The sequence below is a fragment of the Antechinus flavipes genome, chromosome 2 (genome assembly GCF_016432865.1).
Source record: "Antechinus flavipes isolate AdamAnt ecotype Samford, QLD, Australia chromosome 2, AdamAnt_v2, whole genome shotgun sequence".
Classification (NCBI taxonomy): domain Eukaryota; kingdom Metazoa; phylum Chordata; class Mammalia; order Dasyuromorphia; family Dasyuridae; genus Antechinus; species Antechinus flavipes.
This window is the reverse complement of record NC_067399.1, coordinates 499,734,876-499,856,799: the sequence shown is the minus strand read 5'-3', so window position 1 is coordinate 499,856,799 and position 121,924 is coordinate 499,734,876. Positions and strand designations below refer to the sequence as shown.

Here is a 121,924-nt window from a genome sequence, read left to right as displayed (position 1 = left end):
CAATTCTTTCATAATCAATTTACAATGTACTTTTCCAGGACCATTTCACATGGCTGCCCATCAAGCACTTTATGTCCTTAACAAATGGGCTTATTTGCATTTCCCCAACTCTGCATTAGATTTCTGGACTCTTCCTCTAAACAGGCTGTCTTCCATGACTAGAAGGTCCTCTGTCTTTGTCTTCCCCTATCTAAAGATGAGGTCATCTATTTGGAGCTTAAGTCATGGGAAAGTCTTTCTTGATTCTTTCTCCTGCTCCCAATTGTTAGTGTTCTATCTCTTAAAAATGATTGAATATACAAGAACTTCTTAATCTTTTTTTTAGGCCATGGACCCAGGGCTGGGCTACAGCCAGCTCTTATCAGGTCAGTAGAGACAACTGTTAAATTTTCAATCTGAGTGCTGTTAAACACTACAAGTCAGGGTTTGATATTTATTGCTTTATTAATTGTGTAGACCTAAAAAAGTGATGGAGAAAATGTGAACAGTGCAGGTTAAACTTTAAAAGTGTATTTTGTCTACATTTCCCTCTAAGAGAGCTAGTGGTTAAACATTAGGTAACACACTATTACATGGACAGTCTGGTCACCTTTGGTAGTCTGGTGAAGTCTTTGAATTCTTTCAAAGATAATATTTAAAAATAAACCAACAAACATTTATTATGTTCTAGTCCTGAGAGTGAAGGGAAGGAATAAGTATTCATACAGCACCTACTATTCTAAGCACTTATTTGATCTTCATGACAACTCTGTAAAGTATTATTATTAATCGCATTTTATATTTGAGAAAACTGAGGCAAACAGGTTAAATGACACAGCTAGCAAGTATCTGAGATCACATTCGAATTCAGATCTTCTTGAGTCCAGTCACTGGAGTCCACTGCACCGCCTAGCCCTCAGATATGTGCTAGCTGTGTGACCCTGGGCAAGTCACTTAATCCTGTTTGCCTCATTTTCCCCATCTGTAAAATGAGCTGGAAAAGGAAATTTCAAACCATTCCAGTATCTTTACTTTAAAAAATTCCAAATGGGGTCACAAAGATTTGGAAACAACCAAACAATAAACAACTTCCTGACTCCAAGCCCAGTGCTCTATCCTAGGCTACCAGCTAACTAGGTGGTATACAGTACAAAGAATGAAAAAATCCCTAGTGCAAGGAACTTACATTCTTTTATTTTTTTAAATAATAGCTTTTTATTTTCAAAATACATGCAAAAATAGTTTTCAACATTCACCCTTGCAAAACCTTATGTTTCACATTTTTCTCCCTCCCTTCTCTCCACTCCCCTCCTCTAGAGAGCAAATAATTCAACATGGGTTAAACATGTACAATTCTTCTAAATATATTTCCACATTTATTATGCTGCACAAGAAAAATCAGATCAAAAAAGGAAAGAAATGAGAAAGGAAAAAAAAGGCAAGGAAACAATAACAAAAAAGGTGAAAATACTATGTTGTGATCAACATTCAGTTCTCATAGTTCTCTTTCTGAATGCAGATGGTTCTCTCCATCACATGAAGGAACTTACATTCTAATAGATATGACATATCTATAATACTTGTCATATTATAGATTGAATTATATTATATTAATATGCAATGTACTGTACATTGTTATATAAATATACAATATACTAAATATTGTATTGTAGCATATAAATATGTAATAAGTGATATATTATATTATATAAATATATAATATACTGTACATTGTTATGTTACATAAATATACAATGTTACATAATATTTTTCTTTATTATTAGATTATAAGAAAATCTTTATTGGATTAGATAAAGAAAAGTTAAGTATCAGAACAGCTGAATTCTTCACCTTTCTTTGTGTTAGGGAGGCTTTTTCAAAATGGGGCAGGCTCCTTAGGGACTGCTATCCTGAAAGGAATGCTGGTTACAAAAGGAGAGTGGAGCATGCTGTTTACAAACATGAGTTCTGTCCTATTCCTTCCTCCCTCCTTTCAAAGGCTTTAAAAACACAGACTCTAGAGGAAGAAATCATTAAAACTTCTGCCAAGTGGAATGATATCATTCTTGATATCTCTTCTGACAGATAGTGAGCTTCTTGAGGTTAAGAGTTGTCAAGGCTCTTCCTTTGTACCTCTCAGTTCTTGCATGTAGTGGGTACAAAATCAATGGTTGTTGTACTGAATTCTTATACCCTCAGCAGTTTCTGGTTGTTCCTTTCCCAGGCCCATGACAAATAACATCTCTGTGTTTTAGGAAGTTTCTGCCCTTCCACCCTGAATAGTCTCTAGGAAACCAAACTCAAGCCAGTCAAAGACCTAGTAGAAGGGGACAGTTATCACTACAGCCTTGCAAAGCCTTGTATGGAGATTAGAGTAGTTCCCAGCTGTTTCCTATCCTTGACTGGCTGGTTTGCATATTAATGACACAGCTTCCCAACTGCTAGCCAGAGCCAATAAATCAGCTGAAACCTATTAAAACGCACTACAGAACCCTTCCCTGAAATGACAGCTTTGTTCTTGCTAAAGCTTGAAAGGACAAAGTGTCTCAGGCTGTGAGAATTAAGACAAGATCTGACTCTTGAGATTGCTGGCCAGCAGTCAAGTCTTGCCCTCTGAGGCTGCTGCTATGGTCCAAAGAGGTTTCTAGGAGAAGGGAATGGGGGACGTAAACTCCCCTGCATCTGAGGCTGGATCTTAAGAACAAGCTGGAAAAGAAGATCTAGTGAAAGGAGCTCAAAACTTTTTTCACCCTAAGAAAGATCCTGGTCTTAGATCCCAGAATCACCATGCATTAAAGATTAGAAAATAGGAGGTAATATATTTACAAAATAACTGGAATAATTGTTAAAACACACACATACAAAATAATGCAAACCAAACTTACATGGACTGTGAAAAAAATTGTGAGCAAATCACAACTCTGAAAATCAGAATATTCATAACCGATAAGTGGCACTAAGATTTTTGGAACACCTTGTATAGCATAAATGTATATATACATATGTGGGATAGCCAGGTGGGGCAATGGATAGGATATGGGACCGGAATATCAGTTAGCTGCTGCCTCAGCCACTTAGCAACTGTCTAACTGTAGGCAAGACAACTTCTGTCTGCCTCAGTTTCCTCATATGTAAAACAGGAATGATAATACAGTCCCTATGTTACAGGGCTGTGGTGGCAATCAAAAGAAATAATATTTGTAAAGTGCTTTGCAAAGCTTAAACACTATAAAATGCTAGTTATTATAAGATCAATATCACTAAGTTTAGTTCTTTTTTTTTGGCTCTCTAATTGACCAGATTAATTTTCAGAGAGGCAATGTGGTCTAGTAGGAAGAACACCGTACTTGCACTTGGGAAAGGCCTGGATTGAATCTTTCCTATGGCACTTCCCATCTATAGGATCATGACCATCTCATAATCTTGGTAGCTTTTTTCCATATCAATAAAATAAGAATAATGATACTCATGGCTCCTGTTTCACAGAATTATCATGTGCAATCAAATCAGATAATTTGAGGAAAGTATTTCATATGGTTAAATTGTAAATCTATCCATGAAATATTATTTTAAAAATTCTACTTCCAGTTTTTCATCTTTGCACAGGCTGCTGTTCCCCATGCCTAGAAATGATGTCCCTTTTAGAATCCCTGGTCTCCTGCAAAACTCAGTTCAGAATACAAATACAGCCTGTCCAATTTCTCAGGAACTGGTACCAACATCCCCCTAATGAGGACCAAATATCTCGTGTTTACTATGCATGTCTCTTTTGTCTCTATTGATATCTTTATTTTCCCCTTTTAGAATATGTTTCTCTAGGGCAAGAATTAATTTTTTTTCTGTAAATCTAGGGCATACCAGATCAATAATGGGCACTTAACAAATGCTTCTCAATTGTTTTTTTTTTGTTTTTATTATTATTTTTATATATTTTATTTTATTTTATAATAACTTTATATTGACAGAACCCATGCCAGGGTAATTTTTTTTACAACATTATCCCTTGCACTCGCTTCTGTTCCGATTTTTCCCTTCCCTCCCTCCTCTCCCCTAGATGGGTAAGCAGTCCTATATATGTTAGATATGTTGCAGTATATCCTAAATACAATATATGTTTGCAAAACTGAACAGTTCTCTTGTTGCACAGGGAGAATTGGATTCAGAAGGTAAAAATAACCTGGGAAGAAAAACAAAAATGCAAATAGTTCACATTCATTTCCCAGTGTTCTTTCTTTGGGTGTAGCTGCTTCTGTCCATCATTTATCAATTGAAACTGTTAGATCTCTTTCTCAAAGAAATGCACTTCCATCAGAATACATCCTCATACAATATCGTTGTTGAAGTGTATAATGATCTCCTGGTTCTGCTCATTTCACTTAATGCTTCTCAATTGTTAAAAAAAATAATAATAAAATAATCATAGGTCTAGAGCTGGAAGAGACTTTGAGTATGGATAGTTTAATCTGATTCCTCCATTTTATAGTTGGGGAAGTAGAAGTGTAAAGACATTTGGAGGGGAGGCAGCTAGATGGTGCAATAGATGGGGCACTGGCTCTGAAGTCAGGACAACTTGAGTTCAAATCCAGCTTTATCAAGACTCTTAACAATAGCTGTGTGAGCCTAGGCAAGTCACTTAACCCCGCAATGCCTCACACACACACACACAAATAAATAAAAAGAAAGAGAGGTGAAGGGATTTGTTCAGGATCACACAGTGGCAAAGCTACTTCACTAGGTCCAAGTCAAGGTAATTTAACTCTCCTCTATTGGGAAGACACAGTTTAAGAGCTGAAAGTGACTTCACAGACATACATAGCTAGTAACTAGCAGTCAGAAATATGAACTCAGGTCCTCTTATTTCAGTCTTCTCTTTCCACTAGATCAAGCTACATTTTAATGGTTACAAAGTATATATATATTTATTTATTACACTAGGTCTTGGGTGAGAAGTGAATCTGCAGAGATGGGCTCAAAAGATGCAGGATGTTTTTAGATATGGCCAATGAGGAAATTTGCTTGACTATGCATGTGGAAATGGGAAGGTGAGAAATAAATGCTTGTTAATAGAAAAAAAAATTAAATTTGAAAAAAGTGTCTACTTACAGCCTTAGCTCCCCATAGCAAAGAGGTTGCACAGATCACTGAAAAGACTCCCACTTATCCCTCGTATCATTGCTCATTCAGCCCCCAGGCAACTGAAAGAGGGCACATATCATTTCCATCTTGTTTTTGCTTCCAAAAACCAAACAAGGCCAAGCTCAGTCCTGATTTCAACACAAAAGACCAGGTCAGCAGAAGTGAGGGAGCTCCAAATGCCAAAGAGCCATTACAGTCTATGGGAGTCTTCAGTTCACTGAAGAGGGTTTGGGGTAGAAATGGGGAAGCGTGCTATTTCCATCAGCAGGATTTTAAAGGACTATGAACTTTGAGAACTGCCCAAATGCATCAGTCCAAGAATAGCTGGAGGTCAGCTACATACTCTCCTACTTAGCAGTAAGCAGAATCAGAGAGGAGGGGGAAGGGAGGTTGCTGATAGCTTAGTCATCCCCAAAGAGTAAGTGAAAACAGTTTCTCTGGGGTCAGAGTATCACAGCTTAGGGGCAGGAAACAACAACAGAAGTTTCCAGTCTGTCCTATAGAAGGTATCCAAAGAACTCCCTCCCCTCTTCCTTAGTCTGGGATCTCAGGCAGAACAAACACTCAGTTCAAGACCACTATTTCCTGTTGATCTAAGCAAGCATCCTTTTCTTCAAGGCTCCTCCAAATAGGCCATCATATATCCTCTACCGGGGACTCACAGAATCAGAATGTTAGAGCTGAGTGGGATCTTCAGGGCCACCTAGTTCAATTTAGTTTTATAGAACAAGAAACTGTGGTCCAGCCAGGATAAGGGACTTTCTTGCCCAGGTGACACAGAAAGTGATAGAGTCAGGATGATAACCCCACACTATTTTTCTTGCAGAGCAAACACTGATGACAGATCTTAGCTACAAGGAGAATATACCGACACTGGCTACGAAAACCCTTGGGTGCATTTAGTGTATAATGAACTCCAGAGACTAGCTTCAGTTACATCTATGTCTCCAAGACTGGGAAAAGCATTCTCTTTGGAATCAACAATAATGGATTCAAAACCTTTATTGGCTAAGCTTTTTCACTTTCCTGAGCCTTGGTTTCCTCATCTGTAAAATGGAAGAGAAGGTTTTGAGCCCATGGTTTCTGAGTTATGACTGACTTAAAGGTTTCAGGATAAGATTTCCTCATAAAGTTGGAACCAGAGAAAGCTTCCATCCAGCATTGTAGATCATCTCAACTCTCAACCCCACTAAAAAAGTTTTTTATCCTTTGCCCTAATCATATTATGAAGCATTAATCATTAAAATGAATCTTTATGAGTAGAACCAAGAGAACAATGTATACAACAACAACAAGACTATGTGATGATCAATTGTGATAGACTTGGCTCTTTTCAACAATGAGGTGATTCAGGCCAATTCCAATAGATTTGGGATGGAGAGAGTCATCCACATTCAGAGAGGATTATGGGGATTGAATGTGAATCACAACATAGTATTTTCACTTTTGTTATTGTTTGATTTTTTCTTTCTCATTTTTCTTTCCTTTTTGAGCTCACTTTTTCTTGTGCAGCATGATAATTGTGGAAATATGTTCAGAAAAGTGGCACATACTTAACCTCTATTGGATTACTTGCTATCTAGGAGAAGGGAGTAGGAAGAAAGGAGGGAGAAAATTTTGGAACACAAGGTTTTGTAAGAGTGAATGTTGAAAACTATCTGCATGTGTTTTGAAATTTTTTTTTAAATTTCATTTTTTTAAAGGAAGCTAAAAAAATAAAGTTTGCAAAGCAAACCTTTGTTAAAAATAATAATAATAATAATAAAATGAATCCTCAGCCTGTCTATACTGACTCATTCTTTACTGCCTAGAGATAAACCCAAATCTCCCCATCTTTGAAAATCTTACTTGATCTTATCGTTTTATGTCTTTCCTCCTTTTCATAGCCAAAAATTCTAGAAACTACTCAGTCTCTTTTTCTTTTCTCATAAAGGATGGAGGCTTCTTGTAATCTGGCTTCTAACTTTGTCACTCTGGTGTCATCTCCAAAATTAAAAATAATCTCTCAATTGTTGAATCTCTCTGCAGTGATGAACACTACTGATCACCCTCTCTCAATTCTTAGGCTATTTTTCTCAGTACTCTGTCTATAAGCAGCCTGACTGACCTGTGGGTTCCTTTGCTGGATCATCCTCTCTATATTGCCTCCCAATTGGGAATATATGTCAACATTATATAACTGGGTCATCTTATCCTTTACACTAATTACCTTACTCCAGATGATTCCCATATCCTTTTATACAATTCTAGTCTCTCCCTTAAGATCCATATTTGCAACATCAATTATCTTTGAGACATCTCAAACTCAACATGTCCAAAACATAATTCGGTATCTTTCCCCTAAAACACTTCCCTTTTCCAAATTTCCTCTTTCCAATTGAAGGCATCATCATTCTTGAAATCACACAGGCTTGCAATCTTGATGTTATCTTTGAACCCTCAATTCATTTAATATTATCATTTTTACCTCCATAACCTCTCTGTCATTGTGTTCCCTTCTCTTCATGAACACAGTCACTATCCTAAACAGACTCTCATCACCTCTTGCCTGGACTATTGCTGTCTTGTTTGTTGTTCAGTCATGTCCAACTCTTCATGACCCCATTTGGGGTTTTCTTAGCAAAGATATTAAAATGGTTTGTCATTTTCTTCCATGCTCATTTTACAGATGGGGAAACTGAGACAGAGTTAAGTAACTTGCTCAGGGTCACACCCCTAGTGTCTGAATTCAAATTTTAACTCATGAAGATGTCTATTACAAGAGTTTTCTAATTGGTCTCCATACTTCAGATCTCTCCTTCCTCCATCACTCTATATTTCAGTAACTTCAAAGGGATCTTCCTAAAGTACAATTTTGATCTTGCTACTCTCTTACTCAACAAATTCCAATGGCTTCCATTATTTCCATTCCATATTATCTTGTTCGACCTTTCTTTCTTACTTTTTTTTTTTTTTTTTTTTTTTTTTTTTTTTTTTTTGCTGAGGCAATTGGGGTTAAGTGACTTGCCCAGGGTCACACGGCTAGGAAGTGTTACGTGTCTAAGGCCAGATTTGAACTCAGGTCCTCCTGATTTCAGGGCTGGTGCTCTATCCCCTGCACCATCTAGTTACCCCCTTGTTTGATCTTTAAAATCCTTCACAACCTGATCCCATTCTACCATTCCAATCTTCTTACACTATTCCCTTCCATAATGTATAAGACACTTACACTGGCCTTTTGACCACTCTACCCATAACACATCCACCTTCTGCTTTCTTTCCACTAACTTCCTCCTGCCTGAAATGTTTTTTTTCCCCCTCATCCTTGATCCCTAGCTTCCTTGACTTCTTTCAAAACCTAGCTCATATCCCACCTTCTACTGGTGCCCTACATGTTATATTTATTTATTGTCTTTGTATTCCCTAAATCAATGCAATATCTAGCACACAGCAAGCTCTTTAACAATTGCTTGTTAGCAGCTACACCCAAAGAAAGAACACTGGGAAACGGATGCGAACTATTTGCATTTTTGTTTTTCTTCCCGGGTTATTTATACCTTCTGAATCCAATTCTCCCTGTGCAACAAGAGAACTGTTCGGTTCTGCAAACATATATTGTATCTAGGATATACTGCAACATATCCGACATATATAGGACTGCTTGCCATCTAGGGGAGGGGGTGGAGGGAGGGAGGGGAAAAATCGGAACAGAAATGAGTGCAAGGGATAATGTTGTAAAAAAATTACCCTGACATGGATTCTGTCAATATAAAGTAATTATTAAATAAAAATTTAAAAAAAATTGCTTGTTGATGGATTTGATTCTCCAACATAAATCCTTTTTTTAAAATTATAACTTTTTTATTTTCAAAACATATGCATGGGTAATTTTTCAGCATTGACCCTTGCAAAACCTTACATTCCAAATTTTCTCCTCCTTTCCTCACCCCCTCCTCTAGATGACAGGTAGTCCAATACATCCAACCTAAGTTCTTAAGGGTACGACAATTACACTTACTCAATTGACTTGTATCTATCAGTCTATCTATCTATTTAATCTCCAGCTGTCTAGTCACTCTCCTGAGTGCCAATTCTTTCCTAATTTCTTTATTTCCATTGAGTTTGCCATTATACTTCTGTTTTAATATGACATCACCAATTTTGTCTGGGAGAAATTTCAAGCTGAATGGGTGGGGAGAAGGGAAATGGACTAAGAATTTATATAGCACCTATTCTATGCCAGACAGTGGACTAAGCACTTTACAAATATTATTTCTATTGTACATGTTTAACATATATTGGATTACTTGCCCACTAGAGGAAAGGGTGGGGGGAAATTTTGAACACAAGATTTTGCAAGGATGAATGTTGAAACATTCTATGCATGTTTTTGAAAATAAAAAGCTTTATGAAAAACAAATGTTATCTCTTTCAATATATCAAATATTATCTCATCATAAGCCTGTAAGGTAAGTGCTATTCTGACTCCCATTTTGCAAATGAAGAAATGGGATAGGGTTAAGTGACTTGCCCAGGGTCACACAGCAAATGCCTGAGGCTATAATAGAACTGGATCTTCCTCATTCCAGGACCAGTATTCTATCCATAACACTGAAAAGCTATCTCCACAATATCTAGTGGGAATCTCAAGATCAACATATCCAAAACAAAACTCATCTTTCTCCCCCCAGACCCAAAATTCTTTCCTAATTTCTTTATTTCCATTGAGTTTGCCATTATACTTCTGCTTAAACAGTTTAATATGACATAAAATTAAAAAGCTTTTGCATGAACAAAAAAATCAATGCAACTAAGATAAGCTCTCAAAGGGCCTCAGTATCAGTGATTTTTAGATTTCTCATGCTTTCTTATGCTACATATGTAATCAATCATCAAACCTTGTTGATTCAACTTTTTGCATCCATGCCTTTTCTCTTCTCTCTCATGGCTATTACTGAAGTTTGGAGCCTCATGAAAGATCTTTTGCAAGGACCAGTGCAATAGCCTTCTGTTTGGTCTTCCTGCCTCATCTCTTCAACTTCTCCAAACCAACTACCACAAACCAACCCCTAAAGCACACAACTAACCACATCACTCTCTAATTTGTAATGTCTCAGTAGTTTCCTTTTAGTTCTGAGATTTAAATATAACTAATAGCAACTCCTTGCTAAAACCCTTCATAACTCATCTCTAACTTCCTTTCTAGGATTATCATTAACATCTTTTTCCTGAATCTCCAGTTCAGCTAGATTGGCTGTACTTCACCTGTAACATTAGATGAAAAAGGCAGACCTCCTTGCCTTTGGACAGGCTGCCCCCTTGACTAGAATGTATTGCTTCCTAGTTTCCTTAGGATCCTTAATTTCCTTCAAAAATCAGCTCAAACATCACCTCTTACATAAAAAGCCTTTCTTGATCCCTTAAACAATGTGCCTTCCCACCCCCAAAATTATCTTGTATGTATTTGTATGTTTCTCTCCCCCTTAAGATGTAAATAGGCTCCTTGAAGGCAAGGACTTTAATTTTTTTTTTTTTTTTTGTCTGTATTGCTTCCAGTACCTAGAAAAATGCCTAGCACATAGTAGGCATTTAACAATTAATTGATCAACTAACTAAACAAACAGAAAATGAAATCACTGGAAAAGATAAGACCCAGATGCAACTGGACAAAGAAGCCTGATATTTGAGAATATCAATACCACCAGTGATTGAGGGAAAAAAACTTCTTTACTCAACAAGAATTGCTGGAAAAACTGGATGAAATTTTTGGCTGAAATTATGTTTAAGTTAGGCCTCATAGCATATCTTACAATGACTTTCAAATAGATTCATGATATGAATATAAAATGTATATATGTGTATTTATTATATATGTAAATATTTAATCTAATATACCTATCTAGAATATATCTAATATAATCTAATAAATATATAAAATATTTATATATGACATATATAAATATAAAAAATATTCCTATTACAGACAAATGGATGGAAATACTTTCCCAATCTAAGGTTAGGAGAATTCTTTGCCAAGCATGGGATATAAGAGACCATAAAGATATTATATAAAATTTAAAAGTTTTTGCATGAAAAAAAAAAACATCAATGCAACTAGGATAAGAAAAGTAACTGTTCAAATTGTTTTTTAAAGAAATTTGGTATCAAATATCTTTTATAAAAGTCTGAGACCCAAAATATGTAGTGAATTGGCCCAGATTTATAAAACCAAATGCCATTCCTCATTAGGTACTAAAAGATATAAACGGTTTTCAAAAATAGAAAGTTATTCATAACCATATTAAAAAGGCTCTAAATCACTTTCTTAAAATTTTTTTTTGATATTGCTTTATTGTTTATAGTAACTTTTAGCAAAATAGAATTTCCATGATTATCTCTTTTAATAGGTCTCTTTATGCTTTTGCTTTGTCCGATTTCATGATCACCACCCTTGACTCTAAATCACTCTTAAGAGAAATACAAATTAAAACAACTTTGAGGTTTCAACTCATAGCTATCAAACTGACAAAAAAAATAGGTTCTCAAAAACTGTTCATGGAGGCATGAATTGATTCACTTGTTGTAGAAGATAATATCCATCAAAGCAACATATTATTCATATCATCGGAACTAGAGATCCCACTACAGGGAATATAGCCCCAAGGAAGTCAATAGTATGCAATAATAAGTTAATAATGAAGATATATGGGAATTATGGGGAGGATGGTCTTTTTCCATTTAAAAGCAATGATTGATATAAAAAAGGGGAAAGGGATCCACATGTGCAAAAATGTTTGTAGCAGCCCTTTTTGTAGTGGCAAGAAACTAGAAACTGAGTGGATACTCAACAATTGTAAATTGGCCGAATAAGTTATGGTATATAAATGTTATGGAATATTATTGTTCTGTAAGAAACGATCAGCAGGAAGATTTCAGAGAGGCCTGAAGAAACTTATATGAACTGATGTTAAGTGAAGTGACTAGAAATCAAGAGAAGTTTGTACACAGCAATAAGACTATGTGATGATCAACTGTGATGCATATGGCTTTTTTCAACAATAAGGTGATTCAGCCCAATTCCAATAGACTTGAGATGGAGAGAGCCATCTGCATCCAGAGAAGGGATGGTACAGACTGAATGTGGATCACAATATAGTATTTTCACCTTTTTTGCTGTTTGTTTTTTTCTTTCTCACTTTTTTTCTTTTTTGACCTGATTTTTCTCATGCAGTATGATAAATGTGCAAATATGTTTAGAAGAACGTCATATGTTTAACCTATTTTTGGATTACTTGCTGTCTAGGGAAGGGGGTGAGGGGAAAGGAAAGAAAAAAATTTGGAACACAAGGTTTTGCAAAGGTGAATGATGAAAATTATCTTTGCATGTATTTTGAAAATAAAAAGCTATTACACAATAAAGGAAAAAAATACAATGGTAGCAAATAAAAGTTCCACATATTGTATAATAAAATATTCTTAGTAGCACTCTTTGTGGTTACAAAGTTAAGAGACAAAGTAGGTGCTTGTTCATTGAGTAATGAATGGCTGAAAAAACTGTAGCATATGCATGATAAAAAAATATTTCTGTCAGTTTTGTTTTTCTTTGTTGTAAGAGAGTTCACGTAAGGAAATGACCCTGATATAAAAATAATCGAAAACAAATGGCATTAATTTTTAAAATGGTTTAAAAAAATGAACCATAAAAAATAAAAATAAAGATAAAAGATCTGGGAAACAGACTGAAATCCCAAGCCTGCAGGCAGCACTCAGACCATGCAGAGATCATTGCCTCATCCCCATCAGAACCACACTCAGAATCTGCCACCTGTACCCCAGCCTTTTCAGGTCTGGATTGGAACACAAAGGGTTTCTATGAATGGGTAGATTTATGGCCAAGACCAGAGGACATTCCCGACCCTTGCCCAATGACATGAAAACAGCAAAGGGAATTTTGATGTCATAGCTTTATTGGATATGTGAACTGAGTCAGCAAGTCCAGACCCAACTGTAACGGATTGCTTCATGGTTGTCAGAGTCTCTAGTGTGCATTATCTCGTAAGTTTACAACCAATGCGGAAAAAAATCATTAAGACGAGAGACGCTAAAACGTGCCCTAGTGTCCCAAGTGATCTAAGGCAGGGTCAGGTGGCACCCTGGCTTCATTCCACCCTGGGCCGGTTTGGCAACATGCCCAGGGAAAGAAATTGGCATTAAAGTAAAAGCCCCATCCCTCACTTCTTCTACAGGAATGGGAGGTCTGGGGAGAGAGACTGAGGAGAACTACTTTCAGAGCCTCTTCCTCTCCCATGCTATGTCTCCACTAACGGGCTGTGATGGCGGTTACCGCAGACCATGGCAAAGGTTTCCACAGGGCCCCTTGCATTTGCAGCTAATGGCAGCTATCACATGGAAGCCACACCATGGAGCTGAAGGAGAGGTCAGGAGTGGAAGCAAAATGGGCCAGTGATGTTAGGCAAGCCCAGAATCCTGTCTTCTAGGCAAGATGTGGGTGAACTGCCTCCAGGTAGAGTTTATCTACTGCTAATGGTACTGCTCCTTAACACTGTATGGAGTGAAGTGGGGCTGGGGATAGAGGACAAGGGGATGACAGAGCACCAGGTTCGTTCAGGGAATTGCCAACATGATTGCCCTATCTCTATGCTGCTCCAAAGCCTTATTTCTGCTGCCCAACAAACAGGGAGGGAACAGCAGAAACAGACCAAGAGTTGCTGCCAGAATACCAGAAAAGGGGGAAAAAAAAGTCCACCCCAAGATCAGAGAGGAAAAAACAGACCTTTTGGTCCAAGTTCACGGAAGATGCTGGCAACACCTCCCAAACCTCAAGGGAAAAGGAAACACAATTCAATGTTGTCCTGTTGCTTTGCACAAGGGAAACCACCGCCCTATCCTGAGACGTTCCTATCTACTGGCCCTTAGTGTCTTTTTTTTTTTTTTTAAGTTTTATTTATTTTTAATACCCAAACCAAAATTTAAAAAACATTTTGCTTTAAAAAAGAATCTTTAAAAAAAGAAAAAAGGATCTAAAACTTCCACAAAAACTCAGACATGTCTCAGTGGACAAGTTTCAGACTTTTCTTCTTATCCCACTCAACTTGTTGCAGGCACCATAGCAATGTTTTGGAAAACCAGCTCAGTCCTCATGACCCTCCTCTTTTCACCCCTGACCTCTGGGTCAGACCTTTAGCAGCATGGAGGACAGAGCAGGGAAACTGTCCAAAAGCAGGGTCACAGCTGGATCTTTTGGCTAGAAAATGGGGTTAGGGGGGAAAATGCACTTCTAATATCATTAAAAAACAAAATAAAAAAAAAAAAAAACTACCCCAAACACCCTATTATCTGCGCTGAGCTTTCAAGGGAATGTATAAGTTATTTGGGAAGAAAGGGGGCAGGCCAGAGGAGAAGGGAAAAAAATAAATACCAATAGCTAGATAACAGTCATCAACTCCCCTAAAGTGAGTATAGGCCTCCTGGCCCTAACTCAGCTACTGGGAGAGAAAAATCCCCAGAAGAGGCCCTCCTGATCCTCTGACCCTGACTGTCCAAATACTGCCTGGTCCTCTGGTCTGCCCTGGGCAGAGCAGGACCAGCTCTTTTTACTGCCGGTGCCCAATCTGATGGCAGCTTCCACTGGCTCCTGTTCGCTCTTCAGCTCTATGATCCTGGAGCATTGGTTGCCTTGCTCGATGCAGGAGGATCAGCCTGCTCTCCGCTCTGCTGGGCCAGCTTGGCTTATCTCCGGCCTCAGCACTCAAGGATTTCTTGGCTAGTCCAATGTGAGAGGATGGCGGTGGGGGGGAGGTGAGTTTGGAAGCGGGCCTGGAATGGAATGGGCTCAGCATTGCCTACGCCAGCAGCATTGGGATTGTCCCCTGGACTCTCCAGAGGGGGTTCAGGCCTGCTCTTTGTCTGCCCTCCATAGCCGCTCCTTCACCTCCAGAGGCAAGGTATTAAACAGATCCTCCTCCACCACCAAGCCGCTCCGCTTCAGAAGGGGACACTCCCCCAGCTCCACAGGCAGGCATTCCAACCGGTTGCCCCGAAGCTCAATCTGGGTCAAGTTGGTCAGCTCACCCACCCGGGATGGCAGTGACTGTAACACGTTATTACCCAGATGCAAGGTCCGAAGCTTCCGACACTGGAAAAGTTCAGGTGGAAGGCTCTCAATCTGAAAAAGAAGGCAGGAGAAAAGAAATTTCAGTTCCAGAAGTCCATATACCTTCAGACTCCCCAGTCTCCATCCCCCAGTAGCCCACCATCTCTGGGTCACATTTTCCTCTTTAACTCCTTTCAGACTTTACCCTGCACCACTTTCCCCCACCCTTGCAAGTGCTATTGAGAATAGTTATAATATTTGATTATTATAGCAAATATTATATTTACTACTTATCTTGTGCATCTATTGATCAATTCTATGAGTTCTCTGACTTTCGTTTTTCCTGAACAACTGAAGCATTCTGAGCTGATGACATGTTTAATCCAAAGATTTACCAAGGCAGGTGAGTATACATTCCTGCTCTCCAGGAGAAGTGGCTCATGCTGTGGCTGCTTCCTATTGACCCCCCTCACCTCTTATATTCTGGAATACAAAGAGCTGCCACTCCTTTCTCCCAAAGGGAGTTACTACCTTTTCTTCTGTTCCTGAGCAATCCATACTGGAATGCACAGGGGCAATCCTATCACCTCATAATATTCTTGGGGAATCAAGGTAAAATAAGATGACTTAATTCCCCTCTCTCCCCAAGATAAGACTGACTACCTAGGCTAAAGAGAACCTTAGGACAGTCACTGGTTCAATCTTGGAGCCACAGTTCCCTGGGGCAGAACTTTTTTTGAGGGGGGGCCTTCTTTCCCTTGCTTCAGTAGACCTCTTGGAGACAATATGCCCTAATTCTATTCAGAGAACAAGGAGTTCTAACAGTTATCCATGAAGGTCAGCAAAAGCCCCAGCTTCCTTTAATAGCCACATCCGGCATCTACCATCAGGGATTTCTTTAAACCCTTCTTAGGCCTATTTATATTTCTGATCTGTACATTTCTTGGGAGTGTGGGGGTGGGTAGCAATGAATTCCAGATTCAATAGTTCAAGGTGTCAAATACAGCTTTTTTCTCTTGGTTCTACAACCACTTCTTAAACTTCAGAGGTGGAGGAGAGGAGCCTTAGTTCTAACCTAAGATTTGATAAAGAAAAAGACCATTAGAATGGCAATCAGAAGGCCTGAGCTCCAATTCTGGCTCTGCCCCGCAACAAGCCAGATGGCCTTGGACAAAGTAATTCTCCATGGGCCTTGGTTCCCTTATTTGCAAAAGGGTGTTGGCTTAGATGATCTCTAAATTCCCCTGCCTCCCCGCCCAGGATTCTCAGGCTGGGCCTTCACTTAGCCTTTCTTCCCCATTTCCTTTAAAGAATGCTCCCATTCACTCTACCTTTGTCTCTTCAGACTGAAGATGCTTTTTTTGAAAAATGAAAACACCTACCCTGGTTTCATATTCAGTTCCTTTCCCCTTGCCCAGAGTAGATGCAGTAGCTTCACCCCAAGTAGGTGACTGACACAGTTTAAAAAGACTATTAAGACAAAGTTTTGAATTACAATGACCTGTTCAAAGTCAAAGGAAGAGTACAAAGGTGGCTACTATAGTACAGGTTCATGCTTTCCCCCAAGACACCAAATCTTACAGTTTCAAGGTCAGGAAAATCGACCTCTCCCTGGAGGGAAGCAGACAGATAGTCAGGAGGACAGCCTTACCAGCAAAAAGCTGGATGCTAAATATCAGATCCCCAGAAGTCTGGAATACACCAAAGTCACTGAACCCACATCTAAAGAACACAGTGATAGTAGTGATGGTGGTGATAGTGGTGATGGTGGTGGTAGAAGGGGTCTAAGGGGGAATAGGGTAGGGAAGGTGATTCAGATTCTAATTCCTATCAAGTTTCCACCCTTTCCCTGGTAAAATCTCATAGTGACAGGGCTGCCTCTGATAACAAGAGGTCAAGCATCTAGACATTAGTGATTCTCTGAGTAGGTAAAGAGCAATATTTCTTGTGACATCAAACCAAGTGGGTGGATGAAATGGAAAATGACCTTAGGTTCCTTTTGAAAACCCTCCTCTCATCCCAGGGAGTTTTTTCAATTATTGGATGACCCTATGCCTGCTATCTTCTCTCACCAGAGATTCTTCCTTCATCTGATTCTTTAATTTTAATTTTAATTTTTTTAGGGAGGGAGGGGAAGAAGGGAGAAAAAGAGAGGAAGAAAGGAAAGAGGGAGAAAGAGGAAAAGAGAGAGACAGATAATCTGCCCAAAAGGGTTGTATAAAAAACCAAGTTCTGGGTTCACCTTGATTCAGCTGTGGGTATGGGCAGAGGAGAAACCTAGAGCGGAAATAAGGACTCAGATGGTTTGGGGCTATATTTGCTAGCCCATTTCATCACATATAGCTGTTTCCACAGAATCTGGAACCAGATTAAGGTTTTCCCCTAACCAGGGCAAATCCAATGGAGGCAACTAAGTTCTCCTAGCTCTCCAAGTTTCATTTCTGTATGTGTGTGTCTGTGTGTGTGTAGTCTGCCCCCAGTAGACTGAAAACTTCTCGAGGACAAGAACTTATAGCTGAACTTGTATCCCTAGCATTTAGCACAGGGCCTGATACAAAGTAAGCACTTAATAAATGTTTGTTGACTATATCCTTTTCTTCACCTTGGACTTCCTCTTTCACTTTTCTCCCTTTCTCTCAACAGATGTCTTCAACTCCTACTTTTACAAAGGAGACAGGCCACCCATCATAACGGGACCATTGGGTGTCCTGGATGAGCCACATCATCTTCTCGAGTTCCACTCCTCTTCTGTACATACGGGACATCTCTGAAGGTCCTTCTACATCTCATGTTTTCTAATCCTCTTAGCTAGAAGCTCATAGTCACCAAGATCAGCCCCGAACCATGGGCCACATTCATCAGGAAGTTTATTAAGTACTCTCCCGGAGAAGATGGGTTCCAGATGTCAAACATCCTCCCTGGGACTTGGGGGGAAGCACAGTTAGAAATCAATCTATATTCTATTCTGGCAGGTGGTTTGCACAATGATGCTGCTGCCTGGATGCTGATATCTACTGCTGATGGAGGAGTAGTCATGTACCTCCCAAGTCAATGATATTTAGTCAACCAATTTTTCCTCTTTGTTCAAATCTGGGAAAGACAATTAGATCAAAATGAAGGGACTAAAAACCTCCAATGAATCTAATTTAATCCCACCTAATCCAAATCACATTCACTTCCATTTTAAGCCTAATTTCACATTACTCCCTTTCATGTTTGATGTTCAGCCAAAATAGGCTACTATCTTTTTCAAAAACTGCCTGCAGGCACTGAGACAAATTGTCTTTTAAGCCTGGAATGCACACTATTTCTTCATTTCATCTTTAATGGCTTAGTTCAGATGCAACTTTACCTGGCTCCAATTGTTAATTTTCTCACCTTTCTCAAATCTTCCTTCAGTATTCTTATCTCTTCTTTGTCCTCCTTACTTAGTAATATCTTTTTGCATACTACTTCCCACCAGATAATACCCAGTCAACCAAGAGGCATCTATTATGTGTGAAGTATGATGCTAGAATTGGGCATATACATACAAACAATGAAATGATTTCTATTCTCAAGAAGCTGATAATCTTTTGAGAGAGACAAAACAAACACAGTTAAATATAAACAGAACATATATAGAATATATATATGCAAGGTAGTTAGAAAAAGTAGTCACTGGCAGTTGGGGGGATTAGGAAAAGCTTTATGTAGAAGGATGTGCTTGAGCTGCACATCTTGAAGGAAGAGGGGCGCCATGATATGGAGGGATAAAATTAGTGCAGGAATAGTCAATTAGTACAAAAGCAACAACCATCACTTTTCATCTCTATCTCTCCAAGATTTAGCAAATTTGTTAATAAATTTGTTGGATTGACCTGGTTTAACCTAACCGAGTCTCATTCTCACATTGGGGATATATGATCTCAAAAGGTTATCACTAGTGCAGATGTGAGGTGATAAAGGACTAGATGATGTCACATTGAGGATATGTGGTCTCAGCAGCTCAGGAAAGACCCTACTCCTAAGAGACATCAGTCTTATCTAAATGGAATAGAGAATCCTAAAGGGGGAGGAGTATGGAGGTGTGTATGAGAGTCTCACCCACAGGTGAGTATCTGAGTATATTCTGTTGTTCTACTTCAAACTAGAATTCTGGGTGCTAAAGAACTGAGAAAAGGCAGGAGGATCAGGTTAACAACAAAATAGTCCATTTAAATGTAAATATGCCTAGTTTTCAGAAGAGGATAGTTAAAAACATAGGGAATGATTAAGCAGATTGCTAACTAGGCTTACAAATTTTCAAGAGGGTTTCTGGAAACACACATGCTAAACTCCACATCCTCCTTTTCTCTTAAGAGCCCTTTTTTCCTGCAGAATGACCTTAAGACTGCCAAAAGTCTAAACAAAAGAAGTACAAGCTGGAGAACCAATTTTGCAGGAAAGGAATTGGCAGGCAATACAGTGTCTCTGGGATGGTTAAGAGAGTTCTTGGGAGCCTGAAGATATCCCCTATATAAAAGACACCACTCTGTCCACCACAAAGCCCTTAAGCTCCCACAAGCCTAGTTTAAGTTGGGCTTACCTATGTTCCTATACAGTGAAGGTAAGCCAGGGAACAAGGGATCTGGAAACTAGACTGAATTCCCTTGATTGTAGATTTAGATGGCCCTGAGAAGCTATCTAGTCTATAAAATAAGGAAAACAAGAGTTTAAAGAAAGTGACTTGCCCAAAATCATATAGGTAATAAATGGAGAATATGAATATAAGTTCTCTGACTTCAGGCCCATCCCTTTTCTACACCATCATGTTAATCTTAGATCTGGCTCTGCTACCACTTCATTATATGACTTACATGTTTATTTCTCTATTTTTGGGCCTGAATCTGAGAAATGGGGGAATTGGACTGGGTGAGCCCAAAATCCTCGGTGGCTCTAACTTCACAATTCTTTGCTCTACCCATTCTCCCTATCTCCTTAACTGATGCTACTTCCAACCCAAGATATTAAAGAGTTCCCTTGAGGAAAGATTAAAGAATTTGATAGTCTGAAGGGAAGAAAGTATCACTCTATCTCAAGTATTTGTGGAATTATTCTCAAGAGGCACTGAGCCTCTGTTCTCTGTCTCTAAGGAAAGGAATTGGTGAGATATGTCGACACTTCACCACTGTTGAAGTTTCCTACTTAAAGGATCTCTGACTTTTGTCGGTCTTGGAGAATTTATAGGGATGTAAAATTCATCCTTGTGCACATATCCATGATAATTTCTCCAAACTTAGCTAACCTAGTCCTAGGATACACACACACACACACACACACACACACACACACACACACCCCTTGTCACTGAATCCATATTCAAAGTTTTTCTAGTTTGGCAAAATAGCCAGAACTCATTTTTTTGACTGGCTAGGTCTTCAAGAATCCAAGGTTATTTTCATCTTAGGATGAAACATCACTGAAGGACCTTATTGGAAGAAGGTTAAGATAGAAAGGGAAAAATTATTAAGTGATTAAATTTACAGAGAAGAAGGTTAGAGATTTCTAGCCTAAGAGATCTTAGAGCATGCACTTGGTTCTTGGCCAATTCAGGCAAGGTCCTCTAGGCCAGAGCTACAATATATATATATAACTTCTTTAGGTTCCATCTAGCTCTAACTCCACAAGAATTAAATAATGGATGCCAATATATTATCTACCAGTGCTCTTGTTTATTCTCATTTCAGCACTAGAGAGGTCCAAAGCAGATAATAAACCCTTTGGCATCCACTCATTTAACTCAATCAAAATGCTCCAAAATATTCCCCAAAAAGGCAAACTTCAATTTATATGATTCTCCTCAGGGTTAGAAAATACATAGAACAACTGTGTGATGTTGTTTAAGAAACTCAAACCACAAAAACCACTAGATCTCTTTGTAAGTCCCACCCTATCTCAGCAAGATGTCCTTAATCCAACCACACCCAGGACACTCTGAGGGTATAATAAAATTACAAGTTCTTCCTAATTCAAGAGGTATCCCAGGCACAAATTCCAAACTGTCATAAATCCTCCAGGGGGTTTAATACCACCCAAGCCTAAGAGGCTGATTCTGAATATAACTTATATAAAAAGTTTCACAATGTGCTCTGTGTTCATACTTTTATTTCAAGAAAGATAAATGAGAGACAGAAAAGTCCAAGTCTTTTAAACTGAGTATTTGAATACTTTTTAAATTCTCACAGTATTATACACCACTATGGTGAAAGTAAAAGGGAACATTAAATCCATCTTCATATCTCTAACTAAAAACGCTGATATCTCTAACTTTTTAAAAACCCTGCTTTCATTTCAGCTATCAATACCCTTCCCTCAATGATCCTTTTCATTGAGGTAGTTCTCAGCCCTATTCTGTGAAGCCTATGGATCCCCCCTCCTCTCAGAACACTTTTAAATAAAAAGAAATTCTCAATTTCAATTAGAGGTAAGTGAAAATAAAGACATGATTTTCTTTCCTATCCAAGTTCACGGACTTATTGAAAACAATCCCATAAGGATCCATGAATTTCATGAAGAACCTCTATGACAGAGGAACTAGACTTGAAGAAGTAGTAGATTTGCCCAGACTCCCAATCAAGCCACCACTTTATTATTGAGGTAACAAGTTACCTCAGCTCTTAATTCTTTGTTTCATGCATGCTTTTTTTTTGAGAAATGTGATTCCTAGGAAAGGCAAAAAAAAAAAAAAAAAAAATCACAGAAATGACAATTTCTTTGTATGAATTAAGCTCCTATTAATTTTGGCTAATCTATGTCTCTCTCCTTTCTTCTCTAAGATTCTTTAAAAAAAAAAAAAGGTACTTTCAAAATCCTGATTAATTCATTTCACTGATCTTACATTAACTGCAGGCCCTCCTTTGCACTGGGTCTAGTCTGTACAAAGAGTTATTTTTAAAATGCCTTACTAAAGTACTTTTCTTCAGTCCTATCCACTTTCCATGCTTTATTTTCACAGCTAGACAGTAATCTCCTTGAGGGAACTGAATAGATCTTCAACTATTCTTCTATCTCCTACCAATATTCATTAAAACAAATTTGCGCATTAAAGCTTTCACAAGTTGCTGTCTAAAAATATACTTCTCTTCACCAGCAAAGTATAATAGAAAATACAAGTGTTAGAGTCAGTCATTTAACTTATAAATTAAATTCAGGTTTTGATACCCACTTGGTTGTAATGACTTTGGGCATGTTATTTTACCTAACCTTCTGTTTCTTCATTTATAAAATAAAAATAATAATATTTAAGAGTACTATCTACTTCCTGGGGCCATGTTGAAGAAAATATCCCCCGCCTCCACACTTCCCCCCCACTCCCCAAGCATCCCATTCCCAAACCTCATTGTAAACCTGAATTTGACCTGAATTGGCTCTGACTCGGATCCTACAGGTGTCTCCAATTTCTAATCAGATTCTCAAACGTAAGCCTCTGGATGTGCCTCCTACTATATCTCTGCCATTGAATAAGATGCTAGCCCCCTCCTAAACTAATCTTGACTCTTAGACCAACCCTTACACTCAGTTTAACACTCCCACTCAAACAACAGCCCTAATCCTAACCCTTCTTGTGCCTCCTAACAAGCATTCTGATAATAATCCTTAACTGCTGCCTCTGACTCTTATTTTCACCTCTCTTAAGTTCCCTTAGCCTATTAACCCTAAACTCTAATTGTAACTCTACCCAAATACTAAATCTAACTTTACTTACAAATCCCTTCCTAAAGCTAACCCTCTCTAGCCCTAACTGCCTCAGACTCCAGATTTGCCTGACTATAATTCATGAAGAAAGTATCTTGTAAAATCTAAGGCACTATAGAACAAGAGTTGTCATCATCTGCTTCATCTCAAGCTCTCTCCCCGACCATCATCCTACCATGAACTTACCCGGTTGGCCGTCACAGCCAAATTCTGAAGATTCTGTAGCAGTCCAATGTCAGCAGGGATAAAGGTCAGATTGTTGTGACTGAGATCCAGGTAGCGTAGCTTGCGGCAGTAAAAAAGCTGGGTAGGGATCTTCTCTATCTTGTTGCGGTTCAGGTAGAGACGTTCCAGGTTGGTGAGGTTCCCAATTTGGATGGGGATGTAGGCAATTTGGTTGTACCACAGCTTAAGGCAGGTGAGGCGATGTAGGTGCTGGAAACTGATGATCTCTTCTATGGTCTTGAGGTTGTTGTCCTTCAGATCGATCTCCTGCAGGTTGTGGAGACTGAAGATGGAGTGTGGGATGCGTTCCAAGTCGCAGCGGATTAGCTCCAGCTCAGTCAGGTTCACCATCTTCTTCAGGCTGTTGAGGACAATCAGTTTGGTCCCTTCATTATTGATGGAAAGCTTCTGGAGGTGGACCCCCACATCTGTGACCACTTGTGGCAGCTTTGTCAGATTGCTCTTGAGCCGCAGGACCTTGAGCCGCTTCAGCTCCCGCAGACCATCTATCACGATGTAGCGGTTATTCTCAGCACTCAGGTTGCCAGTTAGATGGAGCTCCTCCAAGGTCTTTAAGCTATAGATCCATAGAGGGATCTCTTTGATGTCGGTAAACTTGATGTGCAAGGCCTTGAGGTTTTCCCTCAAGAAGGCCAGGGCAGGGGCCTCGATTTTGGCTGCTGTGTGATAGAGCCAAAGCTCCTTGAGGCTGGTGAGCTGGGCGATGCTGGGAGGGATGGTCACATCAGGGATGAGCTCCAACTTGAGCACCTCCAGCTCAATGAGGTCAAAGACTGTGTCTGGAATCCCACTCAGCATGAACAGGTGCAGCTCCAGCTTATCCTGGGAGTTCTTGGTGATACGCTGCCTCAGCTTTTCCAACGTCCACTCATTGTTGAGGTTCAGCTGCCGTAACTTATTTTCACTCACCTCCGAGAGGAAGACAGCAAAGCGCTTGGAATAAAGGGGGTCATACTGATCTATAAGGTGCAACATGAAGGCAAAGTCATTCTTCACATCAGGGATGTCGCTGTAACTGCTCTCCTCCCGGATGGACTCAAATGAATACTTCTTGAGGGATCGCCGGAGCATCCACCATAGGGTATACATGCATATCAGGCCATAAAAGATCACCAGACTAATATAGAAAGAAGCTAGGATCTTGAAGAGAGTGGCTAGGGGGTGGGCACAGCGGTAGGTGCGGTAGCCTGTCAGGCTCTGAATGTCTACAGTGCAGTCAACATCAAATTTGATATTGTTGACATAGTACACCGTGTAGCTAATGATTAGTATGAACTTGATCACCTTGATGATTGTCTGCCGCATGTAGAGGCGGTAGACGATGTCCCCCTCCTCCACATGAGTCCGAAATTTCTTTACCTTCTCAAAGAGAGCTTTGGCCTGCTCCCCTTCCTTCTTGTCCAGCACCCCTGTCTCTGAACGGTCAACAATGCCTTGCTCGATTCTGGACTTGCTCCTCTGTAACATGGGCACAGTAGCCTCTACGTCTTCACTCACAGTGGATGACTTCTTGTCCATGGAGCCATTCATCTTGCTGAAGGTTGGCTTAGGGTCGCTCTCCTCCACCACTGTCTCCGAGAGTGCCCGGGTAGTCCAAGGGGAGTCAAAACACTTCAGCAGGATAGAGACAAAGTGCTCCAGTTTGGAACTGGTCCGGGGAAACTTGAACCAAAAGTTACTACACGCCAAGAAGATAAGTGTATGGAGCAGCACCAAATAGGGGAAATACTTGGCGAACCAGTGGAGCCGGTTCTCATAGCATACCGCATCCACATAGTTGTACTGATGCCGATCGAGGTCATATTTGATTCCTTTGGGCCCTGGGTCTGGAGAGGCAAGGATTGTAGAGTTGTAATAGGTGGGATCTGGGGCAGGAGTAGACCAGCCTTGAAAGGAATCATTGCAGGAGTCTTTAGTAACCCATTTACAAGGAAGACAGATCATCTTGTCCTGGGTGACCTGAAGGGTCCCCCCAAATACTGCAATCATCAGCATGACAATGGATATGTAATCTGTGAAGACATCCCACCAAGGTTTCAGGATTCGGTAAGCTGGCTGAGTATCAGCAAAGTACCGGAGCTCAGTGACAGGAATCATGGTTTAAACCTGAAAGGAACCCACAGGCAGGTGTTATTAACAGAGGGCAGCCAGGCTTCCCCAGAGAAGATTTATTAGCTAGAATTAAGTCAAGAGTGAGATAATGGACCAATTGTTTTAAATTCAACTTAAAGTCTAAATAAAAATCACATTCATTATTTAAATAACATTTCTCTCAGAGGAACATAAATGACCCAGCTAAGGAAACCAACAGGTAAAGGAAGAGACAAAAGACTTTTATCCCATTTACAATGGAAAAAACAAAAGCGAGGAATTGATGATTTGTTTGTGAACACATGCTAAAAATCAGAGGCAGAAACAAAAATTAGACCAAGCTTCCCAATTTGTAATGGAAGATTCTATTCATAAAGGTTTTCAATCATTAGGCCATAACTAATAAATGAACTTCCTTCAGTTCTACTTCTTTCTCATATTAAGAATCATTTTTCTGTCCAACTAAATCTTGCTTTCTACTATTTCAAAGAGAAAAATGGATTAAATATTCAAATGATTAGGAGTAATATCTGAAGGATATCTAGTTTACCTTCCCGATTTCCGAGTACTCTTCCTAGATAACCCAAGAAAGAGATGTTTAATATACTTTCATTTCATTTCAATAGATCTGTCTCAAGATAACGAACACACTTAAGTGAGAAGAAAATGTCTAAGTAATTTAAATTCGTCCACTCTGCCATCAACAAAAATAACAATCACAAAACAATCTTCTTTATTCATATATCTCCTTTCTTCAAGCAGTCCTAAATATTTTTATCTTCAATAGGATATGCTAAGATGACTGTAAAAGACCAGAGTGAAAAAAGAGAAGAACTCAGGTTACATAGATAGGAATTGAGGCACTTGATCAAGATGATGAATCCAAAAAAATACAGATGCCAGGAGCTTTGATTCCTTAGGCTCGCAGAATCAAGATCATAGGTTTACAGGAACCAGATCATGATGAGGCTAGCATATACTACCATTTACTACCCTCCTAGCCTGACATTTTCTAGAGCTGGATGCCTACCATCTCCTTGGAAGGCTTACTTAATTAAGTCAAAAGCAGAATGACTGAAGGCTAGGCCATTCCAGGAAAAGGACTGAGAAGAGTCACCTAGAAATGGCTTTTGCGAATCCACAGGATGTTATAGTAAGAGCTCTAATAACAGGGAAGGGCTTCCTTCAGCCACCTACACTATGGGGAAAACAGCCCTTTTACAGCTTGCTGAATCATTTGGCCCCACCTTTTACTGAAAGGCAAAGATCCCATTCTCTCCTCCTCTTTACCCTAAACTCTCACAGCCTGCATTCAAAACACCTAGAACTTAGACATGCCAAGAAGAATCAATCATGAAGTCCATAGTACAGAGAACACAGATAAGAGGAGTTGCCAGTATGCAATAAGTCACCTGAAGAGTCCTAAACCAGAGATGCAAGTCATATGAGCCAGCTTCCCTGATGCTAAAGCATGTCTCCTACCAGACTCACTCTCTCACAGAGCACCAAACACTGAAGATGGGGTGGGTGACTTTGGAAAGGATGTGGTTACAACTGTTCGGCCTTTAAAGGTTGAAGTATGAAGGTATGAAATAGAGAAAGAGAGGCCAGGCCTAAGCCAAATTCAAATTTCTGATGAAGAAACTGGTTCCCTTTTTCAACTCTCAGGTACTTTATTTCTATTTATTTCCTGAAACCTTGGTGGGATTTAATGGATGGATGAAGATCATGAAATCCAAGAAATAACTCAAAGTTCTTTTGTTTTGCAGTGATGCATCTGGAAAAAGACAATAAAAAAAGCAAAGGTTTTGGTGGACTAGTCAAGAAAACTAATCCAATGGGGCCAAAGTCTTTCCATGGATATTTGGGATAGAGGCTTAAATTAAAAGCAGCTCTTTCTGCTTAGTTCATCAGAGAAGACAGATCTAATCTGATTATTATGTCAAGCCATCCTGAGTAGTATTCTTAAAAGAGGATGGGAAATTTGATTGCAAGACAAACCGGAAAATTTGGTTATAATATAAACTGGAGGGAAGACAATTCAATTCTTCTGGCCACCATTGTTAATATATCAGGAAGAATTAGCAACCTAAATTAGCAACATGAGAGAAATAGCACTCTCAGTAAAATCAGAGGGCAAAATTCAATAGCTTTCTTTTTGTGTCCCTCCCTTGGCTAGAAAATGGAAGGAGAGAGAGATTAAGGTTCAGAGAACAACTGTCTGTCTCTATACTTGAGATGATACTCTCAGTCAGGCTATTGGATTCTTCCTTACACAACATATTTGAGAAGCTGTTCTCACAATTAAAAGGAAAACAATAGCAATGGAGTTAGAAAGGACATAACAGACTAATTTATTATATTATTATATCTAATTAGTAATTATTATTATAACTATAAAAGCCCTACACTAATATTTCATCATGACCTCCAGTTAACTTAAGGGCACTTATGTCCTATAAGGACATAAATTCTTGCAGGATCTGCCAAACTGTAACAGCTTTGAATTTGGTCTCAGGACAAAAAGGACCAGCCTGGTTAAGTACAGAAAAGCCATGAGATGACAAAATGAAGAAAACTATAAAACAGTCCTCAGTTTTGGGAAGTGCCTTTCTACTTTCTCAGTACAACTATGAAATAGTTTTAAAAAAAAAAAAAGGCAAAAGACAGGGTGTAAAAGCACATGGTTTTTAGATTAGTGGTAACATGAACAATTAAAAGACGTTACTCCAAATATGAGATCCTTGTTCAAAGGGAACAAGAAAATATTAGAGGAACCAAACTATATAAATGTTAAAGTTCTCTTCAAAAAAAGAAACCCAGAAGGCAGAAGTTATAGCTAAATGAAGAATGATGCATAGTTTCTCTGATGATTTAATTAAGCATTTTAGGTGCCAGGTACTAAGAGTAAATAGATACATAAACACAAAAGACTGCTCTTGCCCTCAAAGAACCTAATATTCTATTACAAGGTTATGTTATGTTCCCAAATGAGTAAATACAACACATGTACAAAGTGAAAGCACAATGAATGACTAAGGGGAGAGGTATACACTAAAAACTGATGGGATTGGGGAACAGAGATGGTGCCTCAGATAAGGTGGCTTTCAGAAGCCTGAGGTAAAGAGGGAGGGCAGGACCAACATGGTGGATGATGGGGAGAAGCCAGTTTGTACAAAGAAAGGCATAGAGGCGGGAGATGCAGTGTTATGTAGGAGCAAGCAGGCTAATTTAGCCAGACCATAGACTTTGTGGTAGCTGGTAATGTGGAATCTGCCTATGAAGACAGGAGGAAGCCAGATTGGGAAGGGCTTTAAACTGTAAAACAAAGGCCTTTGTATTCTATCTCAAAGGGAGCCTCTGGAGCTTCTTAAGCAGAGGAGTAACAAGGCCAGTCAGACCTGCACTTGAGAGGACTATCACTTTAGCATCTGTGGAAGAAGTACTGGAGAGCCAAAAGAGACATTGGGAGGCTCCTGCCAATACTCCTGAAAAAGAAGCAAAGGGGACCCCCACATTAGTTGGGCATATTAATAGCGATGCCAAGGAAAGAAAAATGCAACAATGAAACAATAATAAAATACACAGAATCACTGAGAAGCAGGATAGTGTTAGGATTACTGTATTAAATCTATTAGATACATAAAAAACAAAACAAAACCCAAGCTGTGCATAATAGAAACTTATACCTTTCTATATGATTATCTTTTGCTGCTCTTTTATGTATGTGAAAATGACAATTTTTGTTGATATCTGTTAAGTTTTTAATAAAAACACATTTTTTCAAAATGTCAGGAAATTGAAAATGTAAAGAGCAAGTGAATTTGAAAAGCTTTTTCTAGGAGTTTGGCTTTGAAAGAAAGGAAAATGAAGATGAAAGTCTCAGAGGATGGTGAAATTGAATGTAGGTTTTGTTGTTTTCTGTTTTTAATTTTAAGGATGGGAGCAAACCTGCACAGGTTTGAATACTATAGGGAAAATAGCCAGTCTATTAGGAAAAAAAATAAAAAAGACTGGCATGTGGCAGCATGGCTACATGACTTACTCTAGCAGTGTTCAACTTTATGTAAGCAAAAATAGAAAAAGAAAAAAATGCAAATAATTTGGGATCTAGAAAGGAACGAACTGCATGCTACAGTAGGGCAGTCGAACAAAGGAATTGAGAGTCCAAGACAGCATTAAAGTTGAACTGAAAAGCCAGGCTATAGGAATGATAACATGGGAAAGCAGGATAAGTCTGCAGTTAGAGTAAAGACAGAGAATGAATTTAGGAGCGACAAAGCACAAGGAGAGCCAGAAAGGTTGTGGTCAGGTAGAGGAATTTTAGAGTTACAGGTAGAAAAGATAGAAAAGAGAACGGGGATGATGATGAGATTAAGAATATGATAGCCCTAGATCATGGGAGTCAATGAGGCTGATAGGCTGATAACTAGGGAATAATGTAAATAATGAACACAATAATGAGAAATAAAACACTAAAACTTTATAATTTAAATTAATGTAATAATAAACTTCCGTGGGGCACAGTTATAAAATGGTACATTACTATCAGACATGGCTTAGGTCTCTGTTTTGCTAAACTATGTTTCTTTTATGTAAGGGAAGATTCTATATGGAAGAATATTGAAAATGACAACAAAAAGCATAATATATTCAAGCAATTTTTAAATTTTTTATTAAAATCCCTAGGATGCAGCTAAAAAATTAGTCCTTAGGGAAAAAACCATATTCTTATAATCACACATTAACAAAATTAAGAGAAGGTTAGTGAACTGAATATGCATTTTAAAAAATTAAGAGAATCAGCAAATAAACCCAAAATTTGTCCAGAAGAGAAGTTATTAAAAAAAAATTAAAGAGGAAATAGCTAAATTGAAAACAAAACTCATAGAAATAATAAAACTAAAAGCTAATTTTAAAAATTGTCAATCCTTAAAAATAATCTGATTAGATTACTAATAAAAAAATCAACAAAATGGGAAATGAACAAGGTGAAATCAGAGCAAAACCAAAAGAAATAAAAAAGCACAAACATATTGTGTACAGTTATATGCTAAAAATAGAACACAAAAGAAATATAGAAATATCTTCAAAAATATGTAATGTCCAAATTATCAAATTATTGGACAGAGAATTTAAGAAAACCCAATGTCAGAAAAGAAAATAGATCTAGATGTAAAAGAACTACCAAACTTGATGGATTCACAGGAGAATTCCATCAAACTTAAAAAATAGTTAGTACTCATACTTCACAAATTATTCTCAAAAACTAAGAACTCTACCAGAATCCTTTTATAAAACATATATTCCTAATACTGAAAAACTAGGGAAAAATAATACATGTAAAGTACAGGCCAATATCCTTAATGAATAATTGACTCAAAATCTCAAAAGTTCTATCAAACAGATTATAGCAATTTATCCAAGAAATTGCACCAGGGATACAAAGATAGGAAATTAGGAAAACAATCAACATAATTTAGTCATATTAAAAACCAAACTACATTATTATCTCAACAAATGCAGAAAAAGCTTCTGACAAAGTACAATACTCTTTCTATGCTAAAAACCATAAGTATAGGCATAGATAGGCCTTTTTTTTTACTCTCATAAAAAAGTACCTTAAACAAAAAGCTAATATATCATATTGTAATAGAGTGACATGAGAAGCTTTTCCAATAAATATAGGAATGAAACAAATATTACCACTCTCTTCACAATTATGTGATACAGTTCTGGAAATGCTACTAGTTGCAGTAAGACAAGAGAAAGAAATTAAAGGAATAAAGACAGATAAATAGGAAATAAAGCCATCCTTCTTTGGTGATGGTTGTGATGATTTATTTGGAAATCAGCAAAGATGGTAACTGAGGAAATTAATAGCAAATGTAGCAAAGTTGTAAGTCACATAATAAATCCTTAAAATAAATACTACTTGTATACAACAAAACATAAGAAGCAAGAATAGAAAGAGAAATCCAATTAACTACCAAATCCATAAAAATATCTGGAGAACAATATCTCAAGGCATGTAAAAGACTTGTATATATTCAATTCAATTATAAAGCACAGCTTAAAGAATGAAAGAACAATCTACCAAACTGGAAAATAGTCAGTGATCATGACTAGGTCAAATTAACACAATAAAAATGACAATGCTACCAAAATTAATATACATTTTAAATTTTATATCAATAAAATTTTACCAAGAGATTACTTCTCATAACTTGATAAAATAATAATAAAATTCATTTGGAAAAACAAAAGATCTAGAAAATCAAAGGAAATGACAAAAAGTAATAATGAAGGGAAAATAACATTTCCAGGCATCAAACTATATTATAAAACAGAAATCATCAAAACATCTGGTTAAAAAACTGAAGAGACAGATTAATGGAACAAACAATGGAGATACAGAATAATATATATTTTTTTTTTTTTTGCTGAGGCAATTGGGGTTAAGTGGCTTTGTCCATGGTCACACTAGGAAGTGATAAGTGTCTGAGACTAGATTTGAATTCAGGTCCTCTTGACTTCAGGGCTGGTGCTCTATCCACTGCACTACCTAGCACCCCTCAGATTCAGAAATAATAGAACTCAATAACCTAGATTTGATAAAGTAGAAAAAAATAAGTTAGCTAAGCAAAAACTTGCTATTTGATTTAAAAAAAAAAACTGCTGGGAAGTCTGAAAGAAATTAGGTTTAGCCCAATACCTTTATACACTCCACAACATATCCCAAATGCATAGTGCCTTTAATATTAAAAACCACAATATTAAAAAAACGTATATCTCATAGCTATCAGAAGGAGATGCATTTTTAAATAGTATTTTCCAAATACATGTAAAGAATTTTCAACATTCGTTTTTGTAAGATTGTGTGTGTTCAGTTGTTAATCCCTTCCTCTCATCTCCTCTCTCCCCAAGATAGCAAGTAATCTGATATAGGTTAAATAAGTGCAATTTTTAAAAACATTTCCATATTTGTCTTTTTGTGCAAGAAAAAAATCATACCCAAAGGGAAAAATACATGAAAAAGAGAAACATAACAAACAAGCAAAAAGTGAAAATACTATGCCTTGATCGATAATTCATTTCTTCATAGTTCTCTAGATGCAGATGAAATTTTTTTTATCCCAAGTCTATTGGAATTACCTTGAATTACTAGATTATTGAGAAAAGTCAAGTCCCTCATAGCTGATCATCACAAAATCTTGTTGTTATCAGTACAATGTTCTCTTGGTTCTATTCACTTCACTCAGCACTAATTCATGTAAATCTTTCCAAGCTTTTCTGAAACCAGCCACTCATCATTTCTTGGAAAATAATAATATTCCATTACATTTTTCTACCACAACTTATTCGACCATTCTCCAACTCATGGGCATATACTCAATTTCCACTTCTTTGCCAACATAAAAAGGGCTACTACAAATATTTTTGCACATGTGGATCCTTTTCCCTCTTTTATGATCTCTTTGGGACACAGACCAAAGAATGACACTGCTGGATCAAAGAGTATGCACAGTTTGATAGCCATTTGGGCATCCAAATTGCTCTCCAGAATGGCTGGATCACTAGAAGATGTATTTTTAAAACAAGAGACAGAAACAAAAAATATAATAATTGTATATATAATTATAGAGATAATAAATAATTGTACAAAATCAATTACAAAAGTAAAATAATGATTACTTGAAACCGAAAAGATTTTGCATAGACAATATTAATGCATCTAGGATAAAAAAGAAAGTGGTTGAATGGGAAAAAAATCTTTGTACAGAACTTTTCTGACAAGAATTTGGTATCCAAGATATATAAAGAATTAATAAATATATATGTCTAATAGCTATTCCCTAAAACCTAAATGGTCAAAGGATATGAACAAAGGGTTCTCAAAAGAAGAATTGTCTAATATTCACAGCCATATGAAAAAATGTTCCTCCAAATCACTAATTATAAAAGCAATGCAAATAAAAATAATCTCAGATTTCACTTCATACCCTGCAAATTGGCAAAAATGACCAAAAATGACAACAGTCAACATTGGAAGAATTGTGGAAAAACAGAATATGCTAATAAATTGTTGGTGAAGCTGTGAAATGGTATAACCATTAGGGAAAGCATTTTGTAATTATGGAAATAAAGTGACTAAAATGTTAGACCTCATACCTAAAATGTTCATCTCATAACTTATGATAGCTAAGAATTGGAAACAAAATAAGTGACCATCAATTGGAGAATAACTAAACAAATCATGGTTATAACAGAATATTATATTGTGCTAGAAGAAATATAGAGAAGCATGGAAAGATTTATGTAAATTGATGCAGAATGAAGCAAGCAGTCAAGAAAACCATATATATGTAGTAAATACAACAATGTAAATAGAACAATGGAAAGAACATACAAAAAATATATAAAATAAATATAACAAATAATAAAGATCAAGTGGAGATTGACTAAAGAGATATGAGAAGATACTTCCAATCTAGTCCTTTCATGTGCATAGATGTATATAATTGCACGTTTTCAGACCTCAATTTATCGATTACTTGTCAAATAGATGGCTCTCTATAAGGAACTGGGAGAGGTTCCTTATAGAAAGAGGAATACAAGGGATTCTCTGGTGATATAAGAAATTACTGTTGTTCAGTTGTGTCTAACTCTGGGGGGTTTCTTGGCAAAAATACTGGAATACGTTGCCATTATCTTCTCCAGTGTATTAAGGCAGATAGCGATTAAGTGAGTTGGCCAGGCTCATACAGCCAATTTAAGGGTCTGAGGTCACATTTGAATTCAGATCTTCCTGACTCCAGGTCCAGCACTCTATTCACTGAGACATCTAGCTCCCTCAATGTAGGAAACAGAAAATATAAATAAAAATTATTTTCCAAAAATATTTATTAAACACCTACTGTGTTGAAGGTACTGGGCTGGGTTCTAAAGAGCTAAAGATAAAAATTGAAACAATCATTGTAATTAAGGAGATATCATTTTACTAACAAATGATACAATCAGGAACAACCTAGTACAAAAGGTGACCCCAGAGTGTCTTCAAGACACTTAAGGGTTCCAAGAAGTGAAGGTGTGGAATACAAGTACTCCAGGTTTGAGTTGTACCCTCCACCGAGGCAGAAGACAAATTATCAGGAATGTCAAATAGCAAGAAGACTTTAATTTGAGCACAAAGTTAATAAGAAAGAACAGTGGCAAATAAGCCTACAAAAATAGGCTGGAATTAACTTGGAAGGACTTTAGATTCTAAACATGAGATTGTATTGGATCATAAGAGGCAAAACGGGGCCATCGATGATTCTTGAATAAAGTAGAGGATTAGGTGCAAGTTTTAGGAGTATCCATTTGGAAATTATATGAAGAATGAATTGGAGAATGGAGAGCAATGATTTGACATTTCAATAGCCCAGGTAATCTAAATTCTGAATTAGGACTGAAACCATATGTAAGTAAAGGGAAATGGATACAAAGGGTTTTGTTACCACAAAATCAACAATTTTGGCAAAGAAGAAATTCTTTTTTAAACAAAATAATATGATATATAAGTAAAATAGACCAGCTATAAAAGCAGAAAAATGAAGAAGATAAAAAAACAAAAGTTTAACTGATTCAATCAACCTGGCACCAAAAGAGATTAAAAAGTTTTTAGAAGAGATCAATAAAATCATTCAAGGGTTCAGCCTAACTATTCAAACAGAAAAACAAGCAAACAAATAAGTAATGCCTATTGCTACTATATGCTATGAAGGTGAATGGACAGTTGGTGTCCACTGAATCCATTAGAGTCCATGAACTCTAGTTGGTAGAGTCAGCACAAACATTTGGAGGACAATATAAGTGCACAATGAACTGAGCCTGTATTTGAAGAAGAGAATAAGCTCAGGGAGGAGTGTTTCCAATAATTCAGACTTTTTTTCTAAAACAAAATCCATCTTTTAAATACTTCTACTGATTCTTCAATCAGTACCAATGCACTTTTATCAAATTCCTACTATGTGCCAGGCACTATGATTGTGATTCTCAGGAATCAAAATTGCAGTTCAGGTAAAAGAAAAAAAAGATTGGGTGAACAGAATTATTTCCAATGAAGAATTATGCAAAATAAAAGATATTATCATGGAAAATGCCAAACACATCTAGAGAGAGAACTAGAGATTGAATATGGATTGAAGGATAGTATTTTTCACCTTTCTGTTTGTTTTTTCTTTCCCATGTTTTTTTTCCATTTTGGTCTGATTTTTCTTTCACAACATGACAAATATGGAAATATGTTTAAAAGAATAGTATATATTTAATCTCTTGCTTGCTACCTTGGGGAAGGGCATGGGGATGTAGAAAATTTGGAATATGAAGTTTTACAAAAATGAATGTTGAAAATTCTTTACATAGTATTTGGAAAAATAAAATATGGAGGGGGGAATAAAAAGGTTCAAAGAACATCACCATTCCCTAATAATTCAGTATCAAAACAATTCTCAAACATTAATTACCATATGAAAGAATGCTCCAAATCATTAATAAGAGAAATGCAAATCAAAAGTGAGGTTACACTCAGAAAATCTACAAAAATGATAAAAAATGTGTACAACTAATATTGGAAGAATTGCTCTCATTATTGTATTATTAACAAACTTGAAAACTGGTAATCATTTTGGAAAGTAACTGAAATTGTGCAAAAAAAAGAGACTAAAATATTGATATCCTTTGACTAGGAGATTCCATTGCTAGGCATATAGGTCACAATGATAAAAAGAAAGGACATAGAAATCATGAAATCTCTATGTACACAACAGAAGCACTTTTTGTGGTAGTGAAAAAACTGGAAAAATAGTTGCTATCCATTGATTGGGAAATGGCCAAACAAAATGTAGTCTATGAATATGATGGAATATTACTGCACTGTAATAAACAATGAAAATGACAAATACATAAAATAAAAGCAGAGAAAAAATTCTAGGAACACTAGTATAAAGGAAAATAATTAGAGCCAGAATATAGATGCACAACATCATGAACAAAAACAACAAAGCAACAAAAACTCAATTAGACAAAATCTAAAAGACCATGTTGGGGGGCCCAAAAAAGCGACTACCCTTTCTTGAAGAAGTAGGGGACCATGGACGCAGAATACTGCACATAACATAAGACTTTTTCATTATGATTAGTTTTATGGCACTTCTTTTCATCTTCTTTCTTCTTTTTTTTCTTATTATAAAAGATGGCTATCTGGAAGGGGCAGAGAGAAGGAAAATAAAAACAAAAGATATCAATAAAAACCTATTTTAAACATTCAAGGCTATCATTTAGAGAAACAAAACCTGGAAAAGGAGGTGGAACACTTATGAAATAAGAGGAAGGAAAATGAGAGATGGCTGGAATGTTCCACTTGTATCCAAATAAATTCAAGAAAAGTTCAGCAGAATGAAATAGGTGGACCTATTGTAGAGCAAAATGGAAAAACATGGAAAAGAATCATAAAGGACTAAAAGGTGAGGATGGACTGCAATCTGTACCATTGAATGGAGTGACAACATCAATGAAATCACGGACCTACTGAAATATATATTTACTGAGCACTTGCCTCATGAGAAGTGACTTCCTCATGGTTTTACATCTATTAAGTGTAAGAATCCAGCCATCTTGACCTCCAAGGAGCTAGGCAAAAGATGAGACAATTTATATGAATAAGATATTTTGATTTTTTTTTGGAACCTAAAGAAAAAAAATCAAAAACCATGAGAGGACTATAAACTTTGGCAAAGCTTACAAGCTCTTCCTTTACTTGAGACCCAGCTATACTACCTCTCTTGAATGGTTATCTGGTAGAGATACTAGCTAAAACAATCTTTTCCATATTCTGAAGCCCGCTATTCTTGCTTCTCCTTTAGGCAGTCTATAAGGTTGACCCAAAAAAGGGCCATGGGAATACTTTCCTACCTGATCTGTAGGCTTGTCCAGGAAAGCCGGTATAAACATGCACCTACACAAATATTAGGGCTGTGACCAAAACCATTGGTGTTGCTTGTTGACTAACTCATGCTCCTAGGAAACTTTGAGAGGATGTGGAAAAATAGGTTACATTGGATCCCAGGGTTTGTTTGCTTTTCTATTTTTTAGTCTATGTTCAGTCAGTTTTTTCAAGTCCAGTGTCTCTAATACCAACAGCTTTTGGTCAAGACTAGAAATTTAAGGCCCCCATTTCTAGTTTAGCAATAGAAACTCTATCACCATTCAAGACCCCAAGAAGAAATTCCTATCACTTTCCTTTTAAGCTTCAGTCTCCTCATCTAAAAAATGGTTTGTCTTCTAAGGTCCTTGTTCACATTTTTGTTATCTTTGCCAATTTTCTAGTATGAGGAGAAACCTCAGGGTTGTTTTGATTTGCATTTCTCTTATTAGTAATTCAGAGTGTTCTTTCAGAAGTCTGTGTCAGAAATCTTTTTACTAAATCTAAGGAAACTCCTTAGTACTGCTCCCTAATATCATTCTAGCCTGTCTTAACTTTAGCATCACGTACTTAAGAGAATTCTTCTTTTTATTTCAGAGAGATCCTGGGTCATGAAAGAATATGGCTTTCCCAATCCCACTTTGCAAAGGGAGAAATAAGGTTAGTATGCAGCTAAATGTTTTGTTCTGTGTTCTTGTGTACCAGGTTTTAGTGGTAGATTAAGCTCCTCCCTCAGCCCTTACATATCTGATTCAAAAACTGTAGTATTACACCCTTAATCCCCAAAATGAGATATAAGAAATGAGATAACAAACATATAGTGCTTTATAAACCTTAAAGAGTCTATAAATGCTAGCTACTTCTTTCTTCATTGCAAGGTAGGGAGAAAACCATGAGTATAGAATACTGCATATAGCATCAGACTTGGTTGTTGTGTTGTATTAGGTTAATTTTGCTCAACTTTTTTTTTTATTCTTTTATTTTATTATTTATGTTACAAAGACATTAAGATATGATCCTCAGGGAAGAGAGAAGGGAACACTATAATGGGACATGAGGGTGAAGTTAAGTTATCAATCAACACTTTAAAACATACAAAAAATCCAATAACATGATTTTTTTTTGGAATGAGGGCTTAAAGAATATTATTCCTGAAACCAAGGGACAGGGCCCTAACTTCTGTGAATGAGAAGCACATTGGCTTGTCAAACTGATATATAAAGAAGTAGAAAAGGAACCAAGCACAGTAGAAACAATCAATTACAAGCTTGGGCCATAGAGCCAGAAGAGTGTCCTGGGGATCACAAAGAAGTTTGACTTCTAAATTTCAGAGAAAAATAAATGAGCCCTAAGAAAAGAAGTAATTTGTCCAAGATCATATGGGCAGTAAGGACAGAACCAGGATTCAAGCCTGTCAAATGCTTCCTAAGCCAGTGTTCTTTCTACTAGACCCAAAAGCGTCAATCTGAAGTTTCAAAGATCAGATAAAACATGGAGACAGTCATGATGTGACTTGGATTTGAGTGTTAGCTCTTCCTCTTATTGTAATATTTCTCTGAGACAAGTCAGTTAATCTCCCTGTTCCTATTTTCCTATCTAAAAATGGGAATAATATTTTTCATTACCCACTTCAGTAGATTACTAGGGAGGTGAACTGAAGTAAAACACTAGATAACTGTTGGGAGGGTTGTGGAAAGACAGGCATAGAAATGCATGGTATTATGATTATGATGATGCTGAAGGTGAAGGGCAGACTGTAATTGGCTGCTGTGGTGTTCTAGCAATAAGTTATTCCTCATTAGACTCAGAAATACTGATTGGTATTTGTCCTCCTAGAACAGAGAAGGATACTTCAAGAGAATCTTGCACTCCTTAATCTGATCTCAACTGCACAAAATCCAGACATCGCCTTCCTCCCTAACTCCCTATTAAGCCAGGCTAGCCAAAGAATTCATTCTAACTTTTCCAACTTACACAAAAGCTATGCTCATTTGAAAATGCCTAGGTCAAGAGGTGGGAAAAAAAAATTGTAAAACAGCAAGGGACACACAAAAGTTATCCAAAGCTACTTTAGAAGGCAGAACTGTATCAGACCCTGTACTTTCTTCACATATACAATCATGAGCTCTGCCAGAGAATTGCCAAAATTCAACACTCTTTGCAGAAAGACTTAGACAGCAATCACTCCTTAAAAGATCCTAAAGGTACCCTGGCTCCTCCATATTATAATCTTTCAATTTCAAGGAAAAGGTCAACATTCCAAATCTCTTATTCTTCTCCACCCACTCAATGATCTACCCTCAGAGTAAAGTAAGTGAATAAGTGAGAGAGAGAGAAAAAAAGAGAGGAAGAGAAAGAGATATAGAGACACAGAGAGACAGAGGAAGAAAGAGACAAAGACAGAGAGATGGGAGGAGGGGAGGACGACAGAGAGGGGGAGAGAAGACAGAGACAAAGACGGAGAAAAAGAGAGAGACAGAGAGAGGGAGGGAAGGAGAGAGGAAAGAAGAAAGGTAGAGAGGAAAAGAGAGGGGGAAAAAAGGGAAAAAAATAAAGTGTGTGTATGTGTGTGTGTGTGTATGTGTTTAAAGGAAGGGGGGCCAAGTTCCTAAACCAAATAAGTCTACTCCATTACAGTATCTCCTTGGATCACTCAGTCAAAGTTTCTATTCTGAGAGGCAGAGATGAGTCCATGGATGAGGAGGATTGATGAGTCTTGAAGGAAACCTTGCTCAAATCCTAAGAGAGCTGAACACAAAAGGTTCATTTTGAGCTTCACTGCCTCTCCCTTAGCTCCTGTCTTTGAAACTCCCAGAGTCACTCCCTACAATTCACCCGCTATTCATCATCTGCTTATTCATCAGGTCCTGAAACCTGATGTCAAGTCAGCAACAACTAGATGCTTACTCCTTGTGACAAAGCTCTTGTCTCCGATCACCAATTTCTAATCCTCTCGGTCCACCATCCGGGGTTCTCTCCATCAGCAGGTTTTTCTACCTGTCACTACCTCTACTGGCCTCCTCTTCACAAGAGTCTCTGTTCTCTCTCTTCTTGAGCTCAGCCTCTCAGTGGGACTCAAATGTCTTAGGATTCAATTTAAATTCATTAGCTCCTTTATTTTTTGCTGAGACAATTGGGGTTAAGTGACTTTCCCAGGGTCACACAGCTAGGAAGCATTAAATGTCTGAGGCTGGATTTGAATTCAGGTACTCCTGACTTCAGGGCCTGTGGTCTATTCACTGCTATATCTAGTTGTCCCTCACTAGCTCTTTAAAAAAATAGTCATTTCCCATTATTTTTTCCCATTGAACTCTTTCATTTTTTGATTGGGATCTGTGATTTTATTGGGAACGCCACCTAAGGCATTTCCTCTACCAAAGCAGAGAGCACAATTGCTTTGCAACTTAAGAGTTTCCCGGGCCACTGTGAGGTTAAATGACTTGCTCAGGTCAACCTGATAGTCTTATTCAGAAACAAGTCTAGAACCCAGGCCTCTGAGGTTATAAGGCCAACTCTCTGGCCACTAAACCACACTACCTCTATAGAACCTTCTCTTATAACAAGAAAAACAGTTAAGCAGAACAGAGAAACAAAATCTGATAGTAGGAATGCAATTCTGCACCTTGCACTTTTTTGCAAATTAAAAAAAAATTTGTGTGTGTGATTATCCATCTTTTCTAGGGATCAAGATGATTCACTGCAATAAATCTGAGTTTGATTGCCTTCCAGTGTTATTTTCATTTACACTGAATCATCACGAATATAGTTCTCCTCCTTTCTCCATTTGTTACCAGTAAGTCTTCCCATGACCCTTCTGAATTCCTCATATTTATCACTTTTTACTGTACAATAGCACTTCACTACATTAATAAGCTACAATTTTCTTAGCGATCAAGCCATCACCCATTCTACAGACACCCAGTTTGCCTTCAATTTTCTGCTACTGATGAAGCGTAATTAATATTTTGGTATCTGGGAATCTAAATGTATTTGGACCTACTTATTTCAAAGATCAAGATGGCTTTTTCATCTTTGTCAATTTGATGGGTGTGGGATGAAATCTTACATTATATTTCTTCAATAATTTGCCCTATTTTTCTCCATAAGTTACTTATTGTTTTTTCTTAAACTGTTCAGATATTTTGACCATTTATCTACTGGGGAAATCTCTTACCTCTTAAAAGTTAAGTTCTCTTACTCTCCCCTTTTTCTTATTTCTTTGTTAAAAGAGATGACTTTCTGGGAGGAGAAAAAATAAATTATGTAAAAATGAGATATCAATAATAACTTAATTTTTAAAAATGACAGTTCCCTTCTGAAGGGAAATTTACTCCAAAAAATAGATTTGGAAAGGTTCTAAAAGGGAAAAACCTGGAAAATATACACACACACATATATGTGTGTATATATATGTATACACACATATATATATATATATTTAATTCAGTTAACTAGGTTTGACGCATCTATTATTTCCATTTCTCTCAGAATTGCATCTATCAGTTGTTTTAGGTTGTAAAACCTCCATTAAATAGTGAAGCCAATCAACAAACATTAAGTAAACTCCTGCTATGGGCTGCACACTGTGGTACTATGGACATTTAATTTGCCTAGTATAGTGCACAGTACAGCAGCTGATACCTGTGGATGACAGATAATATAATCTATTTGAAGATGAAAAGAGGGGTAGGGGGAAAAGAAGGGGAAAAGAAGGGGAAAGAGAAAGGTGAAAACAAGAAAAGGAAAGGTCTCTAAGAAGGTATCAAGTCTAAAAAGGGTTTTTAGATAGAATAAGAGTAAGGAACCTTTTTAAAAAGTGATGCTACTTATGTTTCTGTTAAGTTTATTTTTTTAAAAAAGTGTTGCTGACTCCAATTCTCCCAATATATCAGAGTGTTCTTAATGATTCTCACTGGATACATAGAAAGCAGCTTTCAAAAAAAAGGTAGAATATCATAGGGTAGAGCAAAGGAATCTCTAAGTAGCATTTTGAAATGGCAGCAGGGATTAGTCAACTACAAAGAATAATTTTTCAGATATATAAAATGGGAAGAATCAATCAGATGCTGGGGTAGGATCATTCTCTGGAGAACTGTAAATGGGCTCCTATCAAATTTGTCTTGTTTGGCTATAGGAGCTCTCAAATGTTCAGCTTCCAGACCACTTTAGCAGGACCTAAATCTCCAGGGATCACTTGGTAAATTTAATCCCACAAGAACTGTGCAAAAATTCCTCCAAATGGAGGAAATGGTGCTGCTTTTGGGGAAGCACCAATATAAGACAAGAGTGTAAAACTGCCAATTCTTACTAAAAAGGTCTATAACTGTACTTTTAAAAAATATTAATTTTGGGGGCCATTGACCACCTGGCAACCCCTTATATTCATTAGCAGTCCCTAGGTCACCTTCTGAGAAATGACCTTTGATGACTTCTCAATCTCAGAATTCCATGAGAATAAGAGCAAGAAAGGCAGAGAAATTTAAAATCTAATCTCTCTATTGAGACTCCAACATACAGCATATATCAATTAAATGAATCCTAATGCATTTAGAATCCATACCTAGGACTAATTCAGTTATGTAGAAAATAGGATAAGAAAATGTGAAGAGAGACAGAGAAAGACAAACTCTGAGAGGGTTGCTAGAAAGATGACATATATATTTATACAAATTCTGGGCACCTTGGGTGGGATAGGCTACCTGGTAGCATAGTGGATAGTGACAATGGCATGGTGGTCAAGAAAGGAAAACTCCAAGAATGGAGCAGAATGAGGACAGGACCCCTGGGAATGGTGTACTATCTCCTATAAATCACTATGGGTGATTTCCCCATATCTCACAGGGCTATGGAAAAATCATACATAGAAGAACAATACCTAAAGAAAACTCTCCTCTCCATTTCAGCTCTCTGAGGCAATGTCTGGTCACCTTGTCATAATCACTGCTTCTATATACATTTATTGTATTCAAATGTCCAATGCTATTTGTTTCAATCTCCCTTTACTATAACCCATCTTTCTGGGATTTATTTCCAGGAGAGCCAGCAAGACTTAATTATGGATAAAAGGAATAGGAATCTGTTCCTAATAAAGAGAACACCCAAATAATCCCCAAGTAACAGGTTGCTAACAGTGTGAATAGAGTGTTCAGTTGGGCTTTGCTACCTGAAATCCTAGGTAAACACCCACAAAGAGTTCCTTCTTTTTAAGCAGAAAGAAAAAGTCTGATCAAGAAAGATTCCCAAGCTGGGCAAAGAGAAGATCCCATCCTCCAACCCTCTCTAGCTCAGAGTTCAAAGAAAAGGAAGGCTGGAACAATTCATTTCCAGTCATTTTTCTGTAACAGTTTCTCAGGAAAGAACCACTGCTAAGAAGTTGGTTTTTAAGCTGGAAAAAGCCATTAGATTAGCTAGGTCTTAACCCAGAAAGAAGTCAGGAGTCATGGACCCACAAACACACAGAAATGCAGGCTGCTCCTCCCCTCCTGCCCATATGTGCCTATAAATTGGAAAGGTGCAAAGGCAGATGCTGACGGAGTCAGTGCTTTCATTTTCTTCTAGTTGGAGGGAGGTGAAAGAAGGAGGCTGTATTCCTCCTGCAGAACCCACCAGGTACCATTAAGCCACTTCCAAGCCAATGGGAGATAGCCCCAGGCCACCTGCACCCAAGAGTGGGATGAGTCAGCTGGGAGGGGGCTCGTGCTTCCTGACTGGATCCTCTCCCCACTTCCCTTGCACCCCGAGAAAGAGCCACACCCTCTGCTCGATACAGAAGTGAGATCTTTCCTCTAGAGATTGATTGAGCTGATTAGTCTCATGCCAAATTTTAGCTCTCAAGTGATTCTTAAAAGTTACATTCAAGTCTCTTGAAACAGGTTTTCCTTTTTAGCCAACTTATGAAGGAAGCTCTGGCATTTTACACGATGAGAACGTTGAGTAAGAGGTGCCAATTTCCTCCTCTTATCAACCCCCTTTCACCAAAGCTAGCATGTGTTCCAAACACAGACACACCAGCCTCTTTTTTCCTCTCTCCAAGCTGCTCGACCATTGCTTTGGTATAAGGACAGCCATGGGGCTCAAATCCCCTCTGCCAACTAGCTATAGAGGATGATTAGCAAGAGATCCTGCAACTAGATGTTCTAGAAAGCTCCCTCTCCTAGACTACCCAGAGACAAGAAATGGTCCTATTTCCCAGTCAAAAGGAACATAAGTTTCGGTGAAAGCCTATTAGAGATAGTACCTTCAGATCTATATAACCAAACCTCTGGGAATGCATATACTGAGTCACCAGATAGCCTGCCCTGACAAGCAAGGCGAAACAAGTCTGCTAGGGAAAAAAAGATAGCTTCCAAGAGTGGTTCCAAATGAATGTTTCTTCTCCAAGTAAACTAAGGCTTTCCTAGATGGATAATGAAATACCCAAATGGTGTAGCCTCTTCTCCCTTCATGCCCTTGGGGAACGGGACAAAACTATTCTTCCATCAGTTCAGAATAATCTTGAATTTGACATAGAGGCTTTGTGAAGGCAGGTCCAATGCTTTCTGGCTCCAGAAACCTACAATCTCTCCTTACTGTGGTCCTAACTTTCAGTGACAAGACTGACTACCCTTCATCTGATACTGGAAGCAGCTTCCTGATGCCAATAGTAAGTAAAGGCAAGTTCTCAGGGATCCTATTACAGAAAGACTTGTTAGAATGATGCAAGAGGAGTGAGATCAAAGCCCGTCTTTCACACCAGCTGATGATCAAGCCATTCGTCATCCCTCATCATTTCTTAAAGACCTGGCATTTAGGACTCTGGGGGCATCCAGGTGGCATGTGAAAGCCATGGAATTTTACCACCACTTTTACTCTATTTAAACGCCACTCTGGGTGTGAAGCTAAATTGCATTAATACATTTAATCTTGAGGTTTCAAGCACTCCAGAGACCTTTAAACACAAACGCTCACTTGTGTAAAACAGTAAGGGAACATTAGCAAAAAAATCCAAAAGGAGCAAAAACTTGTCTAATTATAATAAAAGGGCTCAATCCTTCTTGAAATTGCTCCCACCCACCCACCCACCCCCACCCCCCTTCAAAAAAGAACTCAGCCCCTCAATGACATCACTAAAGAACATACAATATCACCCCATCCAGTCCTACAAGGGCAGCTCAGCAACTTCCATAATGTGATGGAGCCCTGGATTTGGTGTTAGGAGCCTCAAGTGCCCATCCCCCTCTGCGACTTGTGACCTGAGAACTTTTATCTCCTCAGGACTCAGTTCCTCAACTGTTAAATATGGGAGTTGGACTAGATCTGATTGTCTTAATGATCTTAAGAATTATCATTTATAGACACGTAAGGGTCTAGACATTCATCTGTGCTTCTAGAAAAACAAAACTGGGTTCAGGTACCTTATAAATCAGAAAACCAAGGGTAAATGTGGATTCAGCAGAGATTCTGCTAGAGAAGGAATTAGGGATTGACAACACAGGCAAGAATTGGATTTCCTGAAGGATCTCTAACAATATGTATCCCACTTTAGAAGATAGGAACAAGCATCAAAGAAGAGTGAATACCAAAGGAGGGTTACAATAAACCTTTGAAAAACAACCTTAACCATTCTCCTATTGATAAATGGTCAAAGGATATGAACAGACAATTTTCAGATGAAGAAATTGAAACTATTACCACTCACATGAAAGAGTGTTCCAAATCACTATTGATCAGAGAAATGCAAATTAAGACAACTCTGAGATACCACTACACACCTGTCAGATTGGCTAAGATGACAGGAAAAAATGATGAATGTTGGAGGGGATGCGGGAAAACTGGGACACTGATGCATTGTTGATGGAACTGTGAACGAATCCAACCATTCTGGAGAGCAATCTGGAATTATGCCCAAAAAGTTATCAAACTGTGCATACCCTTTGATCCAGCAGTGCTACTTCTGGGCTTATATCCCAAAGAAATATTAAAGAAGGGAAAGGGACTTGTATGTGCCAAAATGTTTGCGGCAGCCCTGTTTGTAGTGGCTAGAAACTGGAAATTGAATGGATGCCCATCAATTGGAGAATGGCTGGGTAAATTGTGGTATATGAATGTTATGGAATATTATTGTTCTGTAAGAAATGACCAGCAGGATGAATACAGAGAGGCTTGGAGAGACTTACATGAACTGATGCTGAGTGAAATGAGCAGAACCAGGAGATCATGATACACTTCAACAATACTGTATGAGGATGTATTCTGACGGAAGTGGATTTCTTTGACAAAGAGACCTAACTCAGTTTCAATTGATAAATAATGGACAGAAGCAGCTACACCCAAAGAAAGAACACTGGGAAATGAATGTAAACTATTTGCATTTTTGTTTTTCTTCCCGGGTTATTTTTATCTTCTGAATCTAATTCTCCCTGTGCAACAAGAGAACTGTTCGGTTCTGCAAACCCATATTATATCTAGGATATATAGCAACATATTTAACATATATAGGACTGCTTGCCACCTAGGGGAGGGAGTGGAGGGAGGGAGGGGAAAAATCGGAACAGAAGCGAGTGCAAGGGATAATGTATTAAAAAAAATTACCCTGGCATGGGTTCTGTCAGTAAAGTTATTATAAAACAAAAGAAAAAGAAAGAAAAACAACCTTAAGCAAGAAGAGAAATCCTAAGAATAACATACAAGAGCAAAGGATTTTGTAGCTATTCCTCGATCTCTCCAAACTACCACGTACTCCTCCCTCCATAAATAACAGAAATTTCTCCACAGAAGAACACACTAAGTATCCCCAACCAAAATAATATATTGATATGCTTTATAAGTATCAACAAGGCTTTATTCTTTCATTAGGGGATGAAACCTCTGGACGATTTCCCACCATCATCCAAGAAATGACTCTCAAGCTAGCCACACTCTCCCATCTTTAAAAATGTAAATACTAGAAATTTAAAAATATATATCTGTCGGTAAGACAAAAGTGACCACAACCAAAATGTCCTCTGGGATGAGAATTTTGCTATCAGGGACTGTTTTGTTCTCAGAGGAAATCACACTGCCAAGCTAGACACAGCAATACTCTTTCCCTGGCCACCAGCATTTGCTTCTCAAGGAAAGCAATATGAGCTGGAACTTATACTGGTTCAGCCAGGATGTCCGTAGCTGTTAGAAGGAATTCTTACCCAAGAAAAGCAAGATGCTCTGCTTCCTGCCTGCCCTCCCTGCTGAGAGGGATGGCATAGATTACAGCCCCTAGCCTCTGCTTCCTTGGGGATAGAGAGTGCCTAGAAAACAAGCAGGAAACTCCTGCTGGGTAGGACGAAGATTGAGTGACCTTGTTCCTAATAAAGCAAGAAAGTCTGAGAAATCACACTAGACTTACATGATTTCTTTTCTGCTGTTCCAAATCTTCCTGACAAAAACCAAAATCCAGATCTGGGACCAGGAAAAAAAAGGCAGTATTCCAGCCAAAGACCCTTAGAAAGACTCTTCAGGATGAGCTCTCAAAGACCCATTCTGTATAACTGAATCTATGTAAAAGATCTCTCAATATACATAATTTTTGCATTTAAGCAGTACAGTAATAACTAGATAGAGGATAAAATCAAAGAAAGAGAACTACTGTCCTTTACTTCTAATTTCTACCAGAACTCCAGAATAATAACATAACAGATACCAGAGGACTATAGAGATTGTTGTCCTTTGCCCTCTGCTAAACCCGAGCCAGGCATAAAATGCTGCAGTTCTTTTCCCTCCCGTGCTTAGAGAACCAATAAAATTTAACCGGCTCCTGCCTTTGAGGCTTAAACGTCATAAGAAAGGGAGTCAGGGCACTTACCTTACAGCTGGTTTTGCTATCTATACTTCAATCCTCTGTGCTGGAGTTGGACAGCATCTGTATGGACTGGATTCTGATTCGGTTCTGAAGCGCCACATTCCCCAAGCGCCATGGAAGCAGCCCCCCTGTAAGGAAATAAAAGCTATTATCAATAAAGGAGGGAGCAGGAACCATCAGTCCAAACCAGATAAGTGAGAAGATCAGAACTCTACCATCCAGAGCTCTTCTCAACTTACTGTGACATCTTAAACTGAATCAACCTGTACCTCAGTGTCCCTTTTAGCTATAAAATAGGAACATAATCTTTACTTATAGCCATATCACAAAGGAATAAGGTCCTAGCTAGTTACTCTAAATGAAAAAAAAAATCATTCCAGGAATTTTTACTGCCAAAATTTCCTAAGAAAGATGGTATATTCCATAGCAAGGAAAGACAAGCTTCAAATAGCAGGAATGCTATCAGGTTGGGTTTAGAAGTTAGAGAAGAGATGATTTAGGAAATGATTCCTTCTGAGACACAAAAGAAATCAAAGCAGAATCAAAGTCCTAAAGCACACTGATTCTGAGGTGTTAAAAGTTGCTCCCTCTCAAATTATCGTAAATTTTTTTATCTACATACATGTAAGCTCCTTAGAAGGCAAGGCCTGTTCATTTTTGTCTTTGTTTCTCTCCCCAGTGTCTTGCACACAATAGGTATTCAAACATTTTTTCATGTAATCTGCTCTGTATACACACAAGTATTTAATAAATGTTTGGTAAATGAATCACAGAATCTCAAGAGTTTGAAAAGATCTCAAAGGTCATCTAACCCAACCTACATTAGCAAATCATCCCTGACATGTGTTTCTCCAGTGCCTACCAGAAGACATCTAATGATAGAACAAAGAACTATGACTGCTTGAGGAAGCTCCTACTTTTAGATGACTTTGATTTGTAGAAAGTTTTGCATTTTATCAAACTAAAATCTTGTCTTTCTGTAATTTCTATCCATTACCACTATTAGTTTTACCCTCTAGAACAAAAATAAATTTAAACCTCCTTTCACCCACTTGAAGAAAGCCAGCAAGTCTCTCCTAAATTTTCTCTGCTCAGTTACCAGGAAGCTAGAAAACACTGCTTGCTCTATCTGTGTCTATGACTGGTGAGTCTTAAGACAGAATGTTTGAAGATGTTCCAGTAGTTAAGAAAGATAGTGTTAATTCAACCCTGTGAACCCAACCTTATGAGATGTGGGGAGTTATTTTCCATTCAGAGGAATGTTCTGAGGAAAATGAAATAACTTTTTAAGAGCCCCCTCGCATCCCAATAAAGTAAGGTTGAAACAATTTCACCTTGCTTAATTACTAAGATGTCCTAATATAGTCTGTCTTAAGACTGGACAGTGAAAGGCAATGAGTACACGCACACACACAGAGCATCACTTCAACCTCATTTCCTCTGGGACAAACCATCTGTCCCTCCACACCCAAACACTTTGGCTTATGGGAAGAATTTGACCTTCATGCCTGTGATGCTAATATGACCCTGCCATCTGCATTGCCAGGCTCTGCAGAACTGTCCTCTCATGACAGCTTCTGAAATACCAGCTCTCTCTACAAAGACGACATCAGACCCCACTATTCTCTAATCAGAATACTTAGCTGACCACCTGAATTTTCAGAAAAGAACTAATATGGTATAGTAGAAAGATCACTGGATGGTGTTAGATGATCTGCAACTTACTAATTATGCAACTTTCTGTAAATTGCTTCCTTATTCTAACATTCATATTGCTCGCCTGCAAAATAAAAGAATTAAACTAAATATAATTTAAAGTTGTCCATTTCAGATCTAATACATAATCCTGTGAGGCTCAGGTACTTACTGGGAAGAAGCATAGATGCTTCACACAGATACAACAAATGCTAAATTTGACTGGAAAGAAGAAACCACAAGAAGATTTATTTAAACCATGTATCAATTTCAACTTAATGCATGTTTTCTTTCCCATTTATTCTGTCAAATCCTAATGCAAAGGCTTCCATGAGAGCAGGGCACAGAAGACTTTCAAGGACTTTCCCAAATAGAATTACCCTAAATCTCTCTCCTTAGACCAGAAGTTGAGGTCTCCCATCAGTTGAGTGATCACCAAAAAAATTCTGCAACAAATTTTAAGTACCCAATGACCTAACAGGTAGTCCTTGACAAATGGAACAAGATCCTTATCCAAATCTTGTCTTCCAAAATCCCAAAGGAAAGAAAAAAAAGCAATGGTTGAGGAGTTTAAAAAAAAAAAAAAAAAAGCACTAACTCAACCCTCAGAAAAGACTTAAGGGAATATAATCACTGTCTTCATATATGTGTATACGTGTGTGGGATGTGTTTGACTTCATGAAACAAAATTAGGTACAATGAGAAATTATAGGAAGTTCTGTAATCCTTAAGAAAACTTCCTAACAATAAGAGTTATCCAAAAATTGAACAGGATGCTTCAAAGGAAAGTGAATTCTACATCACTAGGAGATCTTCAAGGGAAGACTGGCTTTCATTTCTGGAGAAATGTGGTGGACCAATATTCATGCTTCAGCTGGAGATCAGATTAGATGACCCCTGAGTTTCTCCCACTTTAAAGACTACAACCTGTGAATTACTAGCACTAAGGCCTCTCCAACACAGCACCCCCTTCCAGGTTCCCTCCCTAATTTAGCGCTCTTCCAAGGGGGTGGGGGGGGAAGACCAGGTCCCTAATACCTTAAGCAATACCAAAGGCTCTGCACACTGGGCTGGGCCCGAGAGGGAGAGGAGTGGAGAAACAATTTTTTATCCTACCCACAGTGCTGAGCAGACCCTGCCATTACTCCCCAGGAGAGAGGTATTAACCAAACACCACCCCTCTGTGGGACTCAGTTTCCCTCTCTGTAAATGATGGGATTGTAGATGATCTCCCAGATCCTTGCCAGCGTGGAAATCGTGCGATGCTGAATCTGGGGGAACCACCGACCAACCTCACAGCATATTTAGGGAAGGGGAGTGGAAAGAAAAATTTAAGAGCTCCCCCTTCACCCTGTCTCCGAGATGGGGACGCTCCAAACCTAAGCAATACCCTTTCCATAGGGTCAAGAGATTTCTGAAACTGAGTGACGATCTCCAAAGCAAAATGATCCCCGAACTGGAAGAAATCCCCTAAAGAGAACGCCGCCCCCAAACTAGGTGACGCGCCCAAAGTAAAAGGACTCAATAATGCCAGGTGACAGCTCCAAAGCAAAAGAAGGCTATGCAAGAGGAAGGGCTGGGTAACACTCCAAAAGGAAAAGGCGGGGGAGAGCCTGAGGAAGGGAACGCGCCTGGCACCTCCCTTTCTCCCCTAGGCGCCTAGGACAGAGTTCCGTCACCTCCTAACGTGGAAGCCCTTTTCCGGCCCAGGCTAGGGGGTAACTGAGACAGCGCTGCCCCCGTCTGCTTCCCGGCCCCGGGACCCCGGCCCCAGCACTTACGCCGCAGAGCCCGGCAGCCTCCCGGCGCCCTTCCGCGATTCGGTCCCCGCCGGCTCCTCCGGCCGGCGGCTCCTTTTGTTTGTCCCCTCACTGCACCACTCGGGCTCCTCCGCCCCGGACGTGACGTCACCTACGGCGCACGCCATGGGAGGGTAGCCGGGGATGAAGAAGGGAGGAGAACAGCCACTCCCACTACCTTATGAAAAAGTAGAGTGGGGGAGGGGAGAACGAAGAGGCGTAGCCATATTTGTGAAGGGCTTTCAGACAACCCAGTCTCCCTGAAAGCGTCATCTTACTTGAGGGCGGATGTTTGGGGGAAAAAAAAAAAAAAACTAGCGGAACGCAGTTAAAGGGACAGTAACGCCAGATTAGTCTGACTCTTGCTTGGGAGAAAGTGAGGTCTTTGCTATCCAAACTTTCTCCTCCTCTGCAGCCTCGAGCGCTTGGGCTCACGGTGAGTAGCTGTTCCGGACCCGTGGAAACTGTAGGAGAAATGCATACCTACATGCTTACGTACCTGGAGCCTCTAAAGATAAGGTGTGCAAGTGCTAAGCGGGTCCTATGCCTGTCACGTGGAAGTGCAAATGCACAAGCTGGGTACCGGGTAGAGCCGGAGAAACCTCGGGGCGCCGGTGACCCCCAGCCACCCGAGCTGGGCTCTTTGCTTTCTGGGCTCCGTGAGGAGGATCGGAAACTGCCCGGTCCTAGAAACCAAGAAACCTGGGTTCTAAACCGCCGGTTCTGCCTAAGCTGGTGGTGCGACCTTGGGCCTGGCCACTTACCCTTTCTAGGTCACTATATTGTAATGTCCAATGGCAGTCACTGGTCGTCACCTTTATCATCATAATAGCTCCTATATATCCTGTGCTTTTCAAACCCTAAAGCGCTTTCCCTCCCCACTCCCATTAATTAATTAATTCATTCAAAAAGCCTTGATTACCGTGCCGACTCTGTTATGATGGGGCTGCAGAGTCCCACTCTGACCAACTCTTGCCTTCAAGGGGCCATTGCATTCTTTGGAGGGAAACTACAAGAACGAATATAAGTAAATTGTATCCGAGGAAGGATTTGTATTTATGTCTTTCTGAGTCAAGGTCTAGTGCTCTGAGTGCTGCATCACTTAGCAGCTCCTGTTTGTGGTAAATGCAACTCGGAAGATAGAATGCTGGGCCTGGAATAAGGAAACATGAGCTCAAATATGACCTCAGACCCACTAGCTGTGTGACCCTGGGCAAGTCACTTAGCCCTGTCTGCCTCGGTTTCCTCATCTGTAAAATGAACTGGAGAAGGAAATGTCAAACCACTCCAGGATCTTCACCAAGAAAACCCCAAATGGGATCGTGAAGTCAGATTCGGCTAAATAACAATAAAGAGGGAATAGGGTGGGAGAATCATGAGGAATTTGAAGGAATCAGGATGGATTTTCTGTAGGATCCACTATCCCACCAGTTACTAATTCCTCTTTGATTCACTCCCCCTAGCCGTCACTTGCAAGAGCCTGTTGATTCTCCTCTAGACAATATCTCATATTCATTCCTCCAAAGTCACAATTCTTCAGTCTCACTGTCTTGAACTATTGCAATTCAACCCCTCATGTCTCTCTCTTCTCCAAACCATGCTGCATCCTCACTGCCAAAGTGATATTCCTAAAGCCAGGCCTGAGCATGTTCCTTCAGAATTCAAGTCTGTCTCCTACCCAGACCTTTCCTGATCATCCCCTTTGAATAAATCATAAATGAATTTTCATCTCCATTTTACAGCTAAGGAAACTGAAGCTTAGCAAAATCATTGTGGTTCTCCTGTTTATACCTTAAAATTTCTGTCTCTCTAACTACCCTCAAGGTTAAAGTGGTTGCTGGCCTTAATAACTAATAAGGTTCCTTTTTATATTTAACCTACATTATTTTCATATTTCATGAATATTTCATAAATATTCTATGGATACATAGATTTTTGAATGATATATGAAGATCCTCTTGCAATCCACCACCAGTAGCAGCTTGGAATCCCTGTAGAACATTGCTGATCTATCCCTGTAGAATATTGCTGATCTATTTCATTAAGTTTAGCAAACATTTATTAAGTACTACTATGTTCTAAGTTCTAAGAATACAAACAAATTAGTCCTTGCCCTCAAGAAATATATATTCTACTAGAAATGTTTCAATAGCTTGACATTTACATAGTACTTTAAGGTTTAAAAACATTTTATATTATTTTACCTAAGCCTCACAACAACCAGATGTAATGTAGCTATTACAACAGTTTTATCCCAATTTTCTGGATGAGGAAACTGAAGCTCTTTAGTTTTCTTATTAATGCTTCACATGACTTCACATATATAACAAGTCTCATATTGCTTGCCTGAAGTGGAGAGAGGGAGAGAAATTAGAGTTCAAAATTTAAAAATAAAAATAAAAGAATATTTAAAAAAATAAAAATAAATCTCAAATAAGAACATAATATTAAAAAAAGAAAGAAAGAAAGAAAACTTGGAAAATTTGACTTCAAATCCTGCCTAAACCCCTTACTAACTGTGTAACCCTGGGCAAGTTACTTAATCTGCCTCGATTTGCTCATCTGTAAAATCGAAGCTTATAGTGGCACCTACCTTGCAGGTTTGTTGTGAGGATGCAGTGAAATAATATTTGTAAAGCCCTTTGCAAATCTTAAAGAGCTACATAAATGCTAGTTATTGTCTAGTAAGATCTATTAAGAGTAAAAGCAGAATTATTCCCCATATTCCTTCTAGATTTAAGTCCGGCTTTCATCCCACTATACCCAGATGCCATTTGAATTTTTCTTTGGTGATTATCTTTCTGGAGTTGACAGATAACTAGCCTACTGTAGATATTTTACTTTAATTCCTGTTCTCAGAGCTTTGTTGATTCAGAATCCCAGTCCCAGTAGAGAGCAAGAGGGAAGAGAGAGGCAGAGAAAAAAAGAGAGATAAACACACAGGTGTCCCTCTGCTGGGACTTAGAGTAACAACAAAAGATTTGAGTCTCACCTAATAATTCTTTTTTACTAAAGATTCTACATTTCTGATGTCCAGAATTTGCCTAATTACTATGTGGTATGTGCATTTGAATTAGTAGAAGAATATCTAGATTCTAGATTCTAATGAATTTTAAATTTTATCAGTATTTGATTAGAAGATGTCTATGGTATGGAAGGGGGAATTAGATTTGAATGTCTCGGCATTTTCTCTAGCTGTCTAACACAATCCTCTCTGCCTCCATTCCCATAAAATGAGGGGTGAATACACTAGAAAATCTGTCTTTTAAGTCCCTTTCCAATTTTAATATCCGATGGTTCATACTTTAATTCCCTAGTCCTCCTTGGGGAAATATTTATAAATGATTTAACTTCCATTATCATTCCAGGAAAAGTGTTATTCTCACACCTGAGGGTAAACACTATCTCTTCTACAGCATCACTCTTTTGCCCGGAAGACCTAATTTTTCCCTTGGAATACTTATACGAGTGCTTACATTTCACCTCTTGGCTTCTGGAGTTACTTAATTTGACTCTTTTCTTTCTGAAACCTAAAGGAGTTATTTACAGGTGACTGATTGTTCAACTAATCTGTAATGTCACTGTGCTCTTCCTCTACATTTAATCTCTTAATCAACAAATATTTCACTTGCTGACGAATTAATGTCTTTAAAGTTTATTAAATGTGCTCAGGTCTGCAAAAGATATAGAATTATGTAATACATAAGATTGAAAGCTGATTCTTAAGCATTGAGTACCTGGCTCTTTCCTGGAGGAAAGCAAGCAGAATGATGAAAGGATTCAAAACTATGTAATATGAAAAGCAACTGTTGGAATTGGGGATATTTTAGCCCAGGAAGGAGATTTTAAAGAAATTTTCCCCCAATTCCATGAAAAAACAATTTTTAACATTTATTTTTAAAAGTTTTGGGTTCTAAATTCCCTGCTTCCCTCCCACTTCTTACCCCTCTTTAAAAGAGCAAGCAATTTGATACAGGTTATACATGTGCAATCATGCAAACCATCTCTATATTAAGTCATATTGTATTAGACAGATCCCTAAAAATGCATGGAAAAAGTAAAATATTTTGATCTGCATTCAGATGCCATCAGTTTTTTTCTCTAGAAGTAGAAAGCATTTTTTATAAGTCCCTAGGAATTGTCTTAGTATTGCTTTGTATTGCTGAGAATAGCTAAGTTATTCATAGTTGATCATCATACAATCTACTGTTACTATATACAATGTTCTCTTGGTTCTGCTCACTTCACTTTGCATCAATTTATATCTTTTTCTAAAAGCATTCTGCTCATCATATAGCACAATAGTATTACATCACAATCGTATACCACAATTTGTTCAACTATTTCCAAATTGATGGGCATCCTCTGAATTTCCAATTCTTTCCTACCACAAAAATAACTGCTATAAATATTTTTGTACATATAGGTCCTTTTCCACTAAAAAAAAAAATCTCTTTGTCATACAGACTTACAAGTATTATTGCTGGGTCAAAAGGTATGCACAATTTTATAGCTTTTTGGAAGTAGTTCCAAATTGTTTTTCAGAATGGTTAGATCAGCTCACACCTCCCCTAACAGTGCATTTGTGTCCCAATTTTCACACATTCCCTCCAACATTTGTAATTTTCCTTTTCTCTTATATTCTCCAATCTTATATAGGTGTGAAGTGGTACCTGAGCATTATTTTAATTTGTATTTCTCTAATCAATAATGATTTAAAGTATTTTTTCAGATAGTTATAGATAGCTTTGATTAGTCATCTAAACAATGCTTATTGATATCCTTTGAACATTTACCAATATATTTTTAGAAAATTGACTCTGTTCTCTATGTATTTGAGAAATGAGGCCTTTACCAAAGAAATTTATTAACATTTCCTTCAGTTTTCTGCTTTTCTTCTGATTTTTGGCTGCATTTGATTTTTTTTTGTATAGAACCTAATTGAATATAATTGAAATTATTCCTTTTATATCTTGTAATGCCGTCAATCTCTTGTTTGGTCATAAATTCTTCCCTTATCCTTTACAGATCTATTCTATTGCTATTCTATGCTTATGTTATCACTTCTTATGTCTAAATCATTTATCCATTTTGACCTTATTTTGATTTATACTGTGAGTTGTTGGTCTATACCTAGATTTTACCAAACTATTATTTGGTTTTTCCAGCAAATTTTGCCAAATATTTAGTTCTTGTTACAAAAAGTGGGATCTTTATGTTTATCAAATAACAAATTATTATAATCATTATCTCAAAGTACCTCGAACAAGATTTATTTATTTAAAGTATCCACAGTATGTAGAAAGAGTATTGGAAATGGTGTCAGAATAAAATAAGTTCAATTTTACCTGATCTTTGTGACATATTACTGTAATCTTTCTAGTATTTAATTTAAATTTTTTGCATTAATATTCATTAGAGAAATTGGTCTATAGTTTTCTTTTTCTGTTTTAGGTATCAACATCATATTTGTGTCATAAAAGTAATTTGCTAGGACTGGGAGAAGATTTTTATAGGAAAAAACAACAACCTGGGAGACACTTTGTTGTGTCCAGTGAGTGGCTCTTGTTTTAAACAATTTGACTTACTCATTAGCATGTAATTCATTAAAGGCAAAATCTTTTTTGTTTTGCTGTTTTGTTTTTGTATTTTCAGTGCCTCACATTTTTTTTTTTTAACCAGATCTATGATTTTGATTTAGGAAACTCTATGTGAGGACTTCCCCGATAGGTAGATCTGAACCTTTTCTGTATCTTAATTTTTAATTATAGTATTTTATTTTTCCATATACATGCAAAGATAGTTTTCAACATTCATCTTTGCCAAATTTTGTGTTCCTAATTTTTGTCCCTCTCTAGCCCCTCCTTTCCTATCCCCTTCCCAAGATGGCAAGCAATCTGATCTTAAACGTGTATAATTCTCCAAACATACCTTCTCTGTATTTTATAGTCTTTTTAGAGAGTTACCTAGAATATCAAATTAAAATAGAAATTGGGGGTCATTAAGTAGTACTAAGTGTTCAGGACTGGAGATAGGAAGAAAAGACATATTGACTTAGAAAACATTGACATTGTATTTTATTGCATTTTTATTTGTTTTGTTAGATGTTTCTCAAATACATTGTCTGTGACTGTGACAGAACTTGGTCCATATCCATCTAACCCCAATGCCAACTATCCTGCCACTATTTTGTTTTTAGTTATTTTTCAGTCATGACTGACACTTCTTTGGCATTTTCTTGGCAAAGACACTGGAGTAGTTTGCTATTTCCTTCCCTGGCTCATTTTACAGATGAAGAAACTGAGGCAGACAGTGAAGAGACTTGTCCAGAGTCATATAGCCAACAAGTATCTGAAGCCATATTTGAACTCAGGAAGATGGGTCTTCCAGTCACGAGACCCAGCACTTTAAAGTGGATAAAGTGGATACGTACCCTTCCACTCCACCACATTACTTCTTGCCTTCTTGCTTTGATCAAAATAGTGTATGAATGCTGGTAGAATTGTTTTCATCCTGTCTCTGTCTCTCCTATCTATCTGTCTATTCTTTTCCAATCCTACAACTGACACCCCAGTTTATGAGGCAAAAAAAGTTCTAGTCTCAAGAATCCTGAAGTTGAACTCTTGCCTTTGGCATTCATTAGCTGTCTGAGTTCTTTGTAAATCTTCAAGGATTTTATATTATCAAAGCCTTTATCTCTTACCTGTGCAACAATCGCCTTGTAACTCATTGATCCCTTTCCAGTGTAACTTGCATAGAACATTGGGATTCATCTTCACAACTCTACTCAGAAAGTCCCACTGTCTATAGGATAAAGTCCAAACTCCTTAACATGGCATTCAAAGACCTCTGGTTCTGTCTGGTTCAAATTTACTTTTTCAATCAGATCTCCTGTTACTCAAATGGATCTTACTCACCATCACTTGTACATACCTGGAATCTTCCAACCTCATGCCTATAGTTCATTCTTTTTGTTCCCTAGGTCTAGAATGCTTTGTCCCTCCCTCAAATCATTGCCTGTTGAAATTCTGCCCTTTCCCTCCTCTCCCCCCCACAACCAGCCGTCTCTCTAAATCCCAACATTTTGTTCCTCTGTCCTTAGATTTTGCCTTGTGTTTCAGTCATCTGTGCTTAGGTTCTCTCACTAGATTGTAAGCTTTTTGAGGGCAGAGACTATATTTTATTCATCTTTAGTACATTGTTCACCTAGCATGGTGGCCCATAACATATATCATGGGGGCATTTGATATTTGTTGAATGAATGAATAAACAAACAAATGAATGAATTCAGGGATTTTGTATAAGGGATTTTTGTTATTGTAACAGGGACATGCATGTAATGTAACAAGGACTATAAACTGAATAATCAGCTGGAGGAAGCTAGAGGAAGGAAATGTTATCATGGTCAAAAGACTATGCTGACCGAGCTCAGAGGAAAGGCATGTCAGGAAAAACATCTTTTTCCTGTAATAATCATGGCCATCTGTGGCTTTCCCAGCCCATTCCTCCTAATCCTTAAGCATTAGACACCAATCAGAAAACTGGAGAGTGAGAAGGGACCTTAGTTGTTATCTAGTGCAATTTGTGCAGAGAAGAAATCCTCTCCTCTCCTTCCCATACCTGACAAGTGGTCAAAGAGGGGAAACCTGCACCCTGAATAGGCAGCCCCAACTACTTTTGAACAACTTTCATTATTAGACAGTAAGCCTCAGTTCCCCTCTTTGCATCATCTACTCCTTGCTCTGATTCCTCCCTTTGGCCAAACAGAACACAGCTAATCCCTTCTCCCTGAAACAGCCCTTGAAGACAGTCATGTGCTCCACAAGTCTTTTTTCCTTTAGGCTAATCATCCTCAAATTGTCAAATTGATCATGCATGGATTCTAGGTCCTATACCATCCTGGTTTGTCTTCCCCAGTATATTTTCTAGCTTATCAATGACCTTCTTGTATCCATAACAGAACACAATACTCCAGATAGGGGTTGAAGAAGACAGAACATACTGGGATTAGGACTTCTGTTCCTGGAAAATGTAACTCAAGATTCTGTTAATTTTTTTGACTTCCAGAGTGTAGTACAGAATTTGATTTCTATTGAGCTTGCTGTTGTTGATCAGTCATTTTTCAATCGTGTCCAACTCTTTGTGACCCCATTTATGGTTTTCTTGGCAAAGATACTGTAGTATTTTTTGCCATTTCCTTCTCAAACTCATTTTAGGGATGAGGAAACTGAGGCAGAGTTAGTTGACTTGTCCAGGATCACACAGCTAATAAGTGTCTGAGGCCAGATCTGAACTATGGAAGGGGAGTCTTGCCTTCTCAAGGCCTGGTATTCTATCTGCTGTGCCATCTAGCTTGCAATAAAACTCTCAGATCTTTGTCCATTCATGCAGCCCTCATCTTATATGCATGAAGTTGATATATTTGTACCCCAGCACAACACTTTCCATTTAGACCTACTGAATTTCCTCATTAGCCTCTCAGGATCTAGTTTGATTCTGATTCTATCACCCATGTGTTAGTTATCCCTCCTAGCTTTGTTTTTTTCAGCAGATCTGGTAAGTATACCATCCTGATCTTTTATCTAAGTCACTGACAAAAATGTTAAACCTCAAAGGACCAATATTGATCTCTGGGTTCTCCACTAGAGACCTTCTGGGTAGAGACAGATAGACCTCCTAGCTAGGTAGTCTAGTGCATAGAGCTCTAGACCAGAAATCAGGAAGACCTGAGATCAGACCTCAGATCTCTAATGTGTTCCTAGTAAGGCACTTAATCTCTGCCTCTCTTAGTTTTCCCAACTGTAAAATGGGGGTGATAATAGCACCTGCCTCTCAGAGTTACAGTGAAGATCAAATAAAATATTTGCAAAGTGCTTCACACAGTGGAAGCAATATAAATTCCAATGACAATGATATTGACAAAAATCAGTATTGCCATTTAATTAATCCTGAATCCTGATTGCATCATCATCTAATCCAAATCTGTCTTCTCTGTAAGAATCATGTGAGAGGGGCAGCTAGGTAGTGTAGTGGATAGAGTGCCAGCATTGAAATCAGGAAGTTCAAATCTAGTCTCAGACACTTAACACTTCCTAGCTGTGTGACCCTGGGCAAGTCACTTAGCCCTAATTGCCTCCACCAAAAAAAAAAAAAAAAGAATCATGTGAGATACTTTGTCAAAACTATATAAAAATCTAGGTAAATAATATCCAAAGCATTCCTTTCATCATGTTTGGTAATCCTATAAAGGAAAGAAATAAATCCTAGTTATCTCTTCTACATTGTGATTTTGCAGTTTTGAGATATTAAGGACTGACAGGAAATTATATGGGATTTTTGAGGGAGTTTTGCAGAAGCTGCAGATGACACAGGAAGGCCAGCAGATGATAAAGAAAAAGTTTAGAAACTCAAAAATGTATAAAATATATGTATGATATAACAATCTAAATTTTATATTATAGTACTATAAACACCCCATAAGAGGAAAAGAAAAAAATTAACTTCTTCTTTAATATGAATGTGTAATGTTCTTTGGTTTTCTTAAGGTCTCTGGGCAGCCTTCTTTTCAGTTCAGTAATCACAAGAACAGCCAGGTGTTAAAGCCCAAATCCTTTATTGTCTCCTTTAAAATCTTGTCTCCTTGCCTAGGGCCCAGTTAGCTTTCTTATAGTCCAGATTCTTTATTATCTCCTTCCTGGGGCTGGGCAGCTTTCTGGAGAGCCTTTCAGACCAGTCTTGTCTCAGTGGAGAAATGCTGGAGGAGAGGCTGCTACCAGTGGCCTGACTGAAGATTGAATGAATGTCTGTCCTTGGTTCCCAGAGCTTGAGCTCCGACTGTCTTCTCTGCCCTCTGAAAGCTTCTCCTCTGTGTCTCTCAGTCCCTGCTTATATGCTCCACACTGAGTATAAACTAATCCTTATTGTTGAGGTCTAGCTTTGGGGTACCTAAATGAAATTAGGATTAAGGTCTAGTGGGCAGGTTTGGGGTACAGGTTCAGCGCAAGGGGGTCTAGTAGCGGCGCGAGTTCCCAATAAAAGCATTTATTGGCCCGGAGAGCTAGATTGATAAAAGAGGTTTATTATTGGATAAGCGAAGTTAAAATATAGGCAAAGGTAGAGATAAGAAGGGCACTGGACAGAGGGTCCTCACATGGTAGCCATGTTTGGAATCTCTGCAAAGAGGGGTTCCCAGTGTGGCCTTTTTATAATAGGAGACTTAGCTCGAGGGGCTTTGGGTATAGCCCCAAAGTTGGCTCAGATCTGGGTGGGGCTGGGAACAGGTCAGATCTTCTATTGGAATTCAAAGGGACCAGGATTTGTGAGTTAAAGGGCAATTTACATTATTAACTAGGAGAGGGTGGGAATCTAGAAAGGAATCTTTCCCACATCAGTTATGTCACTAGGAAACCATTATTTCTTGTAAGATTAAATTAATCATACTGAACCATGCTATACTAGATAACCATTGTCTCATCAGTTCCACTTAGTACCTAGTAAGCATTCTTGTTTCAAGTTCAGAGTTCTGGCCCATTACATGAAGGGAAGGCCAAAAATCTTTACTCAAATTTCCCAGATCCCAGGGGCACCATTCCCCTGACTTCCATGATGTGGAAGGGATAACTTATTCTAGCACAACCTGTTTTTGATGAAGCCATGTTGCCTCTTTGTAATCACTGCTTCCCTTTTTTAGGGATTCAGTTCGTTTGGCTCTTTAATGACATGATTTACAATTTTCCAAGTCATCCAAGTCAAACTGTCTGGTTTATAATTAGAGATTCTTCTATTCTTTTTTTTTTTTTTTTAATAGGACACTTGGCCCTTTTTATTTCTTGTGTAACTCTCCTGTTTTCCATGGGATTTTACATATCAATAAGAGTGACTCAGCAGTTCCTGGTTTGAGCACCAGAAGATTTGATTCTTCTGGGTCAGGTGACTTAAATTCATCCTGAGTTGAAGGTGTACTGTTTCTATCTTTCTTGACTTACTTATCTTGAATGTCAACTCCCTGTTAGTCATTTTTATCTTGTCACTTCCAGCATAAAGGTCATTCTCTTTTGCAGAGAAAATAAAAATAAAATAAGGATTGGACATCTCTACCTTTTCTCAGCTATTCTTATTCCATCTGCCTGAAGAAAAGGTCTATCTCATTCTCTAATTCTTATCCCACTGCCAACATTTTTTCCAAATCAGGAAAAAAAAACCTTTTGATGGCCTTTCCCTTCCCTTGACAACTTAAGCTCATTATGAGCTTAAACTTTCCTAAGAGTTTTATAGGATCATATACACATATCTATACACACATATACATGTACATAAACACACATACACATATATAGCTATCATTTATACAGGTTCTGATTTCAGTTTCTCAACTTACACTGACTAACATATTGAGTCCTTCAGGGAGCATCTGGCTACCTTCCCACACTGCTATAGGGTTCCAGGACTAACTCAAAGGATTATGAGGTTCTTCTAATGCTACTATTCACAAATCCCCATCCTGTCCCCACTACCACTACTATTGATTATCCAGTTACTATTACCTCCTTAATAACATCTAAACAGTAATTTATACTCTAGTATAATTTTGACTAGATCCTAGCTCTTCGACGTCATTGATAGCCAATTAATATCAGCTTTTACACAGTTCACTTTTGGGCTCCTTATAGTCAATAGAAAAGCAAACTCTCTTGCTTGCAAGGCTCAATGTCTTTGTGACCAAAGTAATTTACTACTGGATAGGGTCAAACAAGTCAAACAAGTCACATCTTTGGGCTCATTTCTCACTAAACTTGGTTGTGGCAAGTTTATAAGGTAATAATAACCTAGCCTATTTCATCTCCTGTACACATTCTGGGAAAGAATGAAATACACCAAAGACAGAAAAACAGCAGCACCATGAAGGGCTCAAGACCTTTCTTCTACCCAGAGGCCTATAATAGTTCATCTTCGTCCTCATTCAAAAACCATCAAGAAAAGAGAAAGATCAAATTCCTCTGTTGAAGTCATTTGTAGATACTGGCTCAGAAACAAAATAAAAGGCTTTTCATCCCTATTGACTAAGTGTTAGAAAGCTAGAATACTTGCATGTTCTCTAAAGGACCTTTCTGTTATATGTTTGCTGAAGCAGGTTAACTAATCTCCCATATGGATAGAATACACATTGTACATTTTTAAAGAACTAGGCTTCTGTTGGTCATTTTCCCCATTAAATGTATATTTCTTTTAAAAATCTAAAATAGCTGATGAATTTCCTGTGTCTCTTCAGACTAATCTTATGTTTCTTCCTTAAAGGAACTGTTTTCTTTTCAACTTTCAGAATTTCATTCTTGAACAATTCATATTTCTCCTCAGCTGATTTTTGCTTGAAGCATTTTAATCTGGGATGCTACCTAATTTTTTATGAATTCTCTGAAGCTTGCTTTCTCCAAATCTAGAATGTGTGTCAGCTACCCAGATTTCCTCTCTTCTTATCACAAACTTTAAGATGGAATGGTCATTTTTACCTAATGTTTGTACAGGTCTTTCCAGGTTTTTCTGAAATCTGACTGTTCATCATTTCTTATGGAATAATAGCAATCCTAATATTACATTAATATAATACAGCTTGTTCAACCATCTCTAATTGATAGGCATCAATTTAATATTTTTCTATCACAAAAAGGATTTCTATAAATATTTTTGTACATATAGGTTCTTTTTCCTTTTTTTATGATCTCTTCAGGATATAAACCCAGTGATGGTATTGCTAGTTCAAAAGGTAGGACTGATTGGATGTCCTTTGAACATAGTTCCAAATGTCTTTCCAGAATGGTGGGATCAGTTCACAACTCCACCAACAATGCATTAGGGTCCCAATTTTCTCACATTCTCTTCTACATTAATCTTTTTCTTTTCTAATATATTAGCCAATCTGATAAGTGTGAGGTGGTAGCTCAGTTGTTTTAAGTTTCATTTCTCTGATTAAAAGAGCACTTCTTCATATAACTACAGATAGCTTTGATTTCTTCATGTGAAAACTGTCTGCTCCTATCCTTTATCCATTTTCTATTTTAACTGTTTGTGTATATTAGTCCCTCTTTGAGCCAATACTGATGAGAATAATCAAAAAATTTCCTTCATCTACTCTCCCATTTTCTCCACTGTAATATATGTTTCATGCCTCTTCATGTGAAATAATGTATCTTGTTCTACCTCTCCCTTCTTTCTATACCCAGTGTATTCCTCTCTCATCCCTTAATTGTTTTAATATCATTCCCTCAAATTCACCTTATATCCATACATTCTATCTATCTATATTCTTTCTAGCTGTACTATTAGTGATCCAAGTTCTAAGAATTACAAGTATCATCTTCCCATATAGGGATGTAAACAGTTTAGCTTTATTGAATTTCCCCTTTTTATTTGTTTATGCTTCTCATGGGTCTTAATATTGAAGGTAAATTTTTTAAATTCTGGTTTTCTCTTTATGAAAATTTGAAATCTTTCTATTTCATTGAATGACTGTTGATTAATTTTTCTGGTTAGATGATTCTTGGTTGTAGTCCTAGCTCCTTTGCCTTCTGGAATATCATGTTCCATGATTTCTAATCTCTTAATGTATCTTTATTCTTTAATGAATTGCTTCTTTCTGGTCACTTACAGTATTTTTTCTTTGATGTGATAGTCCTGAATTTTGGATATAAGGTTACTTTTTTTTTTTTTTTTAATTTAATAATAACTTTGTATTGACAGAATCCATGCCAGGATAATTTTTACACAGCATTATCCCTTGCAATCACTTATGTTTCGTTTTTTCCCCTCCCTCCCTCCTCCCCCCCCCCAAGATGGCAAGCAGTCCTATATATGTTAAATATGTAGCAGTATATCCTAGATACAATACATATTTGCAGAACCGAACAGTTCTCCTACTGCACAGGGAGAGTTGAATTCAGAAGGTAAAAATAACTCGGGAAGAAAATCAAAAATCAAATAGTTCACATTCATTTCCCAGTATTCCTTCTTTGGGTGTAGCTGTTTCTGTCCATCATTTATCCAATGAAACTCAGTTAAGTCTCTTTGTCAGAGAAATCCACTTCCATCAGAATACATCCTCATACAATATCGTTGTCGAAGTGTATAATGATCTCCTGGTTCTGCTCATCTCACTTAGCATCAGTCCATGTAGGTCTCTCCAAGCCTCTCTGTATTCATCCTGCTGGTCATTCCTTACAGAGCAATAATATTCCATAACATTCATATACCACAATTTACCCAGCCATTCTCCAATTGATGGGCATCCATTCATTTTCCAGTTTCTAGCCACTACAAACAGGGCTGCTACAAACATTTTGGCACATACCGGTCCCTTTCCCTTTTTTAGTATCTCTTTGGGGTATAAGCCCAATAGAAACACTGCTGGATCAAAGGGTATGCACAGTTTGATAACTTTTTGGGCATAATTCCAGATTGCTCTCCAGAATGGCTGGATTCGTTCACAATTCCACCAACAATGCATCAGTGTCCCCGTTTTCCCGTATCCCCTCCAACATTCATCATTATTTTTTCCTGTCATCTTAGCCAATCTGACAGGTGTGTAGTGATATCTCAGAGTTGTCTTAATTTGCATTTCTCTGATCAATAGTGATTTGGAACACTCTTTCATGTGAGTGGTAATAGTTTCAATTTCTTCATCTGAAAATTGTCTGTTCATATCCTTTGACCATTTATCAATTGGAGAATGGCTTGATTTTTTATAAATTTGAGTCAGTTCTCTATATATTTTGGAAATGAGGCCTTTATCAGAACCTTTAACTGTGAAAATGTTTTCCCAGTTTGTTGCTTCCCTACTAATCTTGTTTGCATTCGTTCTGTTTGTACAAAGGCTTTTTAATTTGATATAATCAAAATTTTCTATTTTGTGATTGGTAATGGTCTCTAGTTCATCTTTGGTCACAAATTTCTTTCTCCTCCACAAGTCTGAGAGATAAACTATCCTATGTTCCTCTAATTTATTTATAATCTCGTTCTTTATGCCTAGGTCATGGACCCATTTTGATCTTATCTTGGTATGTGGTGTTAAGTGTGGGTCCTTGCCTAATTTCTGCCATACTAATTTCCAGTGGATATAAGGTTACTTGCAGCTTTTATTTTTTGATCTCTTTACTGAGATGATTGTTGGATTCTTTCAATACCTTTTTCCAGGATGTCAAGCCATTTGCCTTGATTATTTTTTGAAAGAAGTTGTTCAGGTTCTCCTTTTAATTATAGCTTTCAGATAGTCCAAAGATTCTGACATTATCTCCCCTGGATTTTTCCAATGAAGAATTTTACATTTTCTTTTATTTTTTCATTTTTTTAAATTTAGTTGATTGATTCTTGATGTTTTAGAGAATCATTTGCCCAATTCTAACTTTTAAATAGTTACTTTCCTCGATTAGCTTTTGTATTTTCTTTTCTATTTAGTTCTATTTATACTTTTTAAAGAGTCGTTTTCTTTAATGAATTTTTGTAACTCCTTTTCCATTTGTCTAATTCTACTTTTTAAGCAATTGTTTTCTTTCTCCAATTGGTTGACTTTTTTTTTTCATAATTCTCTTGCATTACTCTCATTTCTTTCCCCAATTTTTCTTCTATCTCTTTTATGTGATTTTTAAACTCCTTTTTGAGCTCTTCCCTGAGTTCTTTCTGAATTTGAGACCACTTCAAATGTTTCTTTGTGGTTTTCCCTTAAGTGTTTTGACATTGTTGTCCTCTTCTGAGTTTGTGTCCTCATCTTCCCTGTCACCATAACTTTCTATAGTCAGGTTCTTTTTGTTGAGTTGGTTTTTTTTGTGTTTTTTTGGTCATATTTCATGACTCATAGCCAGACAGCACTACCTGAAGCATACTGATATTCAAAAGATGGGCACAGAAGGCCATCTCTTTTGGCTTTTTTCCTTTCTTCTAAATTTGAGTTCTGCTACCAGGCCATAATCTATTACAGTGGAAAAGATGGGAGGGTGGATGAAGGGCATTATTTGAACTTTATTCTCATTAGTATTGGCTTAAAGAGAGAATAATATATACAATCAGTTAAAATAGAAATCTGTCTTATTTAACAAGGAAATAGGAGGGGAGAAGATTAAGTAAAAGAGGAAGGGGAACACTGACAGAAGGGAGGACAGACTGAGTTAGGTGTAGATAGAAGCAAAACACTGGTGAAGAGGAAAAGGGTGAAAGGAGAGAAAAGAGAAACAGGAGGAAAACTAGGATGGAGGTAAATACAGTTAGTAAGCATAACAGCATAACCAGCCTGTCTCAGGCTTCTTGTGTTAGGAAGACGGGGTGCTGCCCTGATGTTACCTTGAACTTCACAAGGATCCTCATGTCTAATGCTGTGCTTGAGGGGGTGCAAGATGGTTAGTGCTGTTGGAGGCAGAAAGCTCTGACAGCTTACTTGATGCTCAGCCAGTGTCCTAGTGGTGGTGCCTGGGGTTTGCCAAGGCCACAGGGCTATTTCTGTTTCTTCAGTGAAGTACATATTGTTCTGGCCACTACAGGTTGCCCGTTTGCCCAAAGGCTATGTTGAAGCACAAAGCAGTATGCCATTCACCTGTGGCGTCTTGATATGGGTGTTTGCCTGCTCTACCTCACTGGGACTCAGGATCTTCTGATAGTATGCTGAGGAGGGGCTTGCTGCTGACTTGTATTCCTGGACTGCATTCCACTTTTACCCTAGTGAAACAATTTTCCTGATTTTCCAAGTTTCTTAGGCTCAAAGATTGTTTCTCCCCGTCTTTTCACTGGTTCTACTGTTCTGGATTTATCTAAGAATACTATTTTATGGTTGTTTGGAGATGAATATGATATAGTTACACTGTTTTATTGCTTACTCTGCTACCTTGGCAACCAGAAGTCCTTGGTTCACTTTAATTCAGTGGACATCCGTTGGATGCTTACATCCATTAGTAAGGCCCTATTCTAGGTACTTAGAGATACTTTGATGAATCTATGAGCTCCTCAGTGCAAATACTCCTCCCACTAATGCTGATTGCAGCCCATTTATATTTGATCATTCTATATGATTTTTGTCTATGAAAGTGCCTAGAGGGAAATCAATTATCTAATATACCTTCTTCTGTATCTCTTAACATGATATGTGGGTCATTGAATTTTGTGTGGTCATTTGTTAGCCCTTGTTCTCACTTCATGACTGATCTACTTTCTTTCTTTTGTCATAACTCTGTTTAGGTCATTATTTTTCTCTTGCACAATTCTTCATTTAAGCTATCCTGTCATATATCCTTCCATTGTCCTTTGAGTCACCTGAAACTTTCATTCTTTGGAGACTGTGATATTTCGTGACTCATATCCAGACAGCACTACCAGAATTATATTGATATTCAAAAGATGGGCACTGAAGGAATTATAGGCAAGCAGGACAGCTTTGAAAGTTACATGTCTTACTTAAAAAGAAAAGAAGCCACATGATAGATTTGTGGTTTCATATATAGTCCTTCTTTTCTGTCCTACCATTTATATGAATATACTCACTTTATTGAGTAATACTTAAATTTAGAATTATAAAATTATAAAAAAATTAAAAGGGAGTAAAGGTCACTGTTTCAGTGAGAAGCTTGAGATCATTAAGAATCCTGAACCATTTCCCAAATACATTCTAAATGTTTGATATGGATAATTAGAGGATTGTTGATCTTGTTTATGTCTTCCAAAGAATTTTGTATGATCTCAAAACATGCACAGGAAACATCTTGCTGGAAGAAAGCTTTGAAATCAGTATTTTCCTGAATTATATTTAGTGCTTTACAAATGTCTATCTATTCCCCTCTTCAACATTACACTTAGTATACATATAGATTTTTCTAATATAGGGTTTATAGACCTGAAAAATTAGGCATATATTTTAATCACCTTTTTTCAACAATGAAGTCTGTGGGGTTTTTTTGTTTTTTTGTTTTTTATGTTTGCTGCCTTTTATCCCTTTCAGATATCTGGGAAATCAGTCCCTTTATGCATTATCAGAATTGTCGCCTTCAGCACACTCATCCTTTATGTATACTTGAGTTTTCTGCCTTTTACTTTAATACCATTTGGCATTCTATTGTTTAGTACCTTGGAGATTATGGTGTTAAGGATCCAAATTGGGGTTTCCATAAAGAGAAAAGAGTTTGTTACAAAAATGTTCGTATATCTGTTCCATTTTTTTGGTCTTCATGTCCTTCCACTTTCTTCATTAAATGCTCTGAGGATGTTTTGACTTATTGGGTCCCTTGCCAAAACTTCCTATAATCTTATTTTTCCTTCACTGCTTTTCCCTTTATTATGAGACTCAGAGATGCTGCTGCTCCTATTTTCTTCTAATATCTTTCCCCATAAGATTTTACAAATGAGTTTATATTTTAAATTGATGTTACTCTGGACTGTTATACCTCTCCCCTTATCAAGAAGATCTATTATTGGCTAATTGAGGAGGTTTCTAAGTCTTTTGTTCTCTGTGTTCAATCAGGCAATATTTATTAAGTGCTTATTGTGTGCCAGGACTCAAATAGAGATAGAAAAAAATGAAGCAATCCATAGTATGACATCAATTGGCCAGCAAGCACTTATTTTTTAATTGAAAATTTTTATTTGTTTTAATTAAGAAAATTAGGATTTTTTCCAAGAAGTCACATCTTTTCATTATGTGGTCAAAGTAGTTAAGTTTTAGCTTGATCTTCCAGTGAATAACCTGAATTGTTTCTACTGATTTGAATTCCTTGGTGTCTAAGGGATTCTTTCTCACAAGTATTTTCCAATACCACAATTCTAAAGCATTGATTCTGCAGTGCTCAGCTTTCCTTAGAGTCCAACTCTCACAGCCACCCCTTGCTACTAGAAAAAACATAGCTTTGACTACATGGACCTTGGTCAGCATGGTGATGTCTCTACTTTTTAGTTTGCTTTCCATGTTGCTATAGTTTTCCTTCCAAAGAAAAAACATCTTTTAATATTGTGGCTACAATCATGGTCTGTAGTGATCTTTAAACCCAAGAATAAAAAACATGACACTACTTTCATTTCTTCTTCTGTTTGCCAAGAAATGATAGTTTTGTTTTAATGTTAAACTTCAGGTCAGCTTTTATACTCTCCTCTTTTCCCCTCATCAAGAGGCTTCTTAATATCTCTTCATTCGTGCCATCAGTGTAGTATTGATTATACACATTTATAATCATTCAGAACAAATTCTTCATTGGCTATATCCAAAAAGAATTTGTCTCCTGTATTAAGCCCTTCACCTCTCCATCAGCATGTTTTTTTTAATTATTAGACCTCTAGAACTGTATTTGATTATTGTGTTAAAAAGAGTTCAGTTTAGATAGTTGTATCACATTCATATACCATAACTTTGTTCATCTAATCCCCAGTTTATGGGTACTTTTTCAGATTTTCATTCTAAATCAAATTAAAAAGAGCTATAAATATTTGTGTACATCCTTGGAGTTGTTTTTGTTAGGATTGTTTCCCTAATCTATCCTTCCTCTGATTCCCTCTATCCATTCTCTTTTTTCTCTCCTGTTTCCCTATTGAGTAATATGTTTATCTTTATCCATCTGTGAGTTTGTATGTATTCTTTTTTTTTTTTTTTGATCAGTTCAGATAGGAATGTGGTTTAACTGCCAGCTACTCCTTCCCACTCCTTCCTCCTTGTATAAAAGTTTACCTGTGCACCTTGTGAGATTTTGTGAGATAGTTTTCTCCAACCTTCTTTTGCCTTCCTTTTAACCCCCTCCCTCAATCTATTCCTCTACCCTTTTCTTTACATTTTTTTCTTAAGATCATCAAAACATAATAGAATCATTTAAAGGCCTCATCTAATTGCACTCTCTCTCTTTTTTTTTTACATAGCAAAAATTTTAATAGGCATATGTTAAAAATTAAGATAATGCAAAATTGTTAATAGACACACATTAAAATTAATATATAACATATAACACAAAGATTATTAATAGGCACATATTAAAAGTAACACATAATATATAACACAAAAGTGTTAATAAGCACATATTAAAATAAACATATATAACACAAAGGTTGTTAATAGGCATATTAATAAGGGCATTTTGGGTGGCACAGTGGCTAGAAGGCTGGCATCAGGAAAACTTCTCTCTGGTTGTTGCTCAGTTGTGACAGCCATGTCCAGCCCTTGTTGTCCCCATTTGGCCTTTTCTTGGCAGAGATCTTCCCTAGTGGATTCAGTGGATCCATTTTGTCAGATAGTCGGAGGTAAAATGACTTGTCCAGGGATAGGCAGGATGTGAGGCTACATTTGAATTTAGTTCTTCTTGACTCCAGGTCCTGTGCTCCACCTCTCTCTCTCTCTCTCTCTTTTTGTTTTTGTTTTTGTTTTTGTTTTTGTTTTTGTTTTTTTTGTGAGTGGGTTGGGGAGGAGACATTTATTTGGTCACTCCAGATACAGGATTTGGAGGCACAGGAATCAAGGACATGTTACAGTGTGCCTGACCATGGGAAACACAATGGCAAGTGAAAAGAACATCGACTCTGAAGATAGAGGACTTTTAATGAAACACTTGAGTCTTGCAGTGTATCCTTCAATCTCTCATCTTTGTTGAAGTAGTTGTAGGAGGAGTTGGGTTGAACTGTATTCTCTTACTTTACTATGTTGTCTAGTTTCTCCTTTTTCTACTTCTCTTGATTCCTGTTGCTGGAGATCAAATTTTTTGTTTAAGTCAGGTTTTTTCCTTAGAAACAGATGGAATTCCTCTATTTCATTAAATGTCCATCTTCTTCCGTGGAAAAAAAATACTCAGCTTAGCTGGGTAGTTTGTTTTTGGCTGCATTCTAAGTTCTTTTGCCTTTCGGAATATCTGATTCTAGGCCCTTCGATCCTTTAATGTTGAGGCAGCCAGGTCTTCGGTGACCCTTATTGTGGCATCTCGGTATTTGAACTGTTTTTTCCTGGCTGCTTGTAAAATTTTTTCTTTAGTCTGAAAATTCTGAAGTTTGGCCACAATATTCCTCGGAGTCTTTATTTTAGGGTCTTTTTCAGAAGGTGTTCGATGAATTCTTTCAATGCCTATTTTCCCTTCCGGTTCTATTACTTCTGGGCAGTTCTCTTTGATGATTTCCTGTAAAATAGTATCTAGGCTCTTTTTTTCATCATAATTTTCTGGTAGTCCGATGATCCTCAGGTTATCTCTCCTAGATCTATTTTCCAGGTCTGTTGTTTTTCCAAGTAAATATTTGACATTTTTTCCCAATCTTTCATTTTTTTGGTTTTGCTTGACTGATTCTTAATGTCTCAATGAATCAGTCATTTCTATTTGTTCAGTTTTGATTTTTAGTGAGTTATTTTCTTCATTAGCTTTTTTTTACTTCTTTTTGTATATGTCCAATTGAGTTGTTTTGCTCTATGGAATTTTTTTCCATTTCACTAATTTTTTTTTTTTTAGTGAGTTATTTTCTTTTTCCAATTCGCAAATTCTGTTTCCCTGCACTTCTTGGGAGTTTTTTATCTTTTCCAATTCACATTTTAGGAAGTTGTTGCTCTCTTGCATAGCTTCTCTTTCCTTTCCCCATTTCTCTTCTAGCTCTCTTTTAAGGTTTTTAATAGTCTCTTCTAGGAGAGCCTTTTGTATTGGAGACCAACAATTGTCTGGAGACTGTCTGCTATTAGTCTCTTCAGGGTTGGAAGGCTGTTTTTTTTCTATATAGAAACTATCAATCGTTCTTTTGATTTTTTTACTCATTTTGTTAAAGACTGTAAGGTCTGCCTTCAGAGCCAGGAGGTTACCAGCTTCCTTTGCAGAACAGTGAAAGGTATATGGAGGGGTAGCTGTCCTGCCAGCTGGCTACAAAAAGCAGGGAAGTACTGGAGTGCTCTGGGAAAGAGTTCCCCACCCGGGAGTAACTCAGACCTGCAGGGCGGAGCTGGGAAAGTGCCCTGCAAAGAACCAACTGCCCTGGGACTAGAAGCTGAGCAGTGAGAGTTTCACTTCCCAAGCCAAATCCCGCCCTGGGGCTGTGGGTGTTAGCAGTTGAGCAGTGATTGGATTTGCAGGGACTGGAAGTGTCTGCCCCGAAGCACAGTCAGCTGGGGAGGTTCTAATGCCCCAGGCTGAGCACCCCACTGTGCCGATTAGAGGCTGCCCGGGTTGTGTTCCGCTGCCCCTGCAAAAGCCCCGAACTTGGGCCAGGATGTGGCCCAAGGGCTGCGGTAAAGTCTGCCTGAGTCACTTCCGGGTTTGAGGGGTTACAGCCAGATCTCGTTAGGTTCTGGCGATTTTTAGAGGACCCTCTGTTTTAGGCTTTAACTTCTCTGCCAGTTTACTGTTTTGTAGTCAAGGCAGAGCAGTCAGCCTATAGCAGAGTCGTCTCTATAACTTCTCTACCCACAGAGATCACCCCCGCCCCAGTCTGCTCAGGACTAGTCTCTCGCTGCCTGTGCTGGTCTGTTCCTGGCCCCTCAGGACAAACCTTTCCTGGCGAGCTTCCAGACTGACTTCGGCTGGTAAGTTGTAGTGCTTCTCATCTTCATGAATTTAAGCAGTGAAGAGCTGTTTTTGAGACTGCATTAAATAGTTGGTTATGAGGGGGAGTGAGAGGAGCTTAAAGAGTAGAGTGTGCCTGCTCCGCCATCTTGGCTCCGCCCCCGGAAGTCCCCTAATTGCACTCTCTTTATGAACCCTGATGATTATAAGGATCAAAGGGGACACATGTATTATCTCCCCTTATTTGAATATAAGCAATTAATCCTAATTTAGTCCTCTAACATTAATTCATGTTTACCTTCTAACGTTTCTTTTCATTTCTATGTTTGAATTTCAAAGGATTTTTTTTTTTTTTGGCAACTCTGGTTTTTTGATCTAGACTACTTAGAAATTCTCTATTTTGTTAAAGATCCATTTTTTTTCCTTTCAGCATTAGATTCGTTTTTCTGGGAAAGTTATTATTGGCTGTAAGTCCATGCCCTTTGCTTTCTGGAATATTGAATTCTAAGTTCTCTATCCCTTTATAGTGATAGCTGCTAAAACATATACGATTATGACTATGGTTCTTCAGTACTAAATTCTTTCTTTTTATTTTGGAGTTTCTTTTAGGAGGTAAGTAGTAAATATATATACTTTGCTGCCTTTTTCTAAGAGATCTGGGAGTTTTATTTTCAGATCTCTTGAAATAGTATGTCTAGATTTTATTTTAGGTAATGGCATTCAGATACCCTAGTGATTATTAAATTCATTCCTTCCTTCATCAGTTTTTTTTAGGGCAGTTGTTTTTGCTGTGAGTTATTTTATATTTTCTTCTATTTTTAAAAAATCTTTTGATATTGTTTAAATAGTTCTTATTGCATGGAGTCATTGGCTTCTATTTGGTTCATGAACATGTTTAAGGAATTTGTTGTTTGGACAAGATTTTGTATCTGTTTTGCCAAACTATCGATTTTCTCCAATTCTTTCTTCTATAACTGTCATTTCTTTTCTAATTTTTTTCTTCAGTATTTTCATTCCATTAACAAAAACATTTTCACCTTTTTCTGTTTTAAAACTCTTGCTTTATCTATTTCAAAAAATCTAACTGGTATTTTTATTTAAGGCCTTGATTGCAGATGTTTTGGAGTCATTCACCTATTCTGTATTTGCATTTTAAGTTTCCCTCATATTATATTTCTTTATAATGGAATTATTTTTTATTTTCTCATTTTTTTAGTCTATTTCTTGACTTCATACTTGTGATTAGGGCTCTGTTACTCCTCTGTTAGGAAGATCTACACTGGTCCTGATACTATTTTCGTGGGGAATTGAGTGTTCTTCCAGGATCTCAAGGGCATGCTGAAGACTGGTCTGGATTCTGAGCTTGGTTCTTCCTTTGCAGGTTGGGCTAGATACTAGAAGGGTGACACCTGGGCTTAGCCAGATCACTGCTGCAAACTTCTAAATTTCCCTTATCTATACACAGCTGACAGCCTCCCCTACCCTAGCCCTAAACAGTGCCCCTTTCCAGTAAGCCCTGGGTCTATGACTCAGAATTGGGTAATGGACATCAAAGGTGCTAATTCATATCTGTCCCCATCAGTGTGCCTCAGAATGGGCCTGGGGGTACACCATCTAGTCTTGGTCTCTCCTTCTGTGATGCGGGAGTATCCATTACACTGCTGGTTCCCTCTATCCTTGGAATTTGCTGTCTCCGCATTCTGAGCTGCGCTGGACAAATGACTCACCCTGACTTTTCCTGGGTTTTCCCTTCTGGATTCAGTCTGGTGCATTTTCTAGACATATCTGGAGGAATTTTTGAAGAGGAGCTCATTTGTCTGCGTCCTACCACCCCCTCTCCCCACCTCTTCAATACCATTAATTAAGCAGTCACTCTGTGTCCAGAACTGTGCTAAATGCTAGAGATAATACAAAGAAAGGCAAAATCATTTGTCCTCAAGGACTTCACATTCCATTGAAGTAAATAAGAGGCAAATAACTAGGTGCCTACAAGATATTGACTAAATAGGAAGTACCATGTTTCCCCGATAATAAGACACTGTCTTATTAATTTTTTGGACAGAAAAACACCAGAGGGCTTATTTTCAGGGGAAGGCTTATTTTAATGAACATTGACAGCAATTTTAATAAACAGGTAAATGTGAACAAAAAAAAGTATCTTTATTCAATAATGATCACGTCATCTTCTTCAACAACATCGTCATAAGTGTCCATACCCTGAATTCCGTCCTGGATGTCTTGCGCCTCTATTTCCTTCAGAAGACATGGACCCAATCTATTATGTCCAGCAATAACTCTCTTTAAATGAATGTGTCTTGTCCAGGTAACCTGCTCATAGTGCCTTGGTGACACAGCTGTCAGTAATTTTATCCCATGACTTCTTCACCCAAGTCACGACTTCTTGCAGATAGGGCTTCACAAAGTTTCCATGCTGATTTCTTTACATTCTATTTTCAATGTAGTCATTAACTTCCATGCGCAAATGGTCCTTGAATGGCTTGTTTATTGCAATATCAAGGGTCTGGAGATAGGCAGTCATTCCTGCAGGAATCATTACTTGATCTATTCTTTTCTCTTCTTCATTTCTTTAACGCGGTGAGTACTAGCTGAGTTCTTCTTTTATCCTCCATCATGCCCCTTTTATCCTCCATCATGCCCCCTCACTCCCGCTTACATCCCGGGTTTTTATGTTGTCCTGCCTCAGCTCTCCTCCGTGGCACTGCTCTCAATGGCGCCAGCAAGCAAATCACTGGGGAAGAACAGGATGACATGCTCACTGCTGTAGCTCTGATTGGATGCAGCTTGGAGTGTGATGTGCGTTTCACTCGGGGAGGGGGAAAGGGGAGGGGGGGGGGACGGTGCATACAGAGGGTATCGTAATGTAGCGTGTAGCGCAGGGGATCACCTTCATTACAGTAGCAATCTCAACAGGGCTTATTTTTTGGGGAGGGCTTATTTTAGAGGAATCTTACACAGTAAGGGGAGGGCTTATTTTCAGGATAGGTCTTATTATTGGGAAAACACAGTAATCTCAATGAAGAAGAGTAGCAGTTGAGAGGATTGGGAAAGGCCTCCTATAAGAAAAGAACTTGTGCCAAGCCTTGGAGGAAGACAACAAAACTGAGATTTGTAAAGGAGAAAGAAGAATATACCAGGCATGGACAGCTAATATAAAGACACCAAGATGGAAAAGTCATGTATGAGAAACAGCAACTAGACCAGCATGGCCAAATAGAAGATTTTATTTTATGCTGAAGAATGCCACAAGGGCTCACTGATGATATGATTGTTACAATTTTTTTTATTATAGCTTTTTATTTATAAGATTTATGCATGGATAATTTTTCAGCATTTACAATTGCAAAACCTTTTGTTCCAGTTTTTCCCCTCCTTCTCCTCACCCCCTCCCCCAGATGGCAAGTTGACCAATACATTTTAAATATGTTAAATTATATGTTAAATACAATATATGTATACATGTCCATGTATTTTGCTATACAAAAAGAATTGGACTTTGAAATAGTGTACAATTAACCTGTGAAGGAAATCAAAAATGCCGGCAGACAAAAATAATTGAGAATTCTATGTAGTGATTTATACTCATCTCCCAAAGTTCTTTCGTTGGATGTAGCTGTTTCGATTCATTAGTGCTCTATTGGAACTGATTTGGTTTCTCTCGTTGAAGAGAGCCATGTCCATCAGAATTGATCATCATATAGAATTGTTGTTGAAGTATATAATGATCCCCTGGTCCTGCTCATTTCACTCAGCATCAGTTCATGTAAGTCTCTCCAGGCCTTTCTGAAATCATCCTGCTGGTCATTTCTTTTTTTTTTTTTTTTTTTTAAATTTTATTTTATTTAATAACTTTGTATTGACAGAATCCATGCCAGGATAATTTTTACACATTATCCCTTGCAATCACTTATGTTTCATTTTTTCCCCTCCCTCCCTCCTCCCCCCCCCCAAGATGGCAAGCAGTCCTATATATGTTAAATAGGTTGCAGTATATCCTAGATACAATACATATTTGCAGAACCGAACAGTTCTCCCGCTGCACAGGGAGAATTGGATTCAGAAGGTAAAAATAACTCGGGAAGAAAATCAAAAATGCAAATAGTTCACATTCATTTCCCAGTATTCCTTCTTTGGGTGTAGCTATTTCTGTCCATCATTTATCCAATGAAACTCAGTTAAGTCTCTTTGTCAGAGAAATCCACTTCCATCAGAATACATCCTCATACAATATCGTTGTCAAAGTGTATAATGATCTCCTGGTTCTGCTCATCTCACTTAGCATCAGTCCATGTAGGTCTCTCCAAGCCTCTCTGTATTCATCCTGCTGGTCATTCCTTACAGAGCAATAATATTCCATAACATTCATATACCACAATTTACCCAGCCATTCTCCAATTGATGGGCATCCATTCATTTTCCAGTTTCTAGCCACTACAAACAGGGCTGCTACAAACATTTTGGCACATACCGGTCCCTTTCCCTTTTTTAGTATCTCTTTGGGGTATAAGCCCAATAGAAACACTGCTGGATCAAAGGGTATGCACAGTTTGATAACTTTTTGGGCATAATTCCAGATTGCTCTCCAGAATGGCTGGATTCGTTCACAACTCCACCAACAATGCATCAGTGTCCCCGTTTTCCCGCATCCCCTCCAACATTCATCATTATTTTTTCCTGTCATCTTAGCCAATCTGACAGGTGTGTAGTGATATCTCAGAGTTGTCTTAATTTGCATTTCTCTGATCAATAGTGATTTGGAACACTTTCATGTGAGTGGTAATAGTTTCAATTTCTTCATCTGAAAATTGTCTGTTCATATCTTTTGACCCTTTATCAATTGGAGAATGGCTTGATTTTTTATAAATTTGAGTCAGTTCTCTATATATTTTGGAAATGAGGCCTTTATCAGAACCTTTAATTGTAAAGATGTTTTCCCAGTTTGTTGCTTCCCTACTAATCTTGTTTGCATTCGTTCTGTTTGTACAAAGGCTTTTTAATTTGATATAATCAAAATTTTCTATTTTGTGATCGGTAATGGTCTCTAGTTCATCTTTGGTCACAAATTTCTTTCTCCTCCACAAGTCTGAGAGATAAACTGTAATGGGCTGAGGCTTGAGTTGATGCACTGAGGTCCCAAGCACATGAGGCTAAATAGTAATTGGACCATACTCTATTAATATGTAAGCTTGGAGAAAGAATGGCCCCCACCCACTCTTTGTGCAAGTCCTGATGTGTTGTATAGGAAATGACGATTTTGGTGGGTGGAGGCAGGGGAGTGGTCCCAAAAGTCTCTCCTCCCCTTCCTTTTCCACTCCCCTGCCTCCACCCACCAAAATCGTCATTTCCTATACAACACATCAGGACTTGCACAAAGAGTGGGTGGGGGCCATTCTTTCTCCAAGCTTACATATTAATAGAGTATGGTCCAATTACTATTTAGCCTCATGTGCTTGGGACCTCAGTGCATCAACTCAAGCCTCAGCCCATTACAATAAACTATCCTATGTTCCTCTAATTTATTTATAATCTCGTTCTTTATGCCTAGGTCATGGACCCATTTTGATCTTATCTTGGTATGTGGTGTTAAGTGTGGGTCCTTGCCTAATTTCTGCCATACTAATTTCCAATTATCCCCTGCTGGTCATTTCTTACAGAACAATAATATTCCATAACATTTTTTAAAATAACTTTTTATTGCTAGAACTCATGCCAGGGTAATTTTTTACAACATTATCCCTTGCATTCACTTCTGTTCCGATTTTTCCCCTCCCTCCCTCCACCCCCTCCCCCAGATGGCAAGCAATCCTTTACATGTTGAATAGGTTACAGTATATCCTGGCTACAATATATGTGTGCAGAACTGAACAGTTTTCTTATTGCACAGGGAGAATTGAATTCAGAAGGTATAAATAATCTGGGAAGAAAAACAAAAATGCAAGCAGTTTATATTCATCTCCCAGTGTTCTTTCTTTGGGTGTAGCTGCTTCTGCCCATCTTTGATCAATTGAAACTGAATTAGCTCTCTTTCTCGAAGAGATCCACTTCTATCAGAATACATCCTCAAACAGTATCATTGTTGAGGTGTATAATGATCTCCTGGTTCTGCTCATTTCACTTAGCATCAGTTCATGTAAGTCTTGCCAGTCCTCTCTGTATTCATCCTGCTGGTCATTCCTTACAGAACAATAATATTCCATAACGTTCATATACCACAATTTACTCAACCATTCTCCAGTTGATGGACATCAGCTCAGTTTCCACTGAGGTACCAGCCACTACAAGAGGGCTGCCGATTGTTACAATTTTTAAAAAAAAATTATTTTTAGTAGCTTTTTATTTTCAAACTACATGCAAAGATAGTTTTCAACGTTCACTGTTTTTTTTTTTTTTCCTGTGCTCCTTTATTTTTTTTTTAATTTAAATTTTATTTTATTTAATAATGACTTTGTATTGACAGAATCCATGCCAGGGTAATTTTCAACATTCACTGTTACAAAATGTTGTGTTCTAAAATTTTTCTCCCTCATCTTCTGTCCCCTAGAAAACAAATAATCCAATTAAACAGGTTAAACATGTGCCATTTCTTCTAAACATATTTCCACATTTATCATGTTGCACAAGAAAAATCAGATCAAAAAGGGAAAAAAATAAGAAAGAAAAAAAAGCAGGGAAACAAGAAAAAAGGTGAAAAATACTATGTTGTGATTCACATTCAGTCCCCATAGTCTTCTCTCTCTATGTCATTCTATCACAAGTCTATTGGAATTGATCTGAATCACCTCATTGTTGAAAAGAGCCACATCTATCAGAATTGATCATCACATAATCTTGCTGTTGCTGTGTACAATGTTCTCCTACTCATTTCACTTAGTATGAGTTCATGTCAGCCTCACCAGGCATCTCTGAAATTATCCTGTAGATTATTTCTTATAAAACAATAATATTCCTATTATTTTGTAAGGAATGACCAGCAGGATGAATACAGAGAGGACTGGTGAGACTTACATGAACTGATGCTGAGTGAAATGAGCAGAATCAGGAGATCATTATATACCTCAACAACGATACTGTTTGAGGATGTCTTCTGATGGAGTGGATCTCTTCGATAAAGAGAGCCTTAATTGATCAAAGATGGACAGAAGCAGCTACACCCAGAGAAAGAACACTGGGAAGTGAATATAAACTGCTTGCATTTTTGTTTTTCTTCCCGGGTTATTTATACCTTCTGAATTCAATTCTCCCTGTGCAACAAGAAAACTGTTCAGTTCTGCACACATATATTGTATCTAGGATATACTGCAACCCATTCAACATGTAAAGGACTGCTTGCCATCTGGGGGAAGGGATGGAGGGAGGGAGGGGAAAAATCGGAACAGAAGTGAATGCAAGGGATAATGTTGTAAAAAATTACCCTGGAATGCGTTCTATCAATAAAAAGTTATTAAAAAAAACAATAATATTCCATTACATTCATATACTGTAACTATTCCCCAATTAATGGGCATCTGCTCACTTTCTAGTTCTACTATAAGCATTTTTGCTCATGTAGTTCCTTTTCCCTCTTTTATGATCTCTTTGGGATATAGGCCCATAGTGGTACTGTTGGATCAAAGAATGTGCACTCAATGTTACAATTCAGAAGAATCACCTTCTCAGGAATTAAGAACAATTTGGAAAGGGAAAAGATGTGAAGGGAAGCGACCAAATCAAAAACTGCTTCAACAATCCATACAAGAGGTGATGAGAGTCTGAATTAGAATAATAGCTGTGTTGCCTAGAGAGAAGATACAGAAGAGTGATGCTGTGAAGGTAAAAACTCACAAGATTTGAGTATGTTGGGTAAATATGAATGCTAAACATGGAGGCTATGAGGCTGTGTAATAGGAACAATGGTAATGCTCTTAACAATGTTAGAAAAGTAGGAAAATGAGGATAGTTTTAGGATAAAAGAAAATGAATTTTGTTTTGAACATGTTGAGTTTGAGTTTTAAAATGTCCAAGAGGAAATTGATGACTGTGGTTCAGGATATAGGTTGGATGTAGAAATTTGCAGGAATGACAATTGAACCCATTGTAATGATGAGATTACTAAGTGAGATAGTATAGTTGGGAATTCTTAACCTTTTTTTGTATCACGGATCCAGTTGGAATCTGATGATACTCGTGAACCCTTTCTCAGAATAATATTCTTTTTTTTATTATTATAACTTTTTATTGACAGTACATATGCATGGATAATTTTTTACAACATTATCCCTTGCACTCACTTCTGTTCTGACTTTTCCCTTCCCTCCCTCCATCCCCTCCCCTAGATGGCAAGCAGTCTTATACAGGTTAAATATGTTATGGTATATCCTAGATACAATATATGTGTGCAGAACCGAACAGTTCTCTTGTTGCACAGGAAGAATTGGATTCAGAAGGTAAAAATAATCTGGGAAGAAAAACAAAAATGCAAACAGTTCACACTTATTTCCCAGTGTTCCTTTTCTAGGTATAGCTATTCTGTCCATCATTGATCAATTGGAACTGAACTAGATCTTCTTTTTGTTGAAGAAATCCACTTCCATCAGAATACATCCTCATATAGTATTGTTGAAGTGTATAATGATCTCCTGGTCCTGCTCATTTCACTCAGCATCAGTTCATATAAGTCTCGCCAGTCCTCTCTGTATTCATCCTGCTGATCATTTCTTACAGAACAATAATATTCCATAACATTCATATACCACAATTTACCCAACCATTCTCCAACTGATGAGCATCCATTCATTTTCCAGTTTCTAGCTACTACAAAGAGGGCTGCTACAAACATTTTGGCACATACAGGTCCCTTTCCCTTCTTTAAGATCTCTTTGGGGTATAAGCCCAGTAGTAACACTGATGGGTCAAAGGATATGCACAGTTTGATGACTTTTTTAGCATATTTCTAAATTGCTCTCCAGAATGATTGGATTCGTTCACAGCTCCACCAACAATGCATCAGTGTCTCAGTTTTCCTGCATCCCCTCCAACATTCATCATTATTTTTTCCTGTCATCTTAGCCAATCTGACAGGTGTGTAGTGGAATCTCAGAGTTGTCTTTATTTGTATTTCTCTGATCAGTAGTGATTTGAAATACTTTTATATGAGTGGGAATAGTTTCAATTTCATCATCTGAAAATTGTTCATATCCTTTGACCATTTATCAATTGGAGAATGGCTTGATTTCTTATAGAGTCAATTCTCTATATATTTTGGAAATGAGGCCTTTATCAGAACCTTTAACTGTAAAAATGTTTTCCCAGTTTGTTGCTTCCCTTATAATCTTGTTTGCATTAGTTTTGTTTGTACAAAGGCTTTTTAATTTGATGTAATCAAAATTTTCTATTTTGTGATCAATAATGATCTCTAGTTCTTCTTTGGTCACAAATTCCTTCCTCCTCCACAAGTCTGAGAGATAAACTATCCTATGTTCCTCTAATTTATTTATAATCTTGTTCTTTATACCTAAATCATGGACCTATTTTGATCTTATCTTGATGTATAGTGTTAAGTGTGAGTCCATGCCTAATTTTTGCCATACTAATTTCCAGTTTTCCCAGCAGTTTCTGTCAAATGATGAATTCTTATCCCAAAAGTTGGGGTCTTTGGGTTTGTCAAACACTAGATTGCTATAGTTATTGACTATTTTGTCCTGTGAATCTAACCTATTTCACTGATCAACTCCTCTATTTCTTAGCCAATACCAAATGGTTTTGGTGATCACTGCTTTATAATATAGTTTTAAATCAGGTACAGCTAGGCTACCTTCATTTGATGTTTTTTTCAGAATAATATTCTCAAATATATAAAATGAAATACATAGAATTATAAAGGAAATCAATTATATTGAAATATGGTTATTAAAATTTTAAAAAAATTAATGGGTACTCAGTATGGAGTAAAAAGAAATGAAGTCCCAGGACAGAACTTTAGGAGACATCCATGTTGAGTGGGTAGGACTTAGATGAAGATCCAGCAAAGTTATTGATTCTGAGAAGTAACAGTCATAGAGATAGAAAGAGAAACAGGAGGAAACAATGTTAACAAAAACCTAGAGGGGTTTGTTGTTAAGTAAACAGTATCAAGTGCTTCAGAGAAATCACAGATAAGGATTGGGAAAAGGCCACTAGATTTAGCAATTAAGAGATTAAGAGGGAGATGGGGAAGGATACTGGGGAAATGGAAGCTGTCAATAAAAATTATTTTTTACCAAAAGGGATATTGGTAATTTTAAAGCAGGAAGTTTCAGGTGAATGGTGAGGTCAGAGACTACATTACAGGGTTTAAAAGAGAGTGAGAAAAGTGGAAAAACCTAGTCTAAAACTTTCTTCAAGAATTACTAGTAAAATGAATAGAAAAAATAGAGGATGATAGTGAGTGGAGATTACAGATCAGGAAGGAGTTTTCTTTTTCTTTTTTTTTTTAGTGCTTTCCTTGGATCCATGTCATAGTCGGCCTAAACTTCAGGCTCTATGGATACAAAGAAAGATAAAGACAATCCCTGCTTTCCAAAGGGAGGAGCGATTAATAAAAAGATTTGGGGAAGGGGAGACCAATTAGGAGACTATTTTAGGAAGTAACAGGGTAGGCAAGAGGTAGTATGGATCTGAACTGAAATATTGGCTTAGGTGAATAAAAAGAAGTGATTGTGATGAGGTGTTTCAAAATTAGAAACAAGATTTGGCAATTGACTGGCTATCAAAAATACCAGTGAGATTATGAATCTGGTACATTGGAAGAATTGTGGTGCTTTTACAAAAATAAGGAAGTTTGGAAAGATAATGAGTTCTCTTTTGAACATACAAGTTTGAGGTTTCTCTGGAACATCCAATTTAAATTGTTCAGTAAGCAGTTGGTGATGTGAAACTGAAGTACAGCAGTAACCAGGACTACATAGATCTGTGAGTCAATGGCATAAAGATAATAACTAAATGTTTATAAGAATTGCATGTGTTTAACCTAAATCTTATTGCTTGCTGTCCTTGGAGAGGGGGAAGAGGAGAGAGAGAAAAATTTAGAACACAAGGTTTTGCAAAGATGAATGTTGAACTACAAAATAAATCCCCATAAATCCTCAGCATTTTTATACATCACTAACAAAACCCAACAGCAAGAGATACAAAGAGAAATTCCATTCAGAATAACTGTTGATACCATAAAATATTTGGGAATCTATCTACCAAAGGAAAGTCAGGAATTATATGAGCAAAATTATAAAAAAGTCTCCACACAAATAAAATCAGACTTAAATAATTGGAAAAATATTAAATGCTCTTGGATCGGCCGAGCAAACATAATAAAGATGACAATACTCCCTAAACTAATCTATTTATTTAGTGCTATACCAATCAGACTTCCAAGAAAATATTTTAATGATCTAGAAAAAATAACAACAAAATTCATATGGAACAATAAAAAGTCGAGAATCTCAAGGGAATTAATGAAAAAAAAATCAAATGAAGGTGGCCTAGCTGTACCTGATCTAAAATTATATTATAAAGCAGCAGTCACCAAAACCATTTGGTATTGGCTAAGAAATAGATTAGTGGATCAGTGGAAAAGGTTAGGTTCACAAGACAGAATAGTCAACTATAGCAATCTAGTGTTTGACAAACCCAAAGCCCCTAACTTTTGGGAAAAGAATTCATTATTTGATAAAAACTGCTGGGATAATTGGAAATTAGTATAGCAGAAATTAGGCATGGACCCACACTTAACACCATATACCAAGATAAGATCAAAATGGGTCCATGACCTAGGCATAAAGAATGAGATTATAAATAAATTAGAGGAACATAGGATAGTTTATCTCTCAGACTTGTGGAGGAGAAAGAAATTTGTGACCAAAGATGAACTAGAGACCATTACTGATCACAAAATAGAAAATTTTGATTACATCAAATTAAAAAGCCTTTGTACAAATAAAACTAATGCAAACAAGATTATAAGGGAAGCAACAAACTGGGAAAACATCTTCACAGTTAAAGGTTCTGATAAAGTACTCATTTCCAAAATATATAGAGAACTGACTCAAATTTATAAGAAATCAAGCCATTCTCCAATTGATAAATGGTCAAAGGATATGAACAGACAATTTTCAGAGGATGAAATTGAAACTATTACCACTCATATGAAAGAGTGTTCCAAATCATTATTGATCAGAGAAATGCAAATTAAGACAACTCTGAGATACCACTACACACCTGTCAGATTGGCTAAGATGACAGGAAAAAATAATGATGAATATTGGAGGGGATGCGGGAAAACTGGGACACTAACGCATTGTTGGTGGAGTTGTGAATGAATCCAACCATTCTGGAGAGCAATCTGGAATTATGCCCCAAAAGTTATCAAATTGTGCATACCCTTTGATCCAGCAGTGTTTCTATTGGGCTTATATCCCAAAGAAATACTAAAGAAGGGAAAGGGACCAGTATGTGCCAAAATGTTTGTAGCAGCCCTGTTTGTAGTGGCTAGAAACTGGAAAATGAATGGATGCCCATCAATTGGAGAATGGCTGAGTGGTATATGAATGTTATGGAATATTATTGTTCTGTAAGAAATGACCAGCAGGATGAATACAGAGAGGACTGGCGAGACTTACATGAACTGATGCTAAGTGAAATGAGCAGAACCAGGAGATCATTATACACTTCGACAACGATATTGTATGAAGACATATTTTGATGGAAGTGGATTTCTTTGACAAAGAGACCTGAGTTTCAATTGATAAATGACGGACAGAAGCAGCTACACCCAAAGAAAGAACACTGGGAAACGAATGTGAACTATCTGCATTTTTGTTTTTCTTCCTGGGTTATTTTTACCTTCTGAATCCAATTCTCCCTGTGCAACAAGAGAACTGTTCGGTTCTGCAAACATATATTGTATCTAGGATATACTGCAACATATCTAACATATATAAAACTGCTTGCCATCTAGGGGAGGGGGTGGAGGGAGGAAGGGGAAAAATCGGAACAGAAACGAGTGCAAGGGATAATGTTGTAAAAAAATTACCCTGGCATGGATTCTGTCAATATAAAGTAATTATTAAATAAAAATAAAAATAAAATCATTATAGAAAAAAAAAGATGAATGTTGAAAATTATCTTTGCATGTATTTGGAAAAATAAAATACTATTTAAAAAATAAAGTAAAATGTGAAAAAAAATCAAGATAATAAGTTCATTGGAGTTGATGAGAGAGACAGAGAGGAAGTCAAGAACATAGCTTTAGGGACATGTTCACGTAAAAAGAGTACAAGATAGATGAGGTGCGCTGCCAGGCAGACTTAAGAAGTAGTGATCAGAAATGCCTTGTTTTTCTTGTCTTCTCACTGGGTAAAAATGAGAAAGAGGGAGAAGAACTTAGAACTGAAAATAAAATAAAATTGAGGAACAAATGATTTGAAGGGTCTCACTGACTTTCTCCTAGAGTTTCTCCATCTCCTTATTCTTTGCAACAAATGTTGACTCTTAAGTGTAGCTATCTTCAAGATGGTCTTTTTGCAAATCTTATATAGCATACCACAATACAAGAAGGCCAATGAAATGATGTTCTTGAGTTGTTGCCTTTTGACAGATGATGAAGGAAAGAACTTAGATACCTTCTTTCCATTTAGTGTCACTTCTTTTTGTCTTGTGGGTTCATTGATATTAAAAAAATATTGACTTGATTGAATAATTATATTTGTAGGAGTAGTAGATGGTTTCAGGAAATCTTGCTTTGATATCTAGGAGGTAGTCTGATTCTGATAAGTTACCTGGTCTCTTAATGTCCTAAGCAACTATCAGAGCAGGTGCAATTATGCAAAAGAAATCCTCCTCCTATCTCTTTTGTCATTGTCCATTTCTATCCACCCTAGTCTTGTCCCCAATTATATTATCCACTTCTTAACAGTAGGATCTCTATATCCCTATTATCCAGTATAATGCATGGCCCCTAGAAAATGTTTCTCTAATTGAACGAAATAATGTAAGTTAGATTAAAATTTAGCAAATCACTTGACTCAGTTTGTCTCAGTTTCCTCATATGTAAAAATGAGCTGGAGAAGGAAATGGCAAATCACTACAGTATCTTTAAAAAGAAAACAAAACAACACAAACGGGAGCAGGAAGAATTAGACATGACTGAAAAAAAATCAACAACAATAATCTGAAGGAGGAGGCGGCACAGGAATTGCCAGAGGAAGGGAAAGGTAGAAACTAGAGGAACCCAACTGATAGCTTCTAGAAGGAAGCCATTGGGTAGGAGTGAAAGATGATAGGACTACTTAGTTATCATTGGATGGAGCAGCTGGGAGAGGATGGGAGGAGACATTCCAATGACTGTATTGTGTCACTGAAGGTAGGGCAGAGTTCAACATAGTCCAAATAGTCTTGGATTGGTTTCCCCTTATCCTTTTTCTCCACCCCCACACCCATCAAATATCTTTCTGCCTCTAATACCATCTTTTCTCCTCTTCCTACTTACCTCCTTCCCTGTCTTGTGTACTGAAATTCTCTTTCCTCCAGAATACCACCCCCACTTCTCTTTGCAGTGATTTGTCAAGACTGGAAACTATTTGTAGTGTCTAATTTCAAGCCAGTTTGTGGAGCTCTGGAGTTAGGGGTGGAGAAATCTGGTTTTGCCACTGGGCTTCTAGATCTCTGCTTACCTTCCTGATCTTTTGTAATTATTTCAGTCTACTGTCAGAAATTCAGGCTAGTAATTCCCTCTCCCTGTCTCCTCCAAGGAAGAAAGGGAAATAGAAAGAAAGAAGGGGTTTGGTATTAGAGTCACCCAAGGATGGAAGCACTTCAGAACTCGGTAAATCTCAAAGTAAGTAGATCTATTGACTGGCTTCCCTTACCTCATCCCTAGCCACCTACCCTGAACATTGTGCTGAATTTATAGGAACTACCATAGCATAGGATTTGGAACTAGATGGGATCTTGAAGATCACTGAATTTGAACCTCTTGTTTTATTTTACATTATCGTTAAAAAAAATTTTTTTTGTTTTTACATCATATTTTTTCCCAAAGTTTTATTTCTCTTCATCTCAATTTCTTAGGGATTCTTCCTTTAATAAAAAAAAAAAAATTCCACAAAACCAATGCATATTTCCATTTCATCTGGTCATATATAAAATAGGCTACAGTTATAGTGTCCTAACCTTTCTTATTAAACTAGGGAGCTGTATTTTTCCTCCCTACTTTGGGACTAGTTTGGGAATTAAAATTGCCCAGGGCTCAGTTTCATTTTATTCTTTTCATTTACATTGTGATAATCATTGTGTAAGTGGTTTTCCTGATGGTTCCCTTCCCTCTCCCCCATTTCATAGAACAGGAATCCAACACTTAGAGAGGTAATATGACTTTCCTAAGATCACTTAAAATTCAAACCCAGACCCTCTTAATTTCAATTATGTTGCATTTCCCACTACACTTTATCTCTTTTTTAGATCTGAAAGGAACTTCAAAACACTGACACTTAGGCAATCATGGTAGAAGGAAGACCAGAAACCAGTTCTACTCCCTTGGACATAGTCATTAAAAAAAAAAAATGGTGTTAGATAGCAAGAATGCTACATTGGGAATGAGAAGATCTGAGTCCTCTTTTTGCCTCTTTTGCAAGTCAGAGGCTTTTGTTTCTTCATCCATCCAGTGAAGGGCTGCCATGGACTAGATGACCTTTGAGGTTCATTCAAGCTCTAAATCTATCACACTATGACCTTAGATCTGTACTGAGCCTCCACTGTTTTTCAGGACACTATGTAAGATTGCTCTGGGAAAATAAATAAATTGAACCTAGTCCCTATTTTTCTGGAGGTTTTTGTTTACACCTAAAAAAGCAAACAAACAAATAAACATCCCATAATAAGGGAGTCTTTGATAAAGGCTCAAGATATATAGTGTTAAACCAGCAACTTGTGAGTTTTAGAAAGGAAGGCCTCTTTGTGTGGAGAGAGAAGTTAAGTGAGCTTAAGCTAGGCCTTCAGGGAGCAATCTGATTCATCTAAAAGCTACTGGGTTCAAATTCCTCCTCCACTACTTACTAGTTATATGTAAGTGCTATATAAATGCCAGTGCAGTGGGGGAGCAAGAATTACCTGGATTTAAGACTGATTTATCAAAGGAAAAGCCTTTATTATTGTATAAAGCAGGATAGGACTAAGCAGTATCAGAGACTGGTCTGCGGGGGATACTTTAGGATATGTATTTTATAGGGGAAAGATAGGATAAGGTAATAGGTTAAACATCAATATAATAGAAATGAAGTTGGGGAAAGATGGTGGAGGCCAAATTTGGGCTTGAAAGTTAACAAAGCTGGCCTCAGACACTTAATACTTCCTGGCTGGGTGACCCTGGGCAAGTCACTTAACCTCAACTGCCTCAGCAAAATAAAAAAAAAAAAAAAGAAAGTTAATCAAGTGATATGGATGCTGATCAGACCTGGCTCTAAAGTTCTGAGGAGCTCTCTGATAAGGAAACTCCCTTCATCAATGTAGGTCAGCAATTTTGAATCTTTATTTGCTAGAATGCCAAGAAATAAAACATAAGATCACAAATCAGTATCAGAGGTAGCCACCAAAAAAGCTAAGAATGCATCAATATACGCATAACATCCAGAATGAGGGAAATTCTGTTTTCAGCATCCTCAGCTCTGGCCAGACCTCAACCAGAGATTGTGTTATATTTAAGGGACAGTTTTTCATATATACATGAGGTACAGAAATCTGCTCTTCAAGAGGAGAGCAACTAGGATAGTGAGAGGTATGGGAGTTGTGTCATAGAAAGGACAGAAAGTAGGGATGGTTAGCTTAGAGAAGGAAGTCTCAGAGGGAGACAATTATTGTCAACTCATCATTTATTTAGTGACTTCTAAATGCTTGACTTTATATGAAGTAAAAAATAAAAGTTCTTGAACTGCAGGACTTTACATTGTCTTCGGATAATGCAAAATGTATACAAATAGATTAATGCAAAGTATATACAAAGTAATTTTTTATATAAAGTTTTATTTATGTTGTATGATTCTTGGCTTATTAGGATGTTCTCCTAGCTTTTTATTTGAGTCCTGTTTGATTTTTGTAATTTTGTTACATTTACTTTTGATTTTTTGGTGTGCAGTTGTTCGTTCTTTGCGTTTATATTGTTGGAGTCACTGTGTATATTTTTCCTTGGCTCTGATGACTTGATGTGGCATCATTTCATAGATATCTTTCCATGCTTCTCATTATTCATTACATACATCATTTGTTATAGCTCAGGAACGTAGTTTGAGATATGGAAGTGCTATTCCTCTTTTGTCCTTACATCTTTTCATCATGTGTATTGGTATTCTAGATCTTTTGTTTTCCCAAATGAATTTTGTTATCATTGTATCAAGTTCTGTAAAATATTCCCTTGATAATTTGGTTGTTATAGCATTAAAATAAATATTAGTGTTTTTCCTCCTCTTTCATGATTTTGTTCTGATTTTTCTCTCCCAACATGATCCATAAAGAAATGTGTGTTTAAAAAAAAATTAATGCATATGGATAACCAGAAAAAAAGAAAACAATCAAAATAAATTCAAGGCAAAAAAAAAAGTAAATATTATTAACTATGAAAGTATTGTCTCTATGTTTACATGGTCTAGCCACAAATACTAAGTATTCCTCCAACTATGTAGATTGATCTTTAATTATTTAAAGATCATTTGATAATTGAATACATTAGAGTGTTTTGTGTGTTCCATATATTTTAAGCATTTTGTGGTTATTTGGAATGGGATTTTTTTCTGTTATTGCTTCTTATGTTTTGTTATTATTTTATAGAAAGGCTGTTGATTTTTGAAGATTTACTTTGTAACCTGCAACTTTGCTGAAGCTATTAATTGTCTCAATTAGTTTCTTTACTGATTCCCTGGAGTTTTTCAAGTAACCATTATATCATCAGCAAACAGATAGTTCCATCTCCTCTTCATCTATTTTTATCCTTTTAAAATCTTTCTCTTGCTGGAAATGCTATTGTTAGCATTTCTAGAACAATATTAAATAATAGTGGGGGAAATGGACATTCTGACTTTACTCCCATATTTATTGGAAAAGGTTCTAATATATCTCCATTGAATGTAATTCTTTTAATTTTATTTAGATTTTTTGTGATATTAAAAAAGGCTGTTCTCTGCTTATATTTTGTAGATTTTTTTTTTAGCATGAGTACTGTATTTTCTCAAGAGCTTTTTCCACATCTATTGAAGTGATCATGTGGTTTTTTGTTTTTAATATGATTAATTATGTTGATTGTTTTCCTAATGTTGAGCTATCCCTCATCCCTGATATGTCTCATTTCAACACAATGAATGATTTCACTATTGATTAGAGAAATGCAAATTAAAACAACTCTGAGGTACCACCTTACAATTATCAAGTTGGCTAATATGATAGAAAAGGAGAATGATAAATGTTGGAGAAAATGTGGAAAAATTGGAATACTAATATATAGTTGGTGGAGTTGTGAACTGATCTAGCCATTCTGGAGAGCAATTTGGAACTATGCTGAAAGGGATATAAAAGTGTATATCACCACATGATCTGTGTCCTAAAGAGATTATAAAAAAGGGAAAAGAATCTACATGTACAAAAATATTTATAGCAGTTCTTTTAATGGTGGCAAAGAATTGAAAATTGTAGGGATGCTCATCAGTTGGGGAATAGTTGAACAAGTTGTGATATAAAAATGTAAAGGAATATTAGATTACTTGCCATCTAGGGGAGGGAGTGGGGGATGGGGGGGTGGGAATTTGGAACACAAAGTTTTGCAAGGGTCAATGTTGAAAAAATATCCATACATATGGTTTGAAAATAAAAAGCTTTAATAAATAATTTTTTAAAAAATAGAATGTAATGGAATGCTATTCTATAAAAAATGATGAGGAGGCAGATTTCAGAAAAACCTGGAAAGACTTACATGAACTAATGCTGAGTAAAATAGGAGAATAGTAATAGAAACATTGTGCAATGATCAATTATGATAGACTTAGCTCTTCTTAGCAATACATTTATTTAAGACAATTCCAAAAGACTCAAGATAGAAAATGCTATCAGCATCCCAGAGAAAAAACTATGGAATCTGAATGCAAATCAAAGCATACTATTTTCACTTTGTTTTTGTTTGTTTTTTATCTTGTGATTTTTCCATTTTGTTCTGATTCTTCTTTCACAACATAACTAATGTGGGAATATGCTCAACATGATTGTACATGTATAACCTATATCAGATTGCTTGCTATTTAGGGGAGGGGGAAGGAAGGAGCAAAGGAGAAAAATTTGGAATTCAAAATTTTACAAAAATAATGTTGAAAACAATGAATTATTTCTTGGATAAATGACTATAGTCTGTTTGATTGGATTTTGTTTAACATTTTTGAGTCAGTGTTGATTAATGATATTGTCTTTAGAAGTATACTTGTCTGTATACTGGGTCTTGGGAGGGAGAATGTTCTTTCTTTTTCAGTTTTTGAAAATATTTTGTAAATTATGGGTACAGTTGGGTTTTTTTTTTTTTAAGTTTGATAGAATTCTCTTGTGAGTCCATCAGTGCCAGCAGTACTTTTCTTTAGTATTTCCTTTACAGATCCTTTTAGATCTATTTCCTTTTCTGAGATTGGATCATTTAAGATCTCTACCTGTTCTTCTGGTAATTTGGCTGTTTTATACTTTTGAGGATTTTCCTCTCTTTCTTTTGTGTTCTGGTTTGTTTTCATATAATTGTGCATGATGTGTTCTGATTATTTGTCTTTTTCTTCTGATTTTGCTGTGATTTTATTTTGGTCATTTGCAATTTTACTGATTTTGATTTTTCTGCTTTTTAATCAGAGTAAGTAAGAGTTTATAACTTTTATTAGTCCTATTAAAGAACCAACTTTTAGTCTTATTTATTATTTCTATGGGGGGTTTTGTTTTCAACTTATCTATTTCCCCTTTGATTTTTATTTTTTTAGTAGCTTTTTATTTACAAGATATATGCATGGGAATTTTTCAGCATTGACAGTTGCAAAACCTTTTGTTCCAATTTTTCCCCTTCTTCCCCTTACCCTCTCCCCCAGATGGCAGGTTGACCAATGTATGTTAAATATGTTAAAGTATATGCTAAATAAAACATATGTATACAAGTCCATACAGTTATTTTGCTGTACAAAAAGAATCAGACTTTGAAATAGTGTACAATTAGCCTGTGAAGGAAATAAAAAATGCCGGCAGATAAAAATAGAGGGATTGGGAATTCTATGTAGTGGTTCATAGTCATCTCCTTTTGCTGGGTGTAGCTGGTTCAGTTCATTACTGCTCTATTGGAAGTGATTTGGTTCATCTCATTGCTGGAGATGGCCACGTCCATCAGAATTGATCATCATATAGTATTGTTGAAATATATAATGATCTCCTGGTCCTGCTCATTTCACTTAGCATCAGTTCATGTAAGTCCCTCCAGGCCTTTCTGAAGTCATCCTGCTGGTCATTTCTTACAGAACAATAATATTCCATAATATTCATATACCACAATTTATTCAGCCATTCACCAATTGATGGGCATTCACTCAGTTTCCAGTTTCTGGCCACTACAAATAGGGCTGCCACAAACATTCTTGCACATACAGGCCCCTTTCCCTTCTTTAAAATCTCTTTGGGATATAAGCCCAGTAGTAACACTGCTGGATCAATTCCCTTTGACTTTTAATATCTCTTTTGTGCTTTGCTTATTTTTTTGTTTTCTAATTTTAAAGTGAATATTTAATTCACTAATCCTCTTTTCCTATTTTATTCTATTCTCTTTATATGATTGTAAATTTATGATTTTCTCCCTCCCAACTAGTTGAGCTAAATCCCAGAAATTTTGGCATATTATTTCATCTTCATCATTTTCTTTTATGTAGTTTTTATATAGTTATTAATTGTTTCTGATTGTTCTTTGATCACTCATTAATTTAAGATTTCATTGTTAAGATTCCATTTGAATCTGTATCTTTTGTTTGTGGTTCCTGAACCAATGACTATTTTATTTGCATTATGGTCTACAAAGATTGTGTTAACTATTTCTGCCTTTTAAAATTTGTTTGCTGAGCATATCTCTATGCTGCATGGTCAATTGTTGTAAAGTTCTGTGTGGTAGAGAGAAATATGCTTATTCTTTTGCTGTCCCATTTGGATGATGCCATAAAACTTTTTAACTCTAGTTTCTTCAGAATTTTATTCAGTTTCACATTTTACCTTTAGATGAAGTTGGGTTAGCAATTCCTTGTTTGAAACAGAATGTGTAAAGCACAAAGCATATGTGAAGAATTCACAATGACATTCTCTTTGCCAAAAAGTACCTTATTTATGATAAGACATTACAGACAAAATGAAAAAGTCCAGGAATGGTAGATTTGGGAATTAGATCTGGAAGGGCAAAAGAAAGAATATTATAGTTAGCAAGGAAAGGGTTTTTTAAAAATAATTAACAAGGGGAAAGACAAATTCCCTAATGCAATTCACAATTAATCAGGAGAAAGGGAATATTCCATGAGGTAGCAGTATGTCATTAACTGGAAGACTAAATCCATAAAGGCGTTTAGCAGACTAACCCCAAAAGGGAGTTAGTAGGGAAAGGAGATTACATCATTGAGGACTAACCCTAAAAGGGATTTAGTACCCTACAAGAGTTAGTTAGCTATAATAAGAGGACACTTTGAGGCAGGACATCATGGTGGGCTAACCCTTAAAAGGGACTGAACAGAAAAGTAAGCCTTGGGCAGATTTATAGGAAAAATGTATTCTTGGGGATTTGACATCATAACTTGGATAGATTAGGTAGGGTTTCCAAAGATCTCCTTGGGTTGGAATTGTAATGAAAGTCCACTTGAACAAAAGACCTACTAAAGAACAAAAGGGTTTCTTAAAACTGAGGCGATCCTATCTGTGCCCTTCTCTGTTTGCCTCAGAGTGTATTATAGTCTTATTTGTGTTTCAGGCTTTCTCTGATAAGCTAGCCAACCCGAACCTCATCATTTTGTTTATCTTTCAGTTAGACTTATCCAAAATTGAAGGAGAGATAATGAAATCTCTTGTCAATATTGTATTACAATCTTCTAAGTGTCTACATTCTTCTTGAAGCTCATCATCCTTAGGATCACTCTTTTTGTTGTGGTTTGCTTGAATTTTATTTTCTTTCTCATTTTTTTCTTTTTCTTTTTTTTTTTTTTTTTTTTTTTTACTTTTTGATCTGATTTTTCTTGTGCAGCAAGATAATTGTATAAATATATATGCCTATATTTGAGCTAACATACTTTTTTTTTTTTAAATTTTATTTTATTTAATAATAACTTTGTATTGACAGAATCCATGCCAGGATAATTTTTACACGACATTATCCCTTGCAATCACTTATGTTTCGTTTTTTCCCCTCCCTCCCTCCTCCCCCCCCCCCCAGGATGGCAAGCAGTCCTATATATGTTAAATATGAGCTAACATACTTTTACTATATTTAACATATATTAGATTACATGCCACCTAGGGGAAGAGGTAGGAGGACGGGAAAATTGGAACACAAGATTTTTCAAGGGTAAATGTTGAAAAAATTATCCTTGCATATGTTTTGAAACTAAAAAACTTCAATTAAAAAAAAAAGTTCACCATCCTCCCATTCCCCAAATCTATATTGTGTGTTTGTGACTCACTCTAAAGTTGAATTCACATTATAAATGTTTTTTATCATCATTTTCTTTAGAGTAAACAATCAACAAAATAATAATAAATAATAATAAACCCAGTCCTGATTTGTATCCTTTCACTTTCCAGGGTATAAAGGTTTACCCTGAAAATTAAATCCCTGGCTTTCCAGTAAAAGCAGGCTCCAGCACACCCTTGATTATATGGCTCCTAAATATTGAACCTTAGGCTGCCTATTTTAGGCAGTTACACCCTTGCTTTTCCCACCTGTAAGAAAGGTAGAATAATTCCTAATGTCTTGCTTCCAGATTGAATACATAAAGAGGAAAAGGACTCTTGGGGTTTTTTGAAAGGCAGGGTTCATTGTATCTACCCCCGCCCACCATGAGTCAATCCATATGCTACATTCTCACACAGCTTTGGGGCACCTAGTCCCAAATCCTTTTTTAATCTGGAAATTCTTAGCCTTTTTTGTGTCATGGACCCTTTGGCCATGGACCAGTGGATCTATGGAGCCCTCCTCAGAATATTGCTTTTAAATGCATAACATAAAATATATACGATTAAAAAATAATTTCTCAAACCTCTGAAACCCCTCTATGGAAAGGCTCCATGGATCCCACGGTAAGAACTCCTGATCCAGATATACCTCAGTTTCACCCATCTTCTCCTCTTCTGCCTTTGGAGGGGGATGTCATTGGTGTCCCTGGTGTCTGGGAAAGCAATGCTCAAGAACCCCTGGGTGCTGATGGTGCTGAGTCAGCTGAGGAGATCCGAGGTGAAGCTGGCCAGGCCCCTGCACCAGATGGTAAGTGCTTCTGCCCTTCCAGGCTCCTGGTAGTATAGAACTGCTTCTTTGTTCTTTCCCCTTAGCTCTTTATCCCTTCTAGATACTGCACAGGAATTGAATTAACTCTGCTAAAAAGCCTTTCATGTCTCCTTGGGACTACAGAGAGTCATTTAATCCAGCACCCCTTCTCAAGAAACTGAGCCTGAGTATGTGGGTGCTTTACTCAAAGTTACATAGAATGATATGGGACAAGAGGAATAGCATTGAAGAAAGGCATACAGAGTGCCAGGCTAAAGACTTTTGCCTTGATATTTAACGTACAAGATTGAATGAATCGCCTAAACTTCCATCTCAGTTTCCTCATTTCTGAAAAGAAGGATTGAACTAGGTAGTCTACAAGATTCTTGCCAGGTCTCAGTCATGTGATTTCAATAATTCTGGGAATTAATTCCTCCAGTTCTGAGATATTTTATATCCAAAGAGAAAAATCTATCTTGAAATTAGAAATGAATATGTATGCATACACAGATATTATCCACCCATACATACATAAATATATACAAATTTATGTATATGGACACTTAAAAAATACATCTGTGGTGGACCTGGGGGTGATGGGGAATTAGTGGACAGAACACCAGGCCTGGAAGATCTGCATTAAAATTTGGCCCTGACTAGCTGTTATGACCTGGGCAGGTGACTTAACCCTGTTTGCTTCAGTTACTTCATCTGTAAGTAAACTGGAGAAGGAAATGGCAAATCTAATCTAGTATCTTTGCTAAGAAAATCCAATTGAAGTCACAAAGACTTGGACAAGACTAATCAACTCTACACACATGCATATATATTTACATATGGAAGGGAAATACACATTTGCTTTTTCTTTATATCTGTGATGTCATTGATATAAGGAGATCCTGGTGAGGAAACTCCTTCTATCAATGCAGATAGCACCTTCTCTGCAATTTATAGTCCTTGAAAGTCATCTGGGCCATTGAGAAGGTAGACTTGCTCAGTGTCTGGCAGCATAGGTACTAACAAGTGGGACGTGAATCCAGATGTTTTTGAGTTGGAGGCTTGTTCTCCACACAATCCAAAAAAGTTGTGATTGGTCTGCTTCCAAATCATCAAGACCCTCTTTCTCCTGTCTTATACACAATTTCGAGCTCCCCTTCTTATATGTAGGTCATTTACATCCAAGTATTTCTTTATACTGAACCGAACAGTATCAGGCTCAGGACTAAGATGTTATTGTGTGAAGAGGTGGCTTCTAGGGCAACAAAAGCTTGATAAACAAAATTTAAATGCTGCTTTTGGTGGCTTAAATCAAAGATTTTTTTTTTTTTGTTCCTCCCAACCAAAAAGAAAAACCCAACAAAAAACAAACCCCACAACAACAACTACAATAAAAACACCCCCAATGACACCAGTAAGTTAAAGGCATTAACTTTAAAATATGTCACAGATTGATTCATCAGGAAACAAACATGAATGGAAGCTCTTGCTCTTTTCTGTTTACATTTTATCCTGGGTACCGGTTCAATTAAATTCCTCAGCCACATAGTTTTCAGAAAGTTAATTTACTTAGGTCAAATGCCTGTGTCAGCTCCTATAGGCTTGTGACTGGAGTGGGGCAATACTTACAGTTTTACATCATACAGTTCTTACATTTAGAAGTTCTGACTCTTTAAAAAGAGAGAGAATGAATTCATAAGAGAGTATAACTGGCCCATAAAAGCTTTCCTGAAAATCTGAACATTTAAAGTCGCTGTACCTATAAAGGAAATCCAGGTTATCTGATTATCCCTGGGTCTTTCTGCTAGAATCCCTTTCCCTTCCAGGACAGGATACTAACTCTACTTTAATCTGTATTCAAAGGAAACTTAAAAAAAAAAAGTTTTCATCATGAATAATTATCAACAAACACAAATATCTCAATATACAAAGAACAAAACAGTGTGTAGTTTAAATGTAATTGAAATAGATTGAAATAGTAACAAAATTGCCCTCTTTGTGTCTCCTTATCTTTTTCTTTTCTGTGTGATTTTTACATATGTAACTAGTTAGATAGTTAGAAATTTGTCCCTTTCTAAGTACCAAAACTGTTTTTTGTTCATAAATTTTAACCACTTTGAATAGGGATTTTTACAATTACTTAGCTTTAAAAAGTTTGTACTGTACTGTCTGTACCTAAATTATTTTTCCTCAGTTAGTCAAAAAGCATTTGCTAAGCACCTACTAGGTGCCAGGCACTTGTCTGCAGGATTTTGTTGTTTCCTTTTCCAGTGCAGGCAAATAGGGCTAAATGACTTACCTAGGGTCTCAAAAGCTACAAAATATGTGAGGCTGGATTTGAATTTAGGAAGATGAGCTCTATCTCACTAGGCCTGCTAGCCATCCTGCTAACCTATGGTACTAAATGCTTCATTTTAGAAGAATATAGAAGAAGTCTTGGGTGGGACACAGCTAAATCATTGGGTAACTTTAGTCAAATCACTTCCTGTTTCCCTACCTCCCTGTTTCCTTTGTATAAATGGGAAAACTAATTTGCTTTGGTGAACATTTGCTCAAAGCCTGCTATGTGCTGGGCCCTGGGGAATACTATGAAAAATTGTGACGTCGCTAATGTGCAGTAGGATTGTTTGTTGCTTTACTAAATGGCCCTTGGTTTGATGCTACTTTAGTTTTTGTGTTTGCTTTTTTATATTTTTCTCTTATCTGCATCTAGTATTATTTCTGGTTGTTGTTAATGTATCTGCTGCTTCTAGAAACCTCTCTCCACTTTTCTAATTTGCTTCTGACTGGGAAACCAGATTTTTAAGCTTATTGAATAGTGGGCAAAAATAATTCATCTAATTTTGAATGAGGGTCTAAGAGGGCCCTCTTGTGGTCAAAGTCATGAGTTTTGGCGCCTAGGCTTTGTAACAGTTGTCTTAGCTTCTCTGAGAACATTTTTTTTATTCTTAAGGTACTCTGTCACTTCTCATTCTCTCTTTTTGGATTCCTCTGTTTCTTCATTCTCTTTCCCATTCCCCTCAGTCTTGTCTGGCTTCTTACTTCCTACCTTACCCCTCCCCTCCTCCCTTTTCTTCTCTCTCCTTTTCCCATCTTTTCTAGCTGTTTCCCTACCTTATACTGTGAGTCTCCTTAATACTTATATATCCTAAATTTGTTCCTTCTTCCTTTTGTCTCAGGCTTTTCTTCCAGCTTCACTTTTCCTATCTTCCTCTCTGTGCTGCATTTTCCCTATCTCCCTCAAACTGTAGTTCCCATCCCTTCACTTCCCCCTCCCCCTTTCATTTCTCATTTCTTCAGCCTTCTATCTTCATCAATCTTTTGCTCCTCTTTCATCTTCAGATCTCAGTCTTGTTCATTCTCCATCTGGCCCTCCTTTGCCCTTTCTAACTCATCCCACTTCTGTCACCTCTTCCCACTTTCACTCTTATTCTGATAACCTAGTTTTTTGGGGAAATCCCCTTCCTATTTGTATGCCAGACTTTTGGCTCTTCAAAAATCTTGGTGTAGTTCCATACTGGAGGCATTTTAGAAAAAAAAAATATTAACCCTGCTGACTATATTGTAAATATTTAGATTAACCATAAAGATCCCATGAAGGAAGACACTGTTTAAATTCAGAAAAAAAGAATTGACACAGAAATGTATGTATATATGTGTGTATGTGCATACACACACACACAAACTTTGTGTTTGGGGTGAGGAGGAAAGGGAAGAAAGTTGCATGATAACCAAAATTAAAAAGGAAAAAAAAAAAAACAAACCCAAACCACAAACAATCCTGCTAGATCAAAATCACATAGATCTGTGACTCTGACCCCAGGCAAAGGGCAAAACTGGCCTGCCTGGTCCATGACCAGCTTGGGCTGGGAAGAGGTTAGGGCAGACGCAGTATGCCTCAGGGTCATTATAACCCCAGTTGATTAAACAAATCTGAGAGTTGGGGAAGAGTCTTCCTGGAGCTCCTATGATCCAGAGAAAGGGAGATGGGGCGGAATGTGGTGTTACTACTTTCTAATTTACAGAGGAAGGAGCTGGATGCTAAGAACCAGCCTGGGATAAACCTCCAAACTAGTCCTGAAACAGATCAGGTGGGTGGGACTGAGATAGGAGATCAAGCCTGGAGTTACCTGAGAGGTTTTTTTTTTTTTTTTTTTTTTTTTTTTTTAATGAGGCACCTTAAAAAAAAAAGGTTATCTAAAAAAGCAAACAAAAAACAAGATTACTTTTCTTTTAAAGGAGGTTACCTTTAATTCATTTAAATGAGGCTACCTTTTTTTAAAAAACTAGGCTACCTTTAATTTATTTTAATGAAGCTATCCTTTTTTTTTTTTAAATGAGGCTTCTTTTTTTTTTTTTTTCGTTGAAGTGGGGGTGGAGCTAAAGCTGACTGGTCCAAGCAGGAGAGGGAGGGACACTCAGTCTACTTTTTACTGGGGAAGGAAGCCTGTCTTCTCCCACAACTTATACACTTGCTCTGTCTTCTTCCCTATTCAGGTCAAAATGTCTAAGCAAGTGCAGGCTCGAAGGCTGGAAGGCATTGACAAGAACCCTTGGTGAGTAAGAAAAGAGAGAGAGAGAGAGAGATAGAGAGAGAGTGTGAGTGTGAGTGTGAGTGTGAGTGTGAGTGTGAGTGTGAGTGTGTGTGTGTGTTTAGGATTTGGGGAAAATGAAAGAGACTGGAGGGCTGAGGGGGAACATAAAAGAATTGACCAGAATCTTTGGTGGTCTAGAACAAAAATATGTGTGACCTAGGAAATTAGGACAGAGAGGTGTCAGGATGGGAAATTATTAAACCTATTTAGTAGGACAAAGGAGGAGGGAGAATGAGGACCTTAAGCCTTAGGATTTTGAAAGTTTCCAGCCTACACAAATGTGATATTAGATTTGTCTCACTTGCCCTTCCTACTCACCCTTCCTGTGGTGAGGAAGATATGGAAGCCAAAACTCTCTGGACTGAGAGAGGGAGGAATTACTTAGCTCTGGGGATCGAGAAAGTTGGAGATTGGAGTAGGGGATTGTTGTGTTTTTTTTCTTCTTTAAAATAATATAAAGGTTTTCTCTGGGAGAGAGAGGTAGGTTTCTCAGGGAGGTTTTCTTGGAGGCAGCTTTAGTATTTGTTCGGATCAATAATTACCCCAAATGCAGCCAGCTGGTAAAAATACAAACGTTTATTTCTCCTTCCAAGTCTTGTCTCTTTCCTTGGGCCCGGATAGCTAGATTCTTAGAGGCCTCTCTCTCTTCTTGGTTCCAAGAGCTCCCCCCGAATGTCTCCAAATCCAAAGGTTTTGTCCTTCAGCCTCTGCCTCTGCTTTCTTCAGCCTCCAGCCAGCACAAAGATGGAATGAATCTCTTGTCTCCTTCATTTGGGATTCAGCTAGCTTTCTGGAGAGTCTTTCAGACCAGCTTGGTCTCAGTGGGGGAAGTGCAGAAGCCCAGCCACCACAGAGAGCCTTCTCAATCTCCTGCTCAACTATCGAATCGTAGCTTCTTCCTCCCAAAACTCTCCTTCTGCCACCAGCCAGCCAAGTGGAAAATATTTTTATAAATCACTCTTCACTGGCTTATATATGACTCTTCTGAGAGAATGGGATTATGGTTTTCTCCCATAGTGCTCTCTGGCCCTAAGAGCTTCAAGGGAGGTGTGAATTCACAAAGTTACAAAGTTTACTTTGTGAATCCCCCATACTTGTGAACTCCAATGAGTAAAGGTGCAAACACAAGCATTGTATCAATTAGTTCTACTTAGTACCTTATTTCAGGTTCTGACCCAAAACATCTTCTTGTAAGAGCAGATCAATAATCTATCAACTCTAATGAGTTAGCAATTTGTAAAGATTCTAACAGGGGATATCTAGTCATGAGGAATAGGAGGACATAGGAGGCCTGAGTGAGGCAATTAGTGAATGCTAAAGGGCCTTCTGATTTGCCTGTGGTCTGCTGTCATTCATTCACCACAATGACAAATCAAGAGAGACTTACAAAGATGAATGAGATTGTATCTATTCTTAATAAGTCACTTAACTTCTGTCTGCCTCAGTTCTTCAACAGTAAAAAGCAGATCATAATAACCTCCATCTCCCAAGTGGTTGTGTACCAAGAGATAAATATTTGTAAATTTTTTAGCACAATGCTTGGCACATAGTAGGTGTTTAATAAATGCTTCCTCCTTAACTGGACAATGAATAGATACATAGAAGATACCAATAATAGTAATAGCTTCTATTGAATAGCTAACATTTATATAGTTCTTAGGATGTACCAAGCTTCTTCCTCAGTGTTTTAATGTCTTATACTATATAAACAATGACTTTTTTTGAGGACAGAACAGGGAATTTGAGATTATATCAATGGGCCAAAAAATCGTTTACTATGTTCCAGATACTGGGCCAAGCTCTGGGAATACAAAACAAGGCAAAAGGGATTTACAAAAGACTATGCACAAACATACATACACACATATATATTTATGATAAACTGAAGAAAACCTCAGAGGGAGAGATTGGGAATGTTTTTTTTGGTAGGAAGTAAGATTTTAGCATACTTGAAGGAAATCAATAGAAAATGAGGAGGGATAGCATGTCAGGTATGAGACAGCCAGTGGAAATGCACAGGGTTTAAAAGAAGGCAACTGGAAGGGGCCCTGAGTTCCAAACATTAGCTTCCTATGGCTTGGATTAAGTTATTTCAATTCTCACAGGCTCAAGTATTCTTGTCTGTGAAATGAAGGAGTCATAACACATCAGGGGGTCAGCAAACCAGAATGATCTTCCCTGGTTTTTATATAATTTAGAAAGCTGAATTGTTTTTACTTTTAAAATTTTAATTTTATTGCCTTTAAAATTTTTATGTATTTTATTCAATAAAAATTATTGGGAAAACTAGAAAAAAAAAAAAAAAAGAAGGCAGCTGGGCTCACAAGTGGCAGAGTAGACTGGGCCCTAGAATCAGGAGGACCTAAATTCAAATTCGCCTCAGACTCTTAACACTTACTAGTTGTGTGATCCTGGGCAAGTTACTTAACCCCCATTGCCTCTCCTCTCAAAAAAACCCAAAGATGCACAGGGTCAGGGCATGGGAATGTCTTGTGCAAGGTACAGAAAGGACCTCAGGATCACTGAATCTTAGAGAATGTAGAGGGGAATTGTGTAAATTTATAATAATAATCATAGCTAGGTTCTAAACAGCTTTAAAAATATTTCATAGCAACCTTAGGAAGTAGGTGGTGTTAGTTTTATTTCCATTTTACGGATGGGGAAACTGCAATAAACCAAGGTTGGTAACCTACCTAGGCTCAGAGTTTGAGGCCGGATTTGAATCCAAGCCTTCCTGGCTCCAGGCCCAAGAATACCTAGCATGTCACCTACCTATCATAAATAGAAAGACAGGAAAGGAACCAGGAAACTTTTGTTAAGCTGGTCTGAAAGGCAGAGTCCTGCCTTTGATGCATGCTTGTTGTGCCATTCTGGGCAGATCACCTCAGCCCTCAGTGTTCTAAGCAGAGAAGATGCTGACCTACCTTGGTAGAGAGTATTTTCCCAACTGGGAGTACCTATGCTAACAAAATTAATAGTCTGGTCACTATCTCTAGATACATATCCCTTCTGAGAACCTTTTGTCTCTTAACCTAGCTCCTTGCTTCTCCTGAAGAGTCATAATGGGCATGGACTGGACTTGGAGAACAATGGGGTGTCCTCTGTTTCATGATCACTGTACTTTGTGGCCAGAAGCTCAGGGCCATTTATTTCCCAAGGGCTTTCTGAGAACCTGGACTTTCTGTAGAAATCTTGCTACAGAGCCCTGCAGATGACAATTTAGCACTTCACAGAGGTAGGAGGGTAGAAGAGGAGGAAGAGAAGTGGCCCATCCCCCAGAAGTGAGTAGCAAAGGATGGGAGTTCAGAAATCTAGCTAGCAAATCACCTCTCTGGACCTCGGTTTAACAGGAGCGTTGGATTTGTAAGGTTCATTTCAGCTGATCCTCTGACACAGTTCTGGCTTTCTTCTAACCTTTTGGGGTCATGGAGCAGACCAGACACCAATGTCTCCCACCTTCTGATCATGTCCATGGACATGTTGTTCCTTGTTCTCTAATTCTATTTTCCTGGTTTTCCATTTTCCCCCAGGGTGGAATTTGTGCAGTTGGCCAATGAGAATGAGGTTGTGAACTTGGGCCAGGGCTTCCCTGATTTTGCACCTCCAGAATTCTCCACGGAAGCGTTCAGACAGGCTGTCACCAGAGACATCATGCTCAATCAGTATACTCGCGGTTTTGTGCGTCCCCTCTCCCTCCCCCTCTCCCTGTACAGTCTCCTTTTCCTCAATCCATTCCAGAACCGCCCCACTCTCCTATAACCTGAACATAATGACCATATTTAACCAATAATTTTTCTGCATATTTGTCTTCCCCCTAAGGATATGGGGATTTGAGTTCCAAAATCAAAAGGGATAAAAAGGAAAACTAGCCCAACCAGGGAGACAGTCTGGTGATCCTCTCAATTCCTTCTACAGGGTCACCCTCCCCTGGTAAAGATCCTGGCTCAATTCTTTGGAAAGCTGCTGAAACAAGACATCGATCCTTCAAAAGATGTGCTTGTGACAGTGGGTGCCTATGGAGCCCTTTTTTATGCTTTCCAGGCCCTAGTGGATGAAGGAGATGAGGTGAGAGATGGGAAAAGTGAAGAAATAGAGGTCTGAAGGTTCCATATAAAGTAGATATCTGGTCCTAATGGCAACCCCCTCCTTACCTTCATTTGTACCCAGGTCATTCTCATTGAACCCTATTTTGACTGCTATGAGCCCATGACAAAGATGGCTGGTGGCCGTCCTGTGTTTGTGTCACTAAAACCGGTGAGAATTTCAAAGGACCTCAGGCAGGGTGGGTAGGGTTCAAGGACAGATCCTAGGAAGTAAATGTAGCTGAATTCTGACTCTTTAGGGGCTAGGAGATGGGGGGACATAGGAGGAAGAAAAGTAAAGAGAAGGTGAGGGCAGGGAGGCATTAGGGCAAGAAGACTAACTTGGGAAACTGAAGGCAGTTCTGGCTTCTCTTTGGCTTTCTCTACTAGCCACCACCTGATGATGGCAAGTTGATGTCCAGTGGTGACTGGAAGTTAGACTCAGATGAACTGGCCAGCAAGTTCACCCCTCGAACCAAAGCCATCGTCATCAACTCACCCAACAACCCTTTGGGCAAGGTAAATGTTATGCTTTTCCTGGGAGGTCCGGGAAAAAAATCAGCAGAATATCCATATACATGTTAGCATTTCTAAGTTATACTCTTAGGAATTTAACAGTGTCAGACTGAGAGCTTAGGTAATTTGTAAACATACAGCCTTTATGTCAGAGCTAAAATTTGAATCCATCTTACTAGTGGCAAGACTAGCTCTCCACTACTTTATTTTGCTGCCTAATTCTATCCTATATAATCTTATGTAATACTTAAAGGTTTACAAAGTACTTACATTATATTCATGACCTCATTTGATACTTATAAATAAAATATAAGACCTTATTTATAAGACAGAAAAGGGAAATGGAGGTATAGAAAAGTGAAATGACCTTCCTGGGGTCATATAAGTAAGACAGCTAGAACTTGAACCCAGATGTATTGAATGAGTTCAGTGTTCTTCCTACTTTATTATAATATGTTATTTAGGAGAGGCATGAAATGTTTCTTGGTAAACCTCTCCTCCTTTGATTGGAACTGGATTGTCTACTATCTCTTCAAATGTTATCCGTGGTCCTTTCCTTTCTCCCTGGGGGTAGGGTGAGTCCCTGCTGGATTGCATTCCATCATGGGCCTAATTTTTCTCTTCTCTCCCCTCCCCTCCTTTTCTTTATAGGTGTTCAGCAAAGAAGAACTTGAACTAATAGCAAAGCTGTGCAAAAAACATGATGTCCTGTGCTTCAGTGATGAGGTTTACCAGTGGCTGGTATATGATGAAGAGAAACATATCAGCATAGGTATGCAAACTTGAGCATGGCTCCTCCAGAAAAGAAGGGATAGGACCCAGAACTGGCTAGCCCATTAAATCTTAAAAACAATAATTTGTTAAGTGCCAGCATTGCCAAGCACTGCAGGTACAAAGAAAAGCAAATTTAACAAGTATTCTTTCATGCTTTCTGATAGCAAAACATTGTATCAAATTTTGGGGGACAACCCAAAGTTCAGATGAGATACGATCCCTGCCTTTATGGAACCTATGGACTGAGAATCCTACCCATAGCATTCTGAGCCAATGGTCATTTAGCCTTAGTCTGAAGGCCTCCAGGGAGAGGAAAACCACCACTCTCAAGGCAGCCCACCTCCTTTAGGGTGACTTTAAAGTTTTCCCTTATATTCTTTTCAAAGATGTCATTGTTTCTGGTTCTATCCTTTGGAACCAGACAAAATTCATCTGCTTCTTCAGTTTTTCAAATCTGTCATGGCCTCTGAAGCTTTCATTTCTCCAAGGCTAAACATCTCCAGTTCTTTCATCCACTCCATATAGCAGAGTGTCCAATACTTTCAGACCCTTGATCACTCTTTTCTGGATACACTCCTAATCTGTCTGTATCTTTACTAAAATGGGGTGCTCAGAACTAAGCACAGTTTCCCAGATGTGGCCTAACCAGGGCAAATCATCATGGTACTATCAATTCCTTATTTCTGGATTCAATAATTTCTTTAATTGAGCCTATGATAGATAACATTATCATTTTGGCTTACCAAAGGGCTTTGCTCCAGCACAGTCCTGATTGTCATAATTTGGTTCATCAAACAAAGAATGGTGGTAGTGATTTGGAATCTGCTGTGATATGGGACATATATGGAGACTCAATGGATATAGAAGACAGATAACTCCTTCTTGAAGCCCACTAAAGTCCCCATGTCTTTTCCAACAGGAATCATTGTCTAGCCTTCTCTCTCTACTCATATACATTTTTTTTTTGGACATAATCAGGGTTAAGTGACTTGCCAAGGATCATATAGCTAGTAAGTTTCTGAAGCTGGATTTGAACACAGGTCTTCCCGATTTCAGGGCCAGTGCTCTATCCACTGTACCACCTAGTTGAACCCACTGATTTATTTTTGAAGTTGATAATTTTTAATCCATTACAAGTGTAGAACTTGACATTTACCCGCTGTTAAAATCCATCTTATTCAACTCAGTTCTAGATTGTAAAGATCTATTTGGAGGGGGCCTCTTGTCATATGCTGAATGCATATTAGTAACTCCTCTAAACTTGATATCTTCTGCTAGTTTGTTTATTAAGTATGCTCGCTAAACCTTCACCTGAGACAGTATTAAAAGTATTAAATAGCTCAAGACTGAAAACATATCTTTGGGCCTCTCCTCTAGAGACTACTTTCCAAGCTGACATCAAGCCACTGATGACAGTTCTTTGTGTATTGAGATTTAGCCAGTTCAAAATTCATCTAACTCTTCTAACCCATCCCTGTCACAGGAATCACCAGAAATTTTATTTAAATGCTTTGCTATGATCCAAGTATGCAACACCTGTAGAATTCCCTTAATCTACTAAAGATTCAATTAAGTTTAGAGTTGAAAAAAGTTTTGGAGGCCGTATAGTTCAACCCACACATGGAACTCCTTACAACACATCTGACAAAATTGATCTTCTGGTTTCTACAAGAAAACTTCCAATAAGGACAACAACAGTGTTGAACAAATAGTGTTCTATTCATTTCACTTAGCATCAGTTTATGTAAGTCTTTCCAGGCCTTTCTGAAATCAGCCTGCTGTTCATTTCTTGTTGAACAATAGTATTCCATAACATTCATAAACTATAACTTGTTCAGCCTTTCCCCAACTATGGGCATCCACTCAGTTTCCAGTTCCTTACCACTACAAAAAGGACTGCTACAAACATTTTTGCACATGTGGGTCCTTCTCCCTTTTTTATGGTCTCTTTAGCATATTGACCCGTAGAGACACTGCTGGATCAAAGGGAATGCCCGGTTGGATAGCCCTTTATTAAACTATCTCTTTAATAAGTTCTAAAATTTTCCCTGGAATACAAATTAGACTTACTAGTCTATTATTAACCTTTTCCCTTTGTTGAAAAATGAGACAATAATTGCCCTTCTACAGCTCTTCAACTCTTCTCTCTTTTCCAGATATCTTCCAAGAAGGAAGAAAGCAGTTCAGTTCATCCCATAGTTCTTTGAAATCTTATGCACCTAAGCCTAAATGCTCTATCAGGGGTCCTCAAACTTTTTAAATAGGGGGCCAGTTCACTGTCCCTCAGACTGTTGGAGGGTCAGACTATAGTAAAAACAAAAACTTTGTTTTGTGGGCCTTTAAATAAAGAAACTTCATAGCCCTGGGTGAGGGGGATAATTGTCCTCAGCTGCCCCATCTGGCTCATGGGCCGTGGTTTGAGGATCCCTGCCTAGATGCTCAATCCATAAATCTGCAAGCATTTAAGGGCCTCTTGTGTGCCAGGCACTTTACTAGATATTGAAGACACAAATGAATCAATCTCTGTTTTGGGAGTACTTAAATCTTATTTAAGGGACAAAATAGATATACACATATTAAGTATATACAAAATAAATACAAGGTAAATGGTGGCTGCAAGGTGGCAATTGAGGGAAAGGGAATGAGGAAAGGCTTCATGTAGAAGAAGCTTCTTGAGTTGAATTTTGAAGGGATTCTAAGAGATTGAAGTGCATTCTTCAATGAGGGAGTATGGAGAATGCATTCTAGTCATGGGAATAGCCAGTGAAAAATGCAGAGATGGGAATCGGCATCATGTGTGGACAAAACCCAACAAGGTCAGTATAGCCAAGGAGGAGTTCACAAAGAGGAGTAATATATAACAAGTCTGGAAAAGTGTTTGGGGGATAGATTGGGAAAGGCCAACAGAAGATCTTACTTTTTATCCTAGAGGCAATAGGATCAAAGATTTAGAGCTGGAAGAAACCTGTAAGTGCAGATCCTCCTTTCACAGATAAGAAATTTGGAATCTAGAAAAGTTAAGTAATTTGCTCAACAAGATCACAGATAGGAGCAGCAGAGCCAGCATTTGAATCCAGTTCTTCTGCCTCCTTTTATTAGAATATCAAGTTCACCTCATTGCTCAGATTTTGTGCCTTCACATATAGACAGCTGAAGTTGCAAGCTTCATTGTTGGCTTCTTTCTTGGATATTGCTCTTCCTATGATGTACCTGTTACTCCCTGTGGCACCAGACTTATCAGATCTACCTAGGACGTTTTCTCCTCCACAGAGAGCTTATTTATTTAGTGGACAGAACACAGGAAGGAATGTTAGTTGAAATCCAATTATCTCATCAATTCTCCCACCTCATTTCACCTTGTTCTTCAGTTTCATGTTTCACCTGAATGCCCCTGTTCTGTCTCTACTTGAAGGACTAATTTACTTAGGATGTGATACACAAGTTTATAAGACTCAAGACAAAGTCAAGTTGTCTATTTAGATCTTCCCATTTTATTTTGTCTTGCCACCACTCCCCACTTTCTTTTCCCTTATTTATCTGGACAGTAGGCTCTCTGTCCTAGCCAGTAATATTCTCACTACTAGGAAGCACCTGAGCCCACATACTTGTGTGAATGGTCTGGGTATATAGGGAATGTGCATATAGCTGGACTGATCCCATTAAAGAGAGTCTGTGTGAGAAATGATGAAGGGAGGGATGCATTCAGAGAAACCCAGAAAGATTTATGTGAACTGACAGATAAATGACTGAAAGAATTAGGAGCTCCGAGCAGGAACAAAGAAAGAGAAAGCATGCTAGCTTGTACTGTACCCTCCAGAAGATGCTTAGTGTCCTTGGTCTCTTGGCCTGCTACAGCCCACTGTGGGGCACTTGACCACCCACCATTCAGTTTGTTGCAATCCTCCCAACAGCCATTTTTTCTTTTCCTTGGCAGCCAGTCTTCCAGGAATGTGGGAACGCACCCTGACTATTGGCAGTGCAGGAAAAACTTTTAGTGTCACTGGATGGAAGGTAAGCCTTGGGAAAATATGGGGACCTGAAAGATCAAAGTAAAGGAAATCTGCTTGAGAGCAAGAGTGGAAAAAAAAGTAACTTTTGGAAAGAATGGGGATCCAGAGAAGAATCTAATTCTTTTCTTATTCTGATCCAGGTGGGTTGGGTCCTGGGTCCAGATCATCTTATGAAGCATCTTCGAACTGTTCACCAGAATTCCCTGTATCACTGCCCAACACAGGCTCAGGTGAGGGATTGGAACTCCTTTCTTTCATGAGAACCTCTGGAATTTGGTCAGGGACTCTGGAGATTCATAAACCAACTCTAGACCTTGGGATGGATCCTGCCCCCATCTCATCTCTATCCCCATCCTGGAAGAGATTGTCACCAAGAAGAGTGAATGTTCAGAGGAAAGGGTGACCTTAGGAAACCTGATGGATCAGAGGCTGCTGTACTTAGAATTTACTTAGATTCTAGCAAAGAATTTGAAAAAGTCTCTTAGCCTTAATTTGTGGATAAGGTGGAGGGATGTGGGGTTAGACTAATAGTGCAGGAAGTAGATTCAGCACACTCTTAGGCTCTTGCCATGTGAAGATCAGCTGGAAGAACTAGAAAGACTTTAGAAGAGGATGCTATGTGAAGGACTCCTATGAGGAAGAAGTTGGCCTTGTTCTGTTAGGCCCCAGAAGACCAAATGAAGGCTCACTAGTTAAAGAGAAGCAGATTTAGGCTGGTAGAGAACATCGTAACTGGCGCTGTCCTAAAATGCCTGAGACTGCTTGCAAAGGTCATGCCCTGTCTCCTTCATTAGAGACTCTCGAGTAAAGATTGGATTATCAGGCATAGGATAATATTGTAAAGGAAATTCTTGGCCAGATGGGAATTGGGCAAGATGGGGTAAAAGTGCTCTTCTCTTCTGAGATTCTGTGATTGAATATATTTATTGAACCTTGCCCAATCTTGGTGCTAGACACTGGCTGATACAAAGAATCATGATAGTGATCCAGTTGTCACTCAGCTTTTATTAAAAATCACACTTAAAGGGCAGCTTGATGGTGCAGTGGATAGAGCACAGGCCCTGGAGTCAGTAGGACCTGAGTTCCAATCCAGCCTCAGTCACTTAACACTTCCTAGCTGTGTGACCCTGGGCAAGTCACTTAATTGCCTCACAAAACAACAAAAAAAAAAAAAAAAAAAAAACTACACTTGCACAATCCATCCTTCACAAATCTACCAGAATAATCCTTCTCAGGTACAGGTCTGATCTGGTCACTTTCCTCCTGCTCTGAAATCTTCATTGACTCTCTAAATCCCATGAAGGTAAAATACAAGCCTTTCATCTTAACATCTAAGTCTTCCAACTGGACTTCATTCCTGGCTGGCTGGCCTCATTTCATATCCATTCTATGTTCCATATGACCTGGATAATTAGCTGTTTTCTGTATTCATTATGTTCCCTCCTGCTCCTTACATTCCAGCCCCTCATCTCCACTTTCAGAATTTCTCCTTGGGATAGTGGGGAGCTTTGGAAGGTGTTTGAGCAGGGTAAGTGACAAGATCATAGGATTATAAAACTTAAGAGCTGAAATGAACTTAAAAAATATCCAGTCTTATAGAAGAAGAAACTGAAGCTTAGAGGAGACCTTATTCATTTAGTTGGTGATAGAAGTCTAATGAAAATAGGGTTCTAAAAAGATGAAATTGAGACTTGTGAATGAGTGATTGGAAAGGAGAGATATTAGAGATGGAAAGACCAGTGAATAGTCCTGTTAAGAGCCTGAACTAGGTCGGAATTGATAGGAATAATAATTACAACTCACAAGTACATAGCATTCTAAGACTGACAAAGTACGACAAACAAAGCTGTGAGGTAGGTAGTACAAGTATTGTTATTATCTAGTTGACAGATAGGGAAACTCAGGCTCAGACAGGGTGCGGGACATATCCTAGGTCACAGCTACGTGACATTGCAGATGATGACTGGGTCTAGTTAGGTGGAAGGTTATTCTTGACAGCATCCCGGCTAGCCCCTACCCCTCTCTTTCTCCTCCATTTCAGGAAGCTGTATCTTCCAGTTTTTCGAGGGAGCTGCGGCTCTTTGGTGATCCAGATAGCTACTTTGTCCAGTTGCCTAAGGATGTTCAGAAAAAGCGGGATCACATGATGAACAGCTTGCAGACCATTGGCATGAGGCCTATCATCCCCCAGGGCACCTACTTCCTCATGGCAGACATCTCCAGCTTCAGTAAGTCTGGGGGAAGGGGCAGAGTGTGGCTGGGGGGAGGGAAGGGGATTCATCCAGGGCTCTCATGTGATCCCCAGAGAAGAAGATGCCCAACCTGCCCGGCTCCGAGGGGGAAGCCTATGACTCCCGCTTCATTAAGTGGATGATCAAGAACAAGGTGAGAAGGACAGAGCGCTGCCTCCTCCCAGGCCCTTTCTCTCTTTTAGCCTCAAATCAGGTAAGACCCCTTGTGGCTCCGGCCTTCTCCAAAATAGGTAGTTCTGGACAAGAACTTTCTTCTCCCCTTCCCTCCCCATGCCCACCCCATCTCACCCTCAGACACTCTCAGGACTCCTTCCCTGAGACCTCTTTCCCCCTCCAGGGTTTGGTGGCCATCCCAGTCTCGGTATTCTGCAGCTCGGAACAGAAGGAACATTTTGAGAACTACATCCGGTTCTGCTTTATGAAGGTGAGTGTGAGGAAGAGTGAGGAAGCAGGAGCTGGGGTAGGGAGCGCCATCTCTACAAGGTCCCAAATGCAAGCTCCTCTTAACTTCAGAGGGAATTTTTTGAGCACCAGGAACCCAAGGATCCAAATTCATGCCAGAGACTGGCATTCATTGTCTCCATGAAACGCCTATAGTATAGCGATGAACAGGTGGGCAAATGCTGGGCCCATGTCCATCAACGGCCCTTATTTCCTCTCCAGAACCACTATGCTTATGTGGGTTTTGCTACCTCACCCCTCCCTGGGCCCGGCATGGCCATAGGGCTTTTTCCGCCATGACTGCACCCGGCATCAACGGTGCATCCCCAGCCCCGAAGAGAGGCAAAAAGAAGGCTTATTGGCTCCTAGACTAAGCAAATTGATTTCAATCTCTGTTTAGAATGATTCCACTCTCGAGGCCATGGATGATAAGCTACAGCAGTGGAAGAAAGAGCTAGAAGCCTGATTTCTGCACTGGACTCCCCCATTTCTCCTCCAGATCTCTTTATTTGATTGGACCCTTCCTCCTCTTTCCATCTATCCTATGTATTTTGAGCATTCCCAAGTCTGGTGGAGGAAGGAGGGAAGCTCCTTAACTAGTGCCTAAGGGAGAGGGAAAAGTGAAAAAAGGGAGCATAGCTGCCCCAGGTCTTTCTCTTCTCCCCCACCCATTCTGCTTTAGTGAAAGTCTGCTGCCCCTTTTATATTAGGATTTGGGGATCGGGGAATCCTCACCTACCCAATATCCACACTGCTGTCCCTATGAAAGGAAACATTCAGCTTAGTCAGCATTAGAATGGTAGGGCTCTCCCTAGAATGTTTCTCCCTCCTTTATCATTTCCTCTTCTTCCTGTTGAGTCATAAAGTGGGATTTCCCTCTACTCTAAACACCTGAATCAGCCACCCCAACCGAGGATGGTTGCCAGCCAGGCCAGAAATCACCTACATTTTACAAGGATACCTAACATCTTGCTTTCATCCCTTCTTGATTCCATATTGCTATAACTTATCTTGTTTTTTTCTCTTCTCCTTTGACTTTCAAGGGGCTAGTACATCAAAAGGGTCAACAGTAAGGCTGCCTTGCATAGCCAATCAATCGTAGTCTTGGGCAGATCCACTTAAACTTAAATTAAGAGTGTTTACCTCAAACCAAAAGCCATATTTTCCCTTTAATAAAATTTATTACATTCTGTATAAACTGTTGTTCTTTGTTCAAAATCCCTTTGCTTTTTACCTCTGGGGACCAACCCTATCAGTTAACAAAGCACCAACAGACACTTGTCTGCTGTGTACTGGGCACTGTGTTGAGCACTATGGGGTTCAAAGACAAAAGAAGGGTCCCTGCTTTGAAAGTTCTGCAATATAGGAGAAATTTAAATAACCAGGTACATTCAAGCTATAAACAGAGCTGAGGGGAATCAGACTGGGAAAGGCATTGGGTAAAAGATAAGACTTCAGCTGAGTATTGAAAAAAGCCAGTCAATGATCCTTTGATTGTATCAATCAGGCTGCTTCTTTTTAAATTGAGAATAATGTTTTTAAGATAACTTTTACATCAAAAAATCCAGCCAAAGATGCTCTGGTTCAGCCCAAAGTCACCTGAGAGGGTAGAATGAAGAGGCCCTCAATGTAGAGCAATAGACTCTCATTATATTTCTATAATTCAGGCTCTTTTACTTCTGAACTGGACTTAGTACAGTGCCTGACATGTAATAAATATTTGTTGCTTAATTTTGCAGTAATCTTCTGATTGGTTTCTCCCTTCTTCATACGTGAAACAGGTCACAAAATTAATATTCTTTTTTTAAATTAATATTCTTAAAACAGATCTGACTAGATCAGTCCTTACTCAAACATCTTCAATGATTCCCTACTGCCTTTAAGATAAAAATGAGTATATAAACTCCTTATCCTGATTTTTTAAATATGTAATCCTTCCCCCCAATTAAATGTAAAGACAATTTAAAACATTTTTTTATTTTGAATTCCAAATTTCTTTCCCTTTTTCCTGCTTCCTAAAATGATAAGCATTTATATATATAGGTTATACATGTGTAATCATGCAAAACATTTCCATATTAGTCATGTTGTTAAAAAAAAAAAAAGGAGGAAAGTAAAAAAAAATTAGTACGATTCAATCTACATTCAGATTCTATCAGTTCTTTCTGTAGATGAGAATAGCATTTTTTATCTTGAGTTTTTTGGGATTGTCTTGAGTCATTGTATTGCCAAAAATACAATGCTAGAATAACTCTGATTGGCTAAGATGACAGGAAAAGATAATGATAAATGTTGGAGGGGAGGTGGGAAAACTGGGACACTTAATTGTTGGTGGAATTGTGAATCGATCCAGCCATTCTAGAGAGCAATTTGGAACTATGCCCAATGTTGCTATTAAACTGTGCAAACCCTTTGATCCAGCAGTGTCTCTACTGGGCCTGTATCCTAAAGAAATTATAAAAAAGGGAAAAGGATCCATATGTGCAAAAATGTTTGTAGCAATTCTTTTTGTAGGGACAAGGAACTGGAAAGTGAGTGGGATTCTCAGCTAGAGAATGTAAATGAAATATGAATATAATGAAATATTATTGTTCTGTAAGAAATCATCAACAGGCTGATTCTAGAAAGACCTGGAGAGACTCACATGAACTAATGTTAGTAATAGTAGTAGAAAGAAAGGAACAAGATTATTTGATGATCAATTCTGATGAATGTGGCTCTTTTCAACAATGAGATGATTCAGTCCAGTTCCAAAAGACTTGTGATGAAGAAAGCTATCTGCACCCAGAGAAAGGACGGTTGAGATTGTGTGGATCACAACACAGTATTTTTTTTTTAAATAAGTTTTTATTGACAGAACCCATGCCAGGGTAATTTTTTACAGCATTATCCCTTGTACTCATTTCTGTTCCAATTTTTCCCCTCCCTCCCTCTACCCCCTCCCCCAGATGGCAAGCAGTCCTTTACATGTTGAATAGGTTACAGTATATCCTAGATACAATATATGTGTGCAGAACCAAACAGTTTTCTTGTTGCACAGGGAGAATTAGATTCAGAAGGTATAAATAACCTGGGAAGAAAAACAAAAATGCAAGCAGTTTATATTCATTTCCCAGTGTTCTTTCTTTGGGTGTAGCTGCTTCTGTCCATCCTTGATCACTTGAAACTGAACCTATCTCTCTTTATAGAAGAGATCCACTTCCATCAGAATACATCCTCAAACAGTATCATTGTTGAGGTATATAATGATCTCCTGGCAACACAGTATTTTTCACCATTTTTGTTGTTTGCCTTTTTTTTTTCCTTTCTCATTTTTCCCCTTTTTTTGTGCAGCACGATAAATGTGGAAATATATTTAGAAGAATTGTATATGTTTAACCTGTATTAGATTACTTGCTCTCTAGGAGAGGGGCACAGGGAAAAGTGAGGGAAAAAAATTTGGAATACAAAATTTTGCAAAGGTGACTGTTGAAAACTATCTTTGCATGTATTTTGAAAATTAAAGGCCATAATTTTTTTTTTAAAAAGGATAGCTAAGTTATTTACAATTGATCATCATATGATATTGCTATTGCTATATGCAATGTTCTCCTGATTTTGCTCACTTCATTTCACCTCAGTTTGTCTTTCCAAGTATTTCTGAAATCTGGCTGTTCATCATTTTTTATAGAACAATAATATTCTTTTACAATCATATACAACTACTTGTTCAGCCATTCCCCGGGTGATGGGCATCTTCTCAATTTCCAATTCTCTACCACCACAAAAATAGTACTATATAAATTTGAACATGGAGGTCTTCCTTTTTTAAAAAAATCTTTTTGAGATACAGATCTAGTAGTGGTATTTTTGGGTCAAAGTTCATAACTCCTTAATATCCCAATTATTCCCTTTCCAATATTTATCATTTTCCTTTTTCTATCATGTTACTCTGATGTGTAGTACATTTTACATTACTCTAATCAAAAATAATTTTGAGCATTTTTTCATGATCATAGATAGCTTTAATTTCTACATCTGAAAACTACCTTTGACCATTGATGGCTTGTATTCTTATAAATTTGACTCACTTGAGCATTGGTTTTGTTTGTACAAAAATATTTATAGCAGTTCAATAGTTGTAGTCAAAAATTGACAACAAAAGAGGATATTATGCTATTGGGGAATGGTTAGATAAATTATAGTGAATGAATGTAAGGGAATATTACTGTGCCATAAGGAATAACAAAATTACTCGTTCAAGAGGAAACTGGAAAGACTCTACGAACTGAAGCATAATGGAATGAGTAAAAGTTAAGAGAACAATTTATATAATGATAACTTTATAAAAGAAAAACAACTTTGAAAGAGTCCAAGGACTCTGACTAATGCTGTGATAAGGATTTGGATAGTGACAATGACAGATTAATAAACAAAGAAATATTTTTAAAATAACCAAGGTGGTAGACTGTCATTTTTTACTTGTGTGATCCTGAGCAAGTCACTTAACCATTGTTTACCTCAGCTTCCTCATCTGTAAAATGGGGATGATAATAGCATCTGCCTCTCAGTATGGTTGTGAAGATTAAATAAGATAATAATTGGAAAACATTGTGCCTGGCACATGGTAAACGCTATACAAATGTTAACTGCTATGATTTTTATTTTTGTGATAGTCACTTGACCACATAAGGACCCAGTTTTCTCAACTGTAACATAAGGAGATTGGCCTGGATACCTTTCCAGATCTCTTCCAGATCTAAATCTATATTCCTATAACCTCAATTTAAATGGTTCCTCTTAGAGGGGCTATTTTCATTTTTGTATCTTTTTAATATTTAATATTTTTAGTTTCTCCAGTGATATGTAACTTTAAAATTTTGAGTTCCTGATTCTCTTCTTCCTTCTTCCTCCTACCCATCTTTAAGAAGGCATATATGAAGTTATGTAAAACATTTCCATAAAAGTCACGTTGTGAAAGAAAACAGAGTTCTCCCTTCTTCCCCTTAAAAAAATCCACAAAAAAAATAGAGTATATTGAAATTTGTCTTCAGACACAATCAGTTCTTTCTCTGGGAATGGATAGCATTTTTCATCATAAGTCCTTCAGAGTAGTTGTGAGTCATTGTATTGCTGAGAATAATAAAGTCATTCACAGCTGATAATCTCAGAACATTGTTATTATTCTTTACACTGTACATTTCATTTTGCTTGAGATCATGGAGGACTTTCCAGGTTTTTCTGGAAATATCCTGTTCATCATTTCTCATAGAACACTAATATTCCATTATAATCACATGCCACAGTTTATTCAGCCATTCCCCAATTGATGGACATCCAAGAGGGGCTATTTTAAAATATACTGTGAACCTAATCGTCAACAAACAGCAACATTTCTTTTTTTTAAATATTTTATTTTATTTTATTTAATAATAACTTTATATTGACAGAATCCATGCCAGGGTAATTTTTTTACACCATTATCCCTTGCACTCGTTTCCCCTCCCTCCCTCCACCCCCTCCCCTAGATGGCAAGCAGTCCTATATATGTTAGATATGTTGCAGTATATCCTAGATACAATATATATTTGCAGAACCGAACAGTTCTCTTGTTGCACAGGGAGAATTGGATTCAGAAGATAAAAATAACCCAGGAAGAAAAACAAAAATGCAGATAGTTCACATTCATTTCCCAGTTTCTTTCTTTGGGTGTAGCTGCTTCTGTCCATCATTTATCAATTGAAACTCAGTTAGGCCTCTTTGTCAAAGAAATCCACTTCCATCAGAATACATTCTCATACAATCTCGTTGTCGAAGTGTATAATGATCTCCTGGTTCTGCTCATTTCACTTAACATCAGTTCATGTAAGTCTCGCCAAGCCTCTCTGTATTCATCCTGCTGGTCATTTCTTACAGAACAATAATATTCCATAACATTCATATACCACAATTTACCCAGCCATTCTCCAATTGATGGGCATCCATTCAATTTCCAGTTTCTAGCCACTACAAACAGGACTGCCACAAACATTTTGGCACATACAGGTTCCTTTCCCTTCTTTAGTAAAACAGCAACATTTCAATATACAAAGAACAGGAAAGAGGATTTGTCTAAGAAACCATGGACTTTAAATAAAAAAGAAACTATGGATTTCTGGTACGTTATACTTGTTTTTTTAAGAAATATCTATGTCAAGCTTAACAAGATAGAAAAAAATTGCTATGTTCCCTTCCACATTTTTTGTTTTCAGTGCATTTTAAAATTTTTCTTATTAATGCTATAAATCACTATTGAGTAGGGAAATGTAAATTAAGACAACCCTGAGGTACTGCCTCACACCTCTTAGATTGTCTAAGATGATGAGAAAAGAATGATAAATGTTGGAGAGGATGAGGGAAAACTATGACACTAACACATTGTTGGTGGAATTATGAAATGAGCCCACCATTGTGGAGAGCAATTTGGAATTATGCCCAAAGGACTATCAAACTGTGCATACACTTTGATCCAGTAATCTCATTACTGGGTCTATATCCCAAAGAGAAAATAAAAAAGGGAAAAGGAACCCATATATGGAACAATGTTTGTCATAGCTCTTTTTGTAGTTATCAAGGAACTGAAAATTGAATGGATCCCATCAATCAGGGAATGGCTGAATAAGTTATGGTATGTGAATTTAATGGAATATTATTATTCCATAGAAAATAACGAGTAGGTTGATTTTTAAAAAATTTTTAATAGCTTTTTATTTACAAGTTATATGCATGGGTAATTTTACAGCATTGACAATTGCCAACCTTTTGTTCCATTTTTTTCCTCTCCTTCCCCCGACCCCCTCCCCTAGATGCCAGGATGACCAATACATATTAAATATATTAAAGTGTAAATTAAATGCAAAATAAGTATACATGTCCAAACCGTTATTTTGCTGTACAAAAAGAATAGGACTCTGAAATATTGTACAATTAGCCTGTGAAGGAAATAAAAAACCGCAAGTGGGTAAAAATATAGGGATTGGGAATTCAATGTAATGGTTCTTAGTCATCTCTCAGAGTTCTTTCGCTGGGCGTAGCTGATTCAGTTCATCACTGCTCCATTAGAAGCAGTGATTTGGTTCATCTCATTGCTGAAGATGGCCAGGTCCATCAGAATTGAGCGTCATATAGTATTGTTGTTGAAGTATATAATGATCTCTTGGTCCTGCTCATTTCACTCAGCATCAGTTCATGTAGGTCTCTCCAGGCCTTTCTGAAATCATTCTGTTGGTCATTTCTTACCGAGCAATAATATTCCATAACATTCATATATCACAATTATATCTCCAATTGATGGGCATCTACTCAGTTTCCAGTTTCTGGCCGCTACAAAAAAAGACTGCCACAAACATTTTGGCACACACAGATCCCTTTCCCTTCTTTAAGATCTCTTTGGGGTATAAGCCCAGTAGTAACACTGCTGGGTCAAAGGGTATGCACAGTTTGATAACTTTTTGAGTATAATTCCAAATTGCTCTCCAGAATGGTTGGATGTATTCACAATTCCACCAACAATGTATCAATGTCCCTGTTTTCCCACATCTCCTCCAACTTTCCACATTATCTTTCCCTGTCATTCTAGCCAGTCTGACAGTTGTGTAATGGTATCTCTTAACTGAGCAGGCTGATTTTTTTTAAAACCTGGAAAGACTTACATGAAGTGATGCTGAGTAAACTAATTAGAACCAAGAGAACACTATACACAGTAATAAC

General features: G+C 37.7%; 2 protein-coding genes and 1 long non-coding RNA gene across 7 annotated transcripts; 2 read left to right on the top strand and 1 right to left on the bottom strand.

Annotated features, from left to right (window-relative positions):
- Positions 1-13,043: 13,043 nt before the first annotated feature.
- On the bottom strand, positions 13,044-51,615 carry LRRC8A (leucine rich repeat containing 8 VRAC subunit A). Its single transcript, XM_051980130.1, has 4 exons — positions 51,519-51,615; positions 48,046-48,170; positions 23,111-25,276; positions 13,044-15,280 (listed from the first exon to the last, which is right to left on the bottom strand). Exons 3-4 carry the CDS (start codon positions 25,265-25,267, stop codon positions 15,005-15,007), a joined length of 2,433 nt encoding a protein of 810 aa, XP_051836090.1. The 5' UTR covers positions 25,268-25,276; positions 48,046-48,170; positions 51,519-51,615; the 3' UTR covers positions 13,044-15,004.
- LOC127550868 (uncharacterized) lies at positions 15,289-28,138 on the top strand. The gene is made up of 3 exons (XR_007950954.1): positions 15,289-19,300; positions 25,888-26,929; positions 27,031-28,138. It is a non-coding gene; the product is annotated as an uncharacterized LOC127550868 (long non-coding RNA).
- Positions 51,616-51,828: 213 nt separating the features above from the next.
- On the top strand, positions 51,829-115,394 carry KYAT1 (kynurenine aminotransferase 1). 5 transcript variants are annotated; one of them, XM_051980133.1, is made up of 15 exons: positions 51,829-51,972; positions 73,913-74,025; positions 97,409-97,529; positions 102,024-102,082; positions 105,652-105,799; positions 106,037-106,186; positions 106,289-106,375; positions 106,594-106,722; positions 107,371-107,491; positions 111,428-111,504; positions 111,644-111,733; positions 113,545-113,731; positions 113,809-113,888; positions 114,093-114,179; positions 114,597-115,394. In XM_051980133.1, the coding sequence occupies exons 3-15, from the start codon at positions 97,413-97,415 to the stop codon at positions 114,660-114,662; spliced, it is 1,398 nt and encodes a 465-aa protein (XP_051836093.1). In that variant the 5' UTR covers positions 51,829-51,972; positions 73,913-74,025; positions 97,409-97,412; the 3' UTR covers positions 114,663-115,394. The 5 variants fall into 5 exon arrangements, with proteins under 5 accessions (XP_051836093.1, XP_051836092.1, XP_051836094.1 ...); XM_051980132.1 differs by lacking the exon at positions 73,913-74,025; XM_051980131.1 differs by lacking the exons at positions 51,829-51,972; positions 73,913-74,025 and adding an exon at positions 52,037-52,055.
- Positions 115,395-121,924: the final 6,530 nt, after the last annotated feature.

What these genes read in the sequence shown, in the direction of transcription:
- LRRC8A (XM_051980130.1), bottom strand. Translation starts at nt 25,267, where the DNA reads ATGATTCCTGTCACTGAGCTCCGGTACTTTGCTGATACTCAGCCAGCT. An exon ending in TGGCTGTGACGGCCAACCGG is followed by an intron (nt 15,281 to 23,110) that starts GTAAGTTCATGG and finishes CTTCTTTTTCAG; the next exon opens with ATTGAGAGCCTTCCACCTGA.
- KYAT1 (XM_051980132.1), top strand. Translation starts at nt 97,413, where the DNA reads ATGTCATTGGTGTCCCTGGTGTCTGGGAAAGCAATGCTCAAGAACCCC. An exon ending in GGCATTGACAAGAACCCTTG is followed by an intron (nt 102,083 to 105,651) that starts GTGAGTAAGAAA and finishes ATTTTCCCCCAG; the next exon opens with GGTGGAATTTGTGCAGTTGG. An exon ending in TTAGTGTCACTGGATGGAAG is followed by an intron (nt 111,505 to 111,643) that starts GTAAGCCTTGGG and finishes ATTCTGATCCAG; the next exon opens with GTGGGTTGGGTCCTGGGTCC.